Source organism: Amblyomma maculatum, chromosome 3 (assembly GCF_055883805.1).
Source record: "Amblyomma maculatum isolate TAMU_Amacu chromosome 3, ASM5588380v1, whole genome shotgun sequence".
NCBI classification, from domain to species: Eukaryota; Metazoa; Arthropoda; class Arachnida; order Ixodida; family Ixodidae; genus Amblyomma; species Amblyomma maculatum.
In genome coordinates, this window is record NC_139346.1 from 39,601,391 (window position 1) to 39,745,569 (window position 144,179).

At 45.4% G+C, this 144,179-nt stretch overlaps 4 protein-coding genes and 1 pseudogene across 4 annotated transcripts in view; 3 read left to right on the forward strand and 2 right to left on the reverse strand.

Annotated features, from left to right (window-relative positions):
* Positions 1–2,835: 2,835 nt before the first annotated feature.
* Positions 2,836–34,039, forward strand: LOC146194602 (uncharacterized). The gene is made up of 7 exons (XM_084596596.1): positions 2,836–3,060; positions 3,609–3,837; positions 4,420–4,845; positions 5,438–5,544; positions 6,565–6,787; positions 6,938–7,222; positions 33,855–34,039. The coding sequence occupies exons 1-7, from the start codon at positions 2,836–2,838 to the stop codon at positions 34,037–34,039; spliced, it is 1,680 nt and encodes a 559-aa protein (XP_084452722.1).
* Positions 31,169–74,315, forward strand: LOC146194603 (uncharacterized). The gene is made up of 6 exons (XM_084597464.1): positions 31,169–31,351; positions 33,855–34,058; positions 36,330–37,284; positions 37,755–37,967; positions 38,100–38,259; positions 44,820–74,315. The coding sequence occupies exons 3-5, from the start codon at positions 37,064–37,066 to the stop codon at positions 38,251–38,253; spliced, it is 588 nt and encodes a 195-aa protein (XP_084453590.1). The 5' UTR covers positions 31,169–31,351; positions 33,855–34,058; positions 36,330–37,063; the 3' UTR covers positions 38,254–38,259; positions 44,820–74,315.
* Positions 74,316–83,592: 9,277 nt separating this feature from the next.
* LOC146194604 (uncharacterized) lies at positions 83,593–85,682 on the forward strand. The gene has a single exon (XM_084597463.1). The coding sequence runs from the start codon at positions 84,801–84,803 to the stop codon at positions 85,680–85,682; it is 882 nt and encodes a 293-aa protein (XP_084453589.1). The 5' UTR covers positions 83,593–84,800.
* An 11,893-nt stretch (positions 85,683–97,575) lies between these two features.
* Positions 97,576–107,722, reverse strand: LOC146194605 (uncharacterized; annotated as a pseudogene).
* Positions 107,723–134,559: 26,837 nt separating this feature from the next.
* LOC146194606 (uncharacterized) overlaps positions 134,560–144,179 on the reverse strand; it is a 10,798-nt gene continuing 1,178 nt past the window's right edge. The window contains exons 2-7 of the mRNA XM_084597461.1: positions 142,415–142,502; positions 140,120–140,278; positions 139,168–139,380; positions 138,301–138,469; positions 137,542–137,627; positions 134,560–136,406 (exon numbers count right to left, since the gene is read on the reverse strand). Coding sequence (XP_084453587.1) covers positions 136,257–136,406; positions 137,542–137,627; positions 138,301–138,469; positions 139,168–139,380; positions 140,120–140,278; positions 142,415–142,502 — 865 coding nt within the window. The 3' untranslated portion in view covers positions 134,560–136,256. The remainder of the gene's footprint in view (positions 136,407–137,541; positions 137,628–138,300; positions 138,470–139,167; positions 139,381–140,119; positions 140,279–142,414; positions 142,503–144,179) is intronic.

The window sequence follows — 144,179 nt, forward strand, 5'->3', positions numbered from 1 at the left end:
CCAGAAATTCGACCACGACGGAGGCGGAAGAGGTGGCCATCGCGCTAGCTCTAACACAATAACAGGTCAAAATTATAGTTACAGACTCGAAATCAGCGATTAGAAACTTTGACACGGGCCGCATTTCGGCCATAGCAGCAAGAGTGTTGGCCAGTGGTTCACCACCGGCAGAGCAGGTCGCGCTCATTTGGACACCGGCGCACCAGGGGTTGAGGGGGAACGAGAAAGCGCACGTACTGGCCCGAGGATTAGCTACATTCCGGGATCCCAGTGGCGACTTATGCGCAACCCCGTACCCCTTGCGCGATGAGGAGCCCTTGCAGTTCGACGATGACCTTAACACCTACCAAGATATCCTAAATCATTACAAATTAGGCAGATCAGTACTACCAAAAGCGTGTAAGCAACTCAACAAAAGCGAGGAGGTTATGTGGCGTAAGCTACAGACTGGAGTATTCCCGAACCCCCGGCTTTACAGCAAGTGGCACCCGGAAATTTTTAGCCCCAGGTGCAAACGTTGCGATGGCATAGCGGACATGATCCATATGATATGGACGTGTCCTAGATTTGGAGAACCTGACCGAACAGATGAGTCCTGGGAGGCACTACTTCTCAAGCAGGACGAAAAAGGGCAACGAGAAGTCATCCGTCTTGCCCTGGCCGCTGCTAAGATCCAAGGGATCCAGGTCGACGGCTGAGGGGGAGGACATGGTTGGGACAGAGCTTCGCCTCGGATCCTCACCAACCTTTTGACGGGTGCAATAAATGTTATTTCTCTCTCTCTCTCTCACGAAGTGCACTTACATAGGAGCAGACGACGCGGCCGCACTGCGCGTAGGTTTTGACGGGATCTCCATGGAGGGCGCTGACGCACAGAGCGGCGCAGCGCCCCCTAGCCCAGGTTTTCTCCCCTATCGGTGCTCACTGTCACACGGCAAAATCAAGTGTCATTTTGAAATGACGGCAGTGCCGATGCGGATGCTGCAGCCTTATGTGGAAAATAATTAGTTTTCACGAAAATACCTTAAAATTCAATTTTATTGCAAGCACAATTACCCCAAGGTAATATTCAGTTTATTTGTGCATTTGAGTACATGGTTGAGAACATGCACGGTTACTGCTGTTTACATGCAAAATCGGCCTCGTTTATGATATATAGTTACGCTGCTAACTGCGGTTATCGTGAACGTAGCAATTGCGACTTTGATTTGCATCGTTAACCGAGAAAATGCCGGTAGCGCCTATGTATGGAAATGAGTCACTGGTGTTTGAGCACGAAAAGTGCACGAGTTGTATGATTCAGAGCAGCGTGCATTTTTTCACACAAAATCATGTCCGACGGCGCTTCTAAGCAGCCACGCACGGCAGCATCGTCACGTCTTCACAGCGTTTGCTCGGCGTGTAGACACAACGTCGAAAAAGGTCCAATTTCCGCAGCATCACGAAATTAGGCGAGAAGTTCGCAGCGTTCACAGTACCGGATGCTACTAGCTTTCCGCTGTAATGCCGCCCGTGAGCGCCGCGAACGGCAGAGTGCGCGGGGCAAGTGCGCTCCTCCGTGGTCGTCGCTAGGCCTATAGTTTGCTTCGCATTGAAGTAGTGGGTGCCGCTTTCGTATGGCCAGCTTAATAGGATATATGGCTCACTTGTGGCACTGCCTTGAGAGAAATGATAATAATGAGAAAAATGTGCAATTCAAATCGACGTTGCCTTAGGAGCGTAGCTAGCGTATGCGTGTACTACAAGGGTGAGCTGTGCCGCACCGCCGGCGACAATGGCTATGAAGTTGCGTGTAGAAATTTGCTTGTATCGCAGCAATTACTCCTCCTAGCGACTCGGTACGTGTCAACAATCCATCAAAAGTATTAATTTCTGACATTGCTTTACTCCAGGGATTATTATTTATGGGAAAAAACAAATTCTCGCACACTTTTCTGACGCCGGTGACAGCGGGGCCGGGTGCACCGTAAAGGTGCTGGCTTGACGCTGGCGGCTTGCGGGAGCAAAAGCGGTGCTGTCTTCGACCGGCGCTTGAGCGAAATGCTGCCGTGTCAAGTGACGACTTTCTAAAGACTGGGTATACAAATAACTCCAACTACAGTACTCCAACTTCGTTGATGCAGCTTGAGATACCGCATACCATCGAAGTGCAGCAGCAGACGAACGACTTCGCCTTAGCGCAAGCACTGAGAGCGAGGGTAGCTATTCAAGTGTACGCATCGTTTTTAGTTAGTGACAGCTTAAATCTCTTGATTATTAATAGAAACGCTAATAAAATTACAATAAACATTTAAAACATTGTAATTGTCAAAAAATGTATGAGTAATATGAAGCGTCTTGCTATCGAGACTACACACTCGCCTGCCGGTAGTACTATAGTAGTACTATAGTGCCTAGAATATACTGGCTAGTGTGCCGTCCGGCAGCGCTTCCCTATGGGCGAGGGTGGCGCCATTTGCAATGAAACCCATTTCATAGCGGCAGAGGGCGCTGCTTGTCGGGAGGGTACCACAGGAGCAGACGACGCGGTTTTTTCGTTTCAGAAGCCAGTCTGTTGGTGTTGTGCGTGCATATGGGTTTTCAACTCGGTTCAAGCTGAATCTGGTGCTCTTTTTTTCACGGAAGTGCAGCGTTTGTTTTTGTGAGTGGGGAACTGCATATGGGAGTCGTTCCGTGTGCTCCTGTAGCAATTTCGGTGTGACTGAATCCGTTGTGTGCGTGCGCTGTGTGCGTACGCTGTGTGCGCCTTTGGGCGCTGTTTTTTTTTTTTTTTTTTTCATCATATCTACGAAGAACAAAATGAGTTCTTGATTGTAGTTTTGTCTGCCCGGAAATATGTCGAAACCAAAGCGGCAGTTCAAAGAGAAGGCTTGCTTTGTGCCTTTCTGCAAAAGCGGTCTCCGGTCGAACAAGGAGAGAGTTTCAATGTTTACTGCACCATCTGATGCTACGCGGCTCGCAGAATGGGAACGCCGCATCAAAAGAAAAGACAGAAAGTTATCGTCAATGGCTGTGGTGTGCGAGAAACATTTTGAGAGCGACTATATACTATACGGATCTGCCAACCAAGATCCGTATAACCCGTGCTATGGTCTTTCCAGTTGTGATGTATGGATGCGAGAGTTGGACTGTGAAAAAGGCTGACCGCCGAAGAATTGACGCGTTTGAATTGTGGTGCTGGCGAAGACTCTTAAGAGTTCCTTGGACTGCCAGAAGATCAAATCAGTCGATATTGTTGACCATAAACCCTGACTGCTCATTGGAGGGTCAAATTCTAAAGTTAAAGCTCAGCTACTTTGGTCATCTGATGAGACGAGAGGAGTCGCTGGAGAAAGATTTGATGTTGGGAAAGGTTGAGGGTCGCCGGAGAAGGGGTAGGCAGCGAACGCGATGGTTAGATGGCATTCTCGAGGCATTGCAGATGAAGCTATGTGATGTTAAGAAGATAGTGAGAGACCGGAAAGCGTGGCGTGACATGGTCCATAGGGTCACGAAGAGTCGGACACGACTGAACGCCTGAACTGAACTGAACTGATATTGAGCGCGTGTTCCGTGTCACCGTGAACGGCGTTACAAATGAGCTTCCCCGCGATAAACCACGTCTGAAGCCCATACCTACTATATTCCCGGATTACCCTAAACATCTTGCGCGCAAATCGCCAGCAAAAAGGAAAAGTAGAAATCTGTGCGAGAAAGAGCCTCCAGCAAAGCGTTGCAGGCGTGGTGAGCCAGAAACCTCCGAGTTGAGTTCAGCCATTGGGAGTGCCGAACCAATGATCCTTGAAGAGTCTCGGCCCGCCAATGGAGGTGAAATGAATGAAAATTGCTCCAAACTTTGTAGTCCTGAAGTAGCAAGCGCTGCTGCTGCTGAACAACCCCCTCCAATTACCAGCGAGAGCATGCACCCATTTCTCAACATATCTATTCCAATAACTTGGATGAGAGTACCAACGTTTCCCGCGGAATCATTGGCTTACGCCTACTGTGAAGCCGAAGAAAATAATTTCGCCATCATTTTCACGGAAAAAATGGTAGTGTTTGAAAGCCCTTCACCTGATGGACAATCAGTGGCAACGGTTTACCTGAGGGGAAGAAAGAAGTCAGAACAAATTGTCATGACATGCGAAGAGGCCGAATCCTTGATCGAGGAAGTGACAGCTCTTTGTGGTGGATGCGGCATAAAGCCTGCTTCTGGAAAGTACACTTCCTACAGGGGCATGATTTTTTCTGGGAAGTGTTTGCTATCAGTAAAATCCGATGGAGAGTCCTGTGCTTTCTGCAAGTACCTGAGAATTCTGGCTCAAAACCAAGCATGCAGACAAAAGAGAAGGGAAAGTGAAATGGCAAGGAAGTCTGATGAAAAGAAAGAATCAAAGAACATATCTCGAATTCTATCAAGGACTAAGAAAAAGTTGGCAGGCGCAATGATGCAAATGGCTCACATGAAAGAACAAAATGAGGCTCTTTGTGAAAAAACATTTGACAGCAAAATTAAGTCCCTTCCCACAAAGCAACAGCTGGCTGTAAAAAATTGTCTCCTGGCTGCACGACGAAAGTCGCATAAAGGCATGCGATACGACGACGAATGGATTCTAGAATGTATGTTGATGAGGATGCGAAGTCCGAAGTTATATGAGCACCTCCGAAGAGAAGCCATTATGGTCCTACCAGGGCGGACTTGCCTTCAAAAGTACCTGAAGCGTTTCAAAGGTGGTTTTGGCCTCAGCGCTAAAGTCTTCAATGCCTTAAACGAAAAGACGAAGACCATGGATGTTTACAGTCGTCATGGTGGCCTCATCATTGACGAATTAAAGCTATCGGAGAACCTAAGTGTGAAGTCAGTTGGTGAATAAAGTTTTTATTAGATTCTTGGAATGCTCTGTGCCATATACGGAAAATGAGTTTTGCTAAGCATGTCTACACAGATTACAGGTATGCGCCCACAAACAGCCGGAAAGGAGGCTTTTATGTCTGTCTACATTTCAGGGGCGGTCAGCGTGCGTGAGCGATACAAACGTCAGTTCACTGAACAAAAACTAGGCTGAATTTCTGCTAACAAAAGTAGGAACGATTTGCCACTCCCCAACATAGATCTAGAGAAGTGATAAAAGAATACACTGGAATATTCCTGGAGCTCGTTCTGGCGCGAAAAAGGTGATAAAAGAAAGTGTATATATATATATATATATATATATATATATATATATATATATATATATATATATATATATATATATATATATATATATATATATATTCTGATCTGTGTTGAACACACTGCTTAATGTCCAAACATATTTCAACACAGATCAGAATATATATATATATATATATATATATATATATATATATATATATATATATATATTCTGATCTGTGTTGAAATATGTTTGGACATTAAGCAGTGTGTTCCTTCTGGGTTTCTTTTTCAATTAAGGCGACATCGAAGGCTTTGTTGACCTCGGCGATCATACACCTGCTGACGAGAAGAATGTGCTGGCAGACCATGGCATGGTTTTGCTGTTTCAGCCATTTACTGGTAAGGTGTGTTTAATGCTTTGAAATATTGTCACCAACCAAAATTAAGAGCCCATGTTTTCGCGTCCGAGTTGTTTTGTTTCTTCAGATGCGGCGCCAACAGGAAATGTTCTTCTTTTCCCCACTGATGTCATCTGCAGCGTTTCCAGGTTATCGTATAGGCCTTTTTATCGGGCGAGGGAGATTCGAAAAGCCTCCTCTCTGGACTTTTGAAAAACCGGTTTCCAACGACCCAGTAAAGAGGCCGATGCAAAGGTCTATAGTGTACTACAATTTATAGTTTCAAGAAGGCTCCCCTCTGCATATATGTGAATGGCCTGTCACTTTGCAACAACGGCGAACCAAGGCCGCTGGCTCCTCCAAGCAACTTCTCGTAAAAAAAAAAAAAAAAAAAAAAGTCTCAAAGCCTGTTTGTCCGCGCCATTCGGTTATATGACTTCGGGTGATTTGCAGCGAGTATATTTAACCGCCGGGCCACTGAACGCAAAGCGTGGGTGTGTGAAGTAAAAATCGCGAGTGGTTCCACAGGGCGATTATCATTCCCCGTGTCTCGAATGTGTCATATGACACAATTGAAGCTCCTGCGAGGATTCGATAGTCTACACCGCAACAACTACCTCCATTAAAGTCAATTTTGTGCTTCTATTGCTTAGCACCGTGCTTCGGTTGCGGTACGTTATCCTAACAGGGTTGGGCTTTTTCATTATTTTCTTAAAATTCTTCATTTAATTCAGCAAATTGGTACGACGCCGAGCCTTGGGTGTGTTTTCTTTAGGTTGACGATTTTTCAGCCTAAGATATACTTGGTTCGCATTTTTACTTGATTTAAACTCTTGCTTTCTCAACCAAACTTCTATCGAATATGTTCACTTCCTAGAGACGAAGGTGGCCTCGAAACGCGTCAGCTCCTAATAAATTTTGGTTGTAGCCAGTACTTCAACCCTAACCAGACGGTCTTCCATCGAAGATGTGCTCTTTTCAATAACTTTTTCTTTCTTCGTTATATCGCAACCTTAAATATATAAGCATACGCACATATCTGTGAGCGATAACTTCTGCCTTTCTGCAGGAGACTGGACTCAGATCCTAGGTGTTTTTGCCTCAAAGGGAAATGTTAAAGCCCCGACCTTGGCTAAAATTATTTTGGAAGCCACTGTCCTTGCGGAAAAAGCTGGCCTCTTCGTGGATTCCATAACATGTGACGGCGCTAGCTGGAATAGAGGAATGTGGCGGCTTTTTGGAATACAGGGTAAAAGCAAGAATGTAATTTCACGCAAGATACAAAATTGCTCTTTTACAGTGTTTTGCTATTTTGAAGCTTTAGGTTTGCATTGTTTAAAATGTGGCGATGGAATAATACCAGATTTTATCATTTTGGATTTATTTGATTTTTTCCCAGGTTCTACAAGCCACGTCCGAAATAGCACCAAGCACCCAGTAGATCAAAAGAGAAAGCTGTATTTTTTCTCAGGCTTTCCACATTTGATTAAGAATGTCAGAAACGGGTTTGTTGCAAAAGGATACCTCACACCAGCTGGACATGTTCACTGCGGCATCATACAAGCAGCTTTCGAAGTGGATCGGGAAAATGTGACCCTCAAGGTGATGCCAAGCATAACAAATGCACACATCAATCAGAACAGCTTTGAAAAAATGAAAGTTGACATCGCTTTTCAGCTGTTTGGTGACCAAGTCATCAAAGGACTTTTCATTTACAAAGAACAAATTCAGTCTTCATATGGGATAGTGCAGCCGACAGTAGATTTCGTGCAAGATATGAACCGTCTAATTCGTATAATGACTTCGCGAACAAGCGAGAAGGCACTCAAGCCTAATAGTCCGAACGAACAATATATCAAAGGCTTCTTAGAGTACCTGCAGGAATGGGAGCAGCATGCGAAACCAGCTGGCGGTGGCTTCCTTACGGAAAACACATCGGCAGGATTAAGAGTGACGATCAAGAGCACACTTGACTTGTCGTTCCTGACGTCGGCTGTGGGGTTCAAACATCTGCTTACGTCCCGATTAAGCCAGGATAAAATTGAAAACCTTTTTGGGATAATTAGGCAGTCGTCGGGATGCAACGACCACCCCACCGTTTCACAGTTTCTCGTGACTGTGAATCTACTAGCGTTCTACAACCTGGCGAAACCGCCTAGAGGAGGAAATTGCACCCCAGAGGTGATCAAAGCACTGCTAAACCCAAATGAGCTGTGTGAAACAACGAGCAGTTTTCTTTCAGAGAAAATAGATGACCTACTTGACCAAGGAAATCTCAGCGAAGCTCATGACGTTGTTGAAGTAATCGTGTCTAGCAGTGACCATGAATCATACACAGAAAAAAAGAGCAATAGTGCTCTAATTTATTATACTACAGGCTATGTGGCAAGAAAGATGATTGCCAGGAGCTGCTGTCCACGGTGTGCAGACTATCTTTGCGTCAGCAAAGCAGAAGCTGGTGCCGATGCTTCTTCATACTTTACTGCTCATTTTGTTAATGGGGCCTGGTGTACCCCAGCCAGAGCTTGTTAACTGCTGTAAAGGCCATGGAGGATGCCTTTACAACGTTTTTTAGTAAAAACGAACTCCATGAAGGAAGTTTAGTTGAATTCTTGATCCAGCTACAGCAGGTGTCTTTTCCTGAACTTGGCTGTCCAGAGCATGAAAAGGCAATTATAACTGCAGTTGTAAAATTTTATGTTCTCTTAAGGTTTCGTTTTTTTGTCAAGGGGCTAAACAAAGAGAGGGAAGCTCGAAGGCGACGACAAATGTTTCTTAAACAGCGCCGCTGCCAGTAAATGCTCCCCTTCATGCTCTGCATCCAACTGTCTGCGTCTTGTTATTGTAGCAATAAAAACAAGTGTTGTATTGTTCTTTCCTGCATTATTCACACACACACACACACACACACACACACACACACACACACACACACACATACACGTATTTGCTTGTCAGCAAATGTAGAGTACACATTGAGAACCACCAATTACCAATAAATCTATTACTGATCTATTTCAGTTGAATTAGTGTAGGTAAAACACATGTACACATATGATCCTTACATTTTGTTAGGAAAAAGCTACCAAAATGACATTACACCAATAAAAGCCTATGGTGCTACCGTCGCCCGGGTACATATTCCGTTTTTACTTTGTGAGCACCGGGGATGTTCAAAACTTGAAGTTACACCGAAGCGTCGATGATTGAATATGCCGCAAAATTCTAGTCTAAGTTCAAAACAAACCTTTAAACTGGTAGTCAGCTGCCTCCAGTAGAACTGTGGTCTGTTACCAACTTGACGAAAGCAAAGAAATGCAGCGCGCGCCTAGACCTCTTGCCGGTGTTGCGAGAGCGCGGTAGGCTGCGGGCGTCGTGACAGGTACCCACCCAGTTTGCAGCGCCCCTGGCGGCGGCCGCCGGCATTCATCGCTGGCGGCGCCACCCAGGAGGCCGCGGTCGGCACACTAGCCAGTATATTCTAGGCACTATAGTAGTACTGCCGGGGATTCGCCTTTTCGGCCATGTTGTGACGTACCCGTGACGTGAAAATTGGGACGGCGCTAAAACGCGTATAAACAGAAATTGATGACGAAATTTAAAAAACAAGGAAAAAAGTTACAAAAAATAACGCCGTCGTCTGCTACTTGGCGCCGATTACAAAAATGCCAACGCTGCGATGCCAAGAAGCTGAAGGGTCGGTGCGAACACTGTTTACGCTGCATACACGCGTCGCGCGGCAGGGCAAGGCTGAGGAGATAGTGAGATACTTACGTATACATTGCGGCTGTACTGTACTATTATAGTAACGGTAGTTGCGACCACAGTGCATCATAGTACACACGCTGTCGGACGTCCAGCAGCAGCTAGGCTGAGCGAACGGCGGTACTCGACGCAAACCCCACAAACAGCCGGTCGTCAAGTGTGAGCGATGCCTCACTTGAGATGCCTGCATGTTGCTAGCTGTGCGTGTTTCATTTATGGACTTAATCGCGCAGAGAAATCGGCGAGTATCAGGATTAAAAAATTTGTTTACGAATACTGAGAATTGGAAGCGCCCAACAGATTTTCGGGCTGCAGTTGCCTCTAGAGAAGAGACGCACCTTTCCGACGACAACGCTGGCCTTCTCAGGGTATCACTGTCGTTGGAAACTGTCTGCGGCAGCCCACCGTTTCCATCATGTTAGCAAGTCTGCTACGGCTGGGTATACGTGTTGGCTTCAGTGGCGTAGCGTGCGGATATCAGCCCGACTGGAGCGGCGTAGTGAAAACACGCATAGTGGAGAGCTCGATTAGGCCATATATCTGGCGATCTTAGCATGCGCTGACATCGGACCACCTTTAGCGTGTTAATTCCATCGAAATGCGATCGTCGTAGCTGGGCTACGCACATATTGCGGGTCAGAGAGCCGAGCGTCTATAATCATTACTGAGCAATCGCGGCGGGGACGTTTTCACGCAGCCGCAAAAATAAGCAGATAAGATTTTCTGGCAGCAATGAAAATGCAATAAAAAGTGTATCCAGATGCCCACTGGCAGCAACAGGTTAGCTTTCACGCTGATGGCATTTAATGTGCCCTGAATTAGACATAGCACGCTGTATGCACATTTCACCGCATGCAGAGTGTGTCACTCTGTTGTGGCAGATGCCTCGTTAAAAAAAAAAAAAAAAAAAAAAAAAAAAAAAAAAAAAAAAAAAAAAACCTGTCGGTATTATTCTGCTTGGTTTCTGAGCATGTTGCATAAAAACATTTTATAAAAGTAGCAACACTGCTCGTCTGATGCAGGTGCACATCACACCACAATGTCACAAGAGAAACAAAATTTGTCAGGTACAGCTTAGTTCCTTTGCTACGGTTTACCAGTTTTGCACTTGCAATAGCATCCGGCACTTTCTTTCAGTGCAGCAAGATTGCTCAGAGGAGAGAAGGGTAATGAGGTCGGCTAGAGAAATGCCTTCACATATACTATTTGACGATCAGGAAGTGAAGGAACAGACATGAAGAGTGAATATGATATATGATGCCTAATTACAATGAGCTAGATGCAGTATGGAAACCATTTTCTTGAAGCAATTGTCATTGAATGTAGCATTCATGCACACATTAACCAGTGCACATGCTACACAAAGCCCGAACCTGTCTCTGAGTGAAGCAAGGGAGCCAAAGGGGAAAACAAGCGTGACTTTAAAGACACCGTAAGTAAAAAGTAACAGCAACAAAAAAGAAAAACAGAAGCATGCACAGGAACAATATTCGACAAAAAGAGGCATGAATTGCAAGGCTGATGTGGCCTGCAGCACATCAGGGTGGTGTTCTGGATTTTTTGGCAAAGGTTCATTATTGCCAGGTGATAATACTGTATGATTTGTATTGGCTTTGCCATCCCGTGTGCTCTTCCAGCAATGCATAATGTCCAACGTGCAACTGTCTAACATCCACTCTCTACACTCTGACTCAAAAACATGCTCAAATGAACCTCACCTGAATACGGGCATAAATATGGGAATAAAGCATGAAATTTACTTTTTCGACATTCTAATTGCATATCATTGGAAAACTAAACGTGATTTAAATTAGCGTATGATTTGCAGCTAGTGCGTCTTGTATGCATGGTTTTTCCAACAGGTTGCAGTATAGCTTCTGTCCTTTATTTTGGTAAAACATGCACACTTTAAGAGACCTGCTACTCACGTAACACATTCCCTGTAGCTTTAAACAGCTCGTCGTTGACTAACAATTGGTGTATCATTTGCTTCCGGTACTTTTTGGCATTTTTTTTACATGCACCTGACATGAAGCCTTGCTTATAAGAAAACTGAAAATTACAATATACAAAACAATACAAAATTTATTTACAGCACTGCACACTCTACAATACACAGCCTAAAATGAAAGGCTGTCACACATTCAAGTAATTACAGTATTGTTGTACTTGTACAGCTCATCGCCATATCTGAAAGGTGGCACGGCCTTGGAGACCAAAGAAGAGAAATTAGTTATACAAAGCAAGGGAACACAAGATAGGGTCAAAAACCCATTCTCCAAGTGTTTGGCCCAAGATAACCCCAGCACTAGCAAAGCAAGCACCCACTGTTTTACCAATGAGTACCCAACACCACTGAGGATTGGTCCCCAAATGCTCAAACCACTAGGCTGCAACTACAGTCAAGGGATGCTATGCGTTCCGCAGTATTACCAGTATCAAAGATCATGGAACTCAACGTCATTTAAATGGTAGTCGGCACCTGGGACAGAGCAAGTATTCCCTGATTCTGTTATGGACAGGGCAAAGGTAGTTATAGTGTGTGTAAGAATGATTTTATCTGTGCATAAATGCCTGCCACACCTAGAATGTTCCCTTTATGCAGTCTACCAAAAAGCAGAAATGTTTGTCTCAGGAAGACAAGCCTTATTTCAGCAAGTCACTCAATGTGACGGCTATCAGGCAAACCAGCACAGCACTTGAAAACTTCATGCTCTAAAAACAATTGTGGGGACACGCAAGCTCAGCATTTACCGCTATGACACAACAGCTTTTATGGCTCCTGTCTGCAGACTCTCATTCGTGTGAATCGACTTTGCTACTGCTAACACCTAGTATTTATTCTATGATACATATCAGTAGCATATACCTGTAAGTTATCCAATTATGTGGAAGACCACTTGTCTAGATACCTATAAAGCCCACTCTAACCAAGCTGTACGGATGCGTTTCCATGGCCTAAGGGTTCCATGGCCATGGCCATTGGGTAATGGCCATGACGTTTCCATGGCCATTACCCAAAGATCCTGCAAGGTTTATCACCTCACACATTCATCTCAAAGGTGAAGCCAGAGACATCACACTGAGTACTCCGCCATGTCACCTGTCTGAAATGTGCCCAAGATTTTCCACTCACAACGTCGCGTTTTGTGCAGAAAAGAGGCTTTAACGTTGCTGCATCAAAAAAAAAAGCAAGAAGCCAATAGCTGAACATCTACGCTACATTAGGCTCTGCTAGCTCGCAAGACATTTGACCACAGTGCCAACAGCCGAGTTATAGATGCAGCTGTGGCAGGGGCTGTACCACAGAAACAACAGATGAATGTGGTCAAGTTAAAATGAAATCGCTTTGTTCACAAATTCTTCAATACATCATGAAAAAGAATGGCTCACTTATGGATAGTATGACGTCTACTGTGTTCAATAGGATTGTACCTTCAGGAAGTTATCTTTAGAATGCAATCTTAAGAATATATTGTGGTGTTCAATTTAGGCTGTACACATTGCAGACGTGCAAAATATGGAACACATTCTGAGGGTTAAATGCAGAGAGGATTGCTGAAGCTGATATAATAGGAAAGCATAGGGATACTAGATAACGTAGAAAACACATGTGACAATAGGATAGGTGTAAGTGAAACTAGTGCAGCTGTCACTTATGTGAGCAAAAAGTTATACAACTCAGTACTAGCACAATGGTACAAAATGTTGAAAAGTGATGATGAAACACAAGTTTCCTTGAAAGTGCTTCTACATAAATGAAATGAAAGTGATTGGCATAAAATTTATGCCCCTTCCTTAAAATTCTCAATTTAAAGCTCACAAGGAACAATGAAGATAAGGCTACAAAAGCAACTAATAGAAAAAAAGCAATGAAGCAGTTATACACAGCTGCAATCATTCGATAAACATCTCGAGTGATGAAGTCATGCTCCAGTGGCTTAGAGCATGAATATGTGAGCTTTACCAACCCTCTTTTAACATATGTGAGTGCCGGAGGGCATGTGGCAGCAGCAAGAATGTGTCAAGAAGCAACTGGCCCAGATAGCAGCCTCATAATAGAGGTATGGAAGGACTACACACAACGCTATCATGGAGGGAGATATTATATGGAACAAGATATGTAGCAATGCACAAAAGGAGCAAAGCATTTTGTACAGCTGCAGTCAAAAATTTATGAAGGACAATCTTATCAAAAAGTTTTTATTTCATTCCTGCGCTTGTGCATCATTATTGTGACTATGGGTTATATAGTGAAACATGAAATGTCAAGCAATTTATCTCGTACACAAAAGAATGCATTTTTTCCCATGCGAAGCCACCTTCAAGAACTTTTGCCAGTGGGTGCACATGCACATCAATATCACCTAGTTACAAAACAGAGAAGTCAATAGTTGCCTTTGTGAAAAAACTGAAGAATACAAAAATGTTCATTGATAGCCGAGCCACACAAATGATGCAGAGGTTAAACAGGTTATCTGGGATCTTGATTAACATCGCTACAAAGCATCAGTAATTGCAGTGCAAAATGAAACTGGCAAATTTTGTAAAAGTGGAATCTAAAATTGCCAAAATGGGTTGACAAGTTGGTGGGGGCCTCATTTTCCGTGCATACAACAATGAAAGACAATGACCACCAAATAGATGCACAAATTATCCTTGGGAAAACTAGTTGATTGCTGTTCATCTACATTCAGCATATGAAGGAAGCAATAGAAAACAAGCATAAAGGCAACCAAATACAAAGAAGCACAGCTCGCTTCACTCTGCAGTTTGTGGAAAAACACAGTGGGCACCTCACGTTTCACCTTAGTAGCACTCAAGATAGGTGTAACGAAATGGACTCTGCTATGGTAAACGACTGCAGACACATCCACCAGGGTGCACGTATGTCAAGTATTCTCACTGAAGTAGTACATCGCAGACTGCCTGCTTGCCACAAACACCAAAGTGAATTGTGAACTGTTGGTGCCCGCACGTCCTACTTAAGAATGGCACTTCTGGAGGTAGAAGGAGAACGTTTTTCTACCTTCCTGTGTTTCATTGACATGAAGCACTTAATAAAATGCACACTGAGTTTAAGCAGAACACAAAAAAGCAAAGTATACAACAAAGAATGACAGCTCTCAGCAAGGGCCACATCACTTGTAGAAGAATACACTCGGTATGTCTACAGATGGTAGACAAAAAATTATAGCACCAAGGAAAGGTTTGGTTTGGTTTGTGGGGTTTAATGTCCCAAAGCGGCTCAGGCTATGAGAGACGCTGTAGTGGAGGGCTCCGGAAATTTCGACCACCTGGGGTTCTAACATCGCACTAACGTCGCACAGCACACGGGCGCCTTGCTTTTCGCCTCCATTGAAAAGCGGCCGCCGAGGCCGGGATTCGATCCCGCGTCTTTGGGAACAATAGTCGAGCGCCGTAACCACTGCGTCACCCCAAAGCTGAACTTGGTTCTTGCACATGCTATCAACAAAATGTACACCAAAGAGATGGTTATATCTCAAAACCACAGAAAAAATTAAGACTTGGACGGCTTTTCAGCAGTATGCTATCGAACATGAAGCAGTAAGAATGTACACATTGATCACTTCCCAAGCATCCTTGGCCGACCATTTACGTGTGGCCGACGTTCGGAAAATGGTCGGCAGCCTACTTAGTCGGCTAGTAAACCACGGCAAGCGGTCGGCCCGGAGGTAGCCGCCAGCCATTTCGGCAAGTAGTTCGCAGCGGCCTTTGGCCCGACTTTTTGGGCGGACTAAATGCCGGGCACGGCGCCAGGTTAATGGCAAGAGTGCGGCAATGCGTTGGCCCGACTGTTGAGGCGGTACATTTAAAAAAAGTTATGAAGAGCACGACTCCTACTTTTTTTTTAAATTTGCCTGTTACTTGGCTTTGGTTTTTCGCGATGTTATGTAATTTGCGCTTAGTATGGAACAAAATGATACATGCTATTCAGTGTAAATGTTTTGTTACATTAGTTAATGCTATTGTTTGTTTAACTTGTCGCTCACAGTTTTAGTGAACCTTATAGCTGTTAGTAAAATTATTTACCGAGTTCTGATAAACAGCAAGCCACAAGGTGACCGCGATTTCATGTGTAGATCATGTCATTATACTGTTTGCTTATTACGAAGCGCAGCTGTAGGTGCTGTAACATCAGTTATATTTTGGCGCACAAGCTCCCGTACACCCCATTTAGCCCGTATCACTCACTGAAATGCGTCCGCTATATGGCAGGGCACTTGAGTAGACGCAACTTCTCATTGTAAGGGAGGAGAAGGCTATTGTGTAAAATAAAAGAAGCGGACAGAAGAGAAAAAGCACACGGGGGCAGAAATTATGCGTAGGGCACTGGCAAGCCTTGGCCGCGGCGAACGCTCCGGCAGGCAAGCAAAGACAAATTCTGATGATGCGTCAAAAATGATGCGTCATCTGTCGAGCAGTGAGACAAGCTCCATCCCGGCCGTTGGTGCGCTTGCCTCGCTGCCCGACAGATGACGCATCATGTTAAAATAGCTTTTCGACTCTCTTCTGCGAAAATTGTGCACGCTGCCGAGAGCAGTTTTTTCTCGATTTCGGAAAATGTAGGCAAGTACCGATGTTGAATCACTTATCAGATAACGTAGACGATATTTTGCTACTTTGTGAACGTTATTTCAGCTTGAATGGTGTAGTAGATTTTGCATAGGAATGTTTTAAATCCCAGCCCCCAAATATTCAAAACCCAGAATATATCCTCCCTCCATGCCTCCCTCCACGGCCGCCGCCATTGCTGGGTTATCATAACCGCGCAGACCAATGATTTCTTACCATGGGAAGAAAGTGTTTGAAATAAGAAAGCAATTAGCGCCGTCACGCGGCCGCACGCTTCTGCCCCCATTAGAGAGTGTCCCAAGCGTCCTTTATTTCATACGCGCTCATAATTTGCCTTTGTATTGCGTTTAAAAAGCCATGCAAGGTGTATATAAGGTTATCCTTTTACTTTTAAAGACAAGCTAAGAAACTACGGTAGGCTAACGGCTGCATAAATCAGCTTGCCTGTCGCCCCAGTACGGGAGAATGTTTTTGCAGGTCGACGATGTGCAATCACGTGACACATGGGTGACGTAGCCTACACGTCACGTACGCGTATCTCGCGGAGTCTTTCTTTTTTTTTTTTCCTTGTAAGAGGAAGCGCTCGCGGCAGTTTTGTTGAGGGGCTTTAGTTTTGTCCACGCCATGGCTCCTCCTCCAACACAGTCTTCTCCCCTCCCCCATGGCTTCAAGCAGTAAACAGAATTTTCCTCCCCCGCTTTCGTTCTCTTTCTTCCGGTGGTCTGGCGGGGTTAGAGCTGGTATTCGAAGCGACGCAGGGACTTCCGAGTCGCGAGTCTGCTTCTTCGCAGCGCGCTGCAGGGATGTGAGTTTGCTTCCTCACTACAATGAAAACGTGCAAGAGTAGTGACCTTATGCGGGGCCTCAAATATATTGAGTACCTGCGCATCAGTTATTTGCACACACGCAGCTTTTTAGTGGCAAAAAGCAAATACCTTTACAGCATCTTGCGGCGCGTAAACGTTGATGTTTGGAATTAAGCTGTGAAATTATACAAGATGTTACTTAGCTTACGGATGATACGTCACTACATTATATATATATATATATATATATATATATATATATATATATATATATATATATATATATATATATATATATATATATATAGTTTTTGTATGTACATAATTGAGGCGTAACTTTTAAGTGCAAAAGCGGCTGATTGAGCCAGGTAAACGACAGCAAATCTTCAGCACTCCCTCCGCTGCCTCTCAAGCCAAACCAGCCCATACCTCACAGCTAGCGAAAAAGAAAAAAAGGAAGCAAGCGTGCATACTGCTTTACCGAGGGCAGCTCCAAGCCGTCACTCGTTTGAAACCACGCTGTCTACGTTGTCTAGCCTGCCCGCCCCTAAAGCCCCTTTATTGAGGGCCTTTACCCGCCCCTCCTTTCAACCTCTCCCTACTAATAGGAAAAAAAATACAGAAGAAAGCGTGCGGACGGCTAGATGCTCTTCCTCCGCCAGCTCGAAGCCGCGCTCCGACGGCCAAGCGCTTTTCCCGCTGCCCCAGTAGAATAAAAAAACAACAACAAAAAAAAAACAAAAAAAAAAACGCCGACAGGACACGCAGAAGTGACGTAGTAGCTCTACGTCACTTTTGTGTCACGTGATTGTGCGTTCACGACCGGCAAAAATACCCTCCCCCATAGTACAGTTATAGTGCCTAGAATATACTATATTCTAGGCACTATAGTACAGTGAACTAGAATTCTAGTTCACTGTAGCCATAGTCTCATTAGCATAATTCGGGCACGTTTCCTGCGTGAATTTTGTTGCGTCGCGTTGCTTCTCTGGCTGTTGTACCATGGCGCGTTGTTGAGCGAAGAGCGATGATTGGTCAAGCAGGAAAACACATGTTTGCAGAGAGCAAAGTAACAGTTCCGTCCGTCTCGTATGACTTTCGCCCCCCCCCCCCCCCTTTTTTTTTTTTACTGAATGCTCTTTTCCTTCCTTTCGTTCTTTCTTCTGGATCATTGAGCGCTCTTTCTGCTGCCTTCCCTATTCGAACCCTTCCCTTCTCGAAATACACTCAAAGCATGGTTACCTAAGCAACAGCACCGCGGAAGGCCTTCGGGTAACTTTGCAGTCCACAGTCGACCTCGTTGACTACTTATCTGCAAAATGCGGTTTTACATACATTATCACATCGAGGCTAAGCCAAGACAAACTAGAAAACCTCTTCGGCATCGTGAGGCAATTTAATGGCTGCAACGATCATCCCACGCCGGCTCAATTTTTAGTGACAGTTCATGGCCTGGCATTTTACAACTTAGCGAAGCCCCCAAAAACAAGAAATTGTAATGCTGAAATTGTAAATGCCTTACTTGGAATTAGCCGTACAAGCGAGAAACCTACGCAGCTTCTTTCAAATCCTATTGATGAGCTTGACCGTTTGGTTGACCAGGGAAGGCTCGAGGACGTCGAAGCTACTTTGAATTCCCTTCTTTCAGATGACCACAGATACGTCACTAGGCCCAGTTCTAGCCGTCTCATAGCTTATATTGCAGGATATGTAACTAGAAAGTTCATGAAGAAGTCAAAATGCAGTAATTGCTCCGCTTATCTCAATTCAAGCAAATCGTGCGCGGCACAAAAAGAAGAAAATCAATTTATCTCAAACTTCGACAACGGAGGTCTTCTTTATCCGTCCTCGGAGCTTGCAAAGCTCGTGCACACGCTGGAAGAGTCTTTCACGCTTTTTTTCTTTTTAGTTCAAGAAAGATTAACGCAAATAGCATGCGTGAATTTGCTTTGTTTTTGCAAAGCGCAGAGGTTTTCAAGTTTGGTTGCCCTACTCATGACAAAGAAATGACACTTAAAGGGCAACTCCGGTGGGTTTTTCATAATTTTGTGTTTTTAATTGAATTAGATTCCTCGGCACGTCCTGACTCCAACACAAAAAAACCGTTTTCCAAAATTCCAATTAGAAGTATTTAAAAAAAAAGAAAAACAGCAAATCGAACCCGAAACTGATTTCCCGGCCAGAAACGACGTCACATTTGACGAAATGGTGACGTCACACTCAGTATTAGAAAAACACTCGTACGTGCGTTGGATGGTGAAAATAAAGTATGGAAATCATGACGCACTGCATAAAGTGTCTGAGGTAGTTCAATATAAACCTCACAATTTCATAATCACGCGGGAAGTAGACGTTAACGCCTGTGTACTGTTTGTGACGTCAGAAACTCAGTGTTGCCCGCAGAAATACTCTCAACTCAAGCCATGAAAACGGCATGTTTTAAAGCCGTATTGCGCGTGAACGGATTATCGTACGGCACCCAAATTTTGTAGAATGCGTCAGGACGGAGAGAAGAACCTGTGGTAAAAGTTTCACTACAATATTCGAATGTCAAAAAACCCCCGGAGTTGCCCTTTAACATAGTGAAGTTCTACGTCCTCATGCGATTGCGTTTTTACGCCAAGTCGCTAAACCAAGAGCAGACCTCTAAAGCAGAGCAGGTAAAGCACCTAAAGCTGAGGAGGTGCAAGTAATCGTGTTTGAGGACTTTAATCATTCTGCCTTTCTCTTGTGTGTTTTCAAATTTAGCAGCTTAATTTATTCACGGCCTAGTACAGTTCATTAATATTCTCATATAGTTCTGTACAGTTTTACACGTTTGTACCATATTCTTGCACTAAGTCGCGATTTTTTTTTTTCACGTCGTCCATTATGTGGTTTCGTTCATTGTTATGTGCTCTCATTCATTCATTTCGTTTTGAGTAGGACTGCCAGTTCATATGTATTCGCCCACATTTAAATAAAGTCATCAGTAAGCGCTGGCATAATTTCTGTCTTCAATCAATCTTCGCATACCTCTATTTACATGTGGCGCAAAAAGTACGCCAGCCTAGCCTAGCCTACCATTCACTGCGTTTTCAGTACGGGCGAGCGTCGATGGAAGACTTCATTCTAGCCCGCATAAACCGGTGCATCCGATATTAAAAATTTACATGATCATAGAAATACGTTAGACATTCGTCATTGAACCTCCCGCTAGTGTTCGAGAAATAAAGCACCCAATACGTTCAGGAAATATATCTTACCGTTGCTTGTCAGTTCGTCGGCAATCTGTATCTTACATTGCCTGTATTTGTATAGCCGTTCCCTGACGACGGCCGCTTATTTTATAGGGAACTAGTTGTTTTGTTCATGAACATAACCGTTTTAATACATTGAGACAAGCGCGTAGGAGCGACATAATTTATTGCAGCTTCAGAGTGCGATTGAACTACCGGTGACGGTTCACCCAGCTGTCTGCTCCGCGCTCACTGCGCTCCTCCTGCACACAGCGCCCTCTCTCATGTCATCGCTGAAACAACCAGCTCGCCGGCGGCAGACGGCACACTTCTCAACTCGGCGAAACACGGCCGCTCAATGGAGGCGCACTTGGGTGCAGCCCGTCGCGTCGCCCAGAAGAGCCGTATTGCGCCTAGTTCTCATCGCCACCGCTGCGGCGCCACCGCTCCGGGACGAGTCCGGGCGGAGAGCTGCGCGCGGGCTGTGCTTTCGTTTCGGCGTCCGCGTGGTTGGCGCTTGCTCAATTTAGGATTATGAGCGGCGTTTCACACATTATGTGATGCTATGTGCAAGTTTGTATTGATAAGGTGATAGAGGCAAGTCATCATCAATATGCTTTTCCAAGTCATTTGTGGTCTTCCGTTTACAACGAGAACGAGGCAGTCGTGTGCTTCGCTGAGTGCGCACCCATTTAGTTGCGTTTCAACCACTGTAATAACGTATTAGATATTGCAATCTTGAAATCGGGACATGGTCTGGGGCCATTTATTCAGCGTGCACTTTTCTGGAAACTTACAATTCAGGACGTAGCGTTCAACATTATTATTGTTCAGCCTGTTCCTCTCCTTTCACTGGAAATAATATTCAAGTGAGTACCATCACCAAAACATACTAGCTAACACAAACTGTTGCAAAAGAAACAACACAAGACAGCCAGTTCAACCACACGCCCGCAGGCTCAGGCAATGTTTTTCTCGTTTGATTATGAAGCCGCGTGATGCACATAAGACACGCAAGCTTATTTTAGAACCGAATAACTTTTCTCAAAAAAGGTTTATGTGCAAGCGTGATTTTTTCCACTGTCTAATTGATGTTGCCTGTCCAGTTGGTCAGCAGTGGTCGCATTAGTTTGGTCAGGTCCCTATAGTGTGACTGCGGTCTTCTCTCTCGCAAATAAACTCCGGAAATTGCACAAAATAGGGAAGAAGGCATGAAACTAACATGTTGCATAGCTTGCTGCTTCTTATGACCTGCGGGCACTTCATCACCTTGCTAACAAAGGTGCATGGTGATTTTCAGATACCTTAGGGGTCCATCATCAAGAATTTTGATAAGTCCAGGGTTTTGCAGGAATCACACGGCACAAAGTTAATAAATGGATGGGGACTAATAAAATAAAATTATTGACACTCTAAAGTAAGCACTACAAGTTATTTAAACTTTGGTAATATATAAATAATGAAAACACGGGCAGGCACTGAAAACAATAAATAAAAATGTTTCGTGAGATTCTGTAAAACTATTCATACTTTCTCTTCAAATGGACGTGCAAGGTAACCAGCCAAGAATGCGATCGGTGCTAACTCTATGTCAGCTGCAGGTTCACACCACACATGAATGAATCCAAGCTGACTCGAAAACTCTCTCGCAGCAGACGTGATATGGCAGTTGGCAAGGTACTTTCATATTCACGATTGCCAAGTTTTATAGCTGCCTATTGTTGACAGGTGCATTTGCAGACTGATGCTTGCAAGATGCCAACCTGCACAAAGCATGGCAAAATGTGTATAATTGTCACGAAATCGGCGCCCATTTTCATCAAGCCGGTACGGCGCGAGGCCCGCACGGCGTCGCGTGGAAGGCATGGAGAGAAAAGCCCCCTTCCCCGCGCGGGAGAGCGCGTAGCTTTGTACGCGTTGCCGTGACCCTCTTTCCCATTGCCCGGGGAGGACGGTGGTTCATCGGCCTGGAATGTGCCAGGCCTTTCGAGAAAGTTCTATGGGACCTGGCCAATGACGACGCGCGGCTCGACGGGAGGAGAAGAGGGAGCTATAACCAGCGAAGCTATGTGTGTGTGCGCGCTAGCTTTGGCGCATGTTAACAAACAGACGCGGCGCGCCCTATTTAAAGCGACCGCGCCGCTTGTTGAGTCAGTCAGCCAGTCAGTCAGTCAGTTCGTCAGTGCTTTGCGACGTGTTCGACTGGACTCCCGGGGATCACCCGATGCTGGCAAGCCCACGGACTTTCAAGGGAGCGGCGCTCGTCTCGTATGGCGGCCACATCGTGACTCTTGAGGCGTCGGACTGCAACAGTGCCCGGTGAACAATTTGGTGTTTGTTTATGTACTCTCTCGTGTTTCATCTGTTGTAAAGCCTCTACGTTATTGGATACCTGTGTAATTGCATGCTTAGCGTTTGTATTCTGTGAACCTCTCGTCTGTTGTATTTCAAGTGATCTTGTGTATTCCTTTGTATCGTCTCTTGCTGTGCATAAATTGTGTTTTGTTTGTTACTTCTGACTCCGATCCTTACTCTGGTTTGAACCGGCGATCGCTGGGCACCAAACGACCACCCCCTTCTGTCACTACAAGGTAGCTGAATTCCGGCTGAGCTTGCCACGCAGGTCGAGGGCATCTCCTTTGCGACCGGAACAGCTACCCCCCCTCACTCTAAGGGTGTCTGGGAGTGTGCGCACCGTTAAGGGCGCATCGTTAATAATATCCCCCTAATTATTAACGGGTGACAATAATCTGTCGATATATATATATATATATATATATATATATATATATATATATATATATATATATATTTTGCTAGTGGTACCTTCAGTATTTTCTCCGAGGTGAAAACTGCAGCCCTTGTGTCAACTTTTTCGTTCCCGCTTTTGAATTGCCTTAGGCTGCTAAAAAGCGATACTATAGACCCACTTTCAGTGCCTGCTTTAGGGCGTATCGGAAGCTGAAAATAAGATTCGGTTAAATGCAATGCACTAGTAAGGCACACAGAATACATTGTTGTAAGATACTTGATGTGATCAAGAAGGTACTTAATTAGCGCCACTGTGGATCTGGTTGTCACGATTGTTGCTTCGTACGTTTGTTTGGTTAGCCTTTGCTTCGACGTGCCTCCTTGGACCTGAATGTCTTCGATATGGCAAAGTCCAACTCTGACCAAGAGAGTCGCTCGTCATCTGACAAATAGAGGGGCTCCTCTTGGTGTCTCCATGGCTTCACTTGTGCGATGTTGGGCAAGGCATACCATTTTGATATCATCGTCATAAAAGTGATCGTGGCGCAGCTATCTTGAAACACACATGCTTCAGGATGACACGGGGGGTTGTCCAGGAGGAAATAAAGTGTAGCTATAACAAGTGGGGAAAATAAAGCTATTGACCTGCGCACATTAATTTTTTCAAGGTTGTTTGGCTCAACATGAGCTCGCGTGAGTAACTTAACTTGTAATGTGGGCAATTCGGGAACACGGAGGGGACAGCTGAAGGAAGCAGGATCTTTGCAAGCAGGGAGGAAGAAGGAAGCAGGGCTTTGCAAGGACGAGCGCAGCTCGTCCTTGCAAAGCCGCCCCCAAACCCTTTTGGATGACTATAGCTCATCCTCGCTGAATAGGTTCTTCCCTTCAGCGTTTCGAACGAGCAGCTCTCGTTTGTGGCTTAGATGGCATTTTGCTCGACAGATGGCAGCACTGACTTCGTTTTTGTCTACCACATAAACGTCTTTTACGTATGGCAGCATAACAACCGAAATCAGCACGAAAAAAAAAAGCAGTTTTGTGAAGAATTTCGTTGATATAAAAAAAACGGTGAAGGGGTTCGTCACCTGTGAAGTACAGTGAGCATACCAGTGACTTGTCACTCGGCTCCCACCGGCTTCCTTTTCTGTCCTAGCCCTCCCGAGATATGTTTTTCAGCCATGCTGCTCGACGTTGTGAATCGAACAGGAACTCATGGTAACCAATCTTTTCTTGCTTTCATGGTGCACAGCGGCACACAGAAGTTGCATGGCATGGTGCTGCATACGCTTAGGACGCTGTTGACACAGGCACCCGCACCGATGAAACGCATGCGGAACTATCAGAACCACGCAGTTATGCTGGGTAGTCAAAACGATAACACGCGCCAACCCAGCCAGCTCCTTCCGCGTCGTCTGCTCGTCCGTGCCCGGCTTGCCGGCGGCGCTTTGTCCTGGAGTGGTGGCGCCTCCGCGGAGAATGACGCCGGAAACTGTAACTTCTCCCAATACGCGCTTCCCCAGCCATTGAGGCGCGACGCGACGGGCCGCACCAAGTGCGCCTCCATTGAGCGGCCGTGGGCGAAATTATGGCGGCCAAACGTCAGCATTTTCGGTAATGGCGGCACATCATTTACGTCATGACGCGTCAATCTGACGTAATCTAAATATGTTTGCGTATCACGTGACATTGCTCCAGCCAATCAAATTTGAGCACCCGCTCCTTCCCAAGGTCAATGTACAACTGGTCGCGCAACTTGGAAGAAAACGCGTGCAGCTGCCTACTGCCAGCGGCATCAACTCGATGATGAGGGCTCCTGCGAACTGTAAGGCAAATTACTAGCGCACAGAAAATAAGATCTGCCAAAACTCCAAAGAACTAGAAAGTAAACATAATATTCGTGCTCAGGAATGAATGCAGTTTTTGTTTCTTGCGTAAGAAAAAACGTGTCACATTTTTAATAATATTTTAACTTGTTTCTAACGGCCTCTCTCGGCCACTTATTATCCGCTGCGTAGTTGCCCAAAGCTCAGATATCATAGAGAAAGTGATTGGTAAAGAGCGGTCACTCGGCGAAAACTGGCCCCAGGAAATGACGCGCGACTTTTTGCGCTGCCGCCGATTGAAGGATGGCGGCACCAACGTGCACATGCGCGGACGCGCGCGCGACGGCACTCCATAGAGAAACATGTTTCTCTATGTTCCCCTGGCGGCGCCATATTGCATTTCTGATTGGCTCTGAAAAGAGTCACGGGCTTCAAACTTGTGGCGCGAAACCATCAGTTGAGGCAAGCACTTTTAGCGGGTACGTCAAAATGACGTAGCCGTGAAAATTGATTTCAACCGGAGCTATCCTTGTTGCCTGGATGACAAATACGAATGATTTTGGAGTGGAAACAAAGTTACTGATGGTGGTTTGGAGAACACTTACGCTCGATTACTCAATGTGATGAAAATAATGGCATACTGGGAAGGACATGGTAGAAGAACAAATGGTAGCGTAACTCCCATAGAAGCCTGCGTGTCGACTCTGAGCGAGGCTTTAGTTTCCCAGTGCCCCCTGCGAACTGTGAGGCACAACAAACACGTGACGTTGCTTGTGACGTCACAGTAACGTACTTTTGGCGGGAAATTTGTCTTTTTACTTATGAACGAAAAACAAGGCCAACAACGACGGAGGCAGAATGATGCTCGGATAAGGCAGAAAAATGGACACCGTAACTGTTCAGCCAACTTTACTTGACATGGATTTCTACTGTCAAGTTTTACGTTAACTGAAATGTTACGGCATCTTTAACCACCTTATCATAGCATCGTTCTGCCTCCGTCGTCGTTAGCCTGGTCTTTCGTCGCGTGTCATGTAAACGCATTCTGGGGCTTATTTCTTCTGGCACGTTTGTGAACAAGGGCCTTCAAGTGAATTCGGCAAGCACATGGATTTAACCACATGGCTTGAGGCACTTCACTAAGGGCATAAATGAGTGAAGCTGCGCTGCACAGAAAGCCAGGCTTTATTAATTCACGATTACTTACATTGACGCTTCACGACAATGAAATCTTTAAGTGTAGGAGAACGACCACCGCTCATTCGTCACGGTCTTCATGAAATCCTCGTGATAACAAAATTTCCTGAGCGTAGGTCTCCAAACGAGACGCGGTGAGATTATAAAAGGGTGAAAGATCTTGCTAACAAACAAAGTACATATAAGCGTCAAAGAACAACAAATTTACGAACGGAATAACTAACGCTAGCGCTAGAACGCCAACCTGTAAGAGCTTAGGTAAGCAATTCAAATTGGGATTGATAGTATTTAGAATTTAATGCGTCTGAGAAGTGAAAATATCTAGATATAGCTTCGCTCCAATAAATCTCGCCCTGTTCATGATTCCCATATTTTACTCGCGATTCATTTGCCACTAAAAGGAGTCAATGTGAGGTTACAAATTTACAACTTAAGCATTTAACATGCTAAGCATCCCATTAACAATAGGAATATCACTGTAATAACAGCTAAAGCACGTTCAGCGAACGTTGGTGCGGTAATACGACGCAGTAAGCAAAACACGCAGCAAAGGGAGCGGAACGGAAGGCTTAGATCAATGCGGCACGCGTCTTGTGGGCAATGAAATTTCGCCTGCACCGTTCAATTAAAACATGCAGCGATACGCCGCTCATGCAGACGTGTATCCGTAAAACAAGCCACCACTTTTGCGACGTGCCTGGGAGGCCGAGCCGAGCCGCCGAGCTGTGACGCAGCATTGTCCCATCGTCCGGAAATGCGCACATGCAGCGGCAATCAGTTTCTCATCGAGCACAGACAGTCTTCGCCTTGCTGTAAAGCTCTACCACAACCAGAATGAAATACTGTTTGTTACAGATAACCCACTCTGTACGCAGCACGCAACGATGAACGTTGAACCGGGGCCGACGACGCACCCATAACGCGGATAAAAAACGCTTTGGTCTGAGCCATATCTGCATAGAGAAAGAGATTGGTAAAGAGCGGACACTCCCATAGGGCCCAGAGGCCCATTTGACTGTAGTGCACCAAGCGGCCGGCGGAAACTACTTTCGGTCTTGCTGAAAGGCGCGCGATTTGAATGCTAGCCATGCGCTGCGCCCTTCCCTGCCCTTTTGGTGCATTTTTGTTTTAAAAGGTCTGCTAGTGTTTCTATTTATTTTCAGCATGCATAACAGGAAAAATAGATTCCTAGAGCTCTAAACTGGTCATCAACGCAGCTGCGCCACAGCGTTTGCAAAACAGTATTGCAGAAAAGACGCCAAGTGCTTTGTGAAATGAATTTATTTTGCTGCATATAAAACACAAGAGGTGCAACAGGTGTAGACGGATGCATTGAAAATACTTGACACACATTAGGCGATGTGCACAATACAGAAAAATAAAAATACACAAGGTGAGAAACAGCACTTAGGTAGAGACAAAGTTAGCATAACTGATTTCCGAATTATTGCAAATGATATGTAACAAAACAGGCATTATACATACATAAACTACACAGTCCCAGTCGCGGCTACCTTAGCAAGGGTAACTTGTATTGTCCAGGGCAGAGAGGAGTACTGACGCTTGAGTAAAGGCCACACCATTCACTCGTCGCATCTGCCGTGCTTCGGCTGCAGACCGTGGGTCCATGCAGTGCTGTTGGAAAAGGAATGAACATGATGCAGAAGATTGCAATGAAATGTAAGGCCACTGCACCGCGCACACATCTGTGCATGTGGGTGGGTACTGAAAACTTGGTGAGCAGCAGTTACGGTCCATAACAGAAAAGCTGTCATTCGTAAAATTGATACAAAAGCTACTCTTGCAACGTAGAGGTCAGGAAATGCAGGCTAACCTAACCTATCTGAAAATTAATTTCTACAGAGCGTGAAATAACAGCCACTAATCTAACAATATTATTCAAGAGCACTGAACAGCTGAAGCAATGAAACTTGCCTCATAATAAAACATTTTTCACTTTAACGTTGTCCCGTTAAATGTAACGCGACACCACACAAAACTAGCCGTTCGCAAAACCGCGGCCGACAAGCACACCATGTTGGCTTGCCTTTCATACGCGACTTTGTGAAGCGCAGACCACCGCGCTGAGCTAAACTGCCCGAAATGCTTCGCAGTTTTGCAAGAATGAAACATTTTTCACCTTGCGGTTGCCCTGTTAAACGCGACACCACGCAAAACTAGCCGTTCGCAAAACCTCACGCCATGTCACATGTCATCGCGGCCGGCGAGCCATATTGGTGAGCGCCTTGTCATGCCTGTTGGCTGCCTTTCACGTGCGACTTTGCGGAGCGCAGACCGCCGTACTGAGCTAAACTGCCTGAAATACTGCGTAGTTTAACAAGAAAATCAAGAATGAAACGTTTCTCACTTTACCGTTGCTCTGCTAAACGCGACTCTTAGCAAAACTAGCCGTTCGGCAAACTTCGTCACCATGGCCGCACCGGCCGGCGAACACGCCATTTTGGCGCAACGGCGTGCCTGTGCCTTCATATGCCACTTTGTCAAGCGTGACGAGCTGAACTGTTCGAAATGAAGCTGCTTCCCGGGAACACAACATATTACACCTCGCCGTGGTTGGGAACCGCCAGAGTTACGGCGTAATACTAACTGCGCCTGAACAGCCGGCGCGCCTGTTCACAAGCTGCGAAACTTACTGGCACCGGCCGGCATGGTCAACGTAAACTGCTTGAAATGCAGCGTAGTTAAGCAAAAAACGTGGCTCACCTTGCCGTCGTTTCCAACCGCTGTCGCTCCGCGCAGCAGCCCACGAGAGGTCTGTGCCGCACAAGCGCGGCGAGGCACGAGCTCACAACCGCTCCCTTCGACAACTTCTTGTCGTCTGCTCCGGCGGGCTACCGCTGCAGCGAGTGCCCATAGAGAAACGGCACTCGCTGCAGCGGTAGCCCGCCGGACAGTAGCCCGCCGGCCACTGCACATGCACAGATGTGTGCGCGGTGCAGTGGCCTTACATTTCATTGCAATCTTCTGCATCATGTTCATTCCTTTTCCAACAGCACTGCATGGACCCACGGTCTGCAGCCGAAGCACGGCAGATGCGACGAGTGAATGGTGTGGCCTTTACTCAAGCGTCAGTACTCCTCTCTGCCCTGGACAATACAAGTTACCCTTGCTAAGGTAGCCGCGACTGGGACTGTGTAGTTTATGTATGTATAATGCCTGTTTTGTTACATATCATTTGCAACAATTCGGAAATCAGTTATGCTAACTTTGTCTCTACCTAAGTGCTGTTTCTCACCTTGTGTATTTTTATTTTTCTGTATTGTGCACATCGCCTAATGTGTGTCAAGTATTTTCAATGCATCCGTCTACACCTGTTGCACCTCTTGTGTTTTATATGCAGCAAAATAAATTCATTTCACAAAGCACTTGGCGTCTTTTCTGCAATACTGTTTTGCAAACGCTGTGGCGCAGCTGCGTTGATGACCAGTTTAGAGCTCTAGGAATCTATTTTTCCTGTTATGCATGCTGAAAATAAATAGAAACACTAGCAGACCTTTTAAAACAAAAATGCACCAAAAGGGCAGGGAAGGGCGCAGCGCATGGCTAGCATTCAAATCGCGCGCCTTTCAGCAAGACCGAAAGTAGTTTCCGCCGGCCGCTTGGTGCACTACAGTCAAATGGGCCTCTGGGCCCTATGGGAGTGTCCGCTCTTTACCAATCTCTTTCTCTATGCAGATATGGCTCAGACCAAAGCGTTTTTTATCCGCGTTATGGGTGCGTCGTCGGCCCCGGTTCAACGTTCATCGTTGCGTGCTGCGTACAGAGTGGGTTATCTGTAACAAACAGTATTTCATTCTGGTTGTGGTAGAGCTTTACAGCAAGGCGAAGACTGTCTGTGCTCGATGAGAAACTGATTGCCGCTGCATGTGCGCATTTCCGGACGATGGGACAATGCTGCGTCACAGCTCGGCGGCTCGGCTCGGCCTCCCAGGCACGTCGCAAAAGTGGTGGCTTGTTTTACGGATACACGTCTGCATGAGCGGCGTATCGCTGCATGTTTTAATTGAACGGTGCAGGCGAAATTTCATTGCCCACAAGACGCGTGCCGCATTGATCTAAGCCTTCCGTTCCGCTCCCTTTGCTGCGTGTTTTGCTTACTGCGTCGTATTACCGCACCAACGTTCGCTGAACGTGCTTTAGCTGTTATTACAGTGATATTCCTATTGTTAATGGGATGCTTAGCATGTTAAATGCTTAAGTTGTAAATTTGTAACCTCACATTGACTCCTTTTAGTGGCAAATGAATCGCGAGTAAAATATGGGAATCATGAACAGGGCGAGATTTATTGGAGCGAAGCTATATCTAGATATTTTCACTTCTCAGACGCATTAACTTCTAAATACTATCAATCCCAATTTGAATTTGCTTACCTAAGCTCTTACAGGTTGGCGTTCTAGCGCTAGCGTTAGTTATTCCGTTCGTAAATTTGTTGTTCTTTGACGCTTATATGTACTTTGTTTGTTAGCAAGATCTTTCACCCTTTTATAATCTCACCGCGTCTCGTTTGGAGACCTACGCTCAGGAAATTTTGTTATCACGAGGATTTCATGAAGACCGTGACGAATGAGCGGTGGTCGTTCTCCTACACTTAAAGATTTCATTGTCGTGAAGCGTCAATGTAAGTAATCGTGAATTAATAAAGCCTGGCTTTCTGTGCAGCGCAGCTTCACTCATTTATGCCCTTAGTGAAGTGCCTCAAGCCATGTGGTTAAATCCATGTGCTTGCCGAATTCACTTGAAGGCCCTTGTTCACAAACGTGCCAGAAGAAATAAGCCCCAGAATGCGTTTACATGACACGCGACGAAAGACCAGGCTAACGACGACGGAGGCAGAACGATGCTATGATAAGGTGGTTAAAGATGCCGTAACATTTCAGTTAACGTAAAACTTGACAGTAGAAATCCATGTCAAGTAAAGTTGGCTGAACAGTTACGGTGTCCATTTTTCTGCCTTATCCGAGCATCATTCTGCCTCCGTCGTTGTTGGCCTTGTTTTTCGTTCATAAGTAAAAAGACAAATTTCCCGCCAAAAGTACGTTACTGTGACGTCACAAGCAACGTCACGTGTTTGTTGTGCCTCACAGTTCGCAGGGGGCACTGGGAAACTAAAGCCTCGCTCAGAGTCGACACGCAGGCTTCTATGGGAGTTACGCTACCATTTGTTCTTCTACCATGTCCTTCCCAGTATGCCATTATTTTCATCACATTGAGTAATCGAGCGTAAGTGTTCTCCAAACCACCATCAGTAACTTTGTTTCCACTCCAAAATCATTCGTATTTGTCATCCAGGCAACAAGGATAGCTCCGGTTGAAATCAATTTTCACGGCTACGTCATTTTGACGTACCCGCTAAAAGTGCTTGCCTCAACTGATGGTTTCGCGCCACAAGTTTGAAGCCCGTGACTCTTTTCAGAGCCAATCAGAAAGACAATATGGCGCCGCCAGGGGAAGGCGAATATCGAGGATCGGGCCCCGGACAAAGTGCATACCTTGCAAAGTGTAGCTAGTTCCCCAAACTCACTTTGCGCTGAGTGTCATTAAAGTTCATCGTGTGACACGATGCGAATGACACTAAAGGCGAGTGCACTCGTTGAAAGGGACACTAAACTTGCTCGTCTGACCGGGGTTGGCACGGTAGGTCAACGCCGCTTGCGGCGGGTCTTGGTCGCGCTGCACTCTCGACTGAGTTTGATACTTTTACATGCAGGCAGCAGTCTGGCACACGTGAGCACAGCAGTGTCTTTGTGTCCTGCTGGTGTCCTGCTGATTTTGTTGACGGTCATTGCTGCATTGTTTGATGTGAGAGCCGTTAGTAAATTTATTGCCTTGACGACAGCGATCCTCGGGTTACTTAAAATACAACTGCTATGACTGTCATCTAGCTGCGATAAATGCTTCGGCCCCGTTTGCTACCAATGCAGTCGCAAGCGCTCTCACTCTAATGTTTACTTGGCACTAGTCGGTTTTACACCTTTGCTTGTTCTGCCTTGTCACTGAAACATTTGTTTTCTGCAAGCGCGAACTTTTCGTGCTTATAGCGATGCCTTCTTTGTAGCCAAGGTGGCTTTGACAAGTGTTTATGTATTCGCGTTGGACGCCGTGAAAGAGAGTTGCCACTAGTAGAGAAAGTTCCGCGGCGTAATAAATCGAGCATCGTCATGGGGGCAGGCTGGTAGAGTGGCATCTCTGAGCATCTTGTTACTTCGTGCAGCCATGAGGAAGTCAGTGGAGACCACAGGATTGCTGGCAAAATAGTTTGTCAGCAATGTCTGATGGTGCGTTCTTGTTGAGGTATGCACTGTGCACCCACCGAGTATGCTCACACATTTTGTACTACATGGCTTTGGTTTGCTTAGGTGCAGTTTTAGGTTTCCAAAGTAGGTTTCAATGCATTTATATGTTCATGAAAGGAACACAAAGCTAATGTATATGCAGCACAAACTGGAATGTACATACATTTTAGACACTGTTTCTTCGTTTTCGGCTACTAACTGTAGTTTTACTGTAAGGATTGGAGGTATCAGATTTCTAGGTTTTAATGCTGTAAAGACTTTATTTGTCATCAGTAGCACTTGGGCACGAAGTATCGCACATCAGTGTTTGTCAGAATTTCATATTGTATGTTAGTCTGCTTGAGTTCCTGTAAATCAGATCTCCATAGCATGTCACAACTGGTTCTTGCATCTCTAGGCTGGCTGCAAATGCTTATACGATGCTGTGAGCATCTAAATTCTTTGTCCGCTCTCCCCTTGCATTAACCCCTTTGCGGGGAGAGGTTGAAGTGAACACGGAGCCAGTGAATAATGATTTTTACATGGAAGATGTCTTCCTGAAATCCGGCTGCCCGCAATACCGCAATTGCTTGGCATCAATCATACTAAAATGTGCTGCCAAGACCTTTCCCATAATCACACCTGCGCCCGTATTCCGAGTTTGCGTCGTTATCGAAAGTGTCGCTATCTCCTGTACCTGGAGTCATGGAAACGCTGGAATGTGATGTTGCCACCCCTTCTGGTTCTTGCCACCCCTTCTGGTTCTACCCCGCCGGGGTGGCGCAGTGGTTACGGCGCTCGACTACTGTTCCCAAGGACGCGGGATTGAATCCCGGCCTCGGCGGCCACTTTTCGATGGAGGCGAAAAGCAGAGTGCCCGTGTGCTGTGCGATGTCAGTGCACGTTAAAGAACCCCAGGTGGTCGAAATTTCCGGAGTCCTCCACTACGGCGTCTCTCATAGCCTGAGTCGCTTTGGGACGTTAAACCCTACAAACCAACCAACCAACCTTCTGGTTCTGTAGTGGCAACAGTCCCGGTTTTTCGACCAATCGGATGACTTGAGGTCAAGTGAGATAGCAACGCTTCGCTAATGCCGCAAACTCGAAATACGGGCCAAGAGGCAGTTTTGTAATCATTTCATATCCTCTTTGTTAACTCGATTACTGCTAGCACAAATGATAAGGAAGCGACATAGTGTAAAGGTTGGGCTGGTCACACACAGTGACGAGACTGAGTCAACTGTCAGACAAAACATGAGCTTTGTGTGTGGCGAAAGTGGTGGTTATGGCTTCAGCCTGTAGCTCCAGTGTTTGTAGCTTTGTCCTGCCATAGACATTAATTTTTACTCTATACTGACGGAGTTCTGCGTAATATAAAATTCAACGCTTGTCATGTCACTCCTGTAAGAGCCTAGCAAGGCTTACAGTATGCTTAAATAAAAAAAAAAAAATAAAATAAAAAAATGTGGTATAATTTCCTTAATATTTTTGTCTGCGTATATGCATTGACTTTCTTTTTGTCGCTGTTAGTGCACCAAGAGAGACTTTAAACTGAAACCACCCCTTATGTATTCCTGAGCATTAAGAGTTTGGAAACTGACCTTTGCTGCTTAGATCTCAGTCTGGCCGTTGTGTATGTTGACCAACCGAATCTGCTGCATTGCTCTATGTGATGCTCAGGAGTTTTGGGCTTGTCTTCTGACCAGCAAACTGTGGGCTGAGTTCGAGACTAGCAGTGGGATAAGATGAGTGCTTTGTAGAAGCATTCATAATGCTGCTGATAACCTCCTTATCAGTCATGTAAAATCAAGAAGCTGATTTGACTGTGTTTCAAGTGAAACCAGAGAATTTGGTATTTTTTCCAGCCCTCAGGAGGCCCTTCAGCCCAGAAGGCCTGGTTCATTTGAACCCTGGAGAATTCGGCCATGGGGCAGGCATCATAGCAACTGCAGGACATCTGGCACGAGGCAATGAGGAAACGCCAAGGGACGACTCCACACCAGCTGCCATTGACACGGGTAGAGTGGATGCATCTCGGGACCCTGGTTGACAGAACAGATCAGCACCAAGTGAGTGGAATGTTTTGCATTTTGCTTGAAGTTGGCGAGATAGCTATTGTTTCAGGCTTATGTTCCATATGCCACAGAAAGCGGGCCTTTGAAAAGCCTTGAACATCCTTCTATGTGGGAGAACTGTTTTCAGGTGCCTTGAAAGTCCGGGAGTTTTTTCTGGTCATTGAAAATTCTAATGTAATGTAGAGGAGCACTGAAAAAGAATGCTAGTGCCCTCAGAGTAACTTCTTGCACAAAAGTTCTTACTTATTGAGAACTATGCCTGGTCGCCACCTAAAGCACAGCACACAATGTTGACGCTGCCATGTGGAGATCAACAATCTGACGCTATCTTCTCACTCCTGCTGCGACCTTGAGAAAAGGCCTTAAAGTGTGACGCAAGGCACTGTGCGTGACAGGAACAAGTTCCTGGGGGGGTTTTATGGATTCCCTGGGTTTTCGCACAACGCAAGGGTGCTGTATGAAAGCTCTTTCTTTGAAGAAAGTACGTAGAAATTATAGTGTTCAGGGTTAGGGCGTAGCAGGTCGAGGGAAGGTGACGCATTGAGGCTGTTTTGCATTAACAGATGACACTGAGGCCGTCCTTCATTTGGGATGCTTGCGCTCGCTTTTAGCAGCTCAATGAGTAGCCGCTAATCCGGCAGATATGTCCTTGGAAGTTATTTGGACTTTTATTTATTTATGGCGGTATTTATGGCAGAAAGGCAGTTTCTGTCCCCGTATGAAGCCCATAAATGCTTTATGTGGTGTGTAGATGGAATATGAATAAGTTTGCTGCACTTTGCATGTATATAGGCAATGTTAGTAGACTAGGTTAGTTTTCAAACTGCCGTAGGATGCGCGGGACAGTACCGCGCACACGAGGCAGTGGCGCTGCAGTCGCAGCAGGCTCTAACTTCAGGAAGCCAAGGAAACAACGAGCAACGCAGTCAACGGAGTCCTGTAGTCATCGTGACCGCGACGTTCTGGCGAGAATTGGAGTTGCCGCTTTTGTGGTTTTCGGGGAATAATATACGCACAGTGGAGCAGGCAGGCATGCTGCTTGACCGACTGCTTGAGTAGCTATCGAACGGACAAGAGCACAGCTCAGACCAGCGTTTCATTTTCGCTCTAAGCGCGGATTGCTTCTCGACGCATGGAATAAGGCTATTCCATGGGCAGACAAGAACCTTTCAGCGAAGTCGGGAATGTGTGATCATCACTTTCAAGATCACGACATTCTGAAAACGTATGTTCATGCAATCGAAAGCAAAACTGTGGAAATTCCCCGAGGAAAGGGGAGCCTTGCCAAAAAATGCCATCCCAAAAGTTTTTCCTAATGCGTCGGGGTAGTTATAGAAGCTACCAGCAGAAAGGCGCAGGGAAAGTAGAGAAAACGATAGAGGAGTGCTCAAAGCCCAAGAAAAAATTTGCGGTGACTGCATGGACTTGAAATACCTTCATGATCAGCCGTGCATTTCGTAGCCTCAAAGCGTTGATTTGCCAAGCATAGATATATTTGTTATGAAACATTGCGATCGCTGACTATTACTCTATAGCCTAGCACGCTTAAATGCGGGGGAAAAAAAAGAGAAATAACTAAGCCAGAGGTAAGAAGCGATCGAGACGAATGCTGGATTGCCATTTTTTCGTTTTGTTATTTAGCTGTCACCCTTTCTTTTTGCTGTAGTTTAAGTTATAAGCTCTATCAAATCATGCAGCAAGGCATTTTATTGGTGCACCGTTCAAAACCTGGATCTGCGCATAATAAAAATGTGTACAAAATTCCTAGTAAGCTAGAGCTCGTCACCCTCTTTTGCTAGGGTAGGCGGCTGCAAACGTGTCCGAATAATTTTAGAGATACTCTAAGCACTATCTAATGCTCTGGCCCTGTAGTGCCGTCGCGCTGCTAGCCCCAAGATCGAAGGTTTAATTCCTGGCCGCATTTTAGGGAGCCGAAATTTAAAGGTGGCAGTTGGGTGATCGAGTTGGTTGTTTATGATGAACACTGTAGCGCTTGGAAACATGCACAACACAAAGAAGTGCATGTGTTGTCTTCTTCGTTTTGTGCGTGTTTCTGCCACTGGTGCCAAAACCCTGCTGCAATTTTCCTTCATTCATTCTCTTTTGGAGGCTGTCATAAGACACATATTTGGGGTTGGTGCAGTAGATGCTAAAGTTCATTATCATGGTGATGTTGTTTATCATGCAAGTCATTTCGCGTTGCTTTGCCTTCCACTGTTTTGCACTCTGCGATATAGCTCATGCGACATTTGGCTGCCTTTGCAGGTTTTCGAACAGGTGTATAACCTGTTCTAACATGAGTCTGTTGACTTGGACCAGTATTAACGTCTGCCTCTGAAACTAGCAGCAGATACAAGAAAACACAGGTGGTAAGGCTTCCAGTGGAATCGATAAAATAGAATTCACACATAAATTAGCAATGGCTGAAAAGTTCACAGTAAAAAGTGAGGCACAAATTATACCTCCTTCAGGCATGGTGTCCTTCAACGTTTTAACAGAGGGGGTGTGCAGTTGCAGCACAGAAATAAAGAAACAGGTTAGCTACCAGGTCTCTCACAAGAAAGTTTTCCTTAGAACTAACCTGGCCCATCTCAGGTTTGCATAGTTCTGTTTTGCACATCTGAAATGGCAAGATTCATTAGTTTCAGCAGGATTTTTCATGCCTTAAAGGGACACTAAGGACACCCAAAGATACTATGAAATTCTAATAAACTGCATTTGGTGACACTGTCGCCGCATATCCGGCAGCAAAAAATCGAATAATAGCTGAGATATGCAATAAGAAGTTGGGGTTTTTTCTTGTTCCCGCCGATCGAATTCAAACTGCTTCCTCCGACTACGTAGTCAGCGTAGAGTGACACCCACTATGACGTAGATGGAGACTTCGCGATTGCTGGCGCACAGGCAGCGGTGCGGTCTAGCACCGCCGAAATGAAAGCATGAAAACTACCACTGGCCGTAGCCCTCGTTTCGCGTTTCGCTAACAGCAGCCACCAGCCATGGATCCCGAACCCAATAACGAAGTTTTGGCGGCCACCGCTGGCCTGCACTTCAGCGACCTCAGCCCTATAGAGCATGCGATGCTTTTAAGGGTTGAGGCAGCTGGGCTAGCAGGATATCAAGACGCGATGGACGAGGCACCAGCGTTGACTGCAAGCAAAGGTACCAGTGCGGCAGCTGTAATCGCCGAAGCTCCGTCACGGCTGATGAGTACGGACTGGTACGTAGAGACATTTTGGAATTCTTCTACAGTATTCCTTGTAGCATTGATTACGCAGCCGAGCGTATCAGTGTACTGGCGAAGCGGGCTGCTGAGCTGTGTGTCAGCCAACATGGAACGCAGTGCAACATTAGCTAGCGAAAAGTGTTTTCCTCTGCCTTATACAAACCATGGTCAAGTCAAGGCCCCTCTTTGGTGTGGTCGAAATGTGCGCGGAAGTAACGTCTAAAACGTGATTTACAGTTTTGACTCATGATAATAAACCCCCGTACGCATTTACCAGCTAGGTGGATCTCCTTTATGTAGTATGTACAATAGTATAGTACGAGTGGTTAGCATGCTGTTGAAAATTCTTATTGTTCATGAGCTTACCCAACACGTTTTGTCTTTTTTTTTTTACGGGGAAAGCCTGCGTCAATAACCTTTGGCGTTGTTTTCACCATAAACTATAGCTCGGCTGTTGTTTTTAGGTGCAGTTGCGGTCATTGTCAAGTCTTTGACAATTTCAAGGAGTTCGAGTGTCTGTGGTGCCGCGAGATGGACCGTGTCGTCGCGGCTCATCCCGAAGGCTGCATCACGGAGCACCCGGAGTTCAGTCTTCTGTGCCTGAACACTGCCGTGCTCCGCGTTGCGTACTTCAAGCTGCGTGCACAGGGGGCAGACATGAACGACGATATCCACAAGTGAGGTTCAGTGTTTGATGCTGTCTTAGCCATGCCCCGAAGGTGTTACGCTGCGCCAGAGTACGGGGAAGTTGTTCGTGTCACGTGCCATAGCAGTTCACTTGGTGCTCATTTTTTGTTGTTGATTCCCAGAAGGTACCGCTACACAGCGTACCGCCAGTTTGTCCGTTGGCTTTGGCGTCGCCTGGGGAAAAGAAATCGTCTCGTCTTGCCAGCTTGTGTGGTGGCCAAGATAAGGGCATCATTTCCAACAGATGCACCAACGGAATTCCAGTATGCAGAATAATAAGAGGCAAGTAAAGTCAAATTCACGGTTTCCTGTAGTGTGCTTTAGATACTCTACTGCCAAAGGTAAGGGCAGAAAATTTTACATGGCTCTTTATCTCATCCTCGAGTTGGCAGAGGTGATATTTGCAGGTGCATTTTAACAAATTTATGCATTGTTGTGCCATAGCTTGAACTGCAACCAAATCAGTTCCTTGTTAAAGTTATGACCTTGTTATTGTTGTAATTCCTGTTGATGGGGCATTTGAGGTACTAGGCCAAGGCCTTGGTTCTGTGTGGAATGAACACTCCTTGTTTGGAGGAAGGACAAAAGAACAGAAGAAGATAGAACAAAAACAAAAGCAAGCTATCTCTAAACAGATCATTTCTGCGCCTTGTTAATATGAACGTGGAAATAAATATTTCCTTTTGGCTGTATCTTTTTGGAACACATTTACTTCCACTACATATGTGTACCTTATTGGACCAGTTATTTTCCGAGTCATTGACAATGCTGCCGCTCATTTCGCTAATCCCTTCAGCGCACACAATCATAACTGCCTTCCTTTTTCTCATGAGCCACCTTGCTATTACTTGCCATTGCTTTTCAATGTACCTTGATCACAGGTGTGTTTGCATATGCTTGTGTGTTACGATTTCCTGGTTCTGCATGGGCTGCTTTCGTGTCATTTTTATTCATATTTGTGACGTGAAAGGGTACTCATTTTCACAGTGAATTCTGTGAACTTCTCATAACGGTGCTATCTGCTTCGAATGCTCTAGAACTTGTGCCCACTTTTACTGCGGTGACTTCACCATGAATGGGTACTGAATAAGTGATCATACCACAGCTCCCTTTGCTGACCTCTCATGAATGCAGCAACGGCCATCTACTTGATTCTGGTTACATTGACGTTGCTGCTTAACTTGGAGCATGCGCATAGGTATGCGCAGGGTTCCGCATCAGGGGGAGCAACGTTTCACTGCAATCTCCCCCCCACTCTTGTTTTCCTACAAAGTTCCTATGGCCATAACGCAGTGCAAAGATGAGGATTTGTTACCAAACATTTATTTGGACGTGATATAATTGAACCATAAAAAGAATAACGTGCACTTAAAGTTCAAACAAGCTTCGTCATGGTTACAGAATCGAAAAGTACACGACGATGCACTCTCACAGTGGTTCTTCAAGTCCTCGATCGATTTTCTGCTGGTAAAGACGGTAAATGAGCATTTCTTATAGTGCAACATCATGGGTCCTCAGCCAACAGTATCATAAAAAAAACAAACAAATCCTGCATGGAAAGAAACTTACACATTCATAACTGACACTCCTGCAGTGTAAAGGTATGGTACAGACTTGGCACCCTCCTGCCTCCACTGTGCATACACCTATAAGCATGCGGCATCTGGCCTCAATAACGCTGTTCTTTTTCTCAGGTATGTTCATCTGCGGCTGCGTCTCAGTACCTATAGTGTCTACCTCGACTGTTCTTGGCACAGCCATCTGGCTGACATCACATGTTTTAGGGCTTGCGTTCCATTCCTCTATGTTTGTAGCGCCTTCATCATGTATACCAGCCAGGCGGAGCTCATGGTGGTTTGAATCAATTGCAGGGGTGGAAGTGCGGCTTCATTTGCTCCATTGTGCTACAACTTTCTTTTACTGCTCCATTCTGCTACAGAATGCAATGTTGCTCCAAAACTGCTCTAATCCGGCTGCCTTGATGTTTTGCCTTCAAGTCTAGCAGAACAGTTTTCCTTCACATTGGGCCATTAGTGATATTGCCTACAAAAAATGCGATCCACTGCAATGAGATTAGGAAACTGAGAAATGCAGCAAGGCAGTGGCAATGTATGAGCTCAGTGTACACACTATAGGTGCTGTCATAATCAAAATGATGGCAGCATACCAGTGGCAGAAATATCGTGCATATTGTGCAGGTCCTAATACATATAAAATTTTCGCCAGCTGGAAAATTATGGAACAGAATAAAGATTTGTTCACAAGTATATTTAAATGAGCCACAAGCTCATTTAAATTGTGAAAATATACTTGATGCACATGACAAATCACCTTTTGAATCACTAGTAGGTAGAGAAGCGAAACCAGTGGGTGAAACAGATACCACGAACTACCATGAGGTGTTAGGAAATCTGCCTGGCTACAAAGCATGACATGCATTATTCTAATGGTTCTGCTGTGAAAGCAAGTAGATATTTCACCTTGCATCCTCTTTCTTACTAACAAGCATGTCAAGCCTACAAAAGCTATACGTGAAGTGTTATGCGGGTGATGTCTTGAAAATGCTTATCACTAGAAATGATCTCAAAAGTGTTGGAAAGCCATACAAAGCCTGTCACCAATGTGTTGAAATTGAAGTAGCCCCATCGCTGCTCAAACGAAAAAAGAGGCAAACTCCAAACTAGTGGCAGTTCTTGAGCACGTCAAAGTGGGAGGCCCCACTTTCGAATTTGTCAAGTCAAAATAATTAAAAGTATAAAAGCAAGCACTGTGTTCATGGCGGTTCCAAATTTTGCTCATTTCATCTGATATACATTTTTCGGCTATTTGTGCTGTGCCATTAGAGATATGTGCATAGTCAACAAAGCATTGAACATTGAATAAAAAGGAATAGCATTGGATTTGTTTGTATGTCAGGAAAAGAAAATTGCAGTTAAAGGTATCTGACGAAACATGCTCCAAAACTCTCATTTTATTGCACCAAAGCAGCTCCAAAATTGCTTTATTATTGCTCCCGGAGCTACTCCAAAATGCCGAAGCCTGCTTCCACTCCTACTATTGTGTTTTTGCTCTTGCTACTCCTTTTGCAGCACTCCTACAAAATTTTGCTTTAATCATGTTCTTAATTAGTGACTTCCTGGGCTCCTGTGCGTCTGCCTTTCTTATCAGTATAAAAATCCACCATCTTTTCATTTTGCTCATATGTACGAAATCCTCGATGTCCTTTTTACATGTGTGATTCTCCATTTCCTCTGCTTTTTCTGCTCATTAGACACTCATTTTTCTCAGCTTTTTTATGTTCGACATGTTCTTGCTCATCTCTTTCACCTGTTCCGAGTTTTAAATGCTCTTGCTCCTAAGTCATTGAACTTTCTCAGCTTGTTCAAGTTCATGGTCACCCTCACAGACCCGTGTCCCCTGCTGCTTTAAAGGGACTCCTACCTAATAAGCGCACACTTTCAGCAAGCACTTATCTATCTGCCTTTGATGTGTACTCGTTATGGGCGCTCCCTTGTAGAAAGCATCTCTCCGAACTGTTTGTCCAACCCCTCCTACATGATGCGATGGAACATTGCTTTGTTTTGGTTTCGAGTGGTCCCTCCGCATAGAGCCTATACACTGGTTTGAAGCCTCAGGAATCGCAGTTGCTTGAATTGTAATACTGTGTACTCTTTATTTTGCTGCCTCATTTCCAAATTTTTGCTGACATGCTAACAGGAGGTTGATCCTGATAGTCCTGACCACAGGACTTTTTGTAGTGCTCCTCTTATGCACTTGCATATGTGTGACATCAAGAGACAATGAAAATAAAATTGTTTTAGTATAATTCCTTTGAAAATCAGAAAATATAAACAAACTTTCTGCATGCATGAAATTACATTTTTTTTTAGACAGTGACAACCGAATTCAACCGAATTTGTTTTACCTATTTAAGGTGGCCAGCCCTCTTTGGAAGCCAATAGCTTTGGTAAAACGATATATAACTGCACAAGTCATTGTTTTATATAGAGGAGTGATGTAGCCTCTCTCTACCTATCTCATGCAGCCAAAAAAGGGAAAGTGGAGAATGCTGATATACTGTGGTAGTGCAAAATAAGCTGGATAAAGAGGTCCTTTCCCATAGCTTAGTAAATCTTGAGCACTCATCCATTGCACGGGCATCGGCAGGATTTTCTCGTGTGTGTGAGGGGTGGGGGGCAATCAAGGTTAAAATAAACATTCCAGACAGTTTCCTGTCACTGATGTCAGTGGCAAAATAAGGAAGTGAGAATGAAGGAGGCAGCTTGGAAACGGGGGGGGGGGGGGGGGGGGGGGGGCAAGGGTAGTTTTCTTCTCCACTTGCCTGCTGATATTCATGCAAACAAGCAAAAAGGCTTTGAACAGTAGCATTCATTAGAGGTTGGGGCTGACAAAAGAGAAAAAATGAGCCTTAGGTTGCGCTGCTTGCATTCGAGAGGCTATGGCAATGTATGTTAAAGCATTTTCATGAGTATTCTCTTACATGGATATTAGGGAAATATAATTTAAAGCCCAGTAAAAATGCCTAATTGCCTGCTTAAATTGTTCGAAAAGGAACTAAAGGCTATTTTCTTGTTGCTATAAGCATGTTGTTAAATAAGGAATACACTATGGCACAGCCTTATGGTAGTACCTACACACAGGCACCACATTGCTTACATGACATTTTGTATCAAATGAACCAGCTTCAAAATCTCTTGTGCATGCCCAGTGTTCACTGTGTTAATGCCTGGCAGAGATGCAGTATTTATCTCATGGCTTGATAGCTGACCCATCAGTTAGTATTTGCCTTTAGTTAGAAAATGAGTAGCAAGTGGACTAATGAGCACATTAATGACATTGCAAGCAATACACCCTTCAGCGATTCAAGTTATCTTATTTTCCATTGCTGTAAATTTGATAATGAGAACAATGTAAAAAATGAATATAATACACTGTTGTTAAGTGTCATAAAATTCAAAGGCTCATTTAGAAATTCTAAGGTGTGCTGGCCCATAAAAACACAATGACTAGTACTTCAAGAATTGTGCATATGATCTTACTTTGCATTTCTTTTATGGTATTTATTTGTGTATGTGGTGATAAAACGACAGACAGAATTTAGAAAACAAAAAGAGGCTAACTTTTCGCATTCAGTACAACTTGCAGGCTGGGTAGAGCATACAGTAAGGGAATTGCACGCTAATAATACACACAAAATAGCGATAACTTGCAGGGGAAATAAAAATATGCACTATAAGGAATGTGCATAATAGCTCAGTATGAAAGGCAGTTGCCTGTTTGCACAAAAATATGCTTTTATTCGTCACTTATTTGTTAGTCTGTTGGCTCTTGTTTATTGCACATTAAGAGGATTTCTGTTTTGCATGCAGGGGCAGGTTTCTTAGTCATTTATTGTAATGATTAAACTTTGTTCACTTTCACGTTGAGCGACCCTGTACATTATTTTGCAATACTAACAAGAATAGGTTGCCATGGAGCAACAAACAAAGAGCCATTCTTGAGAATTGATAAAAGCTTCCATGAATGGCCTTCCTTTACAAGCCATTTGCGTTGCTACCCGAGATTCATCATTTTGCAGAAAACATATATATGATGTGTCTCCTGAGTAAAGAGTTGCACTCGGGCATCAGCAGCACGCCACACTCAAGCATGCTGAGCCTAAGGAACATGGGAGGAGATGAGACATCCTATGGAACACTCACTATGATATGTAGCTCACACATGGTCCATAGATCAACGTGCAAGCGAGTGAGCCTTACAAAAATTTGAAAAAACTGGATTACCAGAGGACTTCACATACTATGACCAGACCTACTTAGAGACGGGTATTGCCTGACAAATTTAGCCTGAGGAGCTTCAGCCAAAAGTCCTAATTTGTAGCGATATATATAGTCAGTTCTCACATTGTCAGTCAGTATTGTGGAAACTACATTCTTGTGGCTAGCCCAAGAATGTAGAATGTAGCCCAAGAACATCATTTCCCACCTCAAGCACTGTATTAAGTGATTTCGAATTGGGGTTCTGATGCAATCAAATCAGTAAGGTTAACCAGCCTACTACTACACTTACAATGCATAGTTTGTATTCCTATGAGGGTAAAAAAATAATTTCTTATGCTCTTTCATAACATAAACAATGTTGATAAATTTGTCCCGACAAAAACACTGGAAAAGGCACTGTAGAGTTCAAACAGCAGCAGCGAAAAATGTGCAGTAAAACAACACAAAAGAATTACATCATATCCTGGGTATAATTATATACAGCACATACCTCTATATGTTATTTACTGTTTCCATAGTGAGGCCAAATTTAACACAAATGCACCAATAATTACCTTTTTGGTGCCACTTTGTGTTAGTTCTGAAAGGAGCAAACCTTTTAGTGCAGATCGTTTCATACTTTAGCCCCTGTGTACCTGAAGTGCCATTGTGCGTAGTGATTATTCAGAATGCCTTCATTCTAAGGTCAACAATAGAGGCCTTTTTCCTCCAGAGATCACAGTCAAGTTGAAAGCGATGATGGCTTTGAGATGTTGTGGTCCATGTCCGACCCTTTTCCCACAGCTACTTGAAGCACAGTAGCCTCATCATGTCTTCGCAAAATGTCTTTTGTGGGCTTCTACCAGGTCTGCCCTGGTTGGTCTGTCCTGCACACTTTTTGAATATGTAGATCCCACTCTTGGTTGAGTGTGTTTCATGACTTCTTTGAAGCTAGGAAGCAGGGAACACCGCTCCATGACCTTCGTGTGCAGATCCTGTGCATACCCTGCAATTGACAGATGTTAATCATTTAGTGACTGATTTTCACTTTTTTTCCCACAGTTTCTGCCAACTGGGGCCTGTCTGTGCCACATGAAGCTGAACAGAACAGAAGACTCCTTTCCAGGTCTGAAGCCACAAATGCAGTCTTGCTTTGCAATGAGTATCAAGGTAAGAAGATTCTGTTTAACAAATGCTCAACTTTGCTACATATGAAAACAATGATAGTGAAAGCTCATTACAGTAGACTCTCATTAATTCAAACTCGAAGGGACCCCAGGATTTTGTTTGAATTATCAGAAGTTTTTGTACATACAACTCTGGGCAAGATGACAGAGCACACTATGACCAGGCATCTATTTGAATCATTTTTATGCACTTCCATACCTCAACTACACAAAATAAACAAGCAGAGGTGGAAGGTACACAACAAATTTATTGGTCATCATCTACTGTTGACCAGACCTTTTAAAAAAATCGTGAATGGTCGACTGCTTCCGTTCTACATGAGCTTTCAACACAAAGCTCTCTATGCCCGTGAGAGCAGCCAGTTCATTTTCAGAGTTTTCTGTTGTCATCAGAAATTGGCAGACTTGAGCAATGTGATGGAATGCCTGTGCAGATGTCACAGTGGATTGCTCTTGCAACTCCTCCTCACTTTCACTACTGCATTCTGGTGGCATTACCTCCGCTGCCAAGTCATCAAGTGTGTCCTCCCTGCACACACACAGGTCATCATCAGCAGCTGCATAATCGCTGAGGTCGGCAGCTATGTTGTGCACTTGCAGAGCAGAGAGCACTTGGTTTGCATCGTCGCTTTGCAGGCAACCTTCATCTTCACTTTGCTGGCAGTCAGGCAAGTCACTGCTGCAGCCAGGGATGCAGAAGGCGTGCTGAAAACAATTTCGAATTGTTGTTGGCATCACAGCACTCCATGCAGCAGCAAGCATCCCCAACGATGAATGCAGTGTTATGATGTATGGCATTGAATTATCCATACACACCAACATTCTCTTAAGTAGCAGCTTCCTGTAGTGGACTTTGAGGCATTTTATTACCCCTTGATCCAGGGGCTGGAGGAAAGCTGTTGTATTGGGAGGCGAAAATTCGAGGCGAATTGCTTCCAGCCCCTCCACTTCGCCATGTGCAGGGCAAAGAGGCCAGTCAGAACTGGGCATGGTCTTACTGATTGGTTTCCAATTGAGAAAGAAGTGAGGCAAGGCTGCATACTGTCGCCCTGCCTATTTAACCTATATGCAGAGTGCGTCATGAGGAAGGCCGGTCTGGACGAGTCTTCAGCTGGAGTGAAGATTGCTGGAAAACGTACTAACAATCTTAGATATGCAGATGATACCACTTTAATGGCAGAAAGTGAAGCGGAACTTAAGAGACTTCTGATGCGCTTACAAGAAGAGAGTGAGAAATTTGGGCTTAAACTGAACATTAAAAAGACAAAGAACATTATCAAGTCCTGGAGTATCAAGGGACAAGAAGTGGAAGCGGTGACAGATTTTTTTCTTCTTGGGCTCCAAGATTACACCGCAAGGAGACTACAGCCATGAAATTAGGAGACGCCTGCTTCTGGGAAAGAGAGCCATGGCTAGCTTTGACCGCCTAGTAAAGAGCAGAGACATTAGACTGCCAACCAAGATCTGTATAACTCGTGCTATGGTCTTTCCAGTTGTGATGTATGGATGCGAGAGTTCGACTGTGAAGAAGGCTGACCGCCGAAGAATTGACACGCTTGAATTGTGGTGTTGGCGGAGACTCTTGAGAGTTCCTTGGACTGCCAGAAGATCAAATCAGTCGATATTGTCGACCATAAACCCTGACTGCTCATTGAAGGGTCAAATTCTAAAGTCAAAGCTCAGCCACTTTGGTCATCTGATGAGAAGAGAGGAGTCGCTGGAGAGAGATTTGATGTTGGGAAAGGTTGAGGGTCACCGGAGGAGGGGTAGGCAGTGAACGCGATGGTTAGATGGCATCCTGGAGACGCTGCAGATGAAGTTATATGATGTTAGAAAGATAGAGACCGGAAAGCGTGGCATTATATGGTCCATAGGGTCATGAAGAGTGGGACACGACTGAATGACTGAACTGAACTGACTGTTATTAGTTCGTATTAAGCTTGTCATAATATAATTTATTGTTTGTTTTTTTTTGTCTAGTCTAATGTGATTGCTGGCAGGAACTGCCCAAGTTGGCAGGAGCTGCCAACTTGGATCTCTCGTTTCACTTGGGACGATTATGTCAGAATCAGCCTGCTAGGACTCTGGCATTCACGTTACCCCTATAGGCCACTAAGGCACGTTCATACGACTTGATTAAAGCGGGGCTTTAAATGTGGGCTGAGGAAGAAAAAAAAAGAGAACACGCGGTCACCCGCAGCTAATGCTTGGTTCAGCAGCGTTGAATCCTTGTAAGTTCATTTTTTTTTATTTCGCGAAAGTCATCCATCAAAAGGCTTTTGCTGCTGTCGTGTGTTCCGATGATTTTAGTGGCAGTGGGCGCCACCCGCCTCAATCGCTCATAGCATGATAAAGCGTGCGTACTGAAAACGAGGCTTGCACAACCGGTCAAGCACTGGCACTCTGCCTGCCAGGTCGCCCCCCCCCCCCCCTCTTCCCCTCCCCCTTTTTATTTTAGATCTAATGTCAAAAGGTAAACACACCATGATGTTATCGCTGCGCAGCATGTTAGCACACTGCCAAGAAATGCGTTGCATTGTGGAACACGACTGCGCAAAACGAAGTGACGCGCCAACAACCGACGTCCCTTTTTTTTCCAGATTCTTAGGCGAAAATCAGGGGTGGGTGGATTCATTATGCGAGTGGGTCGTTACGCGACTAAATACGGTACACTTACCATAATGCAAATGGTTTTTGTCAGTTTTTTCAAGGCCATTTGATAATTCGAACATTCAAACTTTTTCTCCCGGTCCCGTGCAGTTCGAATTAATGAGCTTTTACTGTATTGTGTATTTTTTGCAAGATGTACTGACAGGTTATTTTTTCTGTATATTAAAATCTTTGAGCCTGCAAGCCTTGCTTCCTATGTATTTTATACCTACCATACAAACCACACAAAAATAGATGATGCAATTCACGTTAAACTTTCCAAATGTTGTTGTCGTTTTCTGTGGGGTGACAAATGTGGCACCGTATCTGGCCTTTGAACTTTTTATGTGACACTTCGGTGCTCCATCAATCAATAGGTACGGCCTGGTCTCTGTCACCATTTTCGTTGAAATAGAGAGCTGCTAGAAGGGTACTAGAAAAGTAAAAAAACATGAATTGAGACGTATCGCACGCTATCACAGTGATGCAAATCTATTTTGCTTCAGTTATTGCAAAGCTCAAAAATGACTGATACTTTTCTGCATCTGTTCATATTGTTACGTGCTTTGTATGCACGGAGGGGGTATATACAGGGATCGATCCAAACAGAACTGCGGCGAAGCGTACGAACGTCCCTCTGCCCTTACCTCTGGAATGAAATTGCTTGAGGCGGGCTACATGCACCACCTGAGACTGCCGTGACCGTCGACCATTCGCAGTTAGGCATTCTATAACATAATTCAGATCGCTGATGCGCTCTAACATAACAAACGGTTCGGTGTAGTGTAACAGCAGTTTTTGACAAAGACCACGCTTACGGAGAGGTGTCCACAACCACACATAGTCACCAGGAACATAAGAAACTTGTTGTCGGGCGTCGTATCAGTTCTTGGAACGTTCTTATGAAGATAAAATTCTAACTCTGGCCAGCTGGCGAGCTTCTTCAGTTCTGCAGAGTGTGGTAGCAAGAGAAAGTTCGTCATGAATGAACATATGAATGACAATATCTAGTCTTACCGAGCCTTCATGCCTTCATTTGTGAATGCCGTAGATTTGGGGGCGAATGCATTCAACACACTATGAAAGGACTCCAGGCCGTATGTCTGGGCTCGTGGTGACAGCTTTTGAATGTCTTTTACAAGCAGTGGTGAATTTACCACGGCCTCCACTTGCTTGTATGCAGGGGATTCTGGAAGAAATGCTGCACATGATTTTCTTTTGTTAGGAAACTGAACAAAAGTGAACATTCAACATTCATGCCCAGCGGGGTGATGAGAGCTAGCAGTGACATTTTCTTTGAACGGTTTCGATTATATGCAGTAGATCTCTGCTGGCAGAATAGGTTTGGTACTAAGAGCCCATACAGTTGTACTTACCAGCAGAAAGCCATGCAGAGCTGGTCAGAGGCCCATGTAGGCACCTCGGATAGGGCTGTTTGTGTCCTTCATGGATGTTTCTGATGTGGTTTAGCATATTCTGCCATGCTGCCTGCAGTAGCTTGCCATCACCACCACAAGTACAGGCACACCAGTATACATGATTGATAATTGGTTGCCTCCATTTCTCTACATCTGTGCAACCAGATTTTTTGGAAGTGGCCACCAGTTTTTTCGGGATGCCTGAAAAAAAAAACAAAAAAAAAACACTCAATTTTCTTTTTTCAATGGCAGCTTCAGCTGTTTTTGTTGCTGCAGAATGCAGTCAGTAGGAAACGCAATAGGCTGGAAACCACCAAACATGGCAAAAAATAGAACTTGAGTGCATTACAAAAATACAAGAGGGTAAATATCTGTTTGTCGCTTCTGCTTCACATTTCACAGCTTTCCTACCAGAGACAGTGCTCATGTTACAAAGTGGTAGCGGCTAGATACATCAATTCATAAGGAGCACGGCACACTTGATTACAGCCGTGTGTAGTAGTATGTAGCTATTTTGGTGATTGCAAGAGGAAGCATGCTCTTTGACGCACAGTGCTATATAAGTGTTATGTTTCCGCTTTTTAACAAAGAAATGATTCCCCCGGTTTCCTAGACTTTTTTTCAGTATTAGGCTGATGAGCTGAATCTTTCCTGTTTTTTTATCTCACTTTGTTGTCACTGTTCAGGGCAGCCGTGCATAGCACAGTCAGCATAAATATAAACGGAACTGCCTCACTCTAGCTGCAAAAAAATGTTCTTCTAGTTCAGTGTTTGATGATTATCTCAAAAAGCAAAGAAAGTTGGTAAGAAGATGTGGGAGGAAGGAGAAAGCTGTTGCTTATCTAATGTTTTCAGTTTACTCCTAAACTGAAAACTGCTGCAGTATACCATCTCATCATAGTAAAATTGCTTACTTTCTTATTCATTCCAAAAGCAGATGCATGTTAATACCATGTAAACTTTACATATTCATTTTCATTCACATCACAGCATTCACTTCATCATCATCAACATCCAGATTATGTGTACCCACTGCAGGGTGAAGGCCTTTCATATATTACTCCAACTAACCCGGCCCTGTGCTAGCTGCATCCACCTGACCCCAGTGAATTTCTTAATTTCATTTGTCCACCTAACTTTCTGCCACCTCCTACTACTCTTTCCTTCCCTTGGAATCCAATTTGTTACTCTTATATACAATCGGTTATCTTTCTCTTTGCACTACATATCCTGCCCATGCCCATTTCTTCTTGATTTTCAGCACGCTTCCTGTGTCTCAACGTTACACCTGTCATTTTGCATTACATAGCTTTCTGCGCTGTCTTCAGCTTAAGTAGAACCCTTTATGTTAGCCTTCACGCTTCAACCCCATAGGTGAGTACCAGTAAGATACAACTGTTAGATACATTCCTCTTGAGAGACATTGGTAAGCTGCTAGTCATAATTTGCCAGCACTTGCAGATTGTTCTTCGTCCTAATCTTATTCTCCTGGTTATTTCTCTTTCATGGTCCAGATCCGCAGTTACAGCCTGTCCTAATTATACATATTCGCCAAACAGTTCCATTGTTTTCCTACCTAACATAACGTGTTGTTCCTTCCCGAGGCTGTTGAACATTACCTTTATTAATTTTCAGGCCTACCTTTCTGCTTTTCCTGCTTAGGTCATCAATAATTCTTTGCAGTTCATCTCTTGAGTTACTTAGCAAGGCAATATCCCCACCGAATCACATATTACTGCTGCATCTACCTTTATCCTTAACTGCTCCAATTCTAAGTCCCGAAATAGTTCCTCTAACAAGCTGTGAATAGTACTGGGAAGTTTGTGTCTCCTTGCCTAACACCTTTCCTTATAGGAATTTGATTACTTTATTTATGCACAGCTATAATTGTTGTGCAGCCACTATAGATATCTTCCAATGTTATCACGTACAGCTCATCTACAACCCGATTTCGCAGTGTTGCATGACTGTGGAGGTTTTGACAAAGTTAAAGGCTTTTTTCATAATCAATGATTGCTATTTACAGGGGTTCATTACATTCCGAGCATTTTGCTATCACCTAGTTGATAGTATGTAAAGTGTCCTTTCCGAAAACTTGCTTGACCGTCTGGCTGATTGAGGTGTAAGGTTGCCCTGATTTTATTAGCAATTGAATTAGTAGATACCTTGTTTGTAACATATAGCAAGCTGATTGGTCTATAATTTTTCAAGTCCTTTTGATCCCTTTTCTTATTTTCTCTTTCTTAGCATTCATACACTTCATGACTAAATAGCTGTTGGAATGCTTAAGTATATCTAGAGTGGTCAGTAAGCCTTGTTTCAAGGTATTTCCTTTATGTGTAGCAGCACTTGCTGTTTCTGCTAACAGTTACAAGGCACTAGTAATCCTTCAACTACTGAGATTAGTTGGTTAGTTTTGCAACACTTAGTCTGCTCCACTCAACATATTAATTTGAATAAAGTGAAAATGTCTCCCTACCTTTTGCTACGTGCCAAACATCAAAGTAGTGAGTAATGGACTGGTGCTGCTGCATGTGCTTTTTAATTCCCGGGTGTATGTCAGTTATCAATGACTGAATTTGAATTCCAATGGCCGAAAAAAATCCAAGGCCTCTGATAAGGCCTTCTTTTTCCATTTGGGCACTTGCTTTCACTGCATCTGTCTGAAAACCAGAGGAAACCAACTGTCATCACTACACTACTGCCAAGAATAAAAAGAAGAAATAATAAAAATAATGCAAAGTCATTACACTAAATTGCTGAGAACTTTAAAAAGTGCGGAGCTTATTAGCACTGTCATGACTTCAGTTCACTGTTTAAAGCAATGTGTTTGTGTACTTGCCTCTCCAACTTGCACTTGTTCAGTATGTAATATTTTTCCTAAGCTGGGGCACAAAAATGAATATGTGAGGAATTTTGCACTGTAGCCGGGCGAATCGCAGCATCCATCACCACACAGCTCCACTTCGCTGTCTTCTAGAGATGCCAGCAACTTTTCCTGATGCTCATTCCAGACCTATGAAGAATGCAGAAATTGGCTTCAGTTGGACGCAGAGTCTTTTTCCTCCACTTCATGGGAGTAACACATGGCATTTCATTTCAAAACAGTAATCAAGTGCTTAAATTGCGCTTGGCTTGCCGCACTAGGCTGAGCTGATCTGTTTCATGAGAAATCAACTAATCAGTAGATAACAATAAATCAAGACGTGAGAAAGACCTTACAAAACGTTCCTCTCAGCAGAGAAGGGCATATTTATAGTACCCGTGGAACCGGTTGGTCAAGAAATTTTTGGGGAGACATTTTATTTAAAGTTACCACGCACAATGTGCATTTAAAAGATATGGATGACAGGCATTTTGAATGCGTATTAGAAATTGGCTATTCGGCCAAGCCTGGGCACAGGCCAGGCCCGCAATGTCAAGTCCGAGCTGGGCCCGGGTCCAGCAAAACAACAGTTTTCAGCCGAGGCTTTCAGGTTGGCCCGAGCACCTGCAGTTCTCTAATCCAGAGAAGAGCCTGCAATCTGCAGGTTCACTTCATGCAGCTTACCCTCACAGCCAGTTACAGTTATTGACAGCAGTTTCACTCCTTCGGCCTTTGAAAACTTTGGCCATTGCCCTTGCAGCTTTATTTCTTATAAATATGGCACACTGCAGTGGCTACCAGTGAAGAAGCTTTTGCATTAAAATATTATCTTATGGGTGAATCTAGAGTAGTACACATTATGTCTGATGGCCTAATACGGAGAGTGCATTGTCATATAATAAACATTTAGTGAATTAAAGTCTTTGCGCTAACTTGAAATTGCACTGAATGCGATGAAGTTAAGCAGTTGGCTGCGCGCAACTTCGAAATTGGTTGGAATAATGTTCATGTCCAAAAGTAACCATGCTTTCCGCAATCATTTGATAATATCTGAAAGCAGGCTCACTGTAGGATTCATGGCTTGTGAGTTTTCTTCGTGTTGTTCATTGTAAACTAGGGTTGTTTATTGTGAAAAAAGACAGGTTGCACACTTACCATGTTGACTGCAGGGAAGAGGTATGCCTTCTGGTAATTAAAGAATGTCTGTTCACTAATTGATTTGATTTTCATTAGCTGCATCATCCTGAGGAGTTTTGCAGCACTTGAGCCGGAAAAAAGCAATGCAGTGGCAAGGTCAATGTTTCCTTTTGGCTTCCTTGCAACAAGTGGCTGACTGGACCAAAAGTGTGTGTGTCCGCAGGGGCATTCTGTCTTTGCACTAATGCAAGTACCCAGGTAGGACAGTGTTACATTGCAGGTACGGTGGAAGCAGGTCGAGAAGACTTTCAGCAACACCATTAGACAAGCATGGGCAACTATATTGTAGCTGCTGTTTTCAGCATCTCCAGTGCTTTCGCTGTCCCTGTAAAATAAGTTGGCTTTTGTAAATTCTGCAAGCTTTGCAGAGGAGTACACTGTTCAACTGTTTCTTTATGCTATTGGGCAATATATGATTTGTACTGTTAACAATGACAGCTTTCCCACAAAGATCTTATAGCACTCTACGTAACTATCATTATTATGTAAGCTTATTGACACTAGCTTCTTCTCTTAGTGTGAATACATGTGCTTATGTCCATCAGTTCTTTTACACCTATCAAAAGTGAAACAGCAGGTTGTGTTTTCAGCTAGTAATTTCAAAGCACAACTTGGTGATGTATGGTCATCTTCATGCGGTCTATTGTACTTACTCATCTTCCAGTGTGTCGTCAAACGTCCACGTAGAATCATTTGGTTCATACATGTCAGAGTCACCACTTTGGACGTGTACTGGTGAAACATCAGGTGACACCATTGGGCTGGACTGTGGTTCATCCAGGCAAGGACGGACTACCTAGCAGAAGAAACCTAGCCGATTAACCGCACAATCGGAGTTTTGGCATTGTGACGTGCATTATTTTTCTTGGGGGCATTATTATGTTCCCAGAAGAAGTAGGCTGTACTTGCAGAACTGCTGTCCCCACGATCCACTGAGGGCTGCTGCACACTTGTTCCTGATTGTATGGAGGGAACTGCGCCTGGGAATAGTTGGCGATGCATCCGGGGAACTCCGAAGATCTCTCTCACGGACGGATTGTAAACATAGTCTTCCATACGAAAATGTAGAGAGCACAGCTTTGCATGCAGTGGCGCAACGCCTCTCCGTTTTCGTAGCGGCACCGCATTCAACCATGTCGAGCGCCGCGGCTCATCTCTTGGCACCTTATGGTAAATGACCTCAACGGCAGTGCCGCTATCTCGCTGTGACACGGCGCGGCTGTTTGGACAGCCTACGACATCGCATTGCCCGGCCTTTTTTGTTGTCGTAACAGCAGTTTCCATCCAGCTGAACGGCGTTGTACTGTTGTGGATCAAAAAAGGTGATATCGGCGACGCAGTGGGGATGATTACGACGTACTGCCGTCCGTGCACGTTGGATTTGAGCATTGCACACAGAGGCACTAAGCAGCGCGCAGTGCTTGAGCGTGATGTAAACTGCTAAAAAGTCCACGAGAATACTTTGCAGGTGCGTGCAGAGTCAGGATCCTCGATCAGCACTTAGGGTAGGTGCATTTGCTGCTCCGAGCTCGTATTTCAGGCGCCGCGGGTTAAAACGAAACTATGCACGAAGTGGATGAGGCGGACCCACGCCGGAACATAATCGAAACTGAAGTGGGCACCTGTGGCGCCACCAAGTATATTTTTATATTCGTCTTGCAACATTTCTGTTATCTTTTCGTCGTCGTTTACGTGTGATAAATGCATGTTATCATGTTCGAGAAAAAACCTACTACTGCATTCAAACGTGCAACGTAATTCGCATTTGTCAGCCTCCGGGATCCCTAGCACGTCACGTGAGTTGTAGTTGCGAGCCTCGGCCGTTTCGGCTGTGGCGGCGATACCTGTATTTCTGTTCTTCTTCTTTACTACCTTATAACAGCTCTGTTTTCAGTAAGAGTGGTCTTTTTGTAATCAGGGACTGGCATTCTATCGATGCAAACCCACTTCCTCTCTTCAGTGACCCTTTAAAGAACCGCGGTAAGTAAATACCTGGTCATCCAACAGCTGCCACTATGCCACTGGCATGTTATGCCCCACCTAAAATAAATTGTAATATTAACATCATTGATAAATTTCAGAATTGCTTTTGATTTGGTGAGCCTATTAGTGCAGCAACTATATTTGTTGCTGCATTGTATGGTAGGGTTCTATGAAATATGTAAAAATGGCTTAATATTGCAACTAAAGGGAAATATTCCCCTGTACGCTTTGCAAGCTCTACGCTTTTGTACGCTTCTTCACTGCACTGAACTCAACATAAATGGTCTTTTTTTGATAGCGAGTTAGGCGCATTTACAAAGTTAGTGGCTGATACTATGAGTGCTAAGATAAACGTGTAGCCAGATCTTAAAACGTTTGTCATAAGTGAAGTGTTTGAATGCTTTTAGTGTCTCTTTTTGTACCTTTATAATATACACAGCAAGTAATAAAAGATAGTTTTTTTTTTTTTTTTTTAAGTCGATATTTATTGCCTCAGGGCATCAGTAGGTTATGAGATGAAGGATGAATAAATGATTAAATGAATGGAAAAAGGTTGGCTGATTTTATGAAGTCCAGAAGTGAGCGATGATGAGGTCCCTGCGTGCAAGTGACGTATGAGGCAGGATTGGTTGCTGAAAGGCCAGCTATTCTCAGGTGCCGGATTCGTGTTGGCTTGAGTGGCTTGAGATAGGGTTCTTTTGAGCATTTAAACAGCACCCTGTCTTAATTGTGTCCAAAACAAAACATGAAATTTGTTTTGTTTTGCTTTCTCGGTGCCTATCATAGAGTATTTGGCAACAAAGAAAAGTTTTGTAATTTTCATCCTCCTATGTGGTAACACTTTAGTTTGGGCTTTTTCTAGCATTCTTGTTTGTTGCCAGCCGCATGTTTTTTGTTTTGTTTTTTCACAGTGCCGTAACAGTTTTCAAGTGATAGACTATTTTTCAACCATAGTGCCGGAGACAAGTTTATGACTACCTAGAAATGAAATGTCATTTGCTCAAAGGCAACCTCGCCCTAACGTAATGAGACAGCGGATACACGGGTGGCAGCTGCCCATATTGCAAAAAGAAAACAAGAAAGTGAATGTATTGCACAAAGATGTCTTGACATTAACACAAAGAAAAGAAAAATGGCAGGCTTCGTGGAGCAACGCAATAAGCAACAAACTGCACATCGTGACACCAATAATCAAAAGAACGGAAGCCATGTACTCATCAGAATTGGTTCATCGAAGTAATGCTATGTTGCCTTCACATGGGGCACACACATCTGACACACAAGTTCATTCTTAAGATGGAAGATAAACAAATATGTGAAGGTTGTGTAGATGAGCTCACGATAAGCCACATTTTATTGTCATGTAGAAGACATGAAAAACTTCGGAAAAAACACTTGGTTTTACATCAAACATAGTTCATTCCATCGGATATTTCTCTTATGAGAGAATGCACTTGTCGATATGTCCTGTATTATAATTGCTTAGATAAAATAATGCATCTAAACAAACATATATGTTGTTTTAACATTCCATAAAGGTAACACTATACACCTTGTGTTTGGTGCATGATAGCCTCAGTTGCTTATGCACCATAACACCAAATGCATCTTCAAGCATGTAGTGCGTCAAATGGCAGCATTGCCTGCAGTCAGGCTTGTGCAAGTCACGTAAGTAGGCCAGTTCACTTTCTCACCAGGATTGGTTTGCTGTGCCACATTCCCAGGAACTAATAAGAGCAGTAACAAAAAAATATATACATTTTCACCATTGAGACCAAGCTCCTCTTTTACTCTTCTTCTCTTGGGGAACACATAACATTTAAGTCCGTGGTGGTTGAGAAAACATTGGGTCACTCAGCTTGGAATGACCCTGAAAATTGCAGTTGGTTGCCAGTTTTTTTGTAAGTGTTAAAGTATGGCTTGAGCACTTACAGAAGGCCTGGCATACAGTGCTTTTTTTTTGCTTTCTATTTCTCACCTGTTTTCCTGTGCATACCGTCTATACAAGACACGATGCGGTCCTATTGCTTTCAACAGCTGTTGCTGTGGCGATGTCATGATGACAGTTATGAAATCTGCTGTATCCAGTTGGTCGGCCTCTTCCCTGTGCAGGTCATCAGCTGTTACTTTATTTTTATTTTTGGAAAACAAGACGAGGTTGTATCATAGCCTTCATTTTCTCAATCCACAAGAGGCCACTTGTGCAGTCATCGTTGGGCAGGCGCTTTGAGTGGCTAATTTTGAGTGGCCAGCATGCCGAAAGCAGTTGGCAATCGTTTCGCTTTTCACATTGTCCCATGCCACTTTAAGCATCTGGATTGCTCCCAGCAAGTTTTCAAGTCCTGCTTCATATGAAGCTTCACGAGAAGAGTGTCAGTCAGTCTCCTCTTGTAAATTGCCTTGAAGGCCCTGATGACGCCCTGATCTAAAGGCTGCAGCTTAGCTGTAGTGTTAGGTGGACGAAAGCGAAGTTCCATGTTATTGAGTGCAACATCTGTGTTGTGTGCGGTACAGTTATCAAGAGGACGCACACTTTGCGACCCTCGCGCACAAGCTCGCAGTCCCAAGCATGCAGCCACTTCGCGAAACGTTTACGTGTCATCCAACATTTCTATTGGAAGCATACTCTACGGGGAGTATGCGGCCCCCTTTCATGCATCTCGGGGGTTTTAAATCTCCCGATGACGAAGGGTCGCAGCTTCACACTGCCGTCCATGTTGGCGGCAAGCAAAACAGTGATCCAGGCCTTTCCTTGCTTCCCGCCATGGCACGGCTCTCCACGCGCGTCAAGGGTATGTCTGGGTATAATCTGCCAAAATAGGCCTGTTTCGTCCGCATTGAAGATGTCCTTGGGCTGATATTTTGCAAGGATTTGTGGCCACTCCTCTTCCAACCACTTTTTGATGCTCTCGCAGTTAACCGTCTCAGTTTCGCCAGAGATCATTTTGCCTACGATGTCTTAGCGTGCCTTGAACCTTTGCAGCCATCCGGAGCTGACGACGAAGTTTTCGGCATCGAGGATACAGGCAAAGTCTTTCGCTTTTTGTTGAAGCATCGGTCCGGACACCGGTATGTTTCGAGCTCTGACGTCCAAAAACCATTTCTAGAGCGCCTTCTCCACGTCGCCGAACGCAGGGGGCTGAAGATGCTGTGCACTTGTCCATGTGGTCTCTTGTGCTTGTGCCTTGATGACAGCTTTGTTCTTGAGAATGGTACTCAAAGTGCTCCTTGGAATGCCAAATAAGTCCGCAAGAACGCACTTATTTTCGCTGTTCTCTACACGCTGGACTATCTCAAGCTTGGTCTTTAACGTCAGTGCTGCTCTTTTTTTTCACGTTCACAGCCATCACAGCACTACGCACACCCGCGCACCACACTCGACACAACCACCGACGCAACCTCCACAGAACGCTACCACGCTACGACCTACAATGGCCACGCCGCTGCTAACACTAAAACACAAAAGACGCAAAAAGGCAAAAGCGAAACTATTCGATTGTGCCACTGCCACCGCTGCTGAAGCGGCACTGTCAGCGATTGTGAGATGCGAACGATTTCTTTGGCTGTCTACTCTCAATGCCAACGTGGCATCTGTGGCGCTGTCAGCGCCTGCGAGGTAGTCCGAAATGTTTGCTATGCCGCATAACACACCTGTAGTGCAACGAAGCCTGCCTCCTGCTAATAAAATGAGGTAGTGCTCAGCGTCCCGAAGTTCGTTTTATCCGTTTTATACCAAACCGCTTTCGCTATAGGAAGTTAAAAATACATGTGTTTGACAAAAATGCTTCGGACCAGTTCTATATACTCAATAATTTGTTTTATGCGTGTCGTTATATCGAGGCTTGACTGTAGTAATGTCATATTTGGGGAATGCTTATCCATTAGTATCCATACGCCTGCAAAGTGCAGCTGTGCAACTTTTTCACAAGCTCTAGTTGAGAAATTAGTCTTCATTTGTGGCTTGAACCTGTAACCATTGCTGGCTTGAGGCATTTACACCCCCAACTCAGCTATTTTGACGCAAATTTCAGGACAACTTTAAATTGGAAACTCTGTCTGCATTGCACTTCTTGGTAGACATACTGCTGTGCTGAGGTGGAGGAGGAGGAATAGCCTTATTTGGTGTCCAGCAAAGTTTAAAGGGACCAGGTCTAGGTCTCCCAGGTGAGGACGTTGAGACCTTGTCTCTTCGCCGCCACGAGGGCCTGCTGGACGGCCTAGATCTCGTCGCTGAGGCTGGAGCTGCGCAGAGTGGCGAACCACCTCGACGAGAGGGTTTCGGGATTGCTGCCATTAAATTGTGCCTTGCGCTCCCATAGTCTGTGCAGAGTGGCGAACCACCTCGATGAGGGGGTTTCGGGATTGCTGCCATTAAATTGTGCCTTGCGCTCCCATAGTCTGTGCTGAAGTGTTACTGTGTTTGTCTTGCAGACCTTGCATCTGTTGGTGTCATATTTCGAGTCAAATCCTGTTGTACTGCAGCGAGTTTGGGTACATATTTGTAATTGCCTCCACACAACTTCCTGAGCTCTGCATAGTTTGCTGCTAGGCAGAGGGAAGGTCCGGTGGGCCAGGTTTTGGTTTAGTCATTAAAGCTCGTCAGCCTTTCTCTTCCCCCTTCGCCATGACTCTCTCCGGCATGGTACGCGAGACCTTGTGCTACGGAGTGAGCGACTTCGTTGAGGTTGGTGAGATGCGGAGAGACATTCCCCATATGTGCCGGGAACCAAACTAGCTCGACCTTATTGTCCGGTGAGAGTTTCAAGTCCTTGATTATTTGGCAGGCTTCCACAGATATTCTCCCCTTGGCGTAATTCTTTACTGCCGTGCATGAGTCACTGACGATCCCGCAAACGGTATCAGATGTAGCAAGTGCGATGGCTAATTCTTCGACCACTGCATCATGTCGGGACTTTATGCTGGCAGGCTGGACAAGCGTTCTGGGAGCGATGACCGCAACAGCATATCGTCGATCGTCTTGATACTGGGCAGCACCCACGAAGTGTAGTTCCCTCGCTTTTCCATAGTTCCGCAGCAGGGCCGCTGCTCTGGCTTGTCTTCTGCCTTGATCATACTTCGAGTGTACGTTTCTTGGAACTTGTGTGACTCAGATGCCGTCCCGGACATTCCGCGGGATTACCTTCTCCCCGTGTTGACGGTGGTAGTGAATACCAAGCCGCTCAAGTATGTGTCGTCCAGTTACGCTTCTGCGAGTTTGCCCAACATGTTGTGGATTCCTATTTGTAGCAGGAGCTGTGGGCTAGTCGAATCTGGCAGTCCAAGCGCTGTCTTGTATACTCTGCATATAATTACGTCTATTTTGTTGTTCTCTGCCTTGTACCAATTGTGAAAGGCAGCCACGTAGGTTATGTGGCATATAACAAAGGATTGCACGAGTTGTATCAAGCTTTCCTTCCTCATGCCACTTCTCCGATTGGTGATAACCCCTTTATAAGAGACACGTACGGGAGAGTAATTTTTGTCTCTTATATGAAAGGTCTCTTATAAGCAGGGTACCATGTTTTTATTTTCTAATCAGCCCTTATTTCAAAGTAGGTACCCTACGACTAAAAAAAGCACAAAAGACTGGTATAGCCTGTTGCAAAAAGTTTATTATCATTTGGATTCATGTTGTCATCTGCTAGATCGACAGCCACACACTGAACACAATCCACATTCCTTCCACCACAACTTTCTCACACTACTTTGCGAATGAAAAAGTTCTTAATCTTGCTCTGTTTCGTGGCTGCATTTAGAGTGTCAGCTTCTTCCAGCTTCGTGACAAGGCCGTGAGCCCACTGGGCCAAAGCTGTATGTGATGGCGCCCGAGTACTGACATGACCTCACCAGAAGTCAGCGGTGGGGCAGAATCAGTTTCATTGTCATCCGTTGCACTATCCTCCTGGTCCTCTTCCTGCACCATTCTATGTTCTCATCAGTGCGGTCTTCTGCAACAGGAATATTGTCGTCGGCTTCAACAAAGCTTTGAAATGTGCCGCACTCTTCAAATTTACTTTGAATGATTGGCTGAGTTCCTGGCTCCTCGACTCTGCATTCCATGTCTTCATCTTCAGTGTTCCCTTCCTGTTGCAGATTAAAACCCGTGTTTCGGAAGCACCCTCTCACTGTGCTCGTTTCGATGTCACTCCAGAGCCAGTCAGCATTTCAATTGGTGTCCTCACATTGATGGTTGTTTCCCGCTTCTGCAGTATATCAAAGAGCAGTCATTCAACGAGCCACCCTCTGTAGTTGGTTTTAACAGCTCTTATGACCCCCTGATCCAGAGGTTGTAGCAGAGAGGTGCAGCCTGGAGGGAAGTAGCTGAGCTGAATAGCTTTCAACGGCGGGGTTTTCATATGTGCCGAACAGCTGTGCAAAAACATCAAGATCTTCCTGTTTTTTCTTGCCATCTTCTCATCAAAGCTTGTCAGCCATTTATTGAAAATGCCTGCCATCATCCATGCAGCCTTATTAGCTGTGTACTCCACATGAATGGAGTAGTTTTTTAAGCATCTTGTGTTTTTAGCTTTGCCAATAACCAAAATTCTTTCTTTCTCAGTTCCGTCCACGTTAGATAGCTGTAAGGCGCTCTTTGGACTTTTTACCTCCGCTGCAGTCTTGGTTTGCGAAGGCAAACATTTTGACGGGGAGCATTTTGAAAAACATTCCCGACTCATCAAGATTATACACATCACAAGAAGATTATACACATCACAAGTCTTCCATCCGCTTAAGGGGAGACGCGGGTCGAAAAACGGCGATTTTCAGTAAAAAAAGTCACTTTTGTGATTTTGACTGTTTCAGCAACACTGATCCTTCCTCTTTAATATATAAAAAAATCAGAGCCGAAAACAGTCGCGAAATCATTTAAAAAGTCTGTTAAAGCACGCAAGGTGGCTAAAGAAGGGGCAGATACGACCCATGTTCAAGCGCGTGACGCGTCAAATCGCGGCGTCGCACGCCACTGAAATTTTGCAAGGCGGCAGGCCTACGCTTTTTCTCCCTAAAGCTGGCTTTGCCGCTTCACAAACCCCCAGCAAGTAATTAAAAAAAAAGGTTTCGCCGCCCAAACCTAGCATTTTCACTGGCCATTTAAATCACGTGGTGCGATTTCGACCACGCCATTGGCTGTCAGTGTGGGAAGCGGCCATAGCTCGTCTGCTCTTCATGCGGCGCGTAGCTCGCTGTCACGCTTGCCCGCTAGTTTTCTCTCGGCGTGTTTTAAAAATTTCACGCATCTTCGTGCTCGTCGCTGCGATAGAATTCGAGAAGAAACGTGACTTTCGGTGTCGAAAGTACCGATCAAACCACGCGTTCAAGGGAAGTCACCGGCAAAGTGAAACGGCGTACAGTGGAGACGTCCGCGGAAGCTAGGCCTAACCTCGGCGGAGGCGACACTTTTGACAGCTCGAAGCCGGCCGGGCACTGAAGTTTCAGTGACAGCTTAGACGATTTCGTCAGTGCATTGGATAAGAAGATAAGGATCTTCGAGCGTTGAGGAGACCTAGTACGGCGAGTGCCTTTATCGGCGAGATCGGTGCCACGAACGCACTGGCGAGCGAGCAGCATGTCGGGAGCGCGGACGGTGCTAACTTTCCGTTCGCGAGTTGGCCAAGAAGTGAAAAGCACTCTCGTCGTTTCTAGAGCTGCGTTGCAGCAGTGTAGCGTGTGCCACGTCCGTTGTGTCGTAGTCGTGCGCGGTGTGCAGCTCCGGTGGACGACGCCCTTCAGCCAGCCCGAGGGAGATTTTTGCCGTGAACATCAATGCAGGGGTTGCGGCGCTCGTTATTGGTGCTGGATACAACCAACTTTCCCGATTTTGTGTGGTTCTTGGTTTGCCGAAACAAGTGCACCATAAGGAGTTTAATGCCATAACAAAAAATGTGCACCTTGTGGTTACAAAGCAGTGGCTGACAGAAGCAAGGTCTCAGCATCACTAAATAGCCAATAAAGCACGCCTTGAGAATGCTGCTCACAATGTCACTGTGGGAGCAACATATGATGCTGGTGAATTCTAAAACTGTGCACTGTATCATAATACCCTGGCCTGCATTGTGTGCAATTTTCATGCAGATAGTGCTGCTACAACAGCAATAAACAGCTTTTGTATCTTTAAATCGCATTTTTCTCGAATTTGTATTTTGGGCCGAATATGAGTTTTGTGCACAATATTTTATGTCGTTAATTTAGTTCAATCAACACCAAATTTGGCATGCATAATCTTTAAGATGTGTAGAATGCAAGTATCTAGGTTTAAATGCAATCAGCAGTATTTTTGGGCATGCAAATTTAAAAAATTATCTGGTACTAGCCACTAAAAACAAGGCACCAGATATAAAATTGTCTCAAAACATTGCATGCCAAGGGAATGTTGCTATGTTGCTTATTTGCACTCAGTGGAGTGTTGGGGACAAGAAGAACTAGTTGGCTCTGCCCTACCATGCTTGCTGCTGTGTACAGCAGCTGCACAAACATGCATTGTTTTTCACTTATGCATGGCATTTAGAATATGAAAACATTAAGCTATTTTAAAACTAAAAGCATATTTAGAAAGAGGAGATCAATCTCTATAAGTGGTGCAATTTTCATTCACCTAGCATCAATATTAAGAAAAAAATGTTTTCGAGTAGCATCTCCCCTTAATAAAGACGGCAACGTCTCATTCTTCCATTGCCTTATGCTGTTTTTGTTAGCAGCGTTGCTCTCACCGCAAATAGCTTTGTAGCTGATACTATGACAATGCTTGAATCTGTCAAACCATCCTTGACTGGCTTCAAATTCAGTGCCAAGACCGAATGCAAGCTGCCTGGCTCTGGCTTGAATTAATGGCCCACTGAGTGGAATGTTTTTGCTCCAAGTGTCTTGAATCCAGAGAAGAAGTGCTTATTCTAGTATGGGATGGGACGACTTACGCAGCTTGGACCTGCTTGTCCCGGTGGATGCTTCTTTGATGATATTTCCTCGCCGAGTCCAGATTCCGCTGATCGTTTTGCGTGACAACCCAAACTTCCTGGCGACATCTGCTTGCTTCATCCTGCAGTTGAGGTCCGCTATGATGTCCAACTTTTTCGCGACCGTAAGGCTAGTATGGCACTTGACTGAGCAGTCTGCCATGCTGATCAGGCGCCTGGTGATGTAGTAGCAGCCAAGCAGCCAGGTGACGGTGGTGAACGTTGCACAACGGTAACAATGGCAGATAAGCTCAGTTCACGACAGTTCTAAAGTAGCAGGAAAGTTTCAGTGATGCTAACGTCGATGCTGCTGTCTAAAAAACGTGTGCGGCCGCTTCAGCGCTGCTTTTCTGGGCTTGGCTTGGCTATTGCCTCGCTTTCATGGCTTGTTCGCGCCAACATGGTGCCAACTAAGACGCCAGCTGATCGCCTCGCTTGCATTTGGCAGGTATATTGGTCATTAACGAAATGCAGCGTGAGAGATAGCACCCGCTGTGCGCTTTGCCTATTCACGAGGCTTGCGGACAGGACACCTGCGATTCTTGATTGGGAGCTGTGCGAACGAGAGAGCCACCTCGCGCTCCCAGTATCGTTGCCTCGGGCAGACGCCCACACGCGCGATCGCACTCGTGCTCTTGGCGGTAAGCTTGAAGTGCTTTTCTATGTTTCATTCCCATTGCAGGGGCTTCTCGTCAGTATTTTATAGCTGACTGATCCACTCTGTGTTTGCTGAAGTTATACTAAATAGTGACTGTGTACTTCTGTCGTCCCCCTTTGCTTCCACAATGGGCGCAACTGCGGTTAGCGACCGATGGCACTGCATCGAAAGTTGAAATGTCTGCTACAAGCTATATTGCTGACCAGAATTTGAGGATAACTTCTCCTTTATAACCGATTGTCTTCTTTGTCCGATGTCTGTTACAAAAAAGGTCAAATTATTGGGAGAGGTAGGGCAACCAACCAAGTGGGTGAAGAGTGTCTCTTATACCCAACTGTCTCTTACATCCGTGCCTTTTATAATGGGGTTCAAGTGTATTGCATTGGCAGCCTTGTGTATAAGCTTACTGACCACCTCGCCATTTACACCGTTGCATTCTATGATCATGCCTAGAACTTTGATATTTTTCACAATGGGGATGGTTCCACCGTCACTTGTGTTTAACCTGATTTCTTCATAATCTGTCTTCTTTGATCGGCTGGGGGGCCGTCCCTTGTACGTGGGGCGGTACGGCAGGAGCTCTGACTTCTTGCGCGAGCAGTGGAGCTCTGTATCACATAGGTATTTTTATACGACATTTATCGCTTCCTGCAGTGAAGATTCAAGCTGGTCGTCTCTGCCACGCTTGACCCATATCGTGATATCGTCGGTGTAGATTGTGTGATATACGCTTTCTATTTTTTTCGAGCTTATACGCAAGGCCAATCATTTCCTGGTTGAAGAGCATGGGCGAAATGTCTGATCCTTGCGGGGTGCCGGTGCTTCTTAGAATTTGCTCCTCAAACCTGATGTTTCCCGCTGCGAGGAGTGCCTTCTGTCATTGAGAAAATCTTGCATAATTATAGACTCTTTCACCGAGGTCCATGCTCGAGATTTGGGCCAGGATCGCCGAATGTGTGACCCTGTCGAACGCGCTTTCGAGGTCGAGTCCGAAGATGGCGTTGGTGGAACGGGACTTGTCCTCCAGTATCTGATGTTCGAGCTGGAGCATAGCGTCCTGTGTCGACAAGCGAGGCCAAAACCTGATGAATGGTGTGTGGTTAGGCACCTGTTAGTTCGAGATGAGTGTTTACTCGAAGAATTCATTTAAGAATTCATGCTCCATTACCTTGCTTACGCATGAAGTAAGCGAGATCGGTCTCAGATTCTCCAAGCTTGCCGGGTTTGGGGATGAGTACCATCTTCGCGGTCTTCCATTTCTTTGGTATGGAGCCCTCCCTCTATCGTTCATTTATATTTTCGATGAGTTTGTCCATGGAGTCGTCCAAGTTTCTCAGTCTTATCTGTGACCCCATTCGGTCTGGGAGCTGACCTACCATGAAGGTCGTGCAGGGCCACACAAATTTTTTCGTTGCTGAAATCTTCATCTTGCGAAGCATTGGGCCCCTCGTGAGAGCCTTGTGTGAGAGGGGGCCCCAGAGGGAAATACCTCTGTCACAGTATATTCACGCCTGTCTGCACCTAGTTTCTTCACCATGGTGTACAGCAGTCTGACGAGGCAGTTCGTTTGGTGCGACTTTGTGTTATCTAACAGATGTTCAGTAATTTCCAAGTTTGTTCGTTGTGTAACTGTCTGTCGACTGAGTTGCATATCTCTTGCACTGCTGTTTGTATAGGATTCGACACTGCTCCTAGACATTTCTGTTCAGTTCGGCAACCTTTCTTCGCAGTTTCCTGTTTAGTCGCTGACCTTTTCATCTTGCGAGGATGGACGCATTGGCTTCAATTAAATGAGTGAAACGACTGTCCTTCCTCTCTCTTTGGCGGTCATGATTGTCTTCGTGGTGCTTCTGTCTGGTGCCAGCGTTGAGTCCGCGCGTCCATTCATCGATATCGGAGATGGACGTAGAGTATTGCCTCGTCTTTCTGACTGACTGGAATTCTTCCCAGACTTGAATTCCTGCTTCTCTGATATGGGCTTATCAGAGGCCGCGAGGACGATCTCCAGAATTTTATAATCGCTGCCCAAATCAACCGCAGTGTTTCTCCAAGTGGCGTCTTTGGCGTTCTTAGTGAAAGTGAGATCGGGTGTGGTATCTCGTGTAAACAAATTTCCAGTCCTCGTCGGGTCAGTGTAGCTGAGAATTGCTACGGGTACTGCTGGAATACTGTTGCCACAATGCTGCTTATTCTACCTTTGAGGCTTGTGACCCTGTTCGCTAATCCAACCACCATCATATGCAAGTTCTCGATAGCACTCTGCACGCTAGTGATTGTGTCCTTGATTTCTGAACCTGGCCCTTCCTACTTCCCTCCGTGGTTGCTATGCTCGCTTTTTAGATTCGGGAGTTTCTAACTCCCTTACTGGGCTGGCAGTAGGCATCATTGGTGGGTTGTTTTAGGGGTGGAAATCACGGCCTGTTGACATTAGAGTGCATACGTTCACTTTTGAGTTGTTGTAACGCACGCATTAATCTTTGGATTAATTCCCGCATGACTGCGGTTTTTTTTTCACCATCTCTAGTGCCACATTCTCATCGGATTTCTTAGACTCTGGAAGTTTTACCAATACCTCTTGCTAGGCGCCTTTAGCCGCATCTGTCCAGCTCCCCTTGTCAACGAAGTTGGACAGCTGCCTTTTGGAAATGGACATGGACCTGGATCCGGGCCTGGACCTGCCTGGGCTGCTGCGGGATATGCTCCTTGTCCTGGATTTCGATGTGGAGCGGAACCGACGCTCCAAGGCTGGGAAGTTGCTGTCGTCGAGGATCTGTTGCTCTGCCGCAGCTCCTAAACGATGTAGGGGTCCTGTACCTGGCTCTACACGTTCTGTCAGTGATGAGATGTGATCCGCTGCACAGACTGCACTTTGAAGAACACTGGTGTCTGTTACCGGGATTGGGAATATTGCAGCCCCTGCATACCCTGTTGTCCAAATTCGGGCATAGATCCATTCGATGTCCGAGACATCTGCACTAGTAGCGGACATCTGTTTCTTGTATAACGTGCATCTGACAAGGGTTGCACCATACCTCACCATGCTGGGTACCTTAAGACCATCGAAGGCGATGACCACTGTTGTTTTGCCGGTTCTTTTGGCCACCAGTGCCAACGGGTTTTTTGGGTTGAAGATGCTCTCGTCGATTTTCTTGGGTCTGTTCACGAGGGGGAGTCCCCTGATCACCCCCCATGGTCGTATTGTTGAGGTCTGCTTCGTAGGTGTTAACATTATACTTTGTGTCATGGATTTGAATTTGTTCCATATGGAGGTATCTCTCTGCGTCTGCTCAACTTGGCGTGCTGATTATCACAATGTTCTGCTGCGTATACAGACATACAGTGTCTTCGTTTCCTTCTGCTTGGTTGACACGCGTGGCCTGAAAAATGGCTGCCATAACTGTGGTGCTACCGATCTTGAGTATGTCAAGACTGCCCACGGGTATGACGATAATCTTGATGTCCTCCTTTTGGCAGTAAGGGCATCCTTTGGTGAAACCTTCTCGGAAGCTTTCATTCCACTCACTACAACCTACATTTTTTGTTCTGCGCACCAGTCGTTGATGTGGCAGGGAAAACTTGCCCAGTGAGCATGCACGCGCAGTGGATGCGCGCGCCTGCGCGTCTGCTAAGCCCAGCATTTGTTGTTCGTGGTTGTAGGCCTAGTATGGCGCCAGCGGGGTTGTGGTAGAAAAGTTTTCGTAAACGTGTCGAAATTACTGACCCCATTCGAAGTTGGGTATCTGCAGATTCCTCATAATGTCATGGAGATGATGGTTGAAGAATGTTGGCGAAATTTTGTTGAAATCGCTGCAGAATCATGTGTCGAAGGCTGATCCGATCTGAGCATAGCCGTGCTGCACCTCGGTGATCGCAGCGACCTCTTCTGCTCAGGTGGACACTGATGAAAAATTGCTCTTTGATCAGAATCTAACATTTCCACTAACTACTTTAATTTAATGTTTTCACTATTAGTTGATATTGTCCATAAATTTGGCTAGGTTGAAATTTCCTGTGTAGGTGTGCTCAGGTCAATGCTAAATCTCCCCCTAATTAAGGGGAGATGAGGGTCTTAAAACTAACTTTATTTTTATGGCTAGAATCTCACGAAACTTTGCTTACAGATGTGGTTTCCTCTCCTGATTTCAAAAATATAATCATAATTGAGCTGGTGGTCTTAGATCAAAAGTTATCTAACAAAGTCTAGAACATAATTAGTGAATATCTTATGCAGCTTTAATGAACTTTTGCATTGCATTTCATTGCTTTTAAATACATGGATTGATAGCCAAAGACTTCTCATACCCGAGGACATCCTTCGTTTTCCTCAAACAGGCACGTCATCCTCACACGCATATTATGTTGAGAGTAAAAGGCTGCATTATTTGACACGAACTCATTAAGCTAATCTCAAATTGATATTTACTTATTGCCTAAACTAAAAAAATTAAAAATGTCATTGGGTACCTCATTTCTCCCTAAAGAAGATGGTAACAAAGTTATGTGAACTAAAAAGAAGTCATCAAAACCCTGTGTGAGACTTAAGATCGATCAAAAATATGAAACCGTGAAAGTGGCACTTGAAGTTTGACCACAGGTTATAACTTAAACAATCAGTAGCGTCACTGTGATATTTCTCACCAAAAATGACATGCTCTTCTCATTTCCAAAACTGTCTTTAGATTTTGAATATGTCAAATAAAACAAAATAGGAGAAAACAGTAACAGTGCCTTAATGCATGTCAGCAAGTGCACAAAGCTCAAAGCACACAAAGATAATGGTGGGGTGAAAGGGTATGAGATTGTGGCAAGAAAAACCATGGAACAGGACATGTCCGGGATGCAGTCTGCAAACTCAGTGAGATTGTCCAATGATAGTCCATGGTTGGGCACGAGCACCATACAGGCCGACAACGTCAAGCGTTAAAGGAAAAGCTCATGCTGGAAAACTTGGTCGAAGGCCTTGTTGCTCAGGAGCTGCTGGGACCACCATGGTAGCTGTGCTCCCCCAATTGTTCTGTGGAAATGAGCTTCTGCAACACTCAATGTATTGAGGTGGCTTGACGTTGGTACATTGGGTACAGCTTCTCATATGTGTGCAGTTGGAGAGGTTCGATGTCATGGTGGATTGATGAGGACACTACATTCTTGGTGAAGGTCACCACCGCACTGGCGGTCCATCCCAGTTTGCCTACATCCATTATCCTGCCATCGTTCCAGACACGATTGCCTTTGAGGGAGGCCTATGTCTATTCTCACATGGCTGATGATACCTTTGCAATGTATTTGGGGGTGCAAAGGGTAAGTGTGGCCACCCACCATGAAGTCATGGGACCACAATAGGCTACAAGGAGCCTCTTCCATCTTAGCACTGCAGACCATGACGCCCTGGTCCACCGCAGCCCAGCCCACGCGATGGTTGCAACCAGTGAAATGGATGTGTCTAGCTGCAAAGTGGCTAGTTCATTTTAGCATTTGGAAAACGCAGCATGGAAAGTTCTCCATGGGCGAACCTTTCACACTCAGCCATCTTGCAGCAGCTGAGTGGGAATCATGGCTGTAGTGCCATGGTTTACGCTTAGGTGCTGCAAGATGGCATTGGTAACATATTCCTTGCAAGTCTCGAATCTCGTGACTACTTCGGCGACAACGGATTGCACTGGAAATAAGGAGGCATGCTTCATTCGGGCCACCAGGGATGAAATGATAGGAGTGAGAATTCTCATTGGAGTATTTCCCTGTTGGCAGTGCTTCAGCAGCTTCCTGACGAAGAGGCAGATGAAAACATGTTTCAGCACAGCTGCAACATACCTGGGCAAGTTATAGCGATGCTTGGTGGGTGGTTCATGTTTAGCCAAAGCCTGGTTGTACTTGCACCGGTATTCTTGACCTTGAGTGTAGATACCATGGTTTGGTTCAGCATCTATTGATATCATGTAGTTATTGGTGACGAGCACAGCATTGTGCATCTTGTCGATGCCATCCTAGTGTGGTTTTATCCCCAGCCATGATGAGGTTTGTAATGAGCACACCAGTCAACTTTGTTTTACTGCTGCATTTCCGATGTATGTACTTCTGTGTGACAACATATATTTTCAAAATGTTCGTGCTAAGTGATGCAGCCCTTTTCTTTCGATTATGACGGCTGCTGATATGTCGCAGCAGCACACCTCTTCAAGCAGCATGGCCATTTCTTTGCAAAGCCGCAACTGCACCTGCGTCAGTCTTGAACATAGTACATGTGCGAAATACAGTAGAACCCCACTGATATGTTTTTCACGGGACCGTAATAAGAAAATGTAACAGCCGGGAAACGTAAGAGCCAGGAAGAAGGACAAATTGAAAAACGACAGTAGTGGGCAAATGAACACATGTTTATTACCATGCTAACGCTTAAAAAAGTCATGCAGCGTTGTCTGTTGCATTTTCTCGCGTCTTGTGAGCACAATTCGTTTTTCCAATATTTGCAGTGCCGTGTAGCTCTCGCGGTTGTCGCAAACATACCTTCTGAGACGGTCTAATGCCACTACAGCCGAAGTGAAGGTGGCTTTAGGCAGCGGCTCAACCTCCTCCTTTTCGTCGCTACTGTTGTAAGCATTGACACACTCGGCCACGATCTGGTCAATGGTCATCATCTCGGAGGTGACAACGGCGTCGTCTACAGAAGCATAATCGCTGTACACGATCCCGTAGGCACCAACTGCTTCCATGGCCGTGTTGAGTTCGCAGTCCGCGGTGCTTGCAGGTTCTGCTGCGCAGTCTGCATCACCGAAATGCTTTGCAAAACAGTTTTTGACTATTGCGGCAGTAACAGCGCTCCATGCTTTAGCCAAATAGTGCATGGCATCAAGAACTGTAATGCCAGTCGGCTGCTGCCCACTATCCACTGAGGCCAGGGATCGCTTCACTATGCACTTTCTGTAAAAATGCTTGTTGTGTTGGCCGGAAGATACACCACCTTGACGTTCCGCAGCGACGTAGTGTCTTTGGGGTGCACAGAGCAGTTGTCTAAAAAAAGAACTTTTATTCCCTGGCTGCCCATTTTCGAGTCCATGTAGGACAAGAACGCTTCAAAAATTGCGCATGTCATCCAGGCTTTGCTGTTCTTGTAGTGGCAGGGCAGGTACCGGATGTTTTTCAGGCACTGTGGGCTTCGAAATTTTTCAATGACCCACGGCTTCATCATCTCAGAGCCATCCGAGTTGCACCACAACAACACGCTGAGGCGTTTTTTTGCTGCTTTTCCCACAGTGGCAAGTTTAAAGCTCAGCGTCTTTTATGGCTGTACCTTATAACAAAAGCCCGCTTCATCGGCATAGAAAATATCCCTGGGTTCATAGCCCTCGATAATGCCCGCCATGGACTCTTTTCAATTGTCTACGGTAGCAGTGTCCACGCTTGCAGCCTCCCCATTCACGGTTCGATGGCAAATTCTGTGCCTGCTCTTAAAGCGGTCGATCCAACCGTTTGACGCACTGAAGTCGTCGATACCAAGCTTGTCTGCTATCTCCAGCTCTTTTTCGCGCAAAATGGTGCCATCAAAATTCACACCTGCAGCTCTGGCTTGCTTGAACCATGTGTAAACAGCCTCATCAAGCTGCACGTGCCCCGCACTGCGGGCTTGCTTGCTTTTGATGTCGAATGACCAGGCGTTTCCTTCGATCTCATTTCTTTTCGAAACAATGGAGTTCAAGGTGGATGGCACGAGTCCAAGATCTTTTGCGATGCACAGCCGCTTCCGCGTCGGGTTCGCATCCACGGTGCAAAGAATGTTCAGCTTTTCCTCCAAGGAGAGCGCTTTGCGCTTTCTTGATTCCATCACTGTAACAAGTTCCCATGCTGTGGCGGAACGAGGCAGCCGCTGACCCACAGCGATTTACGTTGCAGCGTGAAAGGGTCAGCACGGCATCAGGTAGGCGATTGAGCACGCTGGACATGTGTGCACACAACCACGGTACGAATTCACTTCTTGCGTATCCCATAGCAGGAAAGTACACGCGAAATGATTCCTAGCTGGAGGCGCGAAACGATGCAATATGTAGAAGGAGTCTGAAGCACTAAGTCAGCCGCGCAAGCACCAATCACGCAAAGGAAGCAGCATGGAAGAACGAAAAATGGCACGATGATAGGTAAAAAAGATGCAAAAAAAAAAAAGGCACGACGGCAGATTATGATGATGAGGCCGCCTGCCCGAGCGCCGCGAGCGCCTTCTGTAGACACGCCAGCAACGACAGGCCAGGCCAAGTCAATTGGCCTTAAAAGTAAACATGGCCGTCGCTGCTTGTTACTCAGGCCTGCCAATTCGCGACATATGATGCAGGAACGTGCCCGAAGTTACAACGTAACAGCGGGGTTTCTAATGCATAGAACACTATGTGAGTCATGCCGGGACTCGATAATAAGAACGTAGCAGCCGGGAAAACGCAGCACCCGGGAACACAACTGCGGGGTTCTACTGTACGCAGTACGAGGCACGACGGCGGTATATAAGGCTAACGAAAACGCACATTCGATTAGTCCTGCACAACCATTTGCCACATCCATTGGGAAAGCAAGCACCTATTCAACTTTCTTTTACTGCTGAGGCTTGGTCTGTTTTCTCATTTATTTATTTATTTATTCAAATACCCTAAAGGCGGAGAGGGTATTACATAAAGGGGATGCACGAAGCACTTTGGTAACACTTAGTTCAACACTAGATCGCAAGTGGAAGAGTAAAAATTCAAACAGTTGAGATAAATGATACAAAAACAACAAAGAAAAAGAACTGCTTACAGCGCAGATTAAGAATACAAAGACATCTGTGAGGAGGTACTGGTATTCGAGGGAGCACAAAAGAACGATTATTTACTTTATGCAATATAAAACAGTGGTGTATAGGGACATCACATTCTGATGTGAGTATGCAGCATTTTGTGATATTTGTCTGGGTTAATCTTGGTGGCAATACTTGATGGTAGGTTATTTCAGTCACTTATGGCTCTAGGTATGAATGACTGTGCGTAAAAAGATGAATGGCACACCGGGCGATTGACTTTGTAGGGGTGATTACGGTGAGGGAAAATGAGGCCAAATGGCTGAAAGAAGTCATGCAAAACGTCGTGGTGACAGAGCTTGTAAAACAGATAAGCTAACATGTTTTTATCAAAGTGATAGTGGATCTAATTCGGCACGATTTTTTAAAGATTTAACACTGGTGTACGGGGAATAGTCCGAAAAAAAATTGAAGCGAACAGCACGGCTTTATGATGTAATCGTGGCTTACATGCATATTCAATTCATGTGCAAACAGATTGCACATGCATATTGAATTTTAGGTCTCATTAATGTGCTGTATGCGAGCTTTTTTAAGTGTGAGGGTGCTTGCTTTAGTCCGTGTCTCATGATTCCGAGTGCGCAGTTGCAAGAGTAATGTTGATGTGATGATGCCATGTTAGATTCGTTTGAAAATTTTGCTCCTAGGTATTTGTATGTTGTAGTAGTAAGCTTGACAGTATTGTTATCTATAATGTATGAGGTTGGAATGCGGGAGGAAGAACGCATGAATGACATGCACTTAGTTTTGGTAATTTAACAAAACTTGATGTTGGGCTAGATGGTGCATTGTAACTTGACTGAAGATAAAGCGCACGGGAAGACACACACAAGAGAAGACACAGGACACGCGTGTCCTGTGTCTTCTTCTCTTGTGTGTTTCTTCCCGTGCGCTTTATCTTCAGTCAAGTTAGTTTTGGTAAGATGCGCTAGGTATTGGAGTGGCACCCTCTTTCTCTTGCTGATGTGGTTTGTTCAGTCTTTCTGAATCTGCGAATATTCGTACATATGTACACATCTGCCTTTTGAATACTGTTGAAGGCATGGCTGTCACCATCACAAAGAATGGTAGCATAGCGTAGCCCATACTTTTAAAGTGATCTACCAAACAGAATCACAAATCTTCAAATTCTGGATCATCTTCTGCACACCACACTGGCACCCTGGGCAGAAATTGGACAGAACAACAATGTCGAGAATGTAGCCTTTGAAAAGTTTGATTATGGTTCTAACGCGTACATGCGATGAATGGGCCTGTGGGAGCTGCTTTCCATCGAAGACACAGCTATGTTACCTGGGTGTCCAAAGTTCAGGTTCAGGTAGGTGAGTTTCACTGCATTACCAGATTCACTCATATACTTGCGCGACTGCATTTGGGGCAGCAGGGTTCGACTTGCCTTTCAAGTAATCTTGGTATTTTCTGCAATGCATACTCCGCCAGGAAATGTCAAGCAAGGAGAAAATGTTGTTCAGCCCAGTCTGCCTGTTTCCCACGCTTGCAGCTGCACACGCGGCGAAAAAGCTGACTTCGAAAGAAGTACAGGTCGTGTTCGTGCCTTCGAGTAGTTTTCAACTGCCCGCTCACTTCCTAGTTGAGCAAGAGCTTCACAGCAATCCCAAATTCCAGCTCACTTTTTGTGATGTTCGTGGAACCACCGAACACCTTGCATTTCTCACGCTCGAGCAGCTCATTCACGGAGCTTAGGGCTACCATTGTGAACGGAGTTCCCGGTATGCGCTCTTCTTAGTTGATCATAAGAGGGATCACTTTCGCTGAGTGCCTGAAACTGATGAAAGCTCACGCTGCACCATCACATAAAGCTCTAGCTCTGTTTTATCGGCTTTGGACAGAAACTTGTCTGCACGGGCGGTACTGCTGCAGTGATCACTGAACAGCTTGGAGCTGGATGGGTGCAGCGGCAATTTTTCTTCATCCGTAGTTTTTCTGGAAGCATCTGGGAACATCACTGGCTAGTAGGAGACTGCATTTGGCTTTCTTTTGTCTGTAGAAAAGTGACTCATCTACCAAAACTTCCTCGGGTGGACCACACATATACGGTCTTTGTTGTAGGTCCTTGCTTTGAACCTCATGAATGAAGTCTGTCCAGGTCATGAGGGCCTTTAGTCCGAGCTTGTACCACCCATTGACATACTTTGAAACCGGATCGGCATCCATTCTTCTGACTACTGCCTAGCCAGAGGATATCCTGCTACAAAAGCTTCACATTGGGCTAATGAGCACATCCCGGAAGCAAAGAAGCAGTTCGTAGCCTGACGGTCGTGAAACAACAGCTTTGATTTCTTGAGATAGCTCTTTCCTGCAAGAACCGCAACGAAAGGTTTGGTAGCATCCTTTTGGATATTTGCACATCCGCGTCGTACATGGCAAAATTAGTTTTGGAAAGCATTTAAATTACATTACTGATTGCTCTCCAAAATATTGTGCAAAAATAATTAATGAAGTGTAACACTCCTGAGATGCTCCGATGCACACTCATCTTCCCGCCAAATTCTGTTCCAGAACAACTGTTCTCTGCCTCTTCTTTCCTATTGCACACATCATCACAATGATAAGACAATGGCAACAGAGCAGTGAAAATAAACATGGGTGAACGCTCATCACTCATTGTGCTCAAGACAGAACTCAGTGCCTTTGCGGGCCAGAGCTGTCTCCACCGTTCAAAGCCGCCAAGGCAAGTTATTGCTTCTGAGGTCCCAGGAATAGGCCTCGGCAGCTCCTGCCTCGTAATATTCATGCCATGGGCATGAATATTATCAGGCACTCTCCATTTGCCTCGTGAGAAAGTATGTAACCATTCACCACTCTGTTGACGCAACTTGGAGAGTGCCACTGAGCGCTACTGATCACATTGTAGTACAACAGTGGTTTGTTAAAACAGCTTTTTTTCTTACTCCTGCCTCAGCAGCCAAAAGGTTGCTGGCAGTATTTAATAATGAAAAATAAACAAGGCTTCGAACCGTATCCTGCACCACATGCGCCTTCAGCGGCCCCTAAGCAGTCTCACACACGCATTTCTAGTCATTTCTGACCCTTCTTGCTGATCCTTTACGTCGGCCCAAGCCGTTCCTGGTTCCATGCCGTGCATCGTTTTTGGCTTGGAGGTGCCCTACAAGGTGTGCATTGTTCCGCTTACACGAAGAACAAAGATGTATTTACATAAACTTTTCCGGCAGTGTTACTCTCCTAAAGTAATTCATGACATTACTATTGGCTGAAGTCAAGGTGCACAACAGGCAGGCAAAGAACACCAGGCTGTATCGGTATCAGCTGTATCGGTGTAGAGCGGGCATTTCAAAAAACTTCCTACCATGAAGTCCTTCTTGGTCTTCTCTTCTTTCGTCATGATGAAGTAATGATGATGATGATGAGTAAATTGTGGGACGAGTTTCCTGAGACATCTTCGGAGCTCTTCTGGAAGCCTTTTCACTTCGACCAGGCCGACATTCTCTTCTGTGGTGCCGCGTCTAGTGCAGTTAGCAAGCTCTTTCTGTGACATAAAGTGATGTGCAGTTTCTCCTAAAAAGAAACACCGAGACACTGGCCAATAATTTTTGTGAGGTGAAAAAACCATTTGCATCATTAGGATGGTATTTTAAGTTCACTCTGTCCTCAGTTCCTAAGCTGCTTGATGTTTCACTATTTTACTTCTTTATTTCATGTTTCCTACAAGGATACAGCAGGATATAGAATTAATAATTTGAAAAACAGTCGGTGAGGAAACGAACGCGACCTCTGCTGAAGCAGAAATTGTGTGACCCTCAGACTGCTTTGTCCAGCATCACACTGCAAGGCCAGCACCAGCTGCTCTAGCAGACGTGCAGGATAAAGGTGGCACATGGAGCCCTGGCGATGGTACAGTGTCTACTGGGGTTACGCAACAGCTTCAAATAGCCTAGTAATGGACTTTGACACCTTGTCCTTCCGTTGATACTAGCTGGCCAAATCCAGTCCAGATGGGAATCGAGAAAGGCATAGTTGTCACTATTGCACATATCAAGCTTGTTCTATGTTTTGCGTATGCAGCCTGGTTGTGGAGCCCATTATGTTGTCAGTGTGGCACACGGCAAGATGTTCCAACTCTATGTTGCCGGGCGCGTCCCGCTGCTCTACTAGGCTATTATATCCTCTCCACCTGCCTGTCACTACCTTGGTCTTAGGCACAACGTTTACCCGCAATGATGGCATCTTGGGTAGTGGCATTGCACTTTTAAACTTGGTACATACGAGGTTCTTGTTTTAAAATCTAGTAGATAGCAATACTGCTGGAACTACAGTATCGCATTGTAATGTTACTCCTAAAAGAAAAATTTGAAAGTAAGGCAATTATAGTTCCTTATAAGTGCACTCGTGATGCTCTGTCAAATGCATGATGTGCACCTCGCTGTGAAGCCCCTCAGGGGTGTCACTGATGACATAGTTTTATCAAATGTAAATATTTGTAAGCTGTTTAAAATCATCCTGTACATTGTTGTATTATGTCCGTATAAAATCCACACCTTCATATGGGTAATGGTCATCCTGGAGACTTTTTATTCATTTGCAAATACTGTTGGCCGTGGGGCTGTTACAGTGAAACGTGGTAGTTACCTTTTAATAAATTAAGCTCCTAAAAGTGACGCCTTCTACAATTTTAAGGGGCATCCTATCAGTGGTTATGAGGTACAGTAGACTTTCTTTCTGTAGACTTCAACTTTTTATTGTGCGTTTGTAGCACAGAAAACATTTGGGGACCCAGGCAACTGGTTTTTGTGAATTAAAAGAGGAAAGGAAACAGAGGATAAAGGTAGAGGTAACATGCAGTATGGCAAGCTTTTTCTCGATGTCTTATGATTACCCTGCAAAACTGTGATGTACTCCCATGCTTAAAATGGAGCATAGTTATTGAATCGCATCTGATGCTTATTACAAAAAAATTAATTATATTCGAGTTATTACCTGAAAGTTTCGTGCTTGCAAACGAAAAACAATTTGGTAGTGATACTAGTAACATGTGTGGGAAAGCTCAGGATAAGGAGTGTCATCGCTTCTCTTGGTTCAGAGATGAAGACAAACTTTCGGGGTCATTGTCTGACATGCCGTAATATGGGAAAATCATTACAAGCACTCAGTTGCCTGTAATGCAAGGACTTTTGGAAGCGACCGGCTTTTCAGGGCTCATGGGTCTTGAGATGGAGCCTGTATACATCCAATATAGGATGGGTTTCTCCAGGGCCCCATTTACAGCCCATTGGCTTTCATATTGTGTCAGTAGCGCATGTTTCATCGCTTGTGGTCGGGCGAATTCCTCGACCAGCCAGCTTTCTGGATAGTGCTCCTTTATGGATGAGGAAAATTGGTGTACACTTATACCCACCACCATATCTTGTATTCTAGCAGCATTTTTCTGATTCGTGGATTTGGAGGGATGCCCACTTCGACCTTCATCCTCCACACTCTGTCTCCTTCCTTCATTGAACATGCAGTGCCAGTGACCAAGAATTTGGCAAGACACGACCTCTCTTCATCGGTGGACACATTAGTCCTATTTGCCCATTCATACTGGATAACAGCACGTGTTTCCATCGGTGTCCACGTTGTGAGGACAGGTGTGTCTGCCATCATTATTTGTACTCGAATAACCCCAGGGTGCATTGTTCTGCTGCTACTCTTTCTTTTTAGCATTTTGTGAATGTGTTGTTGTTCCTCCAGTGATGCCGCTCCCTTCACTGAACCAGTAACGAGTATGGATTCTTGTAGTGATTATTTGTTTCGCCTGGCTTAAAATCTTCAAAAAGATCATTTCAGAACATCCCTCATAGTTATTGTTCATTGCTTTTGCAATAACTATGAACAAAATTATACCTTTTAGTGGACTCTGAACAGCATGACCACAAATGTGGTGCGTCAACATGCAGTGAAATGTGCCACAACAGCCCTGTGTCTGCTGACAAGTCTACTGCCATTGTTTTTTTTTGCAGATGCATATTAGCACCAAATTTAATGCCTCATCGGTCACAATCAAACAAAATCTTGTAGGAATATTTTAGTGCACTCAAGCAAGCTTGAAACAACAAGGCACGTTGTGGAATAAAGATAAAGAAATGGGTTAGAAAAGAGTGTGGTCATTGAAGATGGTTGTAACATAATATTCGATTGCATATGACTGTTTGGATGACACCGAAGTCCAGTATTGTTCATGTACAGCGGGATGATCAAGTGAATGGGTAGAGTTTGTATGAAGCACCAGTAGTGTCTGAATAGGCAAAGAAGAATGTCATCTGTTGTGCAAAAGAGCAAAAAGATGAGCGGCTGGTGGGAAAGCAAGGGAGTGAAAGAGCACAATTACCAGAAGTAAATAAGCCGATCACATCGATGAAGTATTTGTGGCCGGAGTGTGGGCCCCGCCTGTCATGTTTGTTTTTATGGCTTTCTCCTATGTATAAATAGAGAAAGAAAAAGCAGGAGGTCATTTATGATAGCCATTGTAGGCGATTCGTCTGCCCGAGAGATACGCAAGACAAATTCACAGCGGCCCATGTAATAAACATCTTTAATCCCACATCCGAAGGGGTTCGTCCATGGCGGTGCGGGAGGTCATCGGGGTCGTCGTCTGGGCGGGCAGGCCACGAACAGCCAGCGCATCCAGGAGTGAAGAGCCCAAGGCGACGGCGTGCGCCTTCCTTTAAACCCTCGCGCGGGACCGGTTATCCCGGAAAGAAGCGGGGAGAGGGAAGGGTTAAGCGGCGGCGCATCGGTGCCGCGGGAACTTTGAATGTGGCTGGCGCAGTTCCCACACTGTTATTTCTGGTTCTACGTAAGCTTGATCAAAAACGGTTGATGAATCATTCGACGAATGTCACTATTTCGGCTTGCCTTAGCCTTGGCGGCCACCTTTTCAGGGACCCTTTAAGGGGGAGTGGAGGTAGGAGCCATCGAGCAAGCCGTCCAAGTGCTGAACAGTGGAGGCTAAGGCAGGCTTCTCGAAGCTGGTGCTCGAGAGTTCATCACCACAATTATTTGATTCGCCATGCCAAATCCACGGTGTGCTAATTTGCACACTTTGAGTCGTCCTGAGAGGTGCGCTTACGGTGGATTCCACCTGAGGCCACGAGAAATGCCAGTGGAGGCAGCACAAGGGGAGTGTACAGAGTTTAGAAGAGCTACGGGCTGCAGCACTTTGTCCTTTGCGATATAAAGCCAAGCACACATCTAACTGTTGTCATGACATGTGAAATGTGCTGAGAGAAGTCCTAGTCTGAAGTGAAGATGGCACCGACAGTCGTGACTGACTGGAAAGCGCAATCTACAGTGCTGAACAGATTGCAAAGAGGCATAGAGATGCTCTTGCTGGTGGAGACGTGTTGCACCACTCTTGTGTGGGTCATAGTTTTGTGCTGCATTCTTTCAATACTCGAAATGCTCAAGAAAACTGCAAGGACGGGTGCTGCCCAAATTATTTTCTGAAGTCCACTTCAGTACGGTCGATCTCAAACAACGCAGCACACACACTCCCGCATGCGCGTCAACACTTTCCTCTGTGCCACATTCTTGCATGTCACAAAGCGAAACATTTTTTTAGTGAGCTCACCAATATATCAGCAGCAAATATTGCAGTAGAAGCACTTCTTTCTCATGCTTAGTACAGGTGAAATATATTTAAAGAAAGATTTCTTGGATTTGGGAAACACTGATCTTAGGCTAGGCAAATGTGCATCACTCACATACAATATGTTTTTATTTATTTCAAAATACTGCAGGCCAGAGTTGGCCCAAGCAGGAGGGCCATGGAAAACAAATCAAAACACTACGTGAGAACATTTCATGTGACACACAGCAATAAATGAATCTCAAAAGATGACATAGCAAAGACAAATAGAAGTACATGCTGAAAAATTGAATACAGGAGAGTCACTTCCTTTTCAGTGAAACAAATGATTTTAGCGCCTGTTCTACGTTAGGAGAGTTAAAAATCGATTCAGGGAGTGCGCCCCAATCTGCTATTGCTTGAGGGAAGAAACTGAGCTTAAATGCTTTTGTTTTATCAAAAAGAGGCTGTAAGGTGTGCTCCCTACTATGGCAGGTCTTTCAAGCAGTGGAGTGCCTGAGGAATGAAGGGGGAGAAATGATAAAATTACCTGCAATAATTTTATGAAGGAAAGAAATATGGTTTAGTTTTCTGCATGTACGAAGCAACGGAATGTTATTGTCTTTCATGAGCTGTGTTGGGGGAGTCAGACCTTCTATGTTTATGAAAAATGAAACGTACTACCTTCCTCTGGATGAGCTCTAGCTGATATCTTTCTTAGTGTGCGGGTCCCAAATTTCAGAAGAGTATTGAAGTTTGGGCCTGACAAAAGTTTTGTATGCCAAAAGCTTAATATTGCTAGGAGTATGTTTTAATTTATGCCTCAAAAAACAAAGCTTTGAGAAAGCGGCTGAACAGATCTTAGAAATATGAGTGACCCAGGTTAATCAGTTGTTAAGAGTAATTCCTAGATATTTATACAGTAAAATCTCGGTGATACGAATTTCAGGATGATACGAATTCTCGAAATCCCTCGGCCAGAGTGCATTGTGTTCAATGTACCAAAAGTTCGTATGGTTCGAACACTTTCCCGCGACACAACAGATGATACGAATGAGCGAAATGCGACCGCAACCTTGAGCACTACGCACCGCCCCCACATCGTTGACCCCGCGATCGCCAGCAGCACTAAATACATGCCTCATGGGTAGTTTGCGGTGATGTGTGGTCCGCACCTCGCTGACGTTGTGTTGAACAAAACATCTATCTCTGTACACCCTTCGTGCTTTTTATTTTTTATTTTAAGCAGTGCCATTCAGTGTCCTTATGGAAAATTTTTATGACGGAGACAGAATGCGTGAAAAGAAATAAAAAATGAACTGCATATGCAACACAGGCCACACATGCAAGCACAGAAGTGTGCAGTTATGCTTAAACATGAACACAGATCAGATTCGCAGTGGGTGGTGGCCACGTGCCATGGCTAGAACTTCATAGCAGAAAGAAATTCATCACATATCGTGTCATTTAGTACTGTGATACAGGTTGGCTGAAGAGTTCTGCAACATCATGTTGCATTGCAAGAAATCAATCAGCGAGCGACTGCCCCGAACAAGGTCATTGCTGACTTGTTCTGTGAAAGTTCACCTCCTTGGTGAAAACATTCCCCTCATGGTTTTTGCCTTTCCTTCATATTGAAATTCCTGTCACTGGCATATACTGATATTGCAATTTTCTGCACAAACTCTGCATACATATCATATTTGTGTTTTCATTATTATTTGTGATACAATGTTTCCCAATATGTTATGATGGCAGTGGCAGACTCGATGTCATTCATTATGTAGTGCATTAAAATTTCAATCCTAGAAGTCGACTCTTATGAGCAAAGGTGAAACATCATGGTCATGTACTCACTTGGAACTGCCTAAGCTTTAGAGGCAATTACTGCGAGGGACTAGACTCTCTTTGTTTGCAAAGCACCAGGTGGGGTACCCTGCGATGCTGTGGTTCCGCAGAATTGGCACCCCCTATTGCACTTTTGCCGTCTCTTTGCAAAAGAGGGAATTTGTTGTCCTTTCCAGCTACCTAGCTGTAGTGCTCGAGAGTAATAAAATCTACTTTTCCGAGTTGGATCTGCATAAAGGAAGAAGCATTTGGCTGTGGTGAGCAAAAGGTAGTTTACATCTGTCGTCAAGAAGTACTGATGACAACTTTAATTGGATTTAAACAAACAAGATGCGTTGGAGAAATTCAAAAGCTTTGTCTTTTTTGCCTTTTTGTACATGAGGAAACATACTTTCGGTGCAGAGAAAAATTGGAAATTTAAGTTGCAGTATGTACTCCACGATTGTTGCTATATATTGAGAATTGCAATGTTAAAGCTGTTTAAAAAAATAAAATGTACCAATGAAATAAACAAATACAAGTCATGGTGTCTTGAAGGAAATAGAAGAAAACTACTGCGAAGCAAACACAGAAGGTGCGATTGTTTTATCGCTCGCCCCATCACCCGTTCAGATAAAAATTTGTGCGTCAGGACTAAAATCCGAAGCCTTTAAAGGTGTTAAGGTGGTGCCCCCTCCCCCCCCCCCCCCCCCCTTCCCCTCAAAAAAAGCCCCTCAGCAGTGACAAAGATCGATTTAAAAATGTTTTATGCAATGATTTGCTTGTTAAAAATGGGTCTGGGAAATGAAACTGCCGGTGAAATTTTGGCTTAGAGCCAGGCTGCATTCTTCGCAGGGAAATAAACTTTTCTACAAGCAAGAAATGTACAGTATATGCTTCGGGCACCAAAGTCAGCACTGATAAGTTTGAATTTTTTCAGTGGACAGTATATGTTAGCTTTCTGCTAATTTTCACATTGCACTCTGCAATCAGCACGCACTCGATCACTTTGCAAGTAATGGCGACATCTTTAACAGAAGTTGAGGTTTTTGTAGCATGATCAGGTTTAATTGGGTTTTTTATTGCAAGTTCAGGATATTTCCGGTAATGTCGGTGACTCGGGAAGAATTCCTGCTCGCCTGGCCACAGCACCGCCAAAGGGCATAGCAGTCTGTCACAGTGGGTTTGTACAAATACTTTCTAGAACTCAATAGCAATTCCAGCACCAGCGGTATTAAATGCCGGAGATGACCCTAGCAGGGTGCTGTACTTTCTCACAGCATTTTGGTTGCAGTGCTTAGCAGCGTAGATGTGATTCACTCAATAGATATGGCGGCACTTGCAATCCGACCGCAGTTTCTGAAACTGATAGCATGTGCTCTGATAAAACAAGTGTACAAAGATTACGTGCATCCTCTTGCTATAACATCGACCTGTTAGACTCATCCACTATCTGTTCCAACCCCTCTTCCCCCCTCTATGTGCAGAGGTCGACTTGTATAAGCTCTCGTTTTTTTCTCCCATTACGGTCGTTGATTGTATGGCTTATCTGCTCATACTCTCCAGTCTTTCTTGTGATAACCATTCAGTGTGTTTCTCATGTGAGGGTGTCAGCTTATGCTTGCCTTACCTAACTCTTGTTTCCAAATGTATTAGTGTTTTTTGTGCAGCTGTCTTTGGATGTTTCTTTTTTGTTATATCTTTTATATATGTTGCTCTAATTGGGCACTTGGCTGCTTTTTTAACTTCTTTTTTTGATTGTTTGGTTATTGATCTTTCCACTGGTTGTGTACCTACTGCCCTGATTATTGTAGAGATAATAAATATACCCAGTGGCAGTTGTTGCTGCATACATAGAGGCTGTGAAGTTGAGCTTGCGGTGCATTCATTGACTAACTGTTTAGCCAGAAATGAGCGACGTCCAAATAGCAGAGGAACACCAGGAACAACGACAGGAATTGCTGGAGGAGCACTGGAACAAAGAATTGTGCCACAGGTTAGAGAGGCAGCTGCAGCCCCCTTGGAACTCTCGCTCCATTAATGATGGTACATCTCTGATTCGCTCCAAGCCTGGCTTTGGGGTGATTTTTAAGGTTGCCCCCGGGCAACTCATTCACAAGATTCGAGACGCTCTTGCCCCACACCTGTTTGTGCTCAAGACAAAGGACTCGGCCATGCATGTCACAGTGTTCCATGCCGCCCTGTACGTCGACCGGCTGGAGGAGTTCAACCCAGCCTCATTGCCCAACAACCTGCTCGCCGTCATCCGCAACGAATTGCTGACTGGTGCCAGAGCAGAGATTGCTGCTGCCGAGACCGTGTTTCGAAACGGAACGGTTAGCATGTCCGTGCAGCCTGGAAACACTTGGCTTCTGGTCGGTCATGGCTACCCCTCTCATCTGGCCGTCATGGTGGACTACAGCCAGGCCAGAGACATTCTTGAGACGTTGAAGAATACCCTACATGTAATCATCAATGCCTGCTTTTTGGTGGTGTCCACGCTGATCAGGAAGCACGGGTTCCGTGCCACCATGAGTGACAACGAAACTATGGGCCAGCATCTCTGCGGCGAAGGGTGGCGTCTCTCGGTGATGTTCACGGGCAAAAGTGATTACAAGTCTCATGTGACACTGGGTATGCTTCGAGCTGAGAACAAGAACGGTCTGCTAGATGCGAAGGTGGTTGAGGCCAATGCCAGCTGCCCAGATGCCATCGAGCCTATCTTTTCTTCCCTGGAAGAGTCCTGTGGCAGTGCTGGTGCTTATGCCCTGGCCGCTGAAGTCGACTCTTAAGTGGGTTCATGCTATGAGTTACTACAACTCCGTTGCCACCGAGATCTCAAGCAACCCCGTCACTGGTGGTGTGAAGACGGTTGACCAGGCTCGCAAAGTCCTCACACCGAACTTTGTCCGAGACGTGTGGGGCAAGCACATCCTGCGCACGAAAATTGAGCCCATTATTGTTCGCATCCTGGGTCTGAACAGTGCCAACGAGACCGGCCTGAATGCGGTTAATCTGGACGGAGTAGGGAGTGACGTGATGGACTTCTTGCGTACCCCTAACTACACTTCTGAGCTGTGAAAAATGATATGGAAAGAGAAACAATCTTAAAGAGATTTTATGAATAAAAATATGTCCCCTTTGTATTTGATACCTCTGTCATACGTGTCTTACAAGCAAGAAAAAACTCTTTCACCTAAGCGGTCTTTTACCGAGTTGAAAGATTTTTATTCCAAAGGAGTTGCAATAGCAGACTCACTGCGCTGGCGACCTCTTTCTAGCATTTCCTTCCAGGGATGCTATATATAAAAAAAAATAAGCTGACACATCACAACATGTAAGCCAAACATGTGTGTTATAAGTTTATAGTAAATTTGGCTTCAGTACAATTCACAAACATTAAATGAAAGAAGATGGCGCACATCCGCATTGGCGCTTAGCGTCATCACAAGATATCGAACCTGCTTACGAGAGTGCTCTAGAAAAGTGCATTGTTGTGCCAATCAACCTTCTGGGAAGTATTAAACTTTTTATAATGTGTAAACATGAGAAGAAAAACCACTTTTGCTTCCTTCCTTTATTAAAAGATAATCACTCGTGTCTACTATGTTGGAGGCTACACCTTTCCAGCAGTAAAAGATAATCAGCAATCTCCGATTTCAGAAAAGACTTCATCTGAAAAGGCGATTTAACTCTGTTGTATGTCTGTGGATGAAACTTTCTTTGGGGAGGCGTGTTTTCATTGTCACGCTTTTACAGCTCCTGTGTGACAGGACTATGAGAAGCATGCATGCCTGGCACACTTGCCGTCTGATGCAACATGGGTAGCAGCTTCCTAATGCTAACCAAAGGCAAAAGTTTCCCTTTGGATGATGAAGCAGCACGTAGGAGCATATTAATTTGGAATGAAACAGTGCAAACGTAAAACTTTAATAGAAACAAATACCCACCAATTGAAAGCAACATGTATCACACAACCGACAATGGCTAATCACTTTCGTGATAATTTGTGGCATTCACTAATGATGTTTCGTCATCTTGTTCACACACAAATGGAAAAATTTCTTTTTGTATCCTTCGGGAAGGAAGAAGCATTGTGAATAATGGGTGCTCAATTCTGAACAGAAGTGGCTTTGTAAGTCTTCAGTGAATAATTATTCACATAAGAAGTAAAATTTTTCAATTTGGATGGCAGACACCTCAGAATTTAAACAAGCTTGCCATCACCTAAATCAAGGCAGTATGAGCTTATTTTTTAGTGCTTGTTGATACTGATAATCAGGTACAGTGAACCCTTTGACTTGAGCCTGAAGGTGCCCACTAATAGATGCCTCAGAACCAATGGTTTGATTCAACAGTACTTGAATACATTACATTCCTTATATTCACAGGGAGACAAAGCTGCATCTATGGCCCTGGAATGCTGTTGTTATTTTTCTTGAAACTGACTTTTTTTTTCCTTCAGATGGGGGAGAGATTCAGGTCTGTCAATGGTTTCAGAATCCGTGCATAATACATCTTTTGGATGTGTCCCAAGATACATCATTTTCAAGTCACAAGTTTCAAAATATCCCTATTCCCTTTGAAGAGAGAGCTACAAAGGTGCTGTCAATTGGGCAGTTTTGCCATAAAGTACACATACTTTCTGTAGAAGCTGCTTCAGAAGCCTTTCTGCCATAAATGTGTCACTCTCGAACACTTTCTTTCAGCAGTATAAAATCCCTTCTGTGAGTATAATACAAAATGCTTACCTCTTAGGGAGAATGTTTTGGAGGCATGGTATGCTGTGATGGAATAACCAATATTTCCACTCAGTGCCTTTCTGAAATTGGCATTGGCATCCTTGGGAAGGAAATAGTTGGCTGCACTTTTAGTATACACCCATGAAGCACACTAATTCTGTTATCTTCTGAGCCACCGCATAGCTCTTTAAAATAAGTGCAGCTGTATATTGTAGTGCTCACCTTTTTTGGACCTGAGAGAAATGCCAGTAGTTAAATGCTGCCGTGTTTTAATTAGTGCAAATCTCGACACTTGTTGCACAAGCCCACTGGAAAAAAAAATGCGCTGTTGTCACAAAATATAACCTAGTGAAATTTGCAGGGAGCTCCTTCAAGTGCTGACTACACCCAGTACGGCTCATGCCTGCCTTGTTCAGAAAAGCGAGCACATCCTTCATGTTTTCGTGGTGCTCTTTCCCAGAGCTATAACATCTTGTGAAGATATTGTCAATCTTACGGATGAATTTTGAAGAGGCTCTGTGCAGGTAGAGCAGGCTGCCGGTGCTGATCACAGTAACCAATACATTTACACGGGGAATTTTGTTTTTAAAATGCACATTTTGTGACATACATTGTAATGCAGTATCTATGCTTAGAGTCACTCCTTTGGTTGTTATAGGAATGTCCTGTCGTAACTTCATTAAGAGCTCTTTCTGCTTCATCAATGTTACAGAAGTAGATCAGTATACCAATAAATTGCTGCTGCGTATGGGAATCTGCTTCCTGGTCCTTGACCGACTGAAGTGGACTAACAAATAACCTCAGACATTTGACCCAGCTCTTTGCGAGGTTGTAATAAATAAATCATTTGATGCTTATTAGGAATGATGTCTTGGTATTATTACAGTCTGATGATTTCCTTACTATTAAAAGTGTGCCCTCAAGCTTGCCTTGACTGAAGCATGACGTCAGCACAATGAAAAGGCAGGGTCTCAAACTTGCATAAGTCGACAGGTCCAAAGTACTTGTTCTAGTTATTCTCAGGCCTTTAGTTGTTGATTCACTCGGTAACTTCCTCTTCTTTGCATTTGCCTCCCACTTATTCAAGAAGTCCAGGAAATTCTTCACAACTTTCCTGCACAGCAGGTGAGCCAAGCACCACTGGCGAAGACCAGGGGCTTTGAGACGGGTGGATTACACCATATTGTAGCATGCCCTCAACTTGTTCATTGATTGCGCGATGCTCTGCTGCTTACACACAATAGGGCCACTGTTGAAAAGGTGGGCAAGAACTGGTCTGAATATGATGCGCAACTGTGTTTGTATTAAAGATAGCATGTCGCTACACCGGGGGAACTTGCAGTGTGATTAAATACCCAGCAATGTTGGGAACCTCGCTGTGTGGTCCAATTGCATGTGTTCATCATGTTTGGCTGATTTCTAAAATCTGCGGCTGCCTGCAGAAGTCAGGTCTTCCACAGATGTGAGGCAGAATACATTTGCAGTGCAATCTGCCCAGTTCATTGTGGCATGAAACCCACCCACATGATTGTCTGCTCGCCTATCATCGGCAGAAGTTCTAGTGCAGCGAGAACACTCTGCTAGCCTCAGTTGCTGAGTGCGGCTTGCCCGCTGCACCACTGTAATGTGAGGGATGTGGTGATGTTCAGAAAACTACCATAATTGCAGCTTGAAGACTAAGATGGAAACATGAGCGGCCAGCATGCACGCAGCCTTGGTGTTGGTCCTTAGCAGTCTGGACAAACCAGTCTGCTGCTTATGCTGCTCCCATGCGTGCAACACACGAATAGGGAAACCACTTGTAGGATCATGACTGGTTGTCACAAGCGATCATTTTCCTGGTTTCCAGCCCATGGTAAAAACAGTGGCTACCTTCATTTTGTTGCATTCTTCACTTTCCTGAGCGAATGTAGGCCCTTGAGTCCCTTAACTTCTCTTTAACATATGCAACAGACAGTCTGGTGTGGCTCCAACAAAGGATATGTTGTGCGTACAGCTCTAGAATTAAATGTTATTTATTTCATCATGAATGTACACAACATGAGCAAACAATTTTTGACCTTCTAATTGAAGCTAGCATAGGCCCATATGGTGTACATGCACATGTACAGCAGCGATCAAGAGATCTACAATTGTGCATTGGTTACAATGACAAAATTAAAATTAATGCAGAATTAACATAATACCACTAGAACCTGGAGGCAATGCAACATAACTGATCTTTAAAAGAGATATATATTGTAAAAGAAGGCTTGGTCGAGATGGCGAGGTCGTGACGGCAAGGACAGCGAAGCCTTGTCTAGAGTTTTAATCCGAACACGAACCCAGGCGCGCGCCGGAGCCGGCGCCGCGGCACGATGATGATGGTATGTACAAATGAAAGAAGAAGATCATGGCATGTACAAATGAAAGAAGGTCCACAGAAGGCTCACACAATCTGCCCGGGGGGTCGGAAGCGGTCAGCCTGGCCGCTCCTAATTAACCGATGTACCGCGGCGCACAAACGGTTTCAAGCGAGAAACATGAACAATTTCAGTTCCACGGTGGCGTCGATCGGCTGGGGGATCAACAGGCGTGACTTTGTAGTTAACTGGAGAAGTTTGGCTGATGATCTCGTAGGGACCAAGGTAGCAGTGGTGGAATTTGTCACTAAGGCCAGGGGTGCGCAGTGGTGTATAAAGCAGTACTTCGTCACCGGGACGATAAGAGACCACGCGATGCGTAGAATCGTAGCGACTCTTGCGGTCTTCCTGGCACGCTGCTGTGTTGAGGCGGGCAAGATGACGGCATCTGGCCACACGAGATAAGAACTGGGTAGGTACTGATGTGGAGTAGTCGGGCGTAGAGAAGAAGGAAGCGTCGAGAATTGTAGTGGGAGGACGGCCATAAACGAGGAAAAATGGAGAATAACCGGTAGTCCGCTGTACTGCTGTGTTATAGGCGAAAGTGACGAATGGTAGAATAGTGTCCCAATTTCGATGATCCGGTGTGATGTACATGGAGATCATATCCGATAAGGTGCGGTGAAATCGCTCAGTCAGCCCGTTAGTCTGGGGATGGTAGCTTGAGGTTGTCTTATGAAGAGTGGATGACGCGTGAAGAACTTCGGCAACGACTGCCGATAAGAAGGCCGTCCCGCGGTCACTTAGAAGCACCCGAGGAGCGCCATGACGCAATACAATCGATCGCAAAAAGAAATTTGCTACTTCTTGAGCGGAACCGGTCGGTACAGGTGCTGTCTCAGCGTAGCGTGTAAGGTGGTCGACAGCTGTTATAATCCAGTGGTTACCCCCTCGGAGAGAGGTAGGGGACCATATAAGTCGATGCCGACTACGTCGAATGGCGTGGCGGGACAGGGAACAGGTTGTAGGCTGCCAGCGGGCGAAGATGTCGGCCGTTTGCGACGTTGGCACAGAGGGCAGGATGCGACGTATTTGGCAACGCAGGAAGATAGGCCAGGCCAAAAGAATCGTTTTTTTCACGCGGTCGTAGGTTTTGTCAACACCAAGGTGACCTGCAGTAGCGTCATCGTGGAGAGCCGCCAGTATACGTGGGCGAAGCACACGCGGCACGACTGGGATCCAGCGAGTTCCATCAGGGCAATACACGAAGCGGAGTAGGATGCCATCTTCGAGCTGAAAATTGCGAAGTTGTCGGCGAAGCCGAGCATTGGGTGGGTCCGAAGCGTCAATAAGGCGGTCGATGATGGGTCGGCAGTAGGCATCGGCTAATTGCTGCGAGTGGAGAGCGTGTTTGTTTTCAGAGTCATCAAATGAAACTGTTGTGATATACGTCGGGGAAAGAGATGGTCGGCTGTGGTCATAGGTGGAAATGCATTTGGAAGAAAAACAGCAAGCCGATTCCGAAAGTGGGCAGCGAGAAAGAGCGTCGGCGTCTTGGTGTTAGCGACCCGATTTATAAGTGACGTCAAAATTGTATTCTTGCAGGCGTAGAATCCATCGGCCAAGTCGGCCTGTCAAATTTTTGAGCGAAGACAACTAGCAAAGAGCTTGGTGATCGGTCACAACTGTGAAATGCCGACCATATAGGTAAGGGCGAAATTTTTGGACAGCCCAGACGACGGCAAGGCACTCCTGCTCGGTAATGGTGTAGTTTTTCTCAGCTGGAGTCATAGTCCGACTGGCGAAGGCAATCACTTTCTCACGCGAAGTTGCATCGCGCTGCAGGAGTACAGCTCCAAGGCCGAGACCGCTGGCATCAGTGTGCAGGATGGTTGGAGCGCTGTCACTGAAGTGGCCAAGAACAGGGTCTGATGTGAGGGCGTGCTTCAGGTTATTAAAAGCAGCTTCGCACTGTTCAGTCCACACGAAAGGGCTGCGTGCTTTAAGTAGTTGATGAAGTGGAGCAGCAATACTTGCAAAATGCTTTATCAAACGCCGGAAATAAGACGCCAGGCCGAGAAAACTGCGCAATTCTGTAGTCCGTTGTGGACGAGCAAATTTCAAGACCGCGATGATTTTTTCAGGGTCTGGACGAATGCCGTCATGGCTGACTAGATGTCCCAATATTTTAGTTTCCTTCTGTGCAAAGTGGCACTTCTTGGTGTTGAGCTGAAGGCCCGCTGAAGCAAGACACGTGAGGACCTCATTCAGGCGCGTGAGATGGTCGTTAAAAGTTGACGAAAAGATGACAATGTCATCCAAGTAACATAAACAGGTTCTCCATTTTAGGCCACGAAGCACAGTATCGATCATTCTTTCAAATGTCGCTGGTGCGTTACAAAGTCCGAAAGGCATAACATTAAATTCGTAAAGGCCATCGGGAGTTGAGAAAGCGGTTTTTTCTTTATCGTCCTCGTGCATAGGTATTTGCCAATAACCTGAGCGGAGGTCCAAAGTCGAGAAATATTCGGCGCCTTGGAGAGAGTCAAGGGCGTCATCAATTCTTGGCATTGGGTATATATCTTTGTGGGTAATTTTGTTGAGTGCCCGGTAATCAACACAAAAGCGTACCGAGCCGTCCTTTTTTTAACTAACACTACTGGGGAGGACCATGGGCTTGTCGAGGGACGAATAATATTGCGATGGAGCATGTGATTTACATTTTCTTCAATTACTTTTCGTTCAGAGAGGGAAACCCGATAAGGCCGTCGGCGAACGATAGAGTTACCTTCAGTAATGATGCGATGGTGCGCAACACTAGTCTGTCCCAGTGGTGGGGAAGTGGCATCAAAAATGGCTTGGTGTTGTCGGAGCAATGTCAGCAGTTCTTGGCGTTGGTTCGGCGTGAGGTTAGAATTAATAGTCTTTGTGAGAACAGAAAGAGAGACGTCTGGCGAAACACGGCGCTGAGGCAGAGGGGCGGTGAGCACCATCAAGGACAAAGGTTGAACATCCACCATGCAGGGGAGAGAAGTTCCTTTTGGGAGCACGAGGGATTCACGTTAAGTGTTAGTGGCAGCTACTGTCGCTGAGCCATTGCAGAACCTCACAAGACTAGACGGGAAGGCGATACCGCGTGCAAGATGACGATAAGATGGTGCGATGAGTACGTCCCCGTCAGTGATATGGTCAGAAACAACGGTAAGCAGTTTTTCGCACTGAGGAGGCAAAACAGTATCAGCGGCGGCAACGAGGGGATGATGTCGTTCAGAAACTTCAGATGAAAAATCGCTGTCTGTCATATGGATAACACGGTCGCGACAAGAAATTAACGCTGAAGCGGTTGACAAAAAATCCCATCCTAAAGTGATCAGATGCACACATGGTGAGAGCACAGCAAACTGCACATGATGGCGAACGCCGTCAATAACAATTAGTACGGTGCACTTTGCTAAAGGGCGCAAAGGGACGTCATTGGCTCCACGGAGTTCAGGCCCATCATATGGTGTTGTCACTTTTCGCAAACGGTAGCACAAATCAGCGTGAATGACAGAAATTGCAGCTCCTGTATCAATCAATGCTTCGACCGGTAATCCTTCAGCGAAAACAGAAATCACATTACACGGGCGATTTGGAGGACTTTTGGTAAGTTCGTAGAGTGCAGTTTGACCTCCGGAAACTGCAACGCTTAGTTTTCCGGATGGCGGACAGGGATAGTTGTTGTAGGTCGGAGAGGGGAAACTGAGCGGCGGTATGGGGATAGGGACCGACGTCGGGATGCATGGGTTCCACGAGGCTCAGGCGAGGATTCTGGAGGTGGGGATGATCTTCGAGGTGGGCTTGGAACAAACCGGCGTTGATAATATGACGTTGAAGGGATGTCACTTTCAAAGGTATCGTAACCACGGCGCTCGTTCTGGAGGCGGCGACGACAGACGCGGGATATATGTCCTGTAATGCCACAGTAATAGCAAATTGGTCGGGAGGGGTGCCAAAGTGCGTAATAGGGTGGTGTAGGTTGAGCCGTCGCTATTGCATTGATGTGATTGTAGGTTGGTGCCGGTCGAGGCGGGGGAACTAAAGGAGGGGGGGATGCTATGACGTGCGCGTAAGTCGGTACTGAGCGGGGTGCCGGAGGGCCAGATGTCATAGGTTCGGTGATTGTTGCCAGCTCTTCTTTGATGATGCTGCGGAGACCGGCGTCATTAGATGTTGCGGAAGAGTGATCGCACCCGTGTCGACAGACAGGCTTGAGGGCCTGGAGCTCCTCGCGGATGATGGCTCGAATAAGTGCCCGCAGGTCGAGATCAGCATAGCTTGGTCTTCGCGATCTCAGTCCGAACTGCCGGGTCGGCGAAGTACTGTCGGAACTGCTGTTTGAAGGTGGTCCAGTTAGTTGTGTGGGGTTCGCGGTTGATGAACCATGTCCTAGCGACCTCAATAAGGTAGAAAGAGATGTTGAGAAATTTCAAAGCATCGTCCCACCGGTTGTAGGCACTGCAGCGTTCATAGGTGTCAAGCCAGTCATCGACGTCTTCATCGCGACGACCAGCGAACAGCGGCGGGTCGCGCTGTCGTGTGGGCACAGTCGGAGGGGGTGGTGCAGCCGAGGTAGAGGGTCCAGCCTGTTCGTGGGTACTGTCGGTAGACATAGCGATGGTGGCAGTTGCCAAACGGCGACCGGAACGTAGCTCCAGCGAGAGGCAGGGCCCAAGGCAGCAAGGGGATCAAATTTCACCTCCACCACTTGTAAAAGAAGGCTTGGTCGAGACGGCGAGGTCGTGACGGCAAGGACAGCGAAGCCTTGTCTAGCGTTTTAATTAGAACACGAAAGCTATTGTGCCGTTCCTGAAACCAGGGAAGCCACCAACCTCCCCTGGTAGCTATAGATCTATAGCTCTCACGAGCTGTCTTGCAAAGTCTTTCAAAAGTGTTTTAAACATCAGGCTAGCCTTTGCCCTTCAATTCACCAATGAGGCTTTAAAGCATGTTCTACAACTGACCATTTAGTCCGCCTAGAAAACAATGTCCGAAAATATTTATATGTGAACAACACTGCCTTTCTGCCTTGATATGGAAAAGGCATATGACAGCGTGGAGTTTCGGTATTTCTATGACTTGGCAGATTGGGCATTCGAGGCAGGATGTTAAACTGCCTAGGTAACTTCCCGTCGAACAGTTTACTCCACGTTTCGACTAGGCTCAACATTCTCAGAAAGCTTTGTCCAAGAGAATAGAGTACCTCAAGGGTGCATTCTAATTACAACTCTTTATCGTGAAAATGAACTCTATAAGCAAGATAATACCAAAATATGTAATGTATTTAGTTTATGTACATGACCTGCAGATAACATACACTTCCTTAAATGTATCATCATGTGAAAGGCGACTCCAGTTGACGATAAATAGACTTGCAGCATGGGTAGACAAAAATGGATTTCAGTTTTCTCCACAAAAAACAGTACCCATTTTATTCTTGCTCAAACGAGGCTTGCAAATTGAACCCACCCTACGCTTAAGTAAAACCGTATTACCTAAAAAGAATGAGTGCAAATTTCTAAGAGTACCTTTGACAGGAAACCGACATTCCTACAACACAAACAATCTAAAAAAGAAAGCTTCTCAATCTCTAAATATACTTAGTGCTGTCACGAAAACACGGGTTCTGACAGAACCTGCCTTTTGCACGTATATCATTCTGTAGTACGCTCTTCCTTATATTATATGCGTGGTGTACAGGTCAGCAAGACCATCCTTCTTAAAACTTCTTGATCCAGTGCAAAACCTTGGGCTGTGGCTCTTGACAAGTGTGTACAGAAATCCCCCATAAATAGCCTCCATGTCGAAACCAATGAAACACCCCTCTAAGACAGAAGGACAATGCTTATATTGTGGAAGAAGGCCAGGTCGAGATGGCAAGGCAAGGGATGCCGTGTCTGGCGTTTTACTCCGATGACCAAACCCAGGCGCGTGCCGGAGCCGGCGCCGCGGGGCTATGATGATGGTATGTACAAATGAAAGAGGAAGATCATGGCATGTACAAATTAAAGAACGTCCACGGAAGGCTCACAATATGTACTTACGTGCTTAAAATTCGATCCCTACCAAAATACCTGTGTTACCCGATTGTAACAAAGTGACCATCAGAACACTCTTTAACAACAAGCCCCAAGTAGTAAACCCACTAATCATCCGTTTTGAACAGCAATGCCAAGAAAGGAATATATTTAATGCACTTTCAAACATTGCCCACAGCCTCAAGCTACTACCCCCTTGGCACAGTTTGCCTTCTCTATGTGACCTTACATTAACACAATTTCGTAAAAGGCAGATGCCACCTGAACACAATGCAAGAGTTCCTGGCCTTAGACGAAAAGTGTGAAAACTGTAAAACATTCTATTCAGACAGATCTAAAACAGCTTTTTATGTTGGTAGAGCAGAAGACAAACACGAAAAAACAGTCAGGTTACCTCAATGTGCGTCAATTTTTTACTACCAAAAGTTATGCGGTCATGTTAGCTGTGGAAGAAATAGTAAGGAGCAAATTTGAAAAGAGCATCATCTACGCTGACTCACTGAGCCTAATCACAGCACTTCACTCCAGAAACGCAATGCAACCCTTAATTGAAAAAAAAATAATTGCATAAGAACAGTAACAACACAAGAACATGAAGCGAAGATCTGCTAGGTGCCCAGTCATGTAGGGATCAGTGGTAATGAGCAAGCTGATGTATCTGCCGCAGGAGCTTGGAATGCTAACGTAAAGTAAGCATACCGCATTAAGATGTCTTAAAATTCATATAACGAAAAGTGAAAGAGAAATGGCAGGATTCATGGGACTAGGAAGTAAGCAAGAAGTTACACTTAGTGACAGGAATGAAAATCATGTACTCACCAAAGAGCGTTTTATCGAAGTAGTTTTATGTCACCTTCGAATCGGTCACACTCACTTAACACACAACTTCATACTCACAAAATGAAATGTGGCTACATGCGAACTCTGCAGAGAAGTTGTCACCACTAAGCACATTTTAATTACATGTACAAAGCGAACAACTAAGACAGAAACATTCCCACAAATTTTTAAAGAACACACCCCACTGCACCCAAGCTTACTTATAAGAAAAGTCACTCATTGATATTTCCCATGTGTTTTTCATTTCTGAAAGAAGCAAAGCTTTTAAACCAGCTGTAAAATCTGTTCAATATTGAAGGCCTCCGCCTTTGCCTCAGAAAGGGGGAGAGTCCACGAGGTGCAATCCGCACGACGAACCACAGACCAGTGTGTGTGAACCACTTTTACTTTCGGCAGTCATCAAAAAAATACTTCGCTGCTGAAGCGACAAACAAAGAAAACTGCGAAAGGGTGAAGTGAACAATTTCCACCGAACAGAAGAGTTGAAAGCAACAACATCATAACCAGGCACTCACGCCGAACGTCCAGAATCTGCATCGAAAAACAGCAACGAAAAAACACACTCCATGCTTGTCGGCCTCAAACAACGCTGTCCACGCCGGACGAAGAGAAAGCCCTTCCTCCTGTCCCGCGGCCTTCTTAACGGGCAATCACTTCCCCGGCTTCCAACGCTCGGATTTGCTCTCACACACATGTGCTGTTGGCGTGCTTTTTATATGATCGCGTTGCTGCAGAAGACGGCCGAAGGTGCGACACTCTCCCCTGCACAAGTTGCAAGGGACACCCTGGCATTGCGAAAAACAAAAACAAAGTGGGGAGGAGGGGAATACTAAACAGCGGTCTGCGGCCAGTGGTGCCGTGCACCACTGGCCGCAGACCGGGAACTTCTTCCCGGTCTGCGGCCAGTGGTGCACGGCAGTCCTGATGGAGGGTGGCGAAAGCAAAGTCCGCAAGCATGCTGCGCTGGGCGTCGTTGGGTACACCAGGTTCTAGTGCCCGTTGCAAAATGTCTTGGAACCGCTGCTGCTCCCCGTGCACTGCCGCTGCACCAGCCGACATTAGCCGTCTCTGCGAGGGGGCAAAGAGGGTCATCGTAGCGCAGGTTGTCGGCACTGTGGCCGGTAAACAGTGCCTGCACGTAGACAGTCCCTCTCCAGGCGCTACTGAAAGTGCCTGCGGGCCACCGAATAAAAACTGGCCTCTGTGCCGCCTCCAATGTGGCACCACGTTACCACATCCCACCTTTGACCTGGCTCCTCCCGCATTGCCGTCTATCCCCGTTGATGTGCTCGGGGAGTCCGAGGAGGGCGCGGGTCGTAGGGATACTGGGTCAAGTCGCGACGACGATGGCGGCTGGGGTGGTCGAATCCGGAGTGGCTGCACCTGCTTAAGTTTAACCGCTTTATTCTGCACAAGATGAGAATGCACCACAAGTGCCGGAGCATCACGATTAGAAAATCTTGTTTACGGTATCTACTAGCACGAAATACATTTTGAGCTCGTGTAATGCCAAAAGTAGGACTACTTGATGTGCGCTCATAGTATGCACTGAGGTCAGACACGTTTATGGGGCCGATTACATGACCACCATGTTTCTTGCGCTGAAGATAAGTCAAACAAGAAATGCGCTTCGCTACTACATAAGACTATCCCATCGTGGCGTGAGGGAGGCTGCAAACTCTTTTGCTGCGTCGCTGAGAGAGTGCGTGTGGCAGAGCACTTCCTCGCCAATCATGAACTGCAATGTTCATCTCCTCTTGTATCGGCTGCAATGTTCCATGTGAATGAGGTTCAAGCTCTCTCTGGCCTTCGTCGAGTTCCGGCAAGGCGACTGGATAGATCCTGGGTGAATCTAAAATAGCTGGGAGTCTCTAATTCAGTCATTGGTAAGGGCGTATTTAGTTTCAAACCTTTCTCTTGGCGCATGATGGCCTGAGTTGCGTATGCGCCATAAAACACAACACACACACACGTGTTCATTTTCCTGGTCTGCCGGCTATATTTATCGATGACTGCAATTGTGATTGGGCCCCATTGTTGCGCCTGGGGTGCACGCATAAAAGCAAAGCAACCGTGGAGCCACTCTGGGCCTAAACCGATTTGGTGTTTGTCTGGACTGCTGTGAATGTCACTTCTGTTGATCGATGCAAGCCATTCTTGCCAGCAACGTTCCAATCGCTCCTTGGTCATGTCACATTCATTAGCATACTTTTGGTATCTTGAAGTACTCTCAGTCGTCTTGTATGGAGTTAGGCTTTTGTGTTTTAGTCTGCGTTCGCTGTTGCAGCCCATGACTCCACAGTAAACCATCGCTTTGGCACTATTAGCTTCATGGTTGCATAGGACCTACCATAAAATTTTAGTGAGAAACCCGCACCTTGTACACCGGAAAATAACGGCCCCACCTAAGACGAACGCTCGCTTATCACGAACAAGTCCGGTGTAACCGTCAAAATATACATTAGGGCTATGGCGCTCTGTGGCTACAGTGAACATCTGTGAGATTAGCCGATCGGCTACAGCAAACGCCTTGTTTACGCGGACCACTTTCCACATGCTGAGATTCATTGATCCTGTGATCTGCAAGCTGCGACAATCAGCAACCTGATTCCCCCGCGGCATTTCTCCCGAGGCATGAGAGACAGCGCAGATGTAGCAAGAGGCTTCCCGGTTCATCTCTCGCGGCTTCTCGCCGAAGGAACGACGAGTGCATACCTGCCAACACAGCAAGATCAAAAATTAGGAGATTTTATTCAGAACATGAAAGGGGGGGGGGGGGGGGGAGGCAGCATTAACTTTTCATGTAGTGCCAGAAGAGTCCTTTCGCAGGGCTTTTGCGGTGGCAGATTTAGCGAGCTTCAAAAATTCATCAGAATAGTTTTGTTAAAGCATGGCTCAGACTGCTTGTGGCCCTTCACCAGCAGCAATTGTTTGAGTGTTATGTTGCACATCGATGAACGGAATTCAGTTCTTGTTTTCCTCACTGTGCTAAAAATCCTCTCGCACTGTGCATTGCTGTGCGGTATTACAAGAAAATCAAGTACCACCTTTGCAACTCGGCCAAACAGGAGTTTTCCATCAGTGTTTTGCATTTTACCGACTTTTGCCCACTGGACATCACACCTTTCTTCCTTCAGAATGTGCTCCAGAAGATTGTACGCCTGCAGCACAGCAAAATCAGCTTCCAGGGAATCCAACGCATCTTCAGCAGTCTCACTGCAGTCGTGAGGCAGCAGCTGAGGGAAGCTTTGAACAAAAAAACGAAGACTTGAGAAAGATGCTTCAGAAATAAGATTCAGGTTGGCAAGTTCAGCGTGCTTCGCAGTTTGGTTCTCAAAAGGAAATTTGTGCCTGATGTAGTCGCACGCAGTGCTGAAATAACTGCGCACAGAAGCAAAAAATTCTGTCCTATCATTTAAATTAAGTTTCTCAACCAACGCTGTGGTGTGACTTCCGATGACCAGGTCATTGTTTCCTTTCTGGCAGCTAATATCTTGATGTAGAACATCAAGCGGAGAAGCAGCAGCCTTTACAGCTGTCGGCAGCACAAACCTTGCCAAAAGCTCTGTGAGGAGCTGCAGTAAAACAGGCCGCAGAATATGTATTTGTGGTGCCTGCGACTGCAGCTGGCAGTTAGCTTTCTCAAAAAGCGGGACCACACTTTTCAAAAAATATCCAAAAGCCAAGTTGATGTCACATGTCAAAAAATGGAGCAGTCTTTCTTCGCGAGACAAAGCAGCTTCTCTTGCAGTTTCAGATATAACTTTGGCTTTTTTTGCAGGTAGAACATCTTTCTTCTGTGTTATTGCTTTATGCTTGTGACTCGCGCCATCGGGATTTTCACCTGCTGTTGATGTGGGCCTTCAAGGAATATGATAAGAATCTAAGAAGGATGGGCATCGCTTTTTTGTTTTTACCTCATTCAAGAAAAAACCGACTAGAGGTTTCCATTGGTCAAGCATTCTAGTGAAGCACTTGCCTAAAGACAACCAACGAGTTGGCATATGTTTCAAAATTTTTCGCACCTCCATATTGTGCATGTCCTGAAATTCTGAAAGTTTGTCTTTGCGTTTGGCACTCTTCTCCAAGTAACAAAATATATCAACGAGGACCTCGTCGAACTTCACTGGCAAACACGCTGCACCTTTCTCAGCAGCCAGATTAATCAGATGACACGGGCAGCCAACAACAACTAAGTGTTCTTGAGCTTCCTTTAAGACTGCAGCGACGCCGTTTTTTTTTCCCTAACATAACGTTTGCATTGTCTGCGCAAAACGCAATGCAGTTGGATACAGGCACGTCAACATTTTTCAATGCCTCCAACACGAGGTTACCTATTTTTCGTCCAGTTGCCTCCCCATGAAGTTCTTGAAGGCTCATTAGCCTACTGTCGATCTTCGAGCATTCTTCTACGTAGTAGGTCACTACAATCGGGTATATCTGTGCAGCACTGTCATTGGTACCGTCCACAGCAACAGCAAAAGCACGGTGTTTCAGGGCGTTTAACATCGTGCTTTGCACCTCTGAGGCCATTTCGCCCACGATTGCAGTCGCCTTGGTGCGTCCGCATCCATACCGCTTTGCTTCCTCAGACCGCGGAAACATTTTTCGTAAAAGAGGCCCAACATGGTCGCTGACACTTAGCGGCAGGTTATGTTCGATTAGGAAACCTGTAAAAAGGCGCTCCGCACGTATCACACTTTTGTCGCAGTCCTTTTGCAGAAAGTTAAAACCTAGGTTACTGTCTTGTAGCCTCCATTCCAGGTTTATCATATAAAGCATGAACAGCAGCGGTGATAGAGGACAGCCTTGTCTTAATCCTTTGCATACTTTGACATCTTCCGTACTTCTTATCCCTTCCCACGTAATTTCTACTTTGTTATCCCGGTATATTTCCTGTAGGAACTCTATTATCTCATAACCGATACCTCATTCTTTTAATATGTTCCGCAGGAGTTCCCTTCTTGCATTGTCGTACACCCCGTTTACGTCCAGGAAGGCCAAATACAAAGGTCTATTTTCCACTAGATATTTCGATCAACGTTTTTAGGTTCCTTTCAGTTTGCAAGCTCCCCCGAGTCACTCCCGAGAAAGCAGCTCCCGTCCGTTTCCACTCGCCACGCGGCGCTGCTGTCGCTGTCTGCTCGAAACCGCTCGCACTCTACTGTTGGTGTGGTGGCTGTGGCAGCCTTCGCCGGTTCTCATCTGCGATAAAACTGGGAATGGACACGTAGAGCTCAAATTTGCTGTTTGGAGCTGTCACGTTAAAACTTCAGTCTCATGGTTAAAAAAACTGTTTCGCCTGAGGGTACCCCTCAGGCTGGGTGAGGTAAAGAGCAGACTGATGCCAGTTCGGAAAAAAAAGAAAGATCGTTTATTTGCCTCGCGCTTTATCACATCGCATTTGCGATGTTTATCCTGGACATTTTAGTATTTGTTGGAGTAAAGCTATCAATAGCTATTCGGGAGAATGCACGACACATTAAGGAATGAGAACCAGCGATGTTCCGTTTCTAGATCGCATTCAGGAAATTCTGCGCTGTGACCAACAGAGCACCGCACATACGAGCAGCGTTTTCACGTTTTTTACAATGCCAATTTCACTGGACACAAGTATTAAACGCAGACACACATAGCCGGATGCACGGAGGGAATAGCTGCAGAAGACGAGCTTTTATTTGCAATGATCGCACAGCCAGGAGCAGTGTTTTGCAATTTAATTTTTAGAATGTTAATTTCAGTGAGCATAGGCAAGCATTAAATGCAGGCACACTGAGTTGGAAGCACAGAGAGAATGGCTACAGAAGGCGAGCTTTTTTATTTGCAATGGCAACCTTTTCTCTGTTTTCCAGCCAGCGATTCTGGTCTCTCACATAGAAGTGCATGACGTAACTATGACGAAATGCAGAACCTTGCATGTAAAAGGGGCCTTATGGGCACCGTGCAGAAACCCAGGGGGCAGCACTCGTGGTGAACAGGCAGCGCCACGAGTGAGCGCCGGAACAGTTTGATAGGGAGACGCGCGGCCGCCTGGGCAGGGCACGCGCTTGAAAAAGGCGGCCTGCGCAGCGAAATGGTAGCAGTTTCAGCCAGCTCGAGCGAGGTAGCGAAGCACGAACAATGCGAGAGCCACACGACACAAGACGCAGAGACAAGGACGAGCCCTGGCCGCCCGCTGGGCGTTTATTTCTAGGCTGGAAACACGCAAAACGGAAGACGACAGGAGAAGCGCGCATAGTTGAAAAAGGCCGAACAAAAAACAAAGGGGGTGGGGGGGTGGGGGGCGTAAAAAACACGGTGAAAATGTAGAAAAATACAAAAAACATTTGTGGCGAATGTCCCTCCTCCCAAGTGTGGTACAGTTTCACAAAGGCCAGCTTGAACGCCCCAAGCTGGGGTGGGTGAGAAAAAAAAAAAAAAAGAAAGCTGCAGGGAATCGAGCAGCCGAGAAGGACTGAACGAGTATGGGAGAAGAATAGGAATAAATCAAGCTGTAGTCGAAAAAGAGAAAAAAGCCTTAAAAAAAAAGCGACAAGCCTGAAAACGCGATTACCCGGGCCTGAAAATGCCGCAGACACTTATATTACGCAGACGGATTTTGAAGAGCTTTAGCTGTTTTCTGGTGAGGCGGTTGCCACTTTTCTCGACGATAAAGGTAAAGATGGCAGATGGCACGCGGTCGCTGATACAGCGACACAGCTATATGAGAATGGAAACTCCCTTACAGCACTGCACAAACGATCTACAGTTTCTAACACACATGCATGTCTTCCTCTCTGTCACATGTCAGAATTGTACCATGCTTGATTTTCTTTTTCGTTGAAAGAACGTGCTGCCTCATCCCGACTTGAATGCTAGTTCTCTTTCGTTTTTTTAAACGATCCTTAATGCCTCTTTAACGGTACTTTCAAGTCCTCTATCACAAAATTAGGTTTTGACAGGGGAAGGTAACAGGTGGCAGCCAGCCGCTCGACAACTTGTTTGGAGAGAGCTATGGCATGTAATGAATGCAAGATCTGTTCAGAGCGTCCACGAATAAGTAAAAAATAAAAATAAATAACATTTATATTTTTTTTTACTTAATTTTTACTACAGTCTCAATTGAGCAGTATCGCATGAGAAACAGCTTATCATTCGAGGTTCGACAGCTCAGTAGACATCGAAATGTCATTAACACAACTAAATGAATAAAGCGTATGGAATGGCATCTCCTGAGTCCCATCTACAGAGGAGGGCGAAGCGGACAGCGAAGGAAAAGAAAAAAAGGAACGAGCTGAGAGGGAGGAAAAAAACAATGAAAGCAAGCAAGCAAGCAAGCAAAAAAAAAAGTTGCCAAGGTAAATTCGCGAAACTAATGCGCAAGACATAGTAAATGCGCCATTAAAACGCTCCATTCCTGTTGATTACTCTGCATTGTACTGGTGCTTATACAAGCTATCGTAGACAGGGAAATATAGACCACAGGACAGTATAAATAAAAATTATGCAATCAACAACTGCATCCACGGGCGCAGCCGACTGGGCGCGCACGGCGGTCGCAGTAGTGCTGATGCCTATGAGTTGCCCAATTTCTTTTAATTTTATTTTTTTTTGCGGGTTGAGAAAGGATGCTAATGCAGGTGAAGGTACAGTGTGTCCTCTTTCGGGAAAAATGCTTCCTGGTAAATCTGGACGCGGCAATACCCGGGCATGATTGCCTGCTCACTGCTCGTTGGAAGGCAGCATATCACACTTAGCGTCGCTTCGCTTCATAAAGCTTATTCGGTGACGCGAAAAATATTTTATCAGGCCAGTGAAAATGTGTGCAACAGCAGCAATCCAAGGACTGCAACCTAGCAATTCATTTGTGACCATAGAATGCCGCCAATCGAAAGAACGAACGGCGAATGCGCCCCACGCACAGCAGATAGCCGCGTCTCCACTGCACGGCCGGGCGCCCGTCTCCCTACCAAACTGTTCTTCCCGCCGCGAGGGGCGCGCGCGTCGCATCGCGAGTTACTCCTGCACGGTGCCTATGTTCTGCACAACCAAGCTGGGCAAGGTTTTGGAATTCCAGCTCATCAAGCACATCCCAAAAAATGTCCCCAAAAACTGGACCTCCTTTCAAGGAAACCGAAACTGCTTTGTTCACATTATTAGTAAACTCTAGCATCTTTTTTGTGGGATGCTTTAGGCATCCTTGCTTGAAGCTTTTATACACTGTAAGGTATGCGTCTTTGCCAACAACTGGCACATGAGAGCTGATATCTTCCATGCAGGAAGTGCAAGTTGAGGTTTTGGAGAATTTGTGGACCACATAGCCTGAAAAATAGTACAGTATGCTTTCATCGACTTCTGCTTTCGAGTAAATGTGGTCACTGTCACTGTGATCGGGCGTGTCAACTTCAGAAGTTAAGTCGAGCATCCTCGACTCAATCAGTTCACGCAGGTGAGTTTGCTTGCATTGGTGTGCTTCTCTGCATTTCTTCAGTGTGTCTTGAACACCCACAAGCACAGCACTCGGTGCACCTTCCACACTTCCACGCAGACCTGTCTTTATAGGAGTGTACAGACTAAGCAGTCGAAATATTTGGGTAAAGTTCACAACTGTAGGATGAGATTCATCTCCTCCAAATGAGCGTAAAAGTCCAAAGTGGCGCTGAAAAATATAAAACGGGCTAATGAGTGCTACTGAACACCACACTGCTTTAAAATTTAAGAAACGAAATTGTGTTTATGCTCTTACTTCTAAAGGATCTTGATTGAGCTTGGCTGTCAAGATATAGTGGGCGCCTTGGCCTAACAGGTATCGTATGATGTCAAGTGAGACATAGTGATTGAAGTGATGCCTCATAAAGTGAGACATAGTGATTGAAGTTTATTTTGTGATCACCTGCCTGAAAGGAAAAGGGACGTTTAGTTAGAATATTACATATAAAACTTGTATAGGTCACACTTACCATTTCATAAGTATGCTTCTTTAGATGGTTTCGTATGCACTTGATTATGTGAGGTTCATCACAGATGAAATAAATCTGCTGCGAAGGCTCCAAGAAACGTTCAACAGAGTGGCATGAAGAGTCCAACTTTCCAGAGATTTCAAGCTGACTCCTCATGGAGCAATTATTGCCAGCTCCGTCGCTGATGACGGCCAACACTGAAGTACTGTTTTTATGCAGTTCAATAACAGCGCTGATAACGAGCTCCAAGAGAACTTTTCCAGGGGCTGCACCTTTTGTAGCAAACGTCGCTATAGGCTGCACCCAGTTTTCAAAAAGCGGCACGAACATGAGTAGTAGCCCGTGGTCAGCGAGCTGGTCTCCATTTGTGGTGCAGACATTCCCGTAGCCCACAAAACCATCCATTTTGTATGAGGCCTTGTTAAATGAAATGTCCTGCTTCAGTTTAATCTCGTCGACAAGCAGCACACCATATCTATTTAGGCGGCTTTTGCACTGCAAATGGTCCTTAATGCATTTAAGCGCTGCTTTATTGTACCCATATTTGCATGGTATCCCACTGATTATTTGATGCAATCGAGCTTTTGTGGGAAGTGGCAACAGTTGCATGTCTGAAATCAAACTGTACGTCTTTGAGCTTGAAATCTGTAGCAGGAGACATGCCATCAGCCACACCTGATCATAGCGCCTACCAAGCTTTGACCTTTTCGCAGCCATTAAAGCAGTTTTGAATGCCAGCTGCTGTTTTTGTGGGAGCATATGAAGCATTTCATCAATTTTTGCATCACTCAGTGAACGCAGTTTCTTTTTCATGGCAAGAACCTCCTCTTTTGCCTTTTCCCTTCTCAAAGTGGCACGAATTGCCGTCCGCCTCAGAGATTTCACTTGAATACTCTTCGGTTTAGGTTTTCTGCCTGTTTTCTTCGCGCGCAGCATAGAAAGCTTTCCAAGTGTCTTGCATTCAGCGCAAGTTGCGCCCAAGCCCAAAGTTGTGCATGTCTTCCGTCGCCAGGTATCGCCATCCTGAGTAGCTACAGACGATAACAACACATGGGGATACAACTTGGCAGGGCAGCCCTCACACAATTTTAATCTTTCCACGTAACGAAGAAAACTCTGGATGTCTTCGAGTGAATCTATGTTCCTGAGTTCACTGTTGGCGTACGCTGTGGATGGCACAGGACGACCACATGCACTGAGTGAAAAATTAAGGCAGCTGGTGACTACAATTGCCTTTTCTATTCTGAGAATAGCATCTTCGAGTTTTAGCTTGTAGATGACAACAAAAGTTTCAAGAGCATCAGCGGACCAACCTTCAATCTTTTGGCTTGCTTTTGCCATGCTCAGAAGTTCGTTGTACAGCGCCGAAGTCTCTGCAGGAGGAGGATTGCAATCCTTGTCGTGAAGGCCTATCGGCGCATTCCTTCGGTCGCCGTCAATCTTTTTACTCCGCTTAACCTGGGGGGCAGTATGCACAGCTGGCACCTTGCGTTTGCGCGTCATTTTTGACAGGTATTTTGGGCAGGTTGGGAACAAGCGTGGCACGGCGTCATCTTTCAATGCTCACTTGTCGCGCGGAATGACGACAGTGTCACCATTAATCTGGTGCACAAAATGTTTTTGTACATCCTCGTCATGGAAGTGTACATCACATACAATGCAAGAGCTCGAAAGCTGTCTATCCAGTCGGGGAATCATGCGCTGCCATTTTAGGAGACGTACAGGGTCACTGGGCGGCCGAAAAAAATGTCTTTTCCCGGTAGCAGGTGTCTGGGAGTCATAACCGCTTTTGCAGCCGGGCACGAAGCAACGTGGCATGTTCGCTACTCACTTCGTAGACATAAGCAAGCGGCAATAATCACGGCACCACACACCACAAACACGCACACGTGCAAAACCACTGCTAACGCAGGTACAAAGGGCCGCGCCAGTCGGGCAAACCAACGTTTTAGGGCAAACAGCGTGGCGAGCGCCACCGCGCGGCAGGAAACGAAAAGGCGACACTCCCCATGCCGCAGCTTTCAAACTAAAAGGGATCTAAAAACGTTGATTTCGATGCAGGCGCTGACAGCACCACAGATGCCCCAACGGCATTGGGAGTTGACACCCACAGCAATTTATGGCCTCCGAGATTACCTCCGCGCGCACCTGTTTGTGCACGCGGAAGTGATCTCGGAGGCGATAAGAAATCGTTCGCATTTCACAATTGCTGACAGCGCTGCTTCAGCAGCGGCGCGATCGAATGTTGCTTTTGCCTTTTTTGGTTTTTGCGTCTCGCGTTTTTTGGTTTTAGTGTTAGCAGCGGCGTGGCCGTCGTAGCGTTCGGTGGAGGCCGTGTCGGTCATCGTGTTGAGTGTGTGCTGTGATGGCGGTGAACGTGAAAAAAAAAGAGCAGCACTGACGTTAAAGACTAAGCCATAGTCCTTCAATGCTTTTATGGTCGCGAAACTCCGGCCAGAGTTTCATATAGGGACAGCGCGTGCCGCTGGGGGTGCAGTTGGTCTAGTGGGGGCATGAAACGGTAGCGCGAGCCTTGTATGCAGCGGTTTCCCGGCCAGCAAGCTCGCATTCTCTTGGGGGTTGTTAGCTGGGCTTTTCGTGAACGCTACTTCACTCATAACCTAAAAGCAAGGGTGCAGCAAGAAAATACTAAAAACCCTGTCATCGACAGTGGCCGCTAGCAAACCCTGCTGGCTGCCGTTTTCTGATGAAACACGCCCTTGCTTTTTGCTTGTTATGAAACTGATTCTCGTACATGAGTGGTACGTGACTTTTACGCACTTTTTTTCTGCAACTTGTGTGCAATGCCACCTCTGGAAGATTTAGCGTAAGGTCAGTAATATATCTTTGTCCTGCGCTGCGACGATCTGGGCCGACCTTGCTTCAGAGTGCATAAAGAGGTATGCTTATGACTGGCATTGCGAAACACTGTAAGATCAATGCCGCCAAAATAAAACGCCACAGCACATGACGTCAGCAGCCGCACTTTTGAGAACGCTATTTCGGAGATTTTTTTTTTTTTTTGCTGACACTTGCGAAGGTGGCCAATTCAGATGCGGAAGCCATTATAGTTTTACTTTTTCATGCTGCGACGATGATAAAGACGCTGGCGAGGACGACGCTGGCTATAGGCACCAAGAAGAGTTCCCGTGTCTATAAAACAACATTGAGATACAGATGTTGATGATTCTTTAAAATCTAAGTTATAATAAGGGAAATATAAAATATATTGAGAAACTCTATTCAATACACGGCAACGTGTTCGTAGTAAAAATAAAATAATTTGATACGAAAGAACATTTAATGACAAATGCTTAAAGTTCAACTAAAAAAGGCAAAATAAGAAGCCATTGAAAAATACACATCATTTATTATGTGTACATAAGACACATAATAAATGATGTGTCTTATGTACACATAGCTTTAATGTACATAATGCTGATTTATGTACATAAATCAGCTTTAATGCCATCGTCGACAGCTTCATCTGGCACAAGCGAAGTTGTTGCTGCGCGCTCCGGAGCTGACCCTTCACTGCCTGAAGCTCCGACAGTGAACATACCGCTCCCTCGGTCTGACAGCCAATGTGTCAGCTTGTGGAGGCACTTTCAGGGTCCGGTTTCATATCTGCACGGAAAAGTAAACAGTTTTTCAGAACGTAGAAATGAGAGATCACGAAGCCCTCTGCAGGAAAACCTGCTGACAACAGCAATAAAAGGCACCCAGAGGCGTGAGCGACTTACCGTCATCTCCACATGCGTTAGTGGACTTGTATGCGCTTGAAGAACCATCACTTTCTGGCACAGCGCTGAGCTCCGGTGATTTCCGGAGTCTTTTTGCTGGCGGCTTGACTCTGGACTTGCGAGTTCGTGGCTTCGGTTTGCTCAGATACGATGGTAGGCCTTCGAATGTGCGTGGGACGGCGCCGGGTCTGAGTTTCACTTCCTCGCGCTTCAGAGACACAGATTCTCCTTTCACTACAAAATCGTCAGTCGGAATAATATCAGTGGCGTCAAAATGCCTTTCGCAGACACAGACATGCTTTGAGGCGAAAGTGAATCCGCCGCTTTCCCGTCTTGGTATAGCCTGCTTCCATTTATCACGCTGCTCGGCATCGCTCGGTAAACAGAACAGCGAGGCCTTCTGTTGCCTGCCTCGGTATCCAGAACGGCAACCCGTCACACAGCAGGTCTTCGGCATCGCAGGCTAACGTGGCACATTCACTGCTGTAAGAATGAAAACAAACTTAGGAGCAAAAATAACAGCAGCTGCACAGGCGACGTTGCGCTCAAAAAGGGCTCTGCCCATGTCGATGTTCCCATCGCTGGCCCCCATCGTACACCTGGCGCCGCCTCGCGGAAGGCGCGGTCAACATATGAAGCTCTCCCATAGCTTTACGGCGGAGTTTCTTGACCAGAAAAGCATTGAAGGACTATGACTAAGCTCAAGATAAAATCAGGGCCTTCAAGGTAGTTTACAAGAATAGACTGATTGAAACTCTTCTCGTGAAGCTTGTTATGAAGCAGGACTTGAAGATTGACTTGCTGGGAGCATTAAAGTGACGTGGGACAGCGTGAAAGGCGAAACGATTGCCAACTGCTTTCGGCACGCATGTTTTGTTCCAGCAGAGGCCCGTGCATCAAGTGACGATGGGGACGATCTCGACGAAGCAGAAGCAGAGCTCCGTGAGCTCGATGAGCCTGGAACGATTTTTCGCGTATTGTTTGTGACATGCCCGCAAAAATGACTGTAGGCGGCGACGACATCGCGGCGACCACGGCTACACTGACGGACGCCGAAATTGCCGTGTAAGTTTTTGAACATTCCGCAGACGAAGCTCAGGCTGACCCTGCAGACGATGAGAACATTCAGACTTCGCAAGAAGTGCTTGCTGCATTGGATTTATTGCGCCGCCACTGCAGTGCTATTGAGAGCAGTGGGTTTGCCCTTGTTGAGTGTTTGCAAACTGGGGAATGATACGGAACGCGATCAGCACAAAAAAGCAGGTCGCGATAACGCAGTTCTTTGCGCGTAAATAAATGGACGTGACCCAAAAAGGCACCCTCCGAGTTGCTGTGCCTTCTCTGATTGAATTTTGCTGCTCTTGCATGTATTTTCTACGAAATTTTATATTACGAATTATGGATAAAGTGAACTATTTTTCGATTTTTTTACCTGGTCGTTATAACGAGGTTTCACTTACTGTCAACAAAGGCCATCAGCACAACAGAGTAGATTTTCTCTAAAAGGGTATATAGAAATGCCAATATGTGAATAGCATCGCACATGATGGTACGGCCACACAGGTGCAAGGTCCTCAAGTATTGTACTAAATAAAATTCAGCCAACACTTCCATACCTTGTAGTTAATGTACAAGCTTCGAGATTTTTCGGGTCACTTATGTGTACATGCTTCCCATTAACTGCACCTAAGCAGTTAGGAAACTGGCACTGCTGCCAGAAGCCTACTGCGATTTCCGCAATTTGTTCTGTTGGTAGTTGTAATAAGCCATGTTCTGTATTGGCGCAGTACATACTAAAGTGCATTATCATTGCTGATGTTGGTTATCATACATGTCCTTTTGTGCTGCATTGCCTTCCATTGTTTCACACCTGCTGTATAGCTCATGTGACATTTCACATACATAATGTGCTTGGCATAAAATTGTATCCCATAATTGTCATTGGTAAAAGACATTTGAATATCAGCCATACAAAACTGGAGTCTGTGGGGCAGATAAGGAAAATATTTATTGCACAGTATGATGACATTAAACAAGTTATTTGGTTTTAGTTTCAGTGCTCATTCACTTTAAAACAAATGCTCATTGATTGAAAAGGGAGGTTTGCTGCGGCAATGGATTATTTGTGTAGTAATCCACAGGGGTGCTGGGTTCAGAGCTATGTAGCTATGTTGGAATAATTGGAAATGAAAGAGCAGATGCATGTGCTGCACTAGCCCAGACTTTAGAGATTGAAAAATAAACATTCCTGTAAGCTAAATGAAAACTGGCAATCTCAATGGAACACTGAAGTAAATAAGTTACAACTATTAAAACCTGTCATAACAGAATGGAAGTCATGCTCACACCGAGAATGATTCATTGAAGTAATTTTATGTTGCCTTGACATTAGACATACCTCACTGACAGATTTATCCTTGCAGAAGACACCAAATTTTGATCTGTGTGGTAACGCGCTCACTATAATTCACATATGTTCGTGCATAAAACTAGACAAGCTACAGAAAAAACACTTCCCATTGTTTTTATTCTGGTTGTGTACTGTTTCACCCTTGTTTACTCTTAGCAGAAAATTCACTCTGGGAAATATCTTCTGAATTTACATATTTAAAAAAGGCCAATGTTCTCTGCAAGCTACGAGATTTCAAACATACTTTAAGTATTTCTTACAAAGCCAGTGATTCCTACCTTGCACATAGCTTTAGTTGCTTATACACCTAAAACACAACACGAAACTTTGGGCTGTAGTTGCATATGCTGCCATTTTTATTTTTATTTTATAAAAGCATTTGCTTCTTTTGTTTGGACGTTCTAAGTAAAAACTTAATAGCACGAATAAGGTGCTAGTGTAGCCATGGAATCTGAAGAATATCAGTTTATAGTTAGCATAACTGCAGTCGTGCATTGTTACACTGCTTTCTTTCTCTACAAAAGAAAACAGTGACATAAGTGATAAGCATTACTAATAAGTAATATCTCATGTAACATTGGTACTGAAGTATTACCTTCTGAAAGGTCCAAGGCGGTAGCTAAAGAAGGAAAGGGAAAGATTCATCAGTCTCCTGGCTTTTTGGTCAAGGAGACAGCTTACATTGATTTGCTGAGGTTCCAGGAAACTTTTAAGGTGGTAGTGCTGGTTGAGAAAGGCCCATGCTTGCAGCTGTAATAAAAAGAGCTATAAGTCGTGCAGCTATTCACTCAAAAGTACTTGCATTTACTTGATGTCCCAGAAAAGCTTGGCAGTGACGTTGGTGGCTGTCCTCCCACGGGAATGCTTTCTGCGTGTTAAGAGCAGAGCGCCACGGCCATGTGACCGCACTTCTCTCGACGCCGCTTGCGGCGGAGCCCAAGTTTTTATCTGCAGTAGAGACTAGCGGCCTGACAAACGTCACTGTGCTCCTCTAAGTGGCCAGTAGGTGTGCAAGGCAGTGCTCGGTACTGCTGAATGTGCGCTGAATATTTTTGTGGGAATACTAGTAGGGCAAGTGCCACTACCAGGGGTGTGGCGCACTTCAGTATGTGAAATGTTTCATGTACACAAGCTCAATAAATGCAGTCAGATGTGGTGTATTTTTTCATTGGAGTTTCAAGGGGATTTTTTGACTGTTAGATATGTCCAGGACTGACTGTTGATACCTAAATGAGGACTGACTATTCATACTTAGATGAAGGAGCAAACTTGTTGCTGTGGTAGCATATGTTTTGTGACCGATAAAAAGGTCAAACCTTGTTGACGCATTTTAAAGGAATTTGAAAAAGAAATAAAATAACAAAAAGTATTATTCAAGAAAAATTCAAACCGCACAATATTGAAAAATGTTACTGTTGCTAAGGTGCAAAACCATATAGATATTTTTACTTCACAGAACTCAGTCTGCATTTGTATTGTTCTTAGCGGGCAAGGAAATTTGCTGCATAGCCATTGTTTATAGATTGTTTCCTCGGCGAGGAGAAAAATAGCCTCGAACATGAGCGCATGGCGCCGCTCCTGAGGTGCCGCGTCTAACAAAAACTTTTTCTTTATTCTTTTTTTCGAATTGACAAGACTTTTTTTCGAATTGACAAGACTTTTTTTCGAATTGACAAGACAATAACCAAAAGGAGCTGATTAACAGAAAATAAACTGTTAACAGCGGTAGCATGCACGTGTCGCTCTGCGCTGTTCCACTTCAACTCTTTCATTTGGGCGAAGAGAGCAGCCTCTGAATTTCAACACCCAACCGAAAGTGTTTCACCTTGACAGTCTTTCGTGCGAGTTTAGAACACTGTTTGTAGAGAAGGGATCAGAAAAACTGAATACCAGCACAACAGCAGCAGCCTTTGGACTACAAGCGGAGGATATTCCTTGCTGCAAATATTTATGAGCTGCCACCTGGGAAAGATAAACTATTTCGGTGCAGTCACCAGCTGAGGTTTATGAAAGTATAAAAGGACACGTCCCACTTGAAAAAAATGATGCCTAATAAATTGGTTGTCGACTTATTATTTAGGGAAACAGCATTACAATATTTTTTTTTTTGTGAAAGCACGCATCTCGTAAGCTTTTGCTGCCGATAATAAATAAGAACATGGTAGAAATGTATATGGAATATAAATGTCTCCAGTGCAGGTACAGGGCACTGGAGACATTTATATGGGAAGATGTGGTACGTGAACAGGGGAAGGTAGTGACAGAGACTATTCGAGGCACTCGAGGCAATCGTGTGCAGATTGCTGTCACAGTTCTAGGAGCAGGTCTCAGAACTGGGAATAAGTCAAATTCAAACTAACCTCCAGAAAAGGCACCGTTTTTTTTTTTCTTGCGGGTGTGGGTTTTGCAGACCCACACCCAATTAGATGCTCCTCCAAGATCCTCCAAGATGGCTTTGTAGGTCCCCATTTCAGAAGCACTCTTGACCATGCTTTGAGCAAAGCTGCTGCAATCGATTTTTGAAGCTACCACAATGTTTGTGCAAAAAGACTAGGCATGCTTCACATGCATTGAGCACATCGCACTACAACAAGAGTGCGATTTGCACGGAAGGCTTTGGATTTTTTTTGTCATGCTGCAATTTTTTTTAACACTATGTGGACATACCTCACGTGTTGGTGGTGTATTCTCAGGGCCATCTTCTGTGCTTGCTGCAAATACTGCATGGTTGTGTTTGCATAGATTTCTTCTCAGAATTATCTGTGCATGAGCATGTTGCATGGTGTGCACAGATTAGGCTCGTCAGGCATGTGCAGTCACACTGCTGTCCATAGATGCCGCTGTGAAGCTCAGTGACTACATAGCTGATGTTTGCAGTGGACTGTGATTTTACGAGCCACTGCTTAATGCTCACACTTGTCACATCTGTCGAGGGGATGAATTTTCCTCTCTTGTGGCGCTCTCGCGTTTCTTTTTTGTAGAGGCCGTTTTTGTTGAGTGAAAATTTGATTAACCAGTCAAAACTTTTGTCACTGGTTAGAACTGAAACCAATTTGTCGACTCGTTTATTCTGCTTTCCGTCAAGGTATACGTACTTTAGTACCCTGTGGAGCGCCTCCAGTTTGGTTTGGTAAGACTTTATTTCCCACAGTAGGGGTCCTGGAGGACACTCGGCTAGGCGCCAGGTGTAGAGGGCAGCTCCCACGTCGGCACAGAGAGCCCAAAGCTCTCCGCCATCGCGCGGGCCTCCTGGACAGCCCAAAGCTGATCATGTAGTGAAGCACTTTTTAAAACTTTGTCCCAACGTTCCTTGTTCTTGGCGTAGGCGTCGCTCGATGCACAATCACACAGCATATGGTTTAAGTCTACACGGTCACTGCACCGTTCACACACATGTTGTCCGTCGTAGTCTGGGTCAATGTGCTTCATGCGCCAGGGGTTGGGGTATGAGTTCGTTTGGAGCAAGCATAATGTGACTGATTGGCTGCGGGTTAATTTCTTATCCGGGAGGGGAAATGCTTGTCTGCCTAGATAAAAGTGCTTAGTGAGCTCGTTGTACAAGAATAATTGATCTCTGTACTCGATATGTGGAGTAGCAGGGGAAACCGGAGGGACGCGGTCGAGCACCTCCAGTCTCATATTTGTGTTTATGCCCGCCACCTTTCTGTAGCATGCCGCCCAGACTTGAGGGCGATTTGCATAATGGTTCTGAAAGTATACCTTGAACCTTGTGAGGCCATTGCTGTCCTTATTTTCTGACTCACATCACTTCATGAAAGCATTAGCAGCCTTGAAAGGTCTTCTTCTGTAGGTGCTTGCATCACTGTTCGCAGTGCCTGAAAAATGTGGGTTCAAGAAAAAGGAAAATGAAGTAACGACGTGATTCATGTGCTGTTTTGCAGGAAACAGCACAAAAGCACTTGCTGCTTTGCATCATTTGACAAGGATGTCAAAGGACTGCGCTCAAATTAACAGTTCTTCTCACTTCATTAAAGGAGCACTAATTTCGTAACACCTAAAGATTGTGGAAATCTTTATACGGTAAAAGTCTAGCACGGATATAATGAAGTCGGCGGGAATTAAGTCGCTTTCCTATATCCACTATTTCACTGCATCTGGACTATGAAAAAGAAGACACAAATTTGGGCAAATTAATTTACTACTGGAAAAAGTGGTCCAGCAATCCCTGGACGCGTTTTTCGAGTGCGGACTTCAAGATAGCGGCCTCCATACTGTCTGACTGCGAACCGAATTCCTCCAAACTGCCAAAGAACATCCATAGAGTGTCACGGTAGTTGTAACGCACACAACTCCATGAAAATTGGACACAATAAGTCTTGTCCATGTACTCGGAAGGCTGAGTTTGTCAGCGATTTTCTGCAATGAAGCAGGCTCACTAGACTTGTTCAAATTCGGGCTCACGCTCTTGTCTTCCACATTTGTGTCGTGTTGACAGGAATCATGAAAGTCACACTGCGACAAGCACACTTTCTTGGCCGGTGCCACGGCACAGGCAGCTGGACGCTTTCTCTCTCGTCATTTTTGTTGAACTTGCTTGGAAAGGTAGGCCAGCAAGTCGGGCAGCAAGGTTGGGACCACATCAGCGGTCAGTGCAGGCTTGCCACAAGGGATCCTAACCTCTGCCGTCGATTTTGTGCATATAATGCCGCACGGTGAACGGCGCTTCGAAATGCCTTTCGCACACCGCCGACGTTTCCGAGAGTGGCTTGTAACTGCGGTGCAAATTCCTCTCCTACTGCTTTCGTTGGGCTTCATCTTTCGGGGCTTTAAACAACGTTTGTCCGTTCAACTCACGTAATCCAGGGTACCTGGTCTTACAACCTGACGCGTCCGCTCTTTTGATCATCTTCTCCATGGCTGTATGTGAACCACTGTTTGTGCGCACGACGCTATGCAAGAAACTATAAGATATCAGAAATGCTATAAAAAAGCAGACAAAGTGTACGTGCACAACCTAACTGACAGCAACCTACACGTGCTACTGCGGTGCCGATCTCCTCTGTTAACCTCCACGCGCAGCGGTTAGCAGAAATGGCAACAGCTCTCTTGTAGGCCGCGTCGCGCGCTCTTTCCACTACCCAAAGTATTCTAGTGCACTACCTAGGTGTGGTGTGCGCTGTGATGGGGGTGGAGGGGAGGGGGTTGACTTTCACCAGAACGGTGTGGAAATGTGAAATTAGCAGTGAATTTGGGGGAGGGGGGGGGGGAGAGCTCTTGCATGGGTGTGGGTGCTTACTCAGAATTTAACGGTAGTCATGACTAACAAATGCCATTAAAGAAGGGTGCAGAATAAAACTGGCAAATGGCAAACCTCATGGAAGTACTGTACAATCATATAACTAGGGTCCCTAGAAATATTGCTAGTCTCGTCCGCAGGCCGCGGCGGGGGCTGCCGCTGAATGATCGCCGCGGTGGCGCTGCTGTGAACCGGAGTGCGCCACTGCTGATGGAGCAGACGAAGCGCGCGCCCGTGCACTTCGAAATGCATTCGCTGCGTACTACCTGGTGCCTTGTATGTGCGGTGCCGCTCTTTATTTTTTTTTATTTCAGTTTAGTCTTAGTACTGAATTCGTGCCCCAGTTATTGGTATAACCACGGAAACAAATTTTTTTTTTGTCGTGACCGAAGTTTTGCACGCATGCCCCGGAGCTGATGGAGAAACGACGCTGCTTTTTATACCCTATTATCCTCACTGAATACTACCGCTTTGCCGTATTGTAATAACGTCTCCTGAAGATTTTGTATAAACAATTGCGCTTGCATGAAGGACTATATTAGACGCACATTCTAGGCTCAGATGACCATATGTGCGAGAAACAGAGCGCTGTCGCCAGCATTTTCGTCCACGCTATAATTTCATCTTAACTTCTTGTTAAATTATAACATGTAAGTAGTTAAGTTATAACACGTAAGTAGAACTGGAACCTTTCGGATGCATGCACAATTAAAGCACACAAGATGGAAACCCGAGCCCTGCAAATCGCATCGCGCTTCAGACAGACTGCTGATATGCATTCTTTGGTGCTTAGGAAGCCGAGCAGCCACTCGAATATGCCACCCCTTTTCTTGAATTGCGTTTGGCAGCCTCAAGACATGTTTTAACAGCCAGCTGCTGCTTGAGAGGAAGGCCACTAATCCTTCTTTCAAACTCTGTCCTTGAAAGGTGTTCATTTTCATTTTTCATTTCATAGACCTTTTACCAACTTTGTCACCAATTGTACGTCTTTCATACGACAACCTGCTCGAGACCTGGAAGTCTTTTTCTTCTTTACACCCGCCAGACTTGATCCTTTTCTCCTTGACAGGGTGTTCTGAGTTGACTTTCGCAAGTATTTGCGGGCTGTGCATGCATGCTGCATCAGAAAGAATGGTACAGTTTGTCGCAAAGTAACGCCCATTGGAGGAGGGAAGAGTCTTTGTCATGCATGGGCTTCAATCAGCAGCCAGGACACAAACTGAGTTTCGCCATGTCCTGGCTAGTGTGCCGAGGGGCGCGCTCGCGTGGCCGCAGTGGGAATGCCTTCCCGCGGCGCTGCCAATGGCTAGGTGTCATCGCTCCGCGTTCACGGCCTTGGCAGCATAGGTCTTCACCAGTCCAGTTTTAGAACTCTCGGCCTAGAATAATTAGTACTGTCAGGCTAAGCAGGTGAACAAAACGCACTCTGCGTACACGCTTATCGAAGCGCACTACGAGGCGAATGTCACCGCAGGAGCGCACATCTCCGCTAGCGAGCAGGAGGGGCGTTCTTCGCTGTCCCATCCGAACAGACCGCTGTCGGAGCTGGGAAACGAACGCGTCTCCAATGAGCGAAATGCTTGCACCCGTGTCCAGTAGTACCTTAAATGTTGCTCCCGCTGCGGCGAGGTCAACAAAAGGCGCTGGCATGTTAGTTGGCTCCAACTTTGAATGCGGACGTGAGGGTACAGGCTTCCGAGCGTTTTTAGCTCCGCCAACGCTGCTACGGGCGGCCTGCCTCGTTTCCCGATCTCGAGGGGCAGTTTCTGGCTATGTGACCAGTTTGGCCACAGCTAAAGAAGCGCATAGATCTCCATGCTTGTTGCTGCGACGCTCGGTGATTTTCAGAGGCACCCCGACTGTCTGGCCCTATGCGGCCCTCCGGGGATGCGATCTGAGTAGGTGCGGACCTTCGCGGCTGAACCCCGCTGAACTCGCGGGGGTTGAAATCAGCACTGCGCAACTGGTACCCAAAGGGATCCAGGGCGCGAACCGATACTTGGAGCGGCAACGGCTCTCTGGTGAACCCACATGCCTCAGGAGTGTACTTACTCCTTACCGTTGGGACGCCGCTCCAGGCACACCTCGGCTCTAGTGATTCTCGAGCCGGTGGCGGGGGGCCGGTATTTACGGGCCGCAGAAATCTGAGCCTGGACTCTGCGAGCTTCAATGGCAAGCTCGTTCAGGTCGCTGCATCGGCAGCTACTCCAGTAAAGAGCAAATGTGGGGTGGCACTGGCGGAGGACGCGTTCCACTTGCTCTGAATCATGTCGGCGTACTCGTACAATTCCTGCATCGCTCATACGAACTCGATAAGCGATTTATCAGGTGCCTGTGTCCGCAGTTCCAGTTCTCGCCGCATTCGCTGCTTGTAATCGTACGGAAGGAACTCCTCCCTGAACAAGCGTCGAAAGTCAGACATAGTGCTCGCTTTGTGGCCTACCAATAGGTACCACCGGGCGGCTTGATCGACGAGTGCAACTGGCAAAGCTCATCTCAGAATATCGCTCTCGCTCAGGTCACTCGCAAGCTCACACCGGTGCAAGGCCAGTAGGAAGTCATTAGCGCTCTGCGTGTCGCTGTAGCCACTGTATGTCGGTATCGGTATGCCGATCCGAGGGCCAGGCTAGTGCACTTGCTTCAACAGCTGTTGCAAAGCGGATGCGAGGACGTTTGCGGTGTCTCCCTCCGGGTGACATACTGCGCGCTCACATAACCATCGGGTGTGATGCGCGTGCCGCTGTTGCGGGTGTTCTCCAATCGGGGCCAATGGGCCATTCCGACTGAATACCGGGGGGAATAAAGCCTTCGCCAACGGGCGGTAGCTTGTGATGCAACTCGGGATCTCCCGATGCTGGGTACGCTGTATGCCTCTCCGTCAAAGGACGGGGAGCGCTCGCCGCATTGGCGGGTGTAGACGCAATTTGGCCACCGGGCCAGCCTGCGTGTGCAGCCGGTGAAAGGAGCGAAGAGTAGCCGCCGCCGCCGGGCGATGGCTGTATGAGTAATTCAGTATTGCCTGTATTAAGACTTGTTTGGCGAACTGCGTTGACAGTCACACCTGTTACATGGCGGAGCGATTTGGCCTGGAAGCCACTGCCACTGGGCACGGGTTTCGGAAGCTGGCTGGGAGTTCGCGGCGCGAACTTACTAGCGCGAGCCGCATCGGCGGGTGCGCCAGGCTTGATGTGCTTACCGGGAATGCCCGGCGCAACGTTTCGGATGGTAGCCACGCCTACGGCATGATGCAACGCGTCCGACTGACCTCCCAACATCGCATCGGCGGTTGGATTTGATGTAGCCAAATGGCTAATGCTCGAGATCTCCTGAGCTTGGCCACAGATGTCGGCCGACATCATTAGGTCAGACAGCCCATAGCACGAGCTGGTTCATACAGAGCTAGCTTTCCTCGCTGGAACGCTAACAGGGACCCACGTTGGTGCACCAAAAATGTGGGATTCTCTACGGGGCAGCGGCTCCGCTCTCAGAGCAAACAACGCTCCACTAGCTCAGACCACAGTGGTGGCCCCAATATCAACACGAACATCGAGGACCAAAGGGTAAACCGGTTTAATGGCTTCCTCGGCCGCGCGCGCGCAATCAACCAACGCTGTTTACCTGATGCAAGTCCGTCTCATGTCTTGGACGCGTCCGTTCAGCTGGCCCGTCCAGTCCGCTCTGTCGAGCACTGTTGAGCTCGTTGCACACCACCACACACACACAGCACACGCCTCCCTCGCCACAGAAGTCGAGGGAGAGAGGGGGAAGGAGGCTGCCACGTGGTGTGGAGAGGAGAAGCAGCGCCTCACCCTCGCCGCCGCGCCGTAGCCAGGAGGGGAAGGAGCGGTGATATGTGCCTTCCCACAATTCTATGCATTACAAGTATAAATTCTTGTGCGGGCTATGACACCCATGAGCCTATTGTACAAAGAAATACCTCTAATTTAAAGTTAAGAGTTTGATGGAGTAGAGAATGAGAAAAAGGTAATGCGGCCGACAAAACAAAATCATGAAATGGCGCATTTTTGTCAATAAGGCTCGTATGTTCAAGCCTAAACTTCATTACATGGATTTCTTGTCAATGCCTTTATTTTTTCTCAACATCTAATCTGTAAGAAAAGGAGAATGAACAGCGCTTCTTCCATGCCATCTTTGCCTACGATGAATCGTCTATTAAGAACGAAAACTAACGCAGCAATAGAAGCAGATCTTCACACTGAAAGTATGAAGGCGTTCGTCTCCGTATGAATCGAGGGCGAAAACAATGGTAAGGTGCTCTTCAGGAAGGAACAATACCTCCTAATGCGAGGAGAAATGGGCGAGTTCCCAATAAGATGTTCCTGTAAACTCATGGCGAGAGTGCTTTTGAGTCCGACATTGTACGGTGTGGTGACAAACAAACATTTGCGTCTACCTCGCTTCCCACTAAACCAGGCAATTCCTCGCCGTTTCCTATCCACATGCCACAGCTGACAGTCTTTTTGCTGGCGTGCGACAGCATGGGGTGTTCATTTTCGCAGGGTACTTCAGGGACAGATATGGAGCCTACGACTGACTGGCTCTTCATCATTTGTGGGTCTCTCAGCCTGGTCGGCACAGCTATGTGGGTTCTAGTCTTGTCATTGGAAACAAGGCATAAGAAGATCAAAATAGAAGCAGCAGATATTCCCAACAAAACCATCATCACTGTAGAATTTAGAAGCTCCATTAAACGCCAAGCAGGGACTCAATAGAAAATATCAAGTGATACAAATCAGCAACTTATACATCTTCGTGCCCTACGGCATGGCCCACAGCAATATACGTCAAATACAGGCAAAGGTGACAGAATTCTGGAGCTGAGCCAGAGACCAGCGTGAAAGAAAGGTTATCGATTTTATTCGCGGAATTCAAATGTTTGTCCCAAAATACTGGCTTCGTGTTTAGAAGGGAAGAACACTGCCTTTGTTTTAAGGACTGAAGAACACTGAAGCTGCGTCAGTGGAAATAACAAACAACTTGGTGCCTGGGTGCCTGGTTGCGAACAATGCTTTTCTCAGGCGTAAATGAGTTTGAAGCGGCACCATTGCATCATTGGTGGCATTGTAGGTGTTTATATATTTACTGAGAGGATACCAGCTGGCGCAGTGTTGTACGTGCATCAGGTCCTGGGTTTTCGTCTTTAACATTTAATTGGAAAAGCAGGCGATACAGTTACCGATGGCAGCCATCAGCATTGTCATTCCACTTTTTTTGTTTGCATATCAAACAAGAACATGCATGGACATATAAAAAATGGTATTTGGTAAATAGTTCCCTTTTTTAGTTCAATTATCTGTGGCTATAGCCACAAATTTTTTTTACATCTAAACATGGGGCACAGGAAGCTCAATACAAATTGAATCTGCACCCAAACTTGACATCGATGCAAATTATTGGCAATGCCGCAACTTCAAATATTTTCGCCGCTGCCTTTGTCCTTCACAATATCTGGTAGACCCTTCACAGAAAATTGAATTCGTAAAAGAATATAGAACTTGACACTTTTTAAAGCTTGGCATGCTCGGAACACCCGCAACTATGGTGTTTCACACACTAAAGACTGAAAATCCTGCATGCTTTCCTTGTGGATCTCGTTTTTGCTAAAAAATTAAGTAAATGCATTCTCCATAACTTTAGCAAAAACGAGCTGCGCAAGAAAAGCATGCAGGAGTTTCACAGTCTGCTGTTTGACATATCCGAAATTAAAGGCATAAGTAAATGCATTCTCCATACCTCTGCCCCGCCGCGATGGTGCAGTGGTAAGATGCCCGACTACTGTGCCGGAGTACCCGGGTTCGATCCTGACCACGGCGGCTGCGTATTGATAAGGCATAACGAAGAGGCGATGTCAGTGCACGTTAAAGATCCCCAGGTGTTTGAAATTACTCTCTTTTCACTTTCACTCCCAACTCCCTTTACGGTGCAGCTCAGGTGTCCATAGGAACAATTGTCAGACACTGCGCTTTTCCCGTCCTGTGAACCAATTATTATCATCATTCTCCACAACTGTTACATTTGTTGCTAGGTCATCAGTGAGATAAATGAGCTTGCCGTTATCAAAGTGAACTGTGAACCAGGAGTTAACATCTTTCCACACTTCTTTTTGAGATACACACAACTACGCTGTGCAGTTTGAGCATGCATCTTAGCAACCGCTTTGCTAGCTACATAGCCTGAAACATAGTAAACTAAAGCCGAATTGCTCTTTTTTTAATATCCCTCATGATCATCATCAAACTGATTGGCCTGAAGAATCCCTTCTGCTTCGTCAATGATTCCATTGTTGCGAAGATGGTCCAGTGTGTCTGAAATGCACTTGCCTACAGTGATCTGGAACGAATGTTCAATGCAACTGCTCAGAATGCTCGCAACGCATGAAGGTGTCAACCTCCTGGCCTGTCTTTTTATCGCTCTTTCCCACTCCGTCAATCGCATAGCGCCGATGGGTGCAGTAAACAGACACACTGCTTATTTGAACAGTAGCCACTCGTGCACATCGGAACAAAATACTTCCGGTCCTTGCTCTGTCTTTTAGGCTTGGACATGTGGCGACAATAAAAGCCAGCACTGCATCTCGATTAGCAAAAAGACGCGCACAAGGAACACAGTAACGGGCGCAACAGCTTCATGCGGCTTTTGTCCTCACTCGGCTCGTGTATGCCACCTGCACCTCAAAAAAGGCTAATAGGGAAAAATTGAATTGCCTGATAAAGCAGGCATACAAAGCGGCTCACGGTCTCCCCAGAAACACATCCACCGCGATACTTCTGTCATTAGGAGTTTACAACACCCTCGAAGAGCTCATTGAGGCACACTTGACGTCGCAAGAGCAGCGGCTGAGGCAAACTGAAGCGGGGCTGTGTATCCTGAAAGGCTTACGTATAAGGGCGAGGACCCTTCAAGCCAGGTGATCTGGCCGGTAGAGATGCGTGAACGCATTCGAGTCAAACCACTCCCCAAGAACATGTAAGAAGTCAGAGGAGGGCCAGGATGAAGATGTTAGGCGAAAAGTATCAAGGTGATGATAGTGCCGTATATGGCCCGGGGAATGAGGCCTATCATCAGTATGATCGAGGTTTTGTCAGCCGAGCTGGTGACGGGGTCTCGGACGCGGGAGGCCGACGGGGTGAGTCACTGGCTACGTACGAGGCCATTACCACTTATTACAAAAGCTCAGGGCAGCCCTGCCTCCTCCACACGCTTCGCTCAGCTGAGAACAGGCTACCACATGGCGGCTGCAAATGCAGTCTCAGCCAAACCCCTGGATGTATGGCAAAAACTTTCCCGACATAGTAAATCCGTACTGCCAACTGTGCGGTGAGCCTGCCACCTTAAACCACATAATCTGGGACTGCGCGGAGAATCCGCCTTTGGCAGATCTAATACAATCTCCCTCGCTGGAACACTGGGAAGCTGTTCTCGCCAGCCGGGACCCAGACGTCCAGTCCTGGGCCTTGGCAAGAGCTGAAGGGGTCGCTGACAGACTAGTACTGCCGGCATCCTGGAGTAGCTGAATGCATCTAAGATAAAAAGCATCTATATTGCCGACAGATAAAGTTCTCTCTCTCATGCGGCTTTACGACGCGACGACACACACCTGACAACTAGTGCTCTCTATTCTCCATGGCAGCCTTTCATTGCTAATGGCGCCACGCTCTATACAGCCCTCGGCACACTAGCCAGTATATTCTAGGCACTACATTGTCGAAAGTTCCGTATTGCATCGCAAATCGTGGGATTGTTTGCAGTAGTTTTGGCGTGGGCACCCAGTGCTCTTTAATTTTTTTCATCCCTACTAAGGCGGTCATTCAATCTGCTGTTGGCAGGAGATACCATCATTTTGCCATGTGGTACTGAATCTCTGCCCCTAGTGCTGGCAGTGGCAGCAGCACAAAATAGTTTCATTCTTGGAGCAGTTTATTACGAACCGCCTGAAAATAGGTGCTTTTCTGTGTGATGAGGTTTAGTGCCGCGTGAAGGCCCCGTTTCCATCAACTACATCTTGAGCACGTCGTGGCAAGGATGCATAAAGATTGCCCATGAGGTTTGGATCCTCCCTTAGGCGATTCCACTCGTCTTCGATAGCCGCCCAAAGGTCCTGTTGCGTCTGCACCTCAAAGCGTGTCGGGAGAGGTTTCGCTTCATGAGGCCCCACACGCACTCAATAATGTTGAGATCTGCCCCCTTGGGTGGCCACGCCATCGCTTGCAGGCCCAACTCCTCGAGCTTCTTTCTCACTGCCCTGTAAATGGGTAAAGGAGGGGGGGTGAGTAGTTGGAGTAGTTTAGATGACAATCAGAAGATTGTCACACACCCTCTGAGTTGATGAAGGATGCCTCCTTACGTCTGCTCCTTCAGCTTCAGAGCGAAAGCGCCATGATTAAGGAGTGATCACTACGGAGTGGATATTTAGGCAACAAAACGCACGTTTTAGGTGCTAGAAAGCAGGCAGGTAAAAGCACATTTTAGGCACCAAACGAGAAAAATAGCCTCTATAAACTTGAGTAGATATCAAATGCAAATGATATCAGATCTGAATGTATCCGCAGTATCTGCCGCAAAATAAACAAAATCAGGGATACTTTATGATCATAACAAAGGCGCCAACCTTAGAAACATTATTTATATATTGCAACATATCGTACAATTCACATGCTCTAGCAGAGCAAAGGAACCAGTCACATTTTTTGTGAGAGCTTTGCAAATGGTGTTATCAACGCTTCTATTAGACTTTTAATAAGCTTGGAAAGAACAATAAAATGCAAGAACTAGTAAAAAGTTTTCAGCTGCTTCATAAAAGACACGTTCTATGTTTAGCGCCAGAAATAGTGTTTCATGCTTCAAAACTGCTAAAAAAAAACGCAAATGCCTTCACAGGAATGCATTCAGAAATCACTGCAATTAGGTTAATGTAGCATATCAGACATATGAACTCAAAATCGTCGCACATATAGAAATTAAACTTGTATGTAGTCGACATACACGATGCATGAACGTGATAAATACGTTGCCACTTATGTAAATAGTGTTTTGTAGCTGTTGTCTGAAGTCACACCACTTTGTAATGGTGCTTGCCGTTAAAAGTGGGGGGGCACCACAAATACCAGAGAATGCAGGTGCGCAGTGCTACTTTACACTGAATATGCCGGTCAGAACTAAGGTAGGTCTACACGGGAGTGCGTTAGACTGTTGACGGACCATCACCAACGTCATCAATATAAAAGGAAAAAAGTAAAGGAAGGGTGTGGAGGCTGGCCGGAGACGATGGCATCAGGCTCTTCACAAAATGCGGTGTCAGGGCTTGTCCTCTAATTTTTGCTTCTCAATGCCACTTACTAGCCCTGTTATATAAGCTTTCACAATGAAATAGCACAAAAGAGGAAAATGGTTGCTGCGGTATTTTGGAATGACATGGTTGGTGCTGTTAGCACAGCTGTAGTTGGTGCTGTATTCGCCGCCTCCAGTGGATGAGATCATCTATTAACATTGTCGCTCGTAGCTATTGAAAGCCGAAATGTATCCGAAAGCAAAACTGCAGTGTATTCACGGCTCCTTTTCAAAATAGAACATTCTTAGGCGCCAACATCGGAAATAAGCATACCTCAACCCCAAACATCCCCAATAAAGGCATTTATAGGCACTATAAAAGCAGCACCTAATCCGTACTTATACGTACAGATGGTGTGGCTACAACAAGGAGTAAAAGCAGTCATTTGCTTGGAATTTAGTCTCTAGCGATCACATTGCTTTGTTAAATTTTTAATTACTTTTCTCCCCACATACACGTCAGTCCTTTCCAGTTTTATGAAAAATGGGGGTGGGCATTTCTACAAAATTAATGCTGACCTGAAACAGCCGTTTACATACCTGGCAGTGTGAATAGGGCTTCTGTCCTGCTGAAGCAGGAAGCAGCCATCGGGGAAGGGGCCATTCAAAGCGTAGGGTATGAACACTTGCTCAATTATGTTTTGACACTTGTCTGCAGTGAGCGTTCCATCAATTCGATGAAAAGGCCCAATTCTCTGCTGGCTTAATGGCACAGCGACCGCTCGCAGCAACCTGCTGTATGTAGTGTGGATCGTACCTGAAAAGTATTTGCCATGATCAGTTTCGGCATGGAAAAAAATTTCTGACGTGACATTACTGGATAAGAATGCAATGTTCACGGCTGTTTTCTGATTATTCAGAACGGCTGTTCTACATGGGAGTATTTTCATAATTTTGCACCTCTTGCAACTAGAGATAAAAAATTTATCTCTGATGTTCTAACTTGAGACAAATTTCATTACAAGCCAACAGCTAGACTCAGAGATTTAAAGATGCTTTCGTTCTGCAAGCTCAGCAAGATGTTTTCGCAACAGTCATTTAAAACTTTCATACATGGTATGATGGTATGTGTAATTTGTAAAGCTACAGGAAAAAAATGAAACGGAAGAGGTTGCGTTGGCACAAATGCAAGACAAAACATATACTATACTCATAAAATATGCCCTCTTTCTTCTAAAATAACGTTACTAAAAAACTTTACAACAACATAGTGTCAATGAGCCTGTTTCACACACCTTGCACACTGTAAATATGCAATAGCCGTGAAATAAAACAAAAATTTGCTGCGACATCAGCGCCGAAACGAGCGCAGCGCTAAAAAGGCAGTGTTAGAGACGACAAGGGCGTTGTTGTCGTTGCCTAGGTCTCGTTTTCTGTAACGCGTAAAAATTCGCTTAATTTGTGCAACAAAAATGAAAAGCAAATAGTACTAATATCAAAACAGGCTCGCATAACATAAAATTTATCTTTTTCTGATCCAAAACTAATACGACTAAGAGAATGCCAGTATCAGCGATAACTCATCATTACACGGTAATCTATTGCTTCATCCCAACATTGATTGCTAAGAAAATAGTTTAATTCTTACCTTGAGCCAATGAGCCTCCACACGCTGTTGCTAATCCCAGCGGGCCACAAAGGTAGACTCATTGGTGAAAATAACGGCGCCCCACTCCGTATTGCACCATTGCACGTGCTCTCGTGCGAAGTCCAGATGTGCGCGCTTTTCTCTTACATTGAGGAGCGGCCTCTGGCAAGCGACTCGGCTTCATAGGCCGGCCGCAGTTAGCCTTCTTCGGATGGTGTGCCCCTACACCTGAAGCCTCAGTTCCCACAGAATCTCGGAGAGTGAAGGCGATGGATTGCAGTTCACCGCCGCAAATATTAAAAGGTCGTCTTGAAGGGATGTTACTGGTGGTCTACCAGATCTTGGAGCGTCACCGATATAGCGTTCATCTCTGTATGCCCGCAGAGCACGGTGAACGGCAATTTTGCAGCATCCCACTACTCGTGCTATTGCACGTCGGCTTAGTCCAGCGAAAGCAAGATTTATAATTCTTTGCCTTGTGGCCTCATCCAGCCTGGGCATGGCGCCTTGTCTAGGGAAAGTTTGCTCTGCTACTCACACGACTGGGGCAAATGAAAGTCCCAAGAGCAATATCAATGTTCCAAATGTGCTGATTTATATATCAAGCTTTGCTACATCTGGTATCTAACAGCAAGTCATGGTTGCGGTTTCCCTTGGTTCATGTACGGTACTGGTAGGATGGTAGGATTTTTGAGCACCGCCAGCGCCTTCGTACTGATGACTAGGCATTGTCCTGAGCTACATCATCACATACGTTGCCATCTGCTTTTTTGCTTTCTTTCCGCACTAGTTTATCAGCTTTTAAATCAGCAATGCGAAATCACCGTTCTTTATTGGCATCGCTTTAACGCTGAAGAAGAATAAGCAGACCTAGTCGGAGACATCACCGCACAACTTAGAATGCAGGCCAAGCTTTTGCTGTCATTTAACCCCCCCCCCTCCCATTCGGACCTCAGTCGACAAGGCCGCGAGAAAAAAAGCTTGAGGTGCTTGGCCAGCAGTTGATGCCATCAGCATCATCGATTGCATGCGAGGCCTTGTGAAGCACAGCATACCCCGGTGGTTGCATATTCGAGGTCCAGATGACAGATTAGTCACGGATAGTCATTAAATATGAGCGGAATCGGTCAAGGGAGAATCGAAACGTGGAGAATATCGGAGTCCTTGCCATGTGCATGAGACGCACCTGAAATGCCATGAACTTGAAGGGCACAATTACATGACACTAAACTATATCACGCGGCGTGATATACTATAAACATGATTGCCTTTGGAATAAGTAGAGAAGAACGAACCAATCGAGGGACGTTTAAGTATCCATAACAGTTAATACGAAATCACTACCGTAAGGACGTATGCAATGTCTCTGATGATCTTAAATAATTGAAGATTAGCATTTTACTTTCAAACTGCTAATTAGTAGCAATATGTAGTAGGGCTGATTAGTAGTGCAACTTAGGAGAGCTAATGAGTAGGACTAATTAGTGGTGCTAATATGTGTTCTAATGTAATATGCTGTTGTTAATTGTGGTTCGTCATCGAACTGAGCAAACGTTCCTGACTGTTCGAAAGGTAACATAGATCGTGTACCAAATACAGTGGTTTGAGACCCCGCTCGACCACCTTTTTCTATTGAGCAGAACTGCTTTGTAATGCTATTTGGATGTCGCCACTACTTGTGCGATGGCCTTACCTCGACTTACCAGGGCAGCTTTCATCTCAGGCTTGTCTCTTGTTCCTATGGCGTCACATGCCCTGCTGACCAGTCAGCGCTCAGTGATGTCAACTGCTACCTACCACCTCACCCTAAACACCACCAAATTTCCTATTGTTCGGGCGGTTGCAGATTTCGGGTGCTGTCTTGACGTCGTGCATCCCGCCGACCAATTAGCGCTGAACCATGTCAAGACCTTGTGATGCCATCAACCTCTGGACTAGTCGAGATGTCTCATGATAGGAAGGCATTTCTTGTGAACGAGTCCTTAGTATTGGTTTATTAAAGGTGTGTTGCTAAAACATGACAAAGAAAGTGGCTAGTTGTTGCAACGAATAAAGAGATCAGCATGTATGGTGCGTGCGACCTTCGACCTAGAGCTGTCAATTAAGTAGCACAGTTTTGAGTTGTTTGTGATGAGCCATCTTTGCATCTTCGGCTTTTAGGAATGGTTCATTTAGGCTATTCCCACGAACGCCACGCGAGAGGACGTCTGACAGTGTAGGCATGATGCACCTATGACAGCCCGCAAAGGGCAGCGGCGAAGAAGCTTCGCTGCAGCCGCGACTAATGATGATGATTTGAAGCTGCACCCTTTGTAACGGGTGGACACTATACTGCGTCCCAGCCAAAAAAGAAAAAAAGAAGGAAGAGTTAACGGTGGACGAGTGTCCACCACATGCGGAGACGGGATTTTGTGACTGATGTAGCACTGTCACTGTTGCCACTGTTGTCGCCACGTTCACTGCACTCCGCTGCTGTAAATCCAAGTGCTAGGGGTAGCGTGGTGCCCTCTCTCGGCTGGGGCGACAACTTTGTGCACTCGAGGACTACGTGCTCCGTCGATTCTTCTTCGATCCTTAGGCTCTGCACAGCACCGCTTGAACTTCCGGGGCTGTGTCGAAGTGGCGGCGGTACACCAGTGTGCGAAGAGCTCCCGCTCGTGCTTCAAACAGGAGCGCGCTGCTGATGCTGTTGTCGTACAGCGTTTCAGTGGAGATCGCTCTTTTGTGTGCGCTGTATAGCACAAGAGTCGTCTTTTTTGGGCATCAGCACTCCACTGCGCGTTCTCCGCCTGCTGTACAAGGTTGCGTATGGTGGTCTTGGGCAAGGCGGTCTGGTCCTGGGTGTCCGTCTGCGCGCCGTATTTCTGTCGTAGAGTCTGCACACGAGCACACCATTTTGTCCGAATGCCAGCAATGTGTATATATCGGAACAGCCTCCTTGCCCATCTGTTATTGTCCATGGCGCGGAGTCTGGTCTCGTACCCAATTTTGCTTTGGGCTTCGCGGGCCTCGAACGTTGACCAGCCCATGTCCTTCTGGATGGCCTCCACAGCAACGCGACCATGGCAACCGAGCGCCAGTCGTCCCACCTCGCGCTGTCCGCGTTCTAGCCATTCCCTCGTTTGGGTAGATATGCACAAAGTGGCATTTGCGAAGGTCAGCCCCGGCACATGTACAGCCTTCCACAAATTGCGCACCATCATATATCAATTGCACCCCCAAAGGCATTGTCGTCTGAGGATATGGCACGCGCGGGTTGAGGTCATTTTCAAATGTTCTTCCTGCGCCGCGTATAGGGCACATTGTGTGTTGAGGAGCACTCCAAGCTAACGGTACTCCACGGCACGCGGTATGGGTCTCCACAGGGCAGCAGCACCGCAGGGGTGTCTTCGGGCGAGCCCGAAAAATGCAGCACAGCTGACTGGAGGGGATTGAAATTCAGCCCCAGTGTAGGCAGGTGGTCAGCACATATGGTCACCAGGGTCTGCAGTTGCGCCTCGTTCTCGGCTAGTAGCACGAGGTCGTCCGCATACGCTAGCCCTGGCAGCGTCCATATCTCCGGGAGACCTGCCCATGAGGAGAGCCGAAAGCCTGTGCCCGACGCGATAAGCAGCCGTTCCATCTCGGAAGTGTACAGCATGTACAGGAGTGGGGACAGGGGACATCCTTGCTTCAGGCCTCTTCGGACGACGACTGGCTCTGAGCTGCTGTCGTTGAGGCTGGCTACCACGGTATTGCCGGTGTATAGGCGGCTCAGCAAATCAGTCCACTCCCGTGGCATGTCTATCGTCCTCATGCGGCGTAGCAGGGGCTCATGTGGGACGCTATCATATGCCTTTGCAACGTCCAAGAAGCAGCCGACGAGACCCCGCAGTTGTTGACGTGCGATCTTGATGCATTGGTTCAAGGTGACTATGTTGTCCTCTAGCCATCGGCCCTGTCGGAAACCAGCCTGCAGTTCCGTGAGGTGGCCGTGTGCTTTGGCCCAGCAGACCATCCATTTCTTGATAATGTGTGCAAAAACCCGGTATAGCACGTTGGTCACTGTGATTGGCCTGTAGTCCCGGAGAAGGCCTCGGTCACCTCCTCTCTTTGGGACAAGGCACACGCGCCCCTTAAACCAATCGCTGGGCACAGGGTCACCCGATATGATGCCTGTGTATATTGCGGCCAGTTGTTCTCGTGCCTGCGTGTCTAGACATTTGACCAAGCCTGCTGGAATGCCGTCAAGGCCTCGTGTGGTTTGCGCCCCGATGTGTGCAATGGCCTGCTCCAATGCTCGCGGCGTCACCTGCCATGAAATATCTGTTTCGGAACTGTTCAGTTCAAGGTGGCTTTCTGCGTCTACGGTTCGCAGTGTGGTTGGTCATACACTATTTGCATATGTCGCGTCAGATGGCGGGGAAGGTCAGTGATCGGTAATCCTGTCTCTTCATCCCTTAGGTCTTGCTTGGGTGGTTTGCGATCCAGTGTCCGCACATACGACCAAAACCGTCGGCCTCCGTCGCGACCGGCAGTCACAATCTCCTGCAATTGCCGATGGTTGCGGAAGGCTATCTTCCTTTGTACCACCTCTTGCATGTGGTGCTTGCACCGGAGGTACTCTTCCCATGCTGGGCGACAGTCTTCAGCAGGAGATAGCTTGATAGCTCTACGGTGTACACGGTTGGCTTCTCTCCTTGCTTCTAGGGCTTGCCTCACTTCCTGATCCCACCAAGGCTTCCGCTGTGTGTTGCCCCTCGCGCTGGAGCGCACCTCGTGTTGGCGCATGATGCGTCTGAGCTCATCGACGTATGCGTCATAGGTCGCTGCCTGCATCCGCACGTTACTCCGCTCGAACTGCATCGCCACAGCTTCGTAGGATCTAGTAGGTAGGTACCGGCGGGCTTGCTCGTGTCTCCGTATTTCGTTGGCGCCATATGGAAGACGAGAAAGACAACAGGAGGCGCTTGTGGTCGCTCCCCAAGCTGAAGCGTCCATCCTCATCTATATGCACCTTTGTGATATGGGCCGCTAATTTTGAGGACACCAGTGCATAGTGCGAGCGCACGATGTGAATTCACCCACGCAGTCGGCCCGAAGGTTGACGATTTCGAGTGACAGCTCGTGGGCACATCGCATCAGAAACTCGCCGTTCCGGTCCTGAAATCCGTCAGTAGGCTGAATGTGTCCATTGAAGTCCCCCATCAATAGCACCTCATGTTGTGGAGCCCGTCGCTTTACATCTTCGATTATGCACTGCACAACTCTGTCATTTCCATCGTGTTTTCCACGTGCAACTGTGAGATATACGACGCCCACAAGCACCGGCACGCCGAAGATGTTGCCAGACACCCACAAGTGTTCATCACAAGTACCCATGAGACGTTGCTGCGCCAGAGTACACCCACGCCTCCCCCCTTGCGACAGTCCCCGCTGCGGTTGTCATCTGTGCGAACCGCCGCCACTCGGCCACAGTTTACAGCGCTATCAGCGAGACGAACGTCTGACTTGATATTGCACATCTTTGCTCAGCCGCGGGATGAGGGGAAGAGAACAAGCACCCTCACTCTATAGCTGCGTCACCACGCAGCGCCGCCATTCGGGAGCGAGACTGCTCCTCCGCCCGGCGCGTTGGGCTGAAACTTCTGGAACAGACGGTACACATGCCGCGAAAGGGGGGAGGAGTTAGCATTGTGTACCCGATTGCTAAGCGACACACTAAAGAACTTCTCACCCTTAAGTGTGGAAACTGGCTTGTCCCCAGACGCTCACCCTTTTTTAGTAAAAGGGTGCAACCAGTAGGGTGCAGATACCGCACCCTTAAAAAAGGGTGCCAAGCTTAAAATTTTAGAGGGTGCAATGGTTGCACCCTTGTCGAAGGGTGCAATATTTCCTTTGCACCCTTACTAAAAGGGTACTCGAAGGGTGCACCACATGCATATGGACTCGCATGAAGCAGATGCCTCGGATTGATGCGTGGCAAGAAATGTATTCACAAATGTATATAAATATTATAGGCCTGCATTTCGAGTCTTCATGATTCTGGCCCTCGAAAGATTGCTACAAGCAGAGGAACTTACTGTCAATGCTCGGTGACAACTCCACATCTCTTCCCGTGTTTCCACCAATGCATGCGAGAGTGAAAACAACTTAAAAAAGGTCAGTGCATGGCAATCAATATTCAGTGAATGATAATGTAACAGAAAATGCTTCCCACAGATGTAATGTTCTAGCTAAGCAATTTTTACGATCCCGTTTTAGACTATATACTGCTTCAGTTGAGGGCCTCTCTGCACATATCACAGAGGTGCTTGTCCACCATCCAAACATGCCTGCAAAGTATACGAACATATCAAGTAAGTGCAGGCTGATCCCTGAAACTGTTATGTGATTTTCCCCAGCAAAGGCAAATAGTATACACCTGCCGCATTGCGAGCATGCATATATAGAGTGACATCTATCAGTTTTGGTGGCAAAGTTTATTAACACTGTAACCAAAATACTTTGTTGGTTTACATAGTTGAACATCCCAAAATGACTTAAAATGAAATTTATTACACTGTATATCATGATGTAAATACAAACAAAACCACATCACTTAGTGAAATGCACCTCATTCCACTGAAATGGCTAAGAAATATTTTATCAGGTGCGAGACAGCAAAAATAAGCTTTCGATACAAAATCTGCATTATTGAGCAGCTGTCGAGCATAAATGTAATTTTAGGGCAACTTAAATGAAGGCACTCAATGTAAATGTTCACTAAACCATCAAGGCTTCTGTTATGCCCTCCTTAGACTGCAACACAGTAGAAATACCTACTTACAAATGGCCCCAGTGGCCATAAATTAAGACAAAATATTGCCAGATTTGTAATAATGAACAATGATGGAATACACGCAAGTGCACTGTCAATGAAATAACAGCTCAACAAAACTTGAATAGAGGCTAAATGTTGCATCGCAACTTGACGAAAGAACAAAGGAGAAAGGAACAGAGAGAGAGACAGATAAAGACAAAAACAGATTTATCACCAGAAAAAAGATATGCATTGGTTCGTGCATTGCCCTGGTTCTTTGCAATCTCTTTTTAGCTTTTGTAGACCACGCCCTTCAGCAGAGTTTTCATGTTGTATCTCCACGGGCACGGAAAGGACTTTTGCCCTACCTATCAGCACATCAGAACTGTCAAGAGAGCTATCGCTAACTGATGCTTGGGGCCTGCCCTCACAAAGTTGTGCCTGCATAGTCGAGTTTTAGTAAGCAATTACACAGGTCGCTGTCTGCCGGTTATCCCTGCACGGTCATTGCATCAGTAACGGAAGCCCTTCATCAGAAAATCAAGTGAGCATGCTTGGGAAAAAGATTGCGCCACAGAAAATATGGTTATACCTATTGTGGTATCGTATATGCATAAGGTTGGCCACCACGTGAAGAAAGTAGTGAACAGACATGGCATGCCGGTGGTGTCCTTCACTCCGAAGAAGTAGGCCGAGCTGTGCTCACGCATTTCTATAGTGTTGAAAACCGAGCGTATGTAAGAAGCATGCTAACCGGTTTGTCAACTGCTGCATGGGGGTCGTTTATGAGATTTTTCACCTGGGGGAAGGCATACATAGGCCAGACCGGGTGCTGTACCAATGACCGGACAGGGGATCATTTGCAGGCTTTAAAGCACATTGTGCGAACTGTACTGCGTGCGAGCCGCAACTGAGAGACGTTAAGATCCTGGGTAGAGGCCACGAGAAGCCACAGAATATGGGGGAATTAATATCACACTTGCCTGGCTTTTTTGGTGCAAGTTCACACAAGTTTTGCCAAATTAATGCTTGTGGCAAAGCATAACACAGAAAACTGCATTTGTATCACAACACAACCGTCCTAACCCCTTCTACCTGTCTACAAATAATAAACAAGGGAACTCAATACAAAAGATCACAACATACAACTCAGCCTCTGTAAACATGCATATTTTGGTACACTTTGTTTAGAAATTTTGTAGCCACCGGTCTTGGTGCACTCAATGAAAGGCCAAAAAAGAGCCGCTCCAGCACAATAAAGGTGTTGAACAACTTGCGGTTGTACTGGATGTTGAAAAGCTAGTATGCAGACATAACAGCTGCCAGTCCCTCTTCAGCATTTTTTACGGAGAACAGTTTATCCCGGTCCACCCTCATATGCAGCAGGTTGGCATCCTCAAAGTTTTCTCCAGAGTACAAGACGCAAGGGGTAGCTGGAACACTTGAGTCCTGAGGGGGCAATAAAATATTGCATCAGCACCTACTGCGCATGAGGTATTTCCTCATAACCACACTTTGATGCACTCTTTGTAAAGCTGCTTAAGGCTGTAATACAAACAACGTTAACACAAATTGCTTGTTACACAGTTGCGCCTAAAATATTTATGCCCCATGGAATTATTTCGATGAAGGCCATTATGTCCACAATCTTAACTGGCAACTTTATGTTTCTCACTCCTTAAACAAAATTTACTCAGGTTAACATATGACTTAAATTGAACAATGGTGAAAGCAAACAGCACAATTATCTTCCCAACTGGAATCTGCAAGCTGTTTAGAGACTCCATTAAAAAATTTGTTATGGGGCAGTGGAGGTTGTGTGACTGTACTGCTTCTGAAGAAAATACAGTAGGTATGCGAGTATGGCGTAGCCTTTACTGAAACGCAGTATTACATTTCTTTTCATGCCACTACATAGGAAAACTATTTGACTGTCATATACAGTGTGACACCATCTCCTGCGAACAGTTCTAAGGCTTTTTGCCTCTACTGATGCTGCTGCTGCTCTTTCCTTCATCAAGTTGTGAAAGCATTTTGTTCCACCCATTCTTAAATTAGATTTACAGTTTATGTTTATGAGGCTTAATGTCCCAAAGCAAGTCAGGCTATAAGAGACACTGTAGTGGAGGGCTCAAAATATCCACCACCTAAGGTTATTTAATGTGCACTGACGTTGCACAGCACACTGGAGCCCTACTTTTCGCCTCCATCGAAAAGTGGCCGCTGAAGCCGGGATTTGATCCCGCGTTTATGGGCACCACAGTCAAATACCAAACCACTGCACCACTGCTCTGTCTGTTGCTCAATATAGGAAACATCAGGTATCAAGCAATCTTGAACTCGGAAAGAAAAAGATGTTGGCTTTCTATCAGACAGTATATTCAAAACAACGCAGGTCATCCAGTGGAAGGTTTTTAATGGACACATATAATGGTTCTCAGTAGAGTAACTCTAAAAATATTTACCTTCACCTGCTAATGGCAGAATTATTTCTGCAAAGCATAACACATTTTTGCAAGTGTGTTGACCAAATGGCATAGTACTAAAAAGGCATTGTTGCCAAAAATCTTTTAAATGACCTTACCTCCTCATGTAAGAAGAGAGTTGACAGAGCGTCCTGCTCCTTGACATTGCCAGACAATACGCGAAGGACTGCGATGGTCAGGATGTCTGAAAAGGAAGTCACATTGTCAACAATTGAATCCAATTTTATTTTATTGGCACCATACTAAACCCCAGTACCCTATGAAAAGGTTCCCTTTTCAGAAAAAGGATTTGGTTTTGTGAGCTCCTGTTCCTATCAGTCAAAGAATATAACGCGAGGCTATCCTCTTAATTACATCTATCACAAGTTGAAAGCATTTCCTACAGATTTTCAAATTGGCTGTTTTGTAGCTGCTATGGAATTCAATATTCTCATTATAATCACACAGCTCTAATATTGTTCCCATTTTTTTTTTCATCTGAGGCCAATAAACTGCAGCTCCAGACCAGATACAGGCTGTAAACCTAAAAACACTTCTCCAAACAACCAAATGTAGCAATAAGCAGCAATCGTCATGTCTAGTATCATATCTATGAAAGAAACCATTCAATAGGATAGGATAGGAAATACGTTAATTTCTCTAGGAAGGTCTTGTAGTAGGAGCAGAAGAGGTCCATCTTCCGTCTTCTCACAGGGTCAGTGGCCCTATTCCAGGGCTCCGCTGAGCTTCGCTGCTCGCTGGGCGTGCTGGATCAGACCTAGTTGGCAATCCAGATCGCCGCTGGATTGCCAACTTTCAATAATATGCTATATACAGTAGGCCTAAAATGTGCTATTTAAAGTCATAACACCACTTACGTCGTGTTCGCAGCCTTTGTGGATCCATGTCACGGGCTTGTTCCAGCAATGTCATGGCATTTGCTTCGCAGGTGATTACTTTCTGTTCAAGTTTAGCAATGCTCTCAATGCCACTTGCAATCGAAGCTGATGGATCAATTTTTGTAAGTATCTGGAAGTCGCTGCAGAACTGAGAGAAAAAATGCACATTTAACTGCTTTGGAACAAGAACCTAGCAATACAGAGCAGTGAATTCTAAAAGTACAAAAATGTATCTCAATGAGACTCTTTGAACACACACACAGATATATATATATATATATATATATAATATATATATATATATATATATATTATATCAGACAATTGAAAGGGAAATGAGAGGCTTGTTATTAAAGAATTTAAAGGAGTGAACAGTGTAAGAGTGCAAGGCAAACGTTTGGTTTCTTCCCTTTTTTTTTATGTTTATACTGTTGACATTGACACAAATTAGTCTTATGGTGATTATCGGCATAAAGAACATTAAATGCAAAGCAGAAGGAAAAACTGTGCCGATGGTGGGAGATATACACATATATCTGTATTTCTGAAATAAATGCCAGTTGCTAATCAGTGCCTGTGTAGTGTTCTCGCTTCATACTGTGTTAGCGCTGTTTTCACCATGAAATAAAATAAATTGCCGAACCCTCCCAGAATGCATCTCTGCATCAAGTCACCATATTTTATCCATGTCATTTTTTAAGTTAAGTGCTTCATTTACAGAGATTGCACCATTTGCATTACAACTCACCAAACATGCACTAAGTTGCCATGAATGAAGGTGGCTCCCCAATCAAGGTGAACGATAGATTTTCCACCTTTCACTGGCATTCACAATACCTGACTTACCCTTTCGAAATTCATCACGTAAGGGTACTTCATTTTGATGTCACGCACATTGCTTGTAGCAAAATCAGAGATCCTATCTTTCGATGTCAGCTTCAGCCTTTCCTTCATCTCCTCTTCATCAGGCGCAGATTTCATATGCTCACACATAAGCCATTCAATATGCATTGCCAAGCTCTCTTCGTCTTCGCCTGGCATTTCACACATTGCAACGGCCTGAAGGAAGCAACACAAAGTAGCTAAACGTGATATACACTTGCACTATGCAAGGAAAAATTCATTATCTTCTAATTGAAATTCTTTACCTCACTTTTCATATGCAATATTCTTTAAGTTCATAGTCACCATGAATTTCTTGAGTGATAGCAAGATGTAATTAAATGTATTAACAAATAACCTAATTTGTTTTTTCCACCTGCTAGACAACCATTCAACCAACCAGCAAATGATTATGACTAAATGCCAAAAAATATGATACATATAATATAATACTCATTTATTATTCTTATTGTTTATTATAGGGTATTTTTTGCTGCTACATGCCCCCCCCCCTTACGGTGGCTCAGTGGTTAAGGCACTCTACTGCTGAACCCAAGGACCTGGGATGGAATCCGGGCCACTTTTCGATGAAGGCGTAAAGCAAGGTGCCGGTGTGCTCTGCGATGCCAGCACATGTTAATGAACCCTAGTTGGTCGAAATTTGCTGGAATTCTCCACTACGGCATTTCTCATAGCCTCGGTCACATTGGTATTGTAAGCGCCATCAACCAACCCAACCTTTATGTTGCTACTTGTCTGATCTAATTTTGTTTAGTTTTGTCCAAAAAGTTTATGCATGCTCAATAATATTTGGAAGCATTAGCACATACAAATACTGCACACCTTGTTAGCTTTCTGTGCATTATGCTAGCTGAACAAATTGAAATATTGCATTATAGCGCAGAATTCTACTCACCATCTTTGACATCTTGTGTCGCTGGAGCTCACCAGTCGTTGCCTTGCTAGATTTTCTTCGTGCTGCAAATTTACTACGGTTTTCGACCACTCGTCCGACATGTGGCAGGGCTCTTCGTTGGTGCTTAAACCTGTACCGCAAGGCTACTTTCCAGGAGTCCTAAACATAGTAAAGAAAGGAAAGTTAACTGTGTACCTGCATGCAGCAGGATTCAACGACACTATGTTTTGTGTTTAACATCAGAAAGTGATTACTACAAAGGAAGGGGTTGAATTGAGATCTGGCCATGAAATAAAATTCATAGAAAAAAGGGCAGCTACAGCTATACAAAACACTGATGACATAATGAATGGCAGAAAATATTAAGGCATTGCAATTTTACTTCCTGATTATTCCAAGTCATGCATCCCATGTGGCACTCAAATTGCCTCTGGCTTGCTCAAAACAATTCTTTAGATATTATCCCTTCATAATGAAATCCTAAAATAGTTTTGCTGAAAAAAAAAGTTAGTGAGCTGAGCAATGTGAGCTTTTTCAAAAAGAAAGATGCTTGGAATCACGCAATAGTTAAAAAGAATTCAAATGTTTGAAAACCCTTGCAGAATTGTTTAATGGCAATTGAACAGGATTATGCTTTTAATTAAATATGAGGCATTAAGCTTTGTACTGAAAAATAATTTTATCATATTGAGAGAAAATGTCAAAATATACAATTTTTTTCATTTCTTTAGAGATATCAACTTGCTCTCGAGAATTTAGAAATAACCATAATGCTTCCAAAAGTCTATTACTTAACAACATTGTCACAGCTCCATAGCTATAAATAGCAGCAAAAGAACTGCCAAGGCTGCAAAAGATTGCATTTTGAGCCTTAAACACCCTTCACATTTACCTTCAGGTTGGCCAAGTAAAAATGCTAATAGCAGCTTAAATGCAGTTTTGTTTCCTTTCATTTCTGAAATTGTCATCCAGTCAACTTTTGTTTAAAGCGATAAAATAATTTTTGATGTTAGCTCTCGTGCCACAAGTTGTGCCGTCTTTTAAGGTCCATACAAGTTATATATGTGGTTATTTTATTAAATCTTCCATTTTTTCCACTGTTTGGTGCCTTATATTTTTGACTACGAAGCTAAAGAAGATATAATGTGACACTGGGCAGTTAGACTTCCATAGATTGTTTTTGCTTATAAAACTGAAACGAACCTACTTTGGCATTAGGGAGGCAAGAGCAGAAAAACGCGTGTATTCAGCATGCTGCCTCACAAAGACGAAGAGGGACGACCAGCCACAATGGCAGGCGTACACACACAAGTACTTTATATCTGAATATTACGAAAGCATTGCACGCCTCAGAGTGCAACGTGACCGAGCGAAGTGCACACCGGTGTGGTGAGGAACTCAAAATGGGCACAGGCGTTGAGCACGGCCCGCTTGCACAGATGTGCCTCAATCACATGAGCAGGCTCCTCGCATGATTACCTGGTTGACTACTTATCTTTCCAATGCCTGCCTACAGTGGTGACTTCATTTAAGCACAGTAACTATGCATTTCATTTGCTAACGGTGTCGACGGTTCTGTGCTCAGTGGTGAAGATGTGTTAGGAGATGACGCAACTTATGATGCGAGAACTGCACTTCAAATTTTTTTTTCTTGCTTTATACAAAAAGTAGATCGATGAAAAACAAAGCAACATGACTGGCAATAAACTGTTGTACTCAGTATACTATTGCATTGTTACCTGAGCACTCAGGATAAAAGTAACAAGCTTTTTATTGCCAAAAACACTCTTCAATTCTAGAATTTGTTTACCTTGATGTACACTGTTTTGTCCCCTGTAACAGTACTTATATTTAATAGCCATGTAGGAAACGAAGCTGGTTATTAACAAACTGCCGAGAGTAGCTTGATCCTTAAAAAATCAATGAAAATGGTACTTTTAACTTTTATAGTCTTTTAAAGAACATTTTTACCATGCAAAACTGCATGCCCACCCATCTAAAAAGATAACTATGAAAACGCAATTTTACATATACGTAAAATGTTTTCTCAAAATTTATTTTTTTAGCCTAGGACTCTTGGCATGGAAAGACCAGTCGGCTGCCTTCACTGCAAAATGAAGTCTTTTCACTGTGTTTGAAGATGAATCATAACCAGCAAATGTAGGTTGTAATTTCATGCACTGCTCCGCTCAAGGCATCAACTTTTACACTGTTACTGCATCTGCTAAATGTGCTATCATAAAGGATGTGCCCAGTATAGGTAGGTGTCACCAGCAAAAAGGGATATTTACTTACAGCTCCACTTCCTACAACATCCTTTAGCTGAGGGTATTTCTCGATCAGAAGTGAGGTGACTTTTGCATAAAAATTGCGGGTAGGGAACCTGAAAAACATTACCAAAATTAACCTTGTCTTATACCGCTGTCACACGGGCATTTCGAAGGCCCTCGAACCGACTGCCTATCGACTCGAAGGCCTTCGAAAGCTGCCACACGGGCGTTTTCAATGGCCATTGAGTCGATAGTCTATCGAGTCAACGGAACAGCTCAGAACTCTATCGAGATCTCGAAGGCCTTCGAACGTCGCGCAAGGTTGCTAGCGTTGACCCGAGGAGCGTCACGCCGTCACGCACACACGTGCACAGCGCGTTTACGATACAAAAAAGTGAACAAGCGTTATTATTGTATATCTTTAATTTACGCGGTAAATTATTAATACCCGTAATAGTTTTAAAATAGTATCGCTCTTTTTTTTAGGCGTATTTATGTACTCTTCTCTACTACTATCTGTAGCATGCACCGCCGAGAAAAACAAACACAATGAAAAGCACAGTCGTATGAACGTCAACGCGTTAAAAAAAAAAGAAAGCTGTCCTTGAATAACAACTAAACACCTGCAGTTACTAAAAAAAGGTAACAGTTATATTTTACTTTGCATTTATAGAGAGATTTTAGTTGTTTAAGCAAAACCGAAAGCAACGATAGTAGCGCCATAAAAGTTTGGCGCCAAACACCAGAACTATTTCAATAGCCTTCGAGTTTTGCCATGTAGCAGCGGCACAACTCCTTCGAGTTCGATCGCGATTGAAAATCTCGAAGGCTATCGACTCAATCGCCTTTGAAAATGATCGTGTGACTAGGGTATTAATTTGCCATCAGCTACAAATTACACAATTGCCACAATGAGCTGTGATTAGTTTGCTATCACCAATATTGCAATTTTCCTCAGAAATGCATGCAAGTAAATATTCAAAACTCGAGTCTGAACAGAGGTTAAAACACTGTTTTAAAGTAATTTCACATTTAAGGGTCTTCCCCTAAGGTCACTCAAATGATGGTCTGTTGACCTTTTTCATCACAAAATTGTCCTCAGTTTCGTCGATACCTTTTCTGTGCTGCTGGGCCTTCATTTATATAGAATTCATTTTATACCCTTAGCAGGGAAGAAGTCAGATTTACAAATGCAACTTCTTGCATAAGGATCTTACTGGACTGGTGGCAAGTGCATCAAAATTATGCAATGGTTTTAATGATATTGAAATCTGAAGTCGAGGACAAGAGGTGGAAAAAGTTTAAAGAACATCCAAAACATTTTTTTTATTGTCCACAGACATTTTCTTTGCTCACCATTTTCTTGAAATTAGCATGACTGTATCTCTGTATTGAGACATAATATAAATATGAGCTTTAGCAGTTTGATAGATAAGTGTGTTGACAACATAGTGTGAAATTGTTGCTGCTCTACCAAAAGCATTTTTTGAGATAAAGGTTTGCAAAGTAGGTAATATTTCATTTCCTAGCCCGATTTTGAGATTTTATAAAAGCCCCTATACTACTGGAAAAGAGCAAAACTTAAGTGAATACAAATGAAACATGCATATATTTAGTGAGACAATTTTCAGCTACCTAACTTGTACATTTTGTGTAATTCATAACCAAAGTTGGACAAAACAGCAAAGAAGATAGCCGTGGCACTCCACTTTTTTGTCCCTGTGCCCTGTGCCTCGAAAAGGGTTTTGGCAGCAAAACCAATTAAGGTCTTTTTTGCAGTCATCAGGCAA

Excerpts from the sequence above, each read along its gene's own strand:
- LOC146194603 (XM_084597464.1), top strand. The coding sequence starts at position 37,064 with ATGGATCCCGAACCCAATAACGAAGTTTTGGCGGCCACCGCTGGCCTG. Across the intron at positions 37,285-37,754 it reads CGGCTGATGAGTACGGACTG|GTGCAGTTGCGGTCATTGTC; the intron begins GTACGTAGAGAC and ends TGTTGTTTTTAG. Across the intron at positions 37,968-38,099 it reads ATGAACGACGATATCCACAA|AAGGTACCGCTACACAGCGT; the intron begins GTGAGGTTCAGT and ends GTTGATTCCCAG.
- LOC146194604 (XM_084597463.1), top strand. The coding sequence starts at position 84,801 with ATGAGCGACGTCCAAATAGCAGAGGAACACCAGGAACAACGACAGGAA.
- LOC146194602 (XM_084596596.1), top strand. The coding sequence starts at position 2,836 with ATGTCGAAACCAAAGCGGCAGTTCAAAGAGAAGGCTTGCTTTGTGCCT. Across the intron at positions 3,061-3,608 it reads ACTATATACTATACGGATCT|CCCATACCTACTATATTCCC; the intron begins GCCAACCAAGAT and ends CCACGTCTGAAG. Across the intron at positions 6,788-6,937 it reads GCGGCTTTTTGGAATACAGG|GTTCTACAAGCCACGTCCGA; the intron begins GTAAAAGCAAGA and ends ATTTTTTCCCAG.